The following is a 118276-nucleotide window of genomic DNA, read 5'->3' as shown; positions in this document are numbered from 1 at the left end:
CTACCTGAAGGGGGGCTCCAAAGAGGATGGATCTAGACTGTTCTCAGTGGTAGCAGGTGACAGAACGAGGAGTAATGGTCTCAAGTTGCAGTGGGGGAGGTTTAGGTTGGATATTAGGAAAACCTTTTTCACTAGGAGGGTGGTGAAGCCCTGGAATGGGTTCCCTAGCGAGGTGGTGGAATCTCCATCCTTAGAGGTTTTTAAGGCCCTGCTTGACAAAGCCCTGGCTGGGATGATTTAGTTGGGGATTGGTCCTGCTTTGAGCAGTGGGTTGGACTAGATACCTCCTGAGGTCCCTTCCAACCCTGCTATTCGGTGAAAGAAGGCCTGGTATTACCTGTTTCTAGCTACTGGTATGTACCTTGTCCTCCCTCGGCCAACAGAGGGAGAGACCTCAGGTTTCAGGGCGCGGTTTCTTCCTTCTCGGATTTATCCCAACAGCGGTATCCAGTATTGCCAATGCCCACTGGTGCGGCTACCACCTCTCTGTCCAGCTGGGGGCCCATCAACCATCACCCAGCGTAACAACAGTGACAGATTGTCGTCATTACGCTCCAGCGTTAACCACAGAGGGCAGAGAATGGGAGTATGTGACACTGGGCTCCCTGTACCCTCTGCTGCCCTCAGTAAAGATGGCGCTGGATAGGGGCGAATAGGTTACACTCCCACCCGCCGGGCCTGAGGCTGGGCCCTGCTGCCCTCAGTAAAGATGGCGCCGAGCGTCACACACCCGCCCGCCGGGCCTGAGGCGGAGCCCTGCTGCCCTCAGTAAAGATGGCGCCGAGCGTCACACACCCGCCCGCCGGGCCTGAGGCGGAGCCCTGCTGCCCACAGTAAAGATGGCGCCGTCGGCAGTACTATCCCCCGAGCTGGGCCCGCTGTCGGTAGCTAGGGCATGGGGCGAGGGAGCGTAGCCTGCGGAGACAGTGCCTATGCTCGGCCGGGGCCCGGCCTCGGTCTATCTTCGCTCCGCCTGGAGGGCCCGGTCCAGATCCCGGCTGCCCGGAACCGGCTTCCTCCGCCCGTCGCCGTCTCCATGGTGATAAACTTCTCCAACCAACCATTAACTACTTCCGCCTACGTCTGTCCCGACACGTGGATCCAAGATGGCGGCATCGGGGGCCACGGTAAGTGGAGCAGCCCGGACGGTCCCTGTCAGGGCTCGGTACCAGGCTCCCCGGGGCGTCAGCGGCGCCCGCCGGGCCCGACCACCCCGCCCCTCCCCGGGGCCTGTCCCGGCCTCTCGCTCCGGGGCCTGAGCTGAGCTGGGCGGGGGCCGGGCCCACCGAGGCCCCGGGACGGCTGTGGCGGGGCGAGGGGTGAGTTTCGAGCCCTGGCTGTGGGGGAGGCGGGTCTGTCGCTGTCCGGGTGGGGCCTGAGGCTGCGGGGAGCCGGGGACCGGGCTGGCTGCTGGGCTCGGTGCTGCCGGGGCCGGGGGGCATGTCCTGGGGTGGCTGGGTGGCCCCTTGAGGCCCCGAGCTGAGTGGTGGTCGCGGGGGGAATATGCTGAGTTTCGAGACCGGGGGTTGCTTTCAGGACCCGGGCAGGGTGCTGCTTAAGGAGAGTAGGTGCGGGCGCTGGGGCCCCAGGCTTCGTCGGGGCACTGCTTTAATTCTGCAGTGTAACCCAGCTGCTTGCTGGGAATCACAGCTCCAGCAGCTCCCAGAACACTCTCTCACAAGAGTCTCCTGAAATGAACCAGGCTGTCCGTGGGACTTGTCCCCTGGGTTGATCACACAGAGCAAGAGGCTCTCGCCCGAAATAACTGTTCTCCCTTGAATTCTGCTTCCTTTGAACTGTGAGAAATAAACACTCTTCTCCTGTGACTCTGACTTGAGCCCTGTGCAGATGCAAACTCTGCACAGGCCAAGCTTTAACTCAGGAAAGCCTGAAATGCATTAGGTGTAAGGCCTTTTATGCTAGTTGGTAGCCATACTTTCTCTAGCTCTCTTAGCTTTGTGGTTCCTGTTGCAAGTAATAATCCTGAGTCTAGTAGAATCACAGAAGTTGTAGGTGGGATAAACTCGTTACTTTGTCTTGACTAGGAACAGTGGTCGTGTTCAGGATGAGCTTAGTTAATAAGTGTTAGAGCCCAACCTTGGGTCGGGCATTTGACTGGTCCAAAAATAATGGCCAAATATTGTCAAAAACAATCAACTTAGTGCTTTAAAATATTTATTAGAACAATAAAACAGAAAAAATAAGATGGTATGGTCTCCAGAAGGCTTAGCCTTAATTAAATACTTATGACTAATTACAAAAAACAAGTTAGTTAACTGAGTTGTTTTAATTCAAAAATGCAAAACACAGTGAAATGAAGTCCTAAAAAAAAATGAAGAAATGGCATCATAGTGCAATCAAAGAGGTTGGCAGGCAGGCAGGCGGGCAGGTTGCTGCCTGCATCCAGGCATTCTTTGTGGAATAGTTGACAGTATTTGATTATGGTCAAATAGGTGGTCAGTTGATATATGACCAGTCAATTGATTGGCTTGCTAAGCCTAACCCAACCTAAACTTTTCCTAGTCAGGACAAACCTTAAAGTTTAAGAGTAGCAGCCGTGTTAGCCACAAGTCCTCCTTTTCTTAAAGTTTAAATCATTGTATCTTCCCTACCCCTGCATGAGAGGGAGATGGGTGTGTTATGTTAAACAGGAAAGTTAGCATGGCTGTTGATGTCCTTATCACCTCCATTTGCTAGCAGACTGCTTTGTGGAATGATTTCTCTGCTGCCCTGTTATTTCATATTTTATGCAAAAAGATTAGATTGTTGCTGTAAACATATTTCACAAAAGTGGCTTGTAGTTAAGAATTCTTGACCAAACATCCTTTTGTGTTTGTTTCCCCCCTTCTAAGACAGTGGTTCTCATATTTACTCTGCAGAGCTGCTTCTTTCATAGTGATGAACTGTCACAGTCTTCAAAGAAAGAAAAGGAGTACTTGTGGCACTTTAGAGACTAACAAATTACTCCTTTTCTTTTTGCGAATACAGACTAACAGGGCTGCTACTCTGAAACCAGTCTTCAAAGAGTCTTCCTGCTTTTGTAATCCAGTCTGAGACCTTGTTTATTCTTTATGCATTAGACATGCATCTGATGAAGTGGGCTTTAGCCCATGAAAGATTATGCTCAAATAAATTTGCTAGTCTCGAAGGTGCCTCTAAGTACTCCTTGTTCTTCTTGTTTATTCTGCACTTCAAAAAATACATAAACCTTCCACCATTCCACCACTACCAGTAGAGCTCCACAGTTGACAGGAACAATTACAGAGCTAATGCAGGCAAGGCTCCTGTGTTTCTTACCACTGTGGTGTCTAAACCTACCCAGTGCAGATCTAGATGGCATAGTGGTAAAATGCTGATGCCCTGTCTATGCGGTCATTACTACGTGCAGTAGTGAATTGGAGATTTCCCCCCAAAAGCTAATACAGATACAGGTTTCTAGTTACGGTTTCTAGAGTGGTTTTTGACCAATACATCTTTTTTTGAAGCCCCTCTTTGCCTTTCCTACTTTGTGTCTTAAGTGGTGCAGGCTGATACTAACATTGGAAGGGGTAATAAATACACTGGAGAACAAATCAAAAACACAGAGTAACTTAGAGACAATAGAGCAGTGGGGACAATTCCTAATTTATTAGCTGCATAACTAGCTTCCAGAGCTTCTAATCAGATCAGGGTCCCATTGTATTGGGTGTTGTGCAACTATAAGACAGTCCCTGCCCAAAAGAACTTGCAATCTAAAGCCCTGTACCTATGGACAGGAAATAAACAGATCAGCGATAAAACAGGAGGTGTGAGGATTGAGCCAACCAGCTATACGCATCACAAAGCAAAACTATTTTATGTCTCCTTTAATACTCTTAATACTATTTTGTATGGAACCAAGCATTTTAGCCAACTCAGGTCAGATTGGGAGGGAAGTATTCTTCAGACCAGGTGACCCACTATATGAAAAGGTTGAACTGTTCTATGTAATAGCAAAATTGAGAGAGGGACTCTTTTATGTAATCCACTTAACAGAAACGTGGACTTAGGCCAAACACTTGGTGCCGGGTTTAAAGGGGGATTATATTTGTGTGTCAACTTGAGTGCAAGTTGTAGTAATAAAATTAGATATGTATATCCACCTTCCCTCCTTGGGTCCTGGAGGTCTTCATGAGCATTAGTTTATTATACCTCACAAAACAACCCATGGATGTAGGCAAGTATTACAGATGTGGGAAAAGAAGTCGGTGAGAAATCAGGTGACCTGCCTGAGGTGTCACCGTAAGTCAGTGGCAGTGCTTTTTTCTATCACTTAATGTTCTTTTGTGGAAGGATGCTCATACTGGTTCAGATTATATATCTATATCTATAGTGTGTGTGTGGGGGGAGGGGGCTTATACATGAGTGACATCAACATACTTTGTGGATACAAGTGTTGGGGCACTGATAGCTGGGAAGGGATGTGTGTGTTCTATGTCGTGTTGGGGCCAGAGGATGCCATGGGAGATTGTTTAAAGATTCTTTGCTTGGAAGTACTGGAATTTTCATCTATTTTGCTTCAGAAATCTATATTACCCTGTTTGTTCTTTCTTTGTGGAATTGTTCCTTTGCCCATTTAGAAGGCTGAGGCCTCTGAGCTCTTTCTTCGGTGAAACTTAAGTTGCTCAGAGGTGTGGAAAAGCCACCCCCCGGAGCAATATAAGTTATAACGGCCTAAGCACCAGTGTGCACAGCGCTGTGTTGGCAGGAGGAGCTCTTCTTCTACCGCAGCTCAGGACGGGAGAGCGCATAGAGTGTCTGCACTAGCAGCAGTGCAGCTGTGCCACTGTAGCTATTCTAGTGTAGACTAGCCCTCTGTTTTGTGTAGAGGTGAGAGCACAGGAGGCTGTTAATAGCTCTCCAAGTGTCAAAGGGGCAGTCTGCAACCAGTGTGAATACAGCATTTGTCTCCTTGCCAAAGGCTTTCAGTGGCTCTACTGAGTGCATGTGAAAGCTGGTCAGAAATATAATAAAGATGAGCTTGTGCACACAATTGCCAAGAATATCTAACAAGACTGCTTTAAAAACACTGGGACACATTACATAGGTTTCTCTTCTCTATTTTGCTGGCTTTTCTTCCAAACATGGCTTTATGTGAGTTAAAAGGGGCCTGGCACTGCCCCTAGCATAGAGGCTGGAAAGATGCACACTAACTGAAAGAGCAAATCACACTGATTTTTTTTCCCTTTTATTGTGTATATGGTGTCAGTCACCACTGAGCTCCCCTCCCCCTCCATTTCCACTCTTTGAGTACACCTATAATATTGTCACTGGGTTTGCAAGTGAACTTTGAACCTGTGGTCAGGAGGAAGTCCTAAAGCAAGCCCTGTGTCGTGCTTAGGGCTTGTCTATACTACCGCCCAGGATCGATCTAAGATACGCAACTTTAGCTACATGAATAGCGTAGATGAAGTTGACATACTTAGATATACTTACCGCGGTGTCTTCGCTGTGGTAAGTCGACAGCTGACACTCTCCCGTTGACTCTGCTTGCGCTTCTCGTTCTGGTGGAGTACCAGAGTTGACGGGAGAGTGCTCAGCAGTCTATTTATTGTGTCTATACCAGATACAATAAATCAACCCATGCTGGATCGATTGCTGCCCGCCAATCTGGCGGGTAGTGTAGACAAGCTCTTAGTCAATTATGACTCTCGTGCTTAAAGGTTTTCTATTGGGATCTGGAATTGTGTAACTCCATGGCACCACTTGTTGCCACATGGTGCAACTTCCCAGTACACCAATGGGATTTTCCATCACTAGAGTGATTTTTCTTTCTGAAATATACAGTGGAGGTCTACTTTGATGTATCAGTCAGAATGTCATGCAGATGTTTTAAGGCTCCTTTACATAGCCCATACTGTCCTTGACACCAATTTGGCATATACATGCTTACAGTGCTTTAGTGATTAGAACTGGTCTAAATTCTTGGACTGAAAAAATTTCCTATCAAAATGTGCTCCATGAACTGTTTGCTACTGACCTTTCTGGAGATGGTCAGTAGCCAATATAAATTGTTTTTTGATTCCCCAGCCCTCATGTGCTTTTCTGTTGCCTGTGATGTAACACCGAGCATATGGTTGCTTCTATTTGTTGACTAATAACTAGAAATAGAGTCAAACCTAGCTACATTACTATTAGGCAAGGGGGTTTGGGGATTTCCTCCAATGCTCCCTACTCCCATTGTATTGAAGTTTAAATAAATTACCAAAATAATTGAAACCAGAGTGATCATATTGCATTATTTTGACAAAATATGCAGAATTTTAAAACATCGTATTCAGAATTTTAGGTTTTTTTGGCGCAGGATTCCCCCAGGAGTAAAGTAAGCAGAGTTGTTTTTTTTAAGGAGGCAGGACACAGTCCTACAACCTTTTACTCATTTAGCTTCCGCAGAAATCTAAAGGACTCTCACATGTGGAGGAACTGCTGGGCTAGGCCTTGGAGTTGAGCCAATCAGTTGGCACATGTCCATATTGTTGCAGCTATGTTTCTTTTTTGTCTCAAAACAAGGAAGCAAACCTGCAAATGTGAAAGCAGAGGTCCTGATACCAGCATTAACTCCTTCCATCGCACATGCTGCATGTTGTTCATTGGACAGCTATGCCAGGAATCTAAACTGGAGAATTCCGTAAAACCCCACCTGTCTCCCTCCTCCTCTTTGTCCTCTCGGCTTCACCTTCAAGGCCTTGCACAATCTCATCTCTGCCTGTTCTGTACCTTTGCTCTTGTTCTCTCCTCCCAATCCTCTCTCCTTAAGGTTCTCTGTATCTGCAGTTCTCAGCTTCACATCACCTTTCTGGTTGGCCCTTGCACCTGGAACAGTCTCCTTCTGTCAAATGTCCACTGAAGACGTGCTGCTTCCTCAAATCCTTCCTGTGATGCCTCCAGGCCTGCTCATTTCCTGAGCCACACCCCTGTTTTATCCAATTACATTGTAAGCTCCTCAGGGCAAGATTTGCACCTTACTCTGTTTTGTAAAGTGCAGTGTACGTTTCTGACACTATATAAATGTTCACTTCAATCTCTCTGGTCACTCGATTACAGACCTAAGAGTGGCTATCCTTCAACAAAAAAGCTTCAAAAACAGACTCCAACGAGAGACTGCTGAATTGGAATTAATTTGCAAACTGGATACAATTAACTTAGGCTTGAATAGAGACTGGGAATGGATGAGTCATTACACAAAGTAAAACTATTTCCCCATAAAAAGAAAAGGAGGACTTGTGGCACCTTAGAGACTAACAAATTTATTAGAGCATAAGCTTTCGTGAGCTACAGCTCACTTCATCGGATGAGCTGTAGCTCACGAAAGCTTATGCTCTAATAAATTTGTTAGTCTCTAAGGTGCCCCAAGTACTCCTTTTCTTTTTGCGAATACAGACTAACACGGCTGCTACTATGAAACCTATATAAATGTTAAGTGCAGTGGCTGTGACAGAGCTGGCAGCTGTGTGATGCAGAGCAAGGATTTCTCCTCTTAGCATTTTATCCACCTACGAGACCTTTTTCATCTTAATGGCACCAAACCAGAGTTCATGCAGAGGTTTAGATTATAAAGTGTTTATTTGCTAGATTAGATTATTGGATTTGGGGAATATTAGTAAAGCTGTAATCTTGTGTTGCAGTTGAATGAATATGGGAAATTGGAGAACACCCTTGTATTTATTTGTTGTTGTGACAGGGTGTCTGTCCATTGCTTTGCTGTGCATCTCTGTTCAAGGTCCTTTCTGTTGACTCATGCTGGCAGCCAGAGCAGGTGGGGCCTATTAGCTCCAAGGGTAAAGAAGGCAGAGGGAAAATAGAGCCTGGTACAGAGTGGCTCTGTAGGGGAACATAGGAATAGCTAATTTCAGGAGGAAGCTTAGCCTGAGGTTTGTTACTTAAACAAAAGATGAAGAAAACTCTGGGAAGAGGTAAGTATTTAGAGTGTGCTTACAGATATTGTAGTGCTTTATCATAGACTCACAGTTTGGGACAGATGTCCTCACTTGGCCTCCTTGTTGTGAGGCTGTGCTTTGTCATGGTTGATGGGCAGTTATGAATTTCAAGAGGCCAGCATCTTCTCCTCACTGCTCTGCATGGTGTCCATTGCCTCTGGCCAAAGAGGTCTGGCTTTCATTAGTTTCCCTCGAGCCTGCCAATACAGTTTTTGTTGGACAGAGGCGGTGCATAGCCTCTGCAAGATACTCCATCCTCAGAAGCAGGCGTGAACTGCCTCCACAGTACTCCCAGACCCTGCTCACCCACCCCAGCAGCTAAACTCTGTCCCAGACTGTGATCCACCAGTGCAGCTTGCTCCCCTTTTCCTCTTCTAGCCCCATGTCATTTGGCCAGCCTGTTTCCTCTTTTCTATTTTTTCTGCTCCCTTCCTCTTCTCTCTTGTGCTTCCTTTCACCACTTCCCCCTAGCCCCTGCCTATAGACATAGTGACACCAGCAGAGTGAAATGGACTTTGCTGCTTCTATAGGGAAACTGCACGGGAAAGTGTTGACCATAGATTTGTCTTCACTGCACTGTTAGCTCGAGGTATAACTTGAGTGTTGCCCCAAACCTGACCCTGTCCCTACAGAAATCTCTAGCTTGAGTTAAGTGGTGCTTTAAACTCCAGCTAGCAGACCCATCGAGAGACATGGGTTGATGCTTGAGTTTGCAATGTAGGGGGGGGATGCAGCTACAGGGTATACTCCTGAGGGCATTCTGTGAAGAAAAAAAAATTCTGCACCAAAAAAAAAAAATTCTGCGCACAGTATTTTAAAATTCGGCAAAATTTTATTTACCAAACAGCGTGGCATTGGGGAACACAAGCCATGGACTGCACAGAGGTGGGAGATCACTGTGCAGCTCCTCCCCGGGACACAGACTCAGTGGTGAGGCTGCACCCAACCCAGACATGGTGCAAGGACCGGACCTGCCCCAGAAACACTCCAGGGCCATGCCAGGTGCACCAGGTGTGGGCAGGCAGGCTCAGCAAAGCAGGATCCATGTGTGGAGGGACTTAGTGTGGGGGTGATCCAGGTGTGGGTTGAAAGGGTCCTGTGTGTGGGGCAGTCTGGGTGCTGACAGCTCAATGGGGGATCTGGATACAGGGGGGATCTGGCACAGGGGCTCATTGGGGGGTCCTGGATGCAACAGTAATAGGACTCTGCAGAGGGGTCGAGGTGAAGATGGTTGGGGCTCAGTGGGGGGGGAGGTCTGGGTGTGTGGGGATAGAGCTTGGCAGGGGGGTTGGGGCATGAGGGGTTCAGTGGGGGGGTCCAGGTGCTGAGTTAGTGGGCTCAGTGGGGTGGGAATCCAGGTGCAGCTGGTTGGAGCTCGGTGGGGGTGGGGATCTAAGCACAGGTGGCTCGTTGGGGTAGTCTAGGTGCAGGGGGATTGGTGCTCATCGAGGGGTTCTGAGTGCGGGGGCGGGAACTGAGGTTTGCTGGGAGGGTCTGTGTATGAGGGGGTCTGGAAGCACAGGTGTTGGGCAGATGGGGGAGCAGCTCCCTGTACAGCGATTTTTTTTCCCCTCCCCTGCAGCTGAGGAGCATCGGGTAAAGGAAGCTTGTGGGGAGGGAGTTCGCAGAGCTTCCTGCAGCTGGGGGAGAAATCTGGGGGTAGGTCTGACCCAGCCCTGGATGCTGTGCAGGAGAAGAGGAAGTCCAGTCAGACTAGCAGCTGAGCCCAGCGCTGGGTAGGAGCCACCCCCCGGGTTTTACCCAGTCCTGCCCCATAGTGATTTACCTCTCTGCCAGCTGCCCTGGGTACCTGAAACTGTAGGCGCCGACTTCCCTTCTGCCTGGTGGGTGCTCAACCCCCGCCTCTTCCTGCCCCTGCACTGCCCTCGCCCCACCCCTTCCCCAAAGTCCCTGCCCTGCCTCTTCTCCGCCTCCTCCCCTGAGGGCGCCATGTCCACGCTCCTCCCCCTCCCTCCTGGAAAGTCCTAAGCGCTGCCAAACAGCTGTTAGGCGGGGGGGGGCGGGCGGGAAGTGCTGGGAGGAGCGGGGACGCGGCATGCTTGGGGGGCGGGGTGGTGAAGGAGGTGAGGACGGGGGAGCTTGGCTACCGGTTGGTGCAGAGCACCCACTAATTTTTTTCCTGTGGATGCTCCAGCCCCGGAGCACCCACAGGGTCGGCGCCTATGCCTGAAACATACTGCTGGGGAGGGTCACATGACCGCTGTTGTGGCTTCCCTTTGCTTCCCCATCAGAAAGTCATTTTTCTGCGGGGAAGCAAAGAAATCTGCAGGGGACACACATTCTGTGCATGCCCAGTGGTGCAGAATTTCCCCAGGAGTAAGGTTACAGCTGGAGTTAGCACCACTCCAGAGCTGCTAATCAAATTGCTGTGTGCAACTCATGTGTTGAGTGAGAATGTTGTTTTGCAGTGTGACTGCTCTTATTTGAGCTAATTGTTGCAGGGAAGACAAGTCCTGTGAACAGCAGCCCAGAGGTTGCTGCTGGAGAATTACTGAAGTGCACTCCTGGCAGAAATCTAGTGCTGGGTCTAATATCCTGCTCTATAGCGAAACATGGAGTAACCAGGGTGAAGAATAATGTGTATTGTACTTGGGAATAGGAGAATCAAGTGTCAGCCTGGGGATTGTAACACACCTATCAGATTATGGAGTGTGCAGCAAGAATGTAAAGGTGGGGGGAGGTTTTAGATACAGCATGCCACGGAAAGGCGTCTTTGTAGGGAGTGGAATGAGAAAAATGGTGATGAGATCATCAAGTGTCCATGGTCAACTGCTTCAGAGATCTTGTTACCCCAGATCTGTAGCACTTTGCAGTTCTGGTCTATAGTGTATTCCACCTAAGAATTTTGAAGCACTTTATGAATATTAATTGAGCTTCACAGCATGTGCCTGAGGTAGGTAGGCAGGAAAATATTATCCCTATTTTAAAGATGGAAAAACAGAAGTGGGAAGTGACTTACCAAGAGTCACAAAGTCAGGAATAGAACCCAGTTCTTCTGACTCAGTTGTACTTGAATTGCTAGACCATGCAGCCTTTATAAATGTCATTAGTGGACTGGGGATTTCTTGTCCACTATGTCACCTTTCTTCCATCGGGTTTTGTTCTGATGTGTGTCCCCCAGATGGTGCAGCTGTGATATCTCTTTTCCTTTTCAGGAAAGGCCGATGTGTTTGCTGATGCTGCTTGCACTCTTTCGTGAAACAAGCTCCTTCTATGTACCAGGTGTAGCTCCGATCAACTTCCACCAGAAGGATCCTGTAGAAATCAAGGTAGGATGGATTTCACAGGAACAAAAATGGCAAGAGGGAACACATTTATTTATAGCACAGTAGCCAAGTGGGACTACCAAAGTCAAGCTTTGGAATCTTGCCTCTAAAATTCAGTGCTCATGTAAAATGTCAGTAAAAAGGGGCTTCTGGATCATACCTGTCCTCCTCCTCCTCCCCCCTCAAAGTCCCAACTTATTTTTTTTATTCTCTTCAGTTTCTCTCTTTGTCCACCCATTTCTTCTCTCAAGCATTTCTTTGAACCATGCAAACAGCTGCACCAGAATCCCTATAGACGTCGCTCTGCTTGGCACAAGAAGTTTCCCAGCAGCACTGGTTACAAAGTGAAAGTAACCAATACTTCTCTGTCTCCAGTATTGTGCATGATATATGCATGAGGTAACTGAGTGAAACTGCCATTGGGGCAGTACTTGGGCTACAAGCAAAGCGTGAAGTGGCTGTGTCCTGCAGATGATGGGATAAAGCCAAGGATAGAACGAAACAATTTCAAGTTGTTAGTTCAAGTCAGTTCTCACGAGCTCTCTCCCCACGCCAGGAATAAACTGAAATCCACAATGTGCCCCCACATCCATCCTCCAGACTTCAAACGCCCACAAAGATGGCAAAGATTGCCGACACTCCCACACAATGTTGTTAATACCCAACTCTGGAACTGCGTCTATCCTGCTGGGAGAGAGTTCAGGCTTGCTTTCTAGACAGAAACAGTCCTAAAGCCTTTTATTTATTTATTTATTCTAAAGCTGTGGGCTTAATTACTTACAGGGCATCCAGAAAAGTAGATGTCTGTGGGGAGTTGGGGTTGTCCAGTCATATACCAATCACAATGCAACTCACTTTCTGGCCACCAATCCCCTGACCCAAGCTATTTTTAAGCAAACAAGGCTAGCTCGGGGCTACAGTAAAATCAAAGTAGCCTCAGGAGGAATTGGATTGGAATAACAACTCTCAAAAGGATTTCAAAAGCTACATGTGTCCTCCAGCAATGAGACCAGTTGGCAAATCTTCCTGTACGTTTCCATAAGCGAGGTTGGCTTCAGTTACAAACAGCTCCTGTTTGTCAGAACAGATGTGCCCTTTATACTGGATCTCTGCCCCTCAGTTGTGCCCTGCATTTTTGTGGGTGCCCACCAGCAGTATTCAGTTTTGTCAATATCTGTTGTCTTCAGAAGCAGCTTTTGCTCAACTCTTCATATAGGATTGAGGACATGACTAGGGCCTGGTCTATACTGCAAACTTTAGTCAGCACAACTGTGTTGGTCAGGTGCACAGAAGGTGATCTCTGACCACAACTGTGAGTAAAAGCCTCCGCTGTAGAAACAGTTATTCCCGCAAAAGTGCAACTTTGCTTGGATGAGCTTCCTCCACCCTGGGAGTGCTCTGCCAGGATAGTTATACTGGCAACGCGCACCTTGTGTAGAGCTGGCCTACGATTTTTCCAAAGGCAACGTCAGTGGTCACACCAAACCGTTTTCACAAACTTGTGACCCATTCATGTGCTTCAGAAAATAGGCAAGGGAGAGATTCAAGAGGACTGTAATTATAGGGGAGTGACACCCAAACTATATTGGGCACATCTGCGTCAGGTATTTCTTTGCTACTTAAAGATGGGGCTGCTGCAGCAGGTACGGCACATAGAACTATTAATAGGCTGCAGAGGTGAAGAAGTCCAGACTAACCATAACTTCCATGTCCCCTTTCCTAGAACAGGGCTCCAAATAAGGGCTTGGAACTAATGTATCTGGGTATCTGCGTGTCTTGTGAAGAAGACAGTTGCATGGTAAAATTTGAGAGGGATACCCTTCTATTATACACAGTGGAGTTCACTCCCCCACTGCTGCTCAACCAGCCCCTTACAAACATTTCATACTCAATTCTGGCTCTCTGGTGCCCTAGTTAACTTTGTGATAGTTCCTGTGCTTAAGAGAATTGCTCCACTAAGCCTGATGTAGCTGGTGGAGTTGATAACCTTACAGACTTCAGTTACTGGAGCAGGTATTTCCTACGCTTAGTGGATTAATTGTTTGGTGGCGGTGGGAAGGGCAGCTCAAATAGTCTCAGTGCAGGGGGAAGCCAATCTTACAAAGTGTTTTTCCCTTTGAAATTGGTCTTCTGAATGAGACTTCAACTTCCAACTGATGTAGGGAGCATAGGAAATGGTCTGAGTATTTAGCGGGTCACAGAGGGGAAGATAACAGCTGCTTCTTTCTTCAGGCTGTGAAGCTCACCAGTTCACGAACCCAGCTGCCATATGAGTACTATTCATTGCCTTTCTGCCAACCCAACAAGATAACGTACAAGGCTGAGAATCTGGGTACGTACCTATCATACAGCATGCTCTCTGTATGTAAATATGTTGCTGTCTAGGCCTGTGCAATGTCATAGGCTGAGCAATAGCAGCACCTGTACTTGGAACACAGTAATATTTGCAGCCCTACCTCTTGCTTGGTATGGGTGTGAGTGACTCCAGTGTGTGCATTTTAAGTGGGAGAAATAATTGCAAATGCAGCCTATGATAACCTGTGACTTAAAAGAAGGGAGGCACTCTCCAGTGTACCATGATCTTCTTGCTAGTTGATTAGAGGCAGTAGCAGGAAGCTGGAATTCCCAGTTAGTCAAGAAGTGATGGGAAACGCTTCTTTGGTGGGTTCTTATTTCTGTAGGTCCATCAACGTACTTGGTGCTTCAGACAAACAAGACAAGATCCTTGCTCCAAACTGTCCTTTTGCATCTCTTTCCACACAGTCAACATCTGCTGTAACCCCTCCAGCTTCCGTAAGGCTCTGCTGTCCACACTGTAACTCACTGAAGCTGCCCTCATGATAAACAGGATGCTAGAAACCCAATGGCAGAATCAGTGTTGCTTGACAAGTCCCTCACCCCTCCCATTTTGTCTCCGTTTCCCAGGTGAGGTTCTGCGGGGGGACCGGATAGTAAACACGCCATTCCAGGTCTTCATGAACATAGAGAAGAAATGCGAGGTTCTGTGCAACTTTCCTAACAAGCCAGTCACTCTGACAGTGGAACAGAGCAAGCTGATTGCAGAGCGTATCCGGGAGGATTACTATATCCATCTGTGAGTTGCCACCAAATCTCACTGTGACAGGGTTGGGTTGGAATCTCTGCGCTGTGGGCTGGTTTGATTTGAAAATGTTGTGTATTTTCAGTATTGCTGATAACTTGCCTGTGGCCACACGGCTGGAGTTCTATTCGAATCATGAGGACGAGGAGAAGAAGGAAAAAGACGTGCAGTTTGAGCATGGATACAGGCTTGGTTTTATGGACAGTAATAAGGTAACCTGTGCTTGAAGCTTCCTGTATAAAGCCTCTGTGGGATCCCTGAAAAAGCCTGTTCTGGAGAACCTTGTGGGCCTCCTTCAAAAAGTGTAAAGTGCACCATGATATTAGATGCTGCCACCAGGTGCGAGGGCTGGAACTGCTGCTGAATGGCTGTATGCAGGATGGAAATATGGTATTTTAGATCTTCAGGCCTAGGCGATGTCTTCACTTAAACCACTACAGCAGCATAGCTGCCATGCTGCTGGAGTGCTTCAGGGTAGACACTCACCACAGGGATGGGAGGGTTTCTCCTGTCGCTGGAGTTAATCCACCTCCCAAAGAGGCAGTAGCTAGGTCGACGGAAGAATTGTTCTGTCAACCTAGCGCTGTCTACACTGTCAGCTTCGGTACGTCACTTGGGGATGTGATTTTTTTCACACCCCAGAGCAAAGTAGCTGAGTGAATCTAATTTTCTAGTGTAGACCGGCCCTGAGGGAATGGGAAAAAGAGTTAGAGAAATGGTGTGGCCTATTGATTGGGGACTGGGAGCCAGGGCTCCTCGGATTCATATGTAGCTTTGCCACTCGTTCACCAGATGAGCGTGAGAATGCTTTGTGCCTCAGTGTCCCGCTCTGTAAAGTGGCGGTAGTTCTTTCCCAGAAGTGCTGTGAGGATTATCTAACACTTGTAACTTGCTTTGAGCTCCTTGTATAAATGCCACTGAGTATTTCTCAGTGTTTTTATTAACAAAAGGAACTGGCTGGAATCCAGTCATGGAGAGTGTATTAATTCAGTTTAGAGAGCAAAAAGCAGAATTCACTTGAGTAAAATCCAATTGTTTAAGTGTGATGCAAACAAATATGATTAAGGAGGGGGGTAGAGGGCATATAATAGTAGGGAAAATAAAAAGACAATAGTCAAGTTATAAGAACAGCCACCTGGCTACTTTGTGGAGATTTCAGACTTGTGTGCAGTTGTATGTGTCGTTTGCAAGCACAATTACCATTATTGCATTGCATTTGCAGTGATTGCGTGTGCAAATAGCCAGCCATGTGTCTGACTCATCATTTGTGTGCCTGGTGTAATTGTGTGTGCAGTTGCACGTGCACTTCTGATCACTGGGGACCTTTAAGCTCTTATGGATGAGGGAAGCCTTCTGTACTTTTATGGAGCTGCTATGCTTTGCCCATGTGTAATGGGGGATGCAGTTGCCTTGAAGAAACTGTGACTAGCATGTGACAGCCAGGACCCCCTGCAGTATATGTATTTGGTGTACTACAGAAACATTGTAGAGTAGTAAGTTCAAAGGAGCACCTGTTGCTAGTGGAGTCATACCATGCAAAATGCTGTTGATCAGTTGGCTGGGTTCTGCCCCTTAGTATATTGCTGGTCACCTGATCTGAAATGGAGTGAAACATTGTCATTCCTATTTTGATCAAAAGCCTGAGATAGTTACTGAGAAGAGAGATCCTGTTCCTTCTCTCTGAGAGCTCAGAGAGAAATAGAGTGCAGCCTTGCTGTGTAGCCCAGATTATCTGAGGCTGTTGGAGTCCTTAACCTTCTGGGGAATGTGCAGCTGTTGCCCCAGGTGTTGTCCATTTCTCCCTTGGGCCACTAACACTTTTTTTTTAATGTCAATCTCTTTTAGTTCTACCTGCACAACCACCTCTCCTTCATCCTTTACTACCACAGAGAGGAGGTGGAGGAGAATCAGGAGCCCACCTATAGGGTTGTGCGGTTTGAAGTGATTCCCCAGAGCATTAAACTTGAAGGTAAATTATGTAGTCTATCCTGGCCTGTAAGAATGGCAGCAGAGCTCCTTACAGTCACTGCCACCTGCATTGCAGGTCCAAAAAGGAACCTAAATCCCAGGTGGCAAGTTCCAGTTGAAAAGCAGACTTGGACATTGGACTGAGGGATTTTGAAATATGCCGCAGTAAATAAAAGCACCTTCTCTGATACAAAAGCAGTGGTACACGTGCTTGAAACTGAAATGAACCACATGAGAAAACTGATCAAAGGAAATATAATTTTGCATAATTAACCTGTGCAACTCATTGTCACCAGCTTTCACTGAGGCTAACAAGGTTCAAAAAGACAGCAGACATAGATATTTATATGGATACGGAGAACGTCCACGGCTACACTGGATGGAATTTTAAAAAATTTCTTATATACCATCTAAGTCCACCTGTTTCAGGGCATGAGCAACCTCTTGCTGTTGGGGGTTGGAATGAAACTCCCTCTATGGGTTCTGTTATCCTTAGGAAGGTGCACAGCAGCATCTGATATCAGACCCTGTTGGAGACAGGGGATAGAAATAAATGGACCTTGGTCTGATCTAGTATGGTAATTGTTATGATCCTGCTACCTCCCTGGGTGTGGGGGGTTGATGGGTCTTTAGTATTTCTGGTGGAGCTGAGGATCCACCTGCATATTTCTCTTCCAAACGCCTGTCTTACAGGGCTCTGTCTCTGTAGCCTCCATCCTTCCAGCTAAGGAGGGACCTAGCCAGGGATCCTTTCAGGGTGTGTGAATGCTGGTCCTTTATTGGCTGGAAGGAAAGCTTTTGAACAATGCAGAGCTGCGCTCAGCCACCAAGGAAGGGAACTTGCTGTCCCCTCAGTGCATTCTGCTCTCTTAGGTAAGAGCAAGACTATGCCTTAGATTTCTGGGGGAAACTTGGTTGCCCTTCCCTTTGTGTGCCGAAGGGAAATGCTAATGTGGTACATACAATGTGTGGATGTTTTCTCCTGTAGATCTGAAGGCAGATGAGAAGGGCACTTGTATACTACCTGAAGCTGCAGGTTCAGCCCCTCAGGAGGTAGATCCCACTAAGAAGAACCAGCTGCTCTTCACCTACTCTGTCCACTGGGAGGTGAGGGAGTAAGGACGGACTTGGCTGACATGTATCCTGGGATGAGGGAGGAGCATGTGCTGGGCTTCAGAAAGAAAAGTGCCGTGGGTGTCCATGTTGCAGAGAGGGGAGTAACGAATGGTGTGCGGGTACAGTGATGAGCAAGTAGGGGGAGCTGATGGCTTTTGGGATGTCTTATCAGTTTCCAAACATGCTGTTCTGTTCCTCCAGGAGAGTGACATTAAATGGGCTTCTCGCTGGGACACCTACCTGACCATGAGTGATGTGCAGATCCACTGGTTTTCCATCATTAATTCAGTCGTGGTTGTCTTTTTCCTTTCAGGTGAGTGAGACCTTGGGGTGGGGGTTAATCTCCCCATTGCTAGCCACTGGGGGTCAGGAACTTGTTTTAAATGTCAGGGCATGTCTGAATTCCCAAATAGGTGCAGTAAACAAAAAGTATTGCCAAGGGTCAGTTTGTGTAAAACTCCCACTGCAGGCAGCACCTTTTGGAGTCAGCCCTTGGCTCTTGTTTCTTGTATGGTCCAACTAGACTTTGTGGTGGAGGAGTCCATTCATGCTTTGACTTCTGCCACACACCGTGCTCACGAGTATTGGTGTGCAACTGTCTCTGCCCCTTAGAGTTCCACAGCTTAGTAGGGAGACTGGGAACAAATCTGGAAAGACAACATGGCCTTGTTTATGCATAAATACTATTCTTTGCCCTGAGGGCTAGATCCTATGCTCACTAAAGGCAATGGCTAAGTTCCAATTGACAGTAATGGTGCAGGAGTAGGCTCTGGGAGAGCAACTGAGTTGCCCAAGTCATGTCGCTTGGGACCACGCACAGAAGGAATGAGCCAAGGAACTATGAATCCGAGTTGTGCTTCTGTAGCATCTGGGAGAGTAGCATGGCAGGGTTACTTGGGAGCCTTATAACAATGTCTCATTCAGTCTGGATTTGTGTGTTTTAGGTATTCTCAGCATGATCATTATCCGCACTCTCAGGAAGGACATTGCCAACTACAACAAGGAAGATGACATTGTATGAAATGTATCTATTCTCCTGGGGGGGAGCTGTGTAAAACCAGAACATGTGGGAAGGGGCCCTTCTCTGAAGATGTGATGCATTTCCCCCACCCCCACTTTCTTAGAAGCACTATTGAAGGTGGGAGGGGCAGCTCTGTAATAAACTGATGGGGAGGATAGGGTGGTTAGATGAGCCACTGGTGCATTCAGCAGCTGAGCTGCTCAGCCAAGCTGCTGGGGGATCACTACCACTGACTTGATTAAACTCTTCCAGACTTACTGAGTAAGTAATTAGCTCAGTAAACAAGTGTCCTGGTATGTGACAGTCCAGATCTAAAGCTGTGTTTAGAGACCTTCAGTTTAAAACCCCAAAAGAACACAGGGACTCTTGTCAGAATGATGGAATCCATGAAAGGGAATTGGTGTTGGGAGAGTGTGATGTCCTGAAGGAGCCCGTGTTTCCATTTGGGTGATAAAATCTTAATGCCCCTTTTCTGGTTTTGCTACAGGAAGATACAATGGAGGAATCTGGTTGGAAACTTGTGCATGGAGATGTCTTCAGGCCTCCACAATATCCCATGATTCTTAGCTCACTACTGGGCTCTGGAATTCAACTCTTTTGCATGATCCTGATAGTTATCTGTGAGTATGACCACTGGATTTGAGCAGCCTTAACAGGAGGGGAAAGAGAATTATCTGACTTATATAGGCCTGATCACCAGCAGAGTTTCAGCAGCTGGTGATACTTGCCCTTGTCTTGGTTTGAGCCTCTTCATTTGCTGGCTATGTCCTGTTTCAGGGCAGATTCAGACTACAGAGCCATACTCAGTAGTTCCAGGTTTCTAGGTGCCTTTCCCTAAGGAAAGCACCCATATTTTTCTATGTAGTGTCAGCTGGTTTGGATGCTGGGGTCCACCCATGATCTGAGAGCTCTGTGTTGGGCTGGCTGGTGGGGTTGTAGGCAGACTCTAAAAGGTAAAGCACACACTGTCTTCCTGAGCTGCACCTGTTAACGTAGTTAGAAACACTAAGAGGTTTGATGTGTATTGCTCCTATTTGAGACCAAAGCCTTGGTGCTACTTGGAAGGATCTTAACTCCCTTCTTGTCTCTGGTCACCAGAGGCTGTTGGTCTCAGGAATGACCTGAGAAAACGAGTTCTGCGTGAGAGGTGAAGCGATCCCAGGCTACTGGATTCTCCATGGTGTGAACCGGGGTTCCTCTAGTGAGTGTTCGCTAGAGCATGTCCATCGGTTGCCACCTTTCTCTTGTGTTTTGCTTTGCAGTTGTTGCCATGCTGGGGATGTTGTCGCCTTCTAGCCGGGGCGCCCTGATGACTACAGCCTGCTTTCTCTTCATGTTCATGGGGTAGGTGTGTCTCCTGCCCTTATGCTGGGATGCTATTGCCTGTCAGGTAATGGGAGATAACCTGGCTTCTCTCCTGTTTTCCATCCCAGGGTTTTTGGTGGGTTCTCCGCGGGCCGTCTTTATCGGACGCTGAAAGGCCACAGATGGAAGAAAGGGGCCTTCTGTGTAAGTGACTCTTGGAGTCTCTTTGCCATGCTTTCCTAAGGCAGAATACACTTGTTGCTTTTGGTAGCTGTTAAGCATCCTGCTGTAGGCATTGCTGGGCAGGTGGGCATTGTCCAGCTGTATCATATAGAGAGAAGCTGGGTATGGGGTTGGGGTCCTGGCAGTTCTGTGGGGAGAAAGAGGTCTTCGAGTATGGATCACAATAAAGCAGACGGGCATGGGGGCAGGATCTCAGGCATGCATGAAGCAGAGGGGTGTTTTTTCTGCACCTAATTTACTCCAGTGATGGGTGCATTAAGATCACCTGGGGCAGTGATGACCAAACTTTTCCTCTTGTGCTCGTGCCCCCCCCTCCATTTACTGGTAATGGAATGTGTCCACACACACCCAGGCCAGGAGGGGTAGGAGGATGCCACTGAGGGGCATGCCCCACAGTTTGGGGACCAGTGACCTGGGGGATAATGAGCTCCCACTCTCTTTTAACATGTGCTCTTTCCCACAGACGGCAACCCTGTACCCTGGTGTAGTCTTCGGTATCTGCTTTGTCCTGAACTGTTTCATATGGGGGAAGCACTCCTCTGGAGCGGTATGTACCCACTTCTCCTTGCAAACCTGGCTTTGTGGGGTGCTCAGAGTTCCTGGGAGGGCACTTAATCTCTGGGTTCCTCTAGTTTATGGAGGTGTCTGCAGTCAAGAGTTGGGCCTGTAATGTTGAGTGTTTCAAAGCAGGTTTAGGCTGGTGGGGTCTGGAATGCTGTTTAAGGGAAGTGTTCCAGCTGCAAATGCCCTGGTGAAGGGACTCCCCTTGGCTGTGCCCGTTGGGAGAGTGACAGTCTGACAAGCAAACACACAAAGGCAGGAACTGCTTAAAAAAGCAAATAAGTTCATGTTGAAAAGGACCTGCCTGCACACCCTGAGGTGTTTTGAAGCTGTCCCTGCACACAGGTGGGATGTGAGGAGGGCTCCAGGGAGAGGTAAAAGAATGCCTGAACCTCAGGCAGGGTGGAGCCCAGACCAGCTGCAGCTAAGATGCTGCAGGGGAGGTTCTTACCTATGGGAAGATGAGAGAATGAGAGATTAGATATAACTGGCTGCTATGGGACACAACCTCTTGGGCTTAGGTTCTAATTGCTCTGTCCTGTATGGTCAGTACCGAGTTGCTGTCTAAAAATGGCCAGAGCCTGAGTTCCTCCAGGATTCAGAGGGTGTGGGGGAATCCATGCTCCCAGAAACAGAGCTAATTTAAAGCCAGTGTGAATGGTGGAATCTAAAGCATTCCCAGGATGTGACGAGGAGCCACCTCTGGTCCTTCACTGACATCCCATGGTTGGTTGGTGAGCTGGACTTTGAAAAGCCTCATCTGATTGTTGGCACTGGTGGATTTAGTGGGTAGAATTGCTAGGACCCTAGTGGTGATGCTTGCTGTGGTTCCAGGTTCCTTTCCCCACCATGCTGGCCCTGCTCTGCATGTGGTTCGGTATCTCCTTGCCCTTGGTCTACCTGGGATACTACTTTGGATTTCGCAAACAGCCATATGATAATCCTGTGCGGACCAATCAGATTCCAAGGCAGATCCCGGAGCAGAGGTGGTACATGAACAGATTTGTTGGGTGAGTTGCAAATGTGTAGTAAATCTGGTGGTTTATTAGACTCCAAGTCCCTCTACCACTGTACAAGTCAGCCATCTGGTGGTCTCTGGACATCACAGGTGAATTGTAGGTGTGTGGGCTGCCCCTCCTACTGCACCCCACTTTACTCATTGTAACATTGTGCTGCTTAGAGAAATAGTAAAAATGTACCCTGGTCTGTAGCTTAGTACCTCCTAACCACCTACCTAATGAGATTTATGAAGGCCAAGAAAGCAGGAATTGCTCATTTTAATTAATTGTGAGAGACTTATTCCAGCAGTATCCTTTGACCCTAAGTGTATCTGGGTTTGGGTGGTGGTTTTCTAATCTTTGAGTAAAGACAGTCATGTTTTGGTGGTAACAGAATTTCTCCCTCACTCATAGGATTCTTATGGCTGGCATTCTCCCTTTTGGAGCCATGTTCATTGAACTGTTCTTCATCTTCAGTGTAAGCACCAAATCCACCTCTTTGAAATAAGAATCCTACCACTGCTGCGTTGTGCCTTTAAGGAGAGAGGGGTTATCCACCTGGAGTAGACCTATCTTGGTGTGTGCATGCAGGGAGTGGGTAACTGCTTTGCTGCCCCTGTGGGGCCCTGTGAATGGGAAGCACTGGACCATAGGTCTTCCAGGCTGTTTTCTTGCTGGGACTCTTGGAAGATGTTGTGGGTTAGATTTGATCCTACAGAATCTTCTTGGTTATTCTTGGCTAAGGACAGCCAGGGTGAAGGGATGCCCCACGGTTGCTACAAAAATTAGAAACCACAGGTGTGAAGCTTTTCAGAGGAGACAATTGCAGTTCCTTCCCATTGCTCACCTTCACATGGAAGTGACCAGAAGAAAGTACAGGGGTCTTGTTGTTGTGGAGAACAAAGACCTGCCCCATGAGCGAGAATCCTATCTTGGGAAGGAAGGTGTCACCATGGTAGCTCTTCCCACCTCATACTGTGTCCCTGTGATTGCTTGGCCCCTTTCCCTTGACTTTTCAGAGTCCAGGCAGCTATTTCTTGCCTAGCTTTGTGAATTTGTTCTTCCAGCCTAATGCCTTTCAAGTCGTGTTGTAAAGTATACCAAGCTTCATGTATCTGCTAGACCCACCCTAGCAGTGAGCAAACCACTTACTGTTGCTGGGTCAGCTGCTATGAAAAGTTAGATTGTCTATTGATTTGCACTAGTGTCTTCTGGTGCAGTGTTGTGTGAGGAACTTATGCTGTCTTTGTTTCAGGCGATCTGGGAGAACCAGTTCTATTACCTCTTTGGCTTTCTCTTCCTGGTTTTTATAATCCTGGTGGTATCCTGCTCCCAAATCAGCATTGTCATGGTATATTTTCAGCTCTGTGCTGAGGTGAGACATACCCCTGTTGCAGTTTCAGTATCGATCTGTGAACAGACCTTATTTCTTTCAAGAAGTGCTATTACTTGATTGTTACTTCACCGCCGAAGTCTAGTCTGCTGATGTGAGGCCCAAGCTTATAAGGTGCTGAATGCCCTCAACTCCCACAGACTTCAGAGGGTGTGAGGTTGCTGAGCACCTTGCAGGATGGGGCCCAGACTCTTCCTCAAAGGAAGCTGCAAAGGAGAGGTTCAGGAAGACTTGTTTCAAGTATAATTTGTTCTTGAAGAAATACCTCCAATCTGCAGATATTTGAGGGAGAACTGTCTTGTTTCCCATGGCATATGCCACAACAGGGGCCTAGCAAGGGGCTGGCTTTCTGTTTCATTGTTCATTATTTGTTCTCTGATATACTTAAGACAATTTGGGAATGATTCATAGTAGTTTCTTCTTTGTAAGATGAATGAATCCCCAAACGGTGGTAACCTGCCTGCTTCGGGGGATAATTCCTACCTCATCTGGACCAAGGAGGCACTGTGGGGTCATGTGTACCTAGGAGCCTAAGAGGGAAATGAAGTCCTTGAAATAATGCAGTCTCTCTCTTCCATCCCTGTCAGGATTATCGCTGGTGGTGGAGGACCTTCTTGGTGTCTGGAGGATCTGCCTTCTATGTACTGATTTATGCCATCTTTTACTTCGTGAATAAGGTATTGTCAGTCCCTGCTGTGTAAAAGTTCTATCTTCCCTGAGGGCATAGTAGAATTTGAAGAGAGAATACTTATTTGGTCATCTGGTTCTAGTCCATCCCCCCTGCCAGTGCATGGCTGTTCTCTGCAGTATCGTTTTTTGTTCATTGTCTAGTGCTCTTTTGTGTCTCTAGAGATGATTCTGTTAATTACACTATTCAAGTTCAAGAAGGTTCAGGTACTTGGAAACTCCAGTCTGGCCTCCATCCACCTATGGGGAATAAAGTTTGTTTAATGTTCTCAAACCCTGCCTTGGGGGGGATCGTCCCCAGCTGGGGTGAAAATCCCAACTATGACTTGGAGGGAGCTCCATCTTCTAAGGGGGGAGGAATTTAACTTCTGTGTCCAACTTATCCAGTGCTTTCTTTTCTCACTCTGCTTCCCCCGACCATCCTCTTGTGGAAGAGGAATAGGCCATTGATTGAGCTGGGGAGTTGACTCTTAGCATCACTTTGTATTAAGGCTCACTTCGCTTTCTCTCATCTATTCTAGCTGGATATCGTTGAGTTCATTCCCTCCTTACTCTATTTTGGCTACACTGCTCTCATGGTCCTGTCTTTCTGGCTCCTCACTGGCACCATTGGCTTCTACGCAGCCTACATGTTTGTCCGTAAGATCTATGCTGCGGTGAAAATAGACTGAAGATGCACAGACTCAGCACAAAGCAGACACCTCTGTGTGCATTTCCTCCTGGAAAGGAAGAGGAGATCCTTTCCCAGTTCTTTTAAGGAAACAAAACCCAATGGGGGAGTGACAAGAGAAATAAATAACTCCTACTCATTTTGGAATGTAACTTTTGGCACAGCGTACATGGATTCTGGGGCTACTTCTGGGGGGAGGGGTGTGTAGATACCTTGCATTTTAACTTTATTATTTTATTCCAGTTTTGAGGGATTTTTAGCAGAAAAATACCCCTCTATGTAAGTAAGCCCCTTTTTTTTTTTTGCTCATTCATTCTTTTGTTTGTTGAATAACGAATGGATTTGAGACAGCAATGGAAACGTTTGTGAAACTTTTTTTTTTCAGCCCTTATGGCACTTGGGTTCAGGGAGAGTCTTCAGACCAATAACACACAGGGTTTGTCTCCTGCTTTGGTTCTGCTTGGAAGAGGTGGAGGGTGCTTCAGTCCATGGTGAGCTAGAAGGACCTCAAAGGCTTCCCCTACATGAATGCGTCTGGCATGCTTTGACTACAGTAATTTTAGTTCCAACTGGTTTACAGTTCCATGGAGGTGCCATTCAGAATCCGGCAAGTGCAATTTCACTCTGAGAGGGCTTGAGAACCGTAACCCTCTGCATCATTTCTTCCTCCCCCTACTTTTGGACAGCATACAACATCCCAGATGCATAAACTGGAGGAGCTCAGAGGAGGTCAGGAGTGCTTCTCTTCTGAAAGACCTGAGTCGCCTTTCCTGGCAGCATGAAGAAGAACATGGAGTTGTACCAGAGCAGCGTAAATACTTGTTGATTCTAGAGCACAAGGCCCTGTACCCTGGAGAACATTTGAGATTGCCACGTGGTTTTGTTCCATTAATTTCTTTGGCCATCTGTGGAAATGGGACAGCCCTACTAATTAAGAGAGGCCTCTAAGGTTAGATAAACCCTATGTAGAGAAACTCGTTACTGTGTTGCTTTAGTGCCAAGAAATCTCTGCTTCATTTTGGGGACATGTCTACTACAAAGTGCATAGTGGCCAGGGGGAGATGGAGTGAGTGGTTCCTGAGGATTTCCTCCCACTTCTATTTCTTAAAGGGGAGGTGTGCATCCCATCTACTCTGTCTCTTGGCTGGTCCCGCTCTCCATTCCTGTCTCCTGTTCTCAGACACTGCCTCCAGGGAGCAGGGAAGATTCACACCTTGGTAACCTGTATTCCACTCTTCGCTACCAAATGTGATGAGCCCTCGGGAATAGCCCAGGAGTGCTATCCTATAGGGGGTTCCTCCTTTCCCATATCTGCATGCCTGGCTCTGGCCATGGGAGGCGCTTTTAAAAATACATTTGAATTTTTATTTGACTCATTTAAAACAAAACTATCGGCCGCTGGCAAATCTAGGCCCAAATTGCAGTGAAGCCTTCCTCCATCCCCAGATCTATGGGGTGACATTAGTCAGAGTTATAAGAATTCTTTTTATTTCTTCAACAGGACGGGAAAAAAAATCTCCAAATATTCTGCTCTGTCACAGGTGACAGTGATACGATTTAGACAGAATAGATGCGACTCCAAACAAAAACTCTCTGTTGCTAACAGGGAGTCGCACATATTTGAGGCTTTCTATACCGTGGGTATCACCTTAACAGTCGGCACTGGGGCTGTGTAAATGGTTCTGACTTTTAATGGTGACCTTTTGCTTCCCCAAGCAGGAAGAATGGAGAACTAGAATCCCAAACCATTCAACTTCTTCTCTGCATTGCTTCTCACCTAATAATCTTCAGTTACCCAGCCCGGAATCAAGGATGGAAAGGGGGGCATGGGATACACTAGTTAACTGTTGTGTGGGATCCTTAGTAATCTCTAATTTGAAATATCTCTCTCTCTCAGATTCTGGTTGATTTCCTAGTGGAGAGTTTCAGCCTGCATTAATTTCTCTCCCTCCCTCCATACTGTTTTTTCTGTATTCTACTTTGTATTTTGAATTAATGTATGTATTCTGTGTCCTATTGTAAATAAATATTCCATCGTCCTGTTGTCCTAGTGTCCTGTGTGAGCAGCCTTTCGTGGTCTTCTCTCCCATAACATCTGTTTTGACCCAATCTTTTGTTCTTAAAAGACAACAAAGCTTGTTGTGTAACTGCAATAGGAAGTACAATGTAAATCTACTTGGGGAGAAAACCTCACTTTACACTGAAGTTTGCTGGAGTAATAATGTATAGGCTCTTCCCAGTGCAGCATGTTCTTCATACTGAGGGGAACTGAGGCACAATCCTGTGTCTAAAACATGAGTTGGGGTTCTGTTCTTGGCTATGATACTGACTTCCTGTGTGATATTCGACAAATCACTTAACCTCTCTCTGCCAGTTTTGTCAGCTGTAAAATGGAGAGGATACTCCTATGGTTGGGGTTAAGGAATTACGCATCACATTTATAAAGTGATTGAAGATTTGATGGAAGAGCCATTTGAGTTCAGAAATATTGTTGCAGCATGGTGCAGGCATGTGAAATTATTAAAGCAGCAATTTCACCCTAAATCTCAGTGACTGGCTAGGCAGGGACTGTCTTTTCACTCTTTAGCCAAGTCTCCCAAAAGTATCCGTCCCAAAAAGAGGAGAGCTGGATCTCCATGTTTAGCTCTGATTACTGTGGTGGTGATGTACAAACCCTACAGGGCTCACCACAGACTGACTTGTGGTTAGGAAGTGACAATTTGTTGTTGTCTATACAATGAACCTGGGCTGGGCTGAGTTGTACAACATAATATATGGAACTTTGCAGGGAGAAAGGAACGTCAAGCTAAGAAATTAGATCTGCACCTGCCTTCCTGCATAGATCAATTAATGGTTTGCTTGGATGGTAGAGTGTCAGTAAGTGGCAATCTGACTCTTCTGTTGGGGTTTCTGCAACATTGTTTAGCCTGGAAAACAGCAATTTGAAGTCTAGGCAGTGACTAACCCAGGTTTTAGGTTCATGAAGAGAAATTTCTGAGAGGATGCATGGTTCCTCCCACCATTCCCAGTTATTTTGTCTGGATCTGGGCACGGTTGTTGGGCTAGTGAAGCTTTCAAGAAATGCAGACCGCTTCAGAAGTCCCTGGAGAGGAAAGGTGCTGAATTCTTCACTTCCATGGAAATCATGATTCATTTGTAGAGCTCTTAGCTTCTGCTGAGGGAGGACTGTGTAGAGGTTAAAGCAGAACTAGTTCCAGGCTTGTAGGATCTATTCCTGGCTCTGCCAATGAGTTGCTGTGTGTGGTCGTGCAAGTTACTTAGGTGAGACCAGTGACCCAGGGAAGCTATGTAAAATGAAGAAGATACCAAACATGGGTACTGTGAAACATTAGTGTTTGAAGTGCTCTTAATAGTGCCTTACATGTAAAGTATTATTTATGATACCATAGCTGTTTAATTTCCATCCCTTGGTACTTAAGGGATTGCCTCTGGTAACTTCTGATTCCTGATTTAAAAGCTTCAGCAGAACCTATCAGTTTCTGTCACCGTATCAGTTTATCGCCTTACCAACAAACGGTCAAAACAAGATTGTCGCTAGTACTTTTAATAGGGATTTTTTTTGAGAAGCATTACAGGTTCTGTCTACACTACAAATTCAAGCAGGCTATGGACAGTAATGTGAAAATTCCCTGCTGTGGTTTAGTGTTGCAGTGTGGCTGTATGATCTAAGCATATTTTAATCTCATTCAGTACTTGAGTACAATTCCAGCCTACACTACAAGTTGATACTGCATTGATTACTGTGTTTATAATGAAGTGAGCTGTAGCTCACGAAAGCTTAACACTCAAATAAATTTTAGTCTCTAGGGTGCCACAAGTACTCCTTTTCTTTTTTGCGAATACAGACTAATGTGGCTGCTATAGCAGGATCCTGTTTATAACACCAGGTTTCAGAGTGACTGATTTTGTATAGTATAGATGGGGGAATTGGCTAGCATGCTTCCTTGAAAGTAAACAAAAGTTTTGTTCACGCTGGTCAGGAAAATGGTGCTAGAACTTTAGTAGCAGCAACAGTCATGTTTCAACACTGCTAGTAGCTATAGCTTTAATCAAGTGACCAGGGTGTTTAAATGTAAGCCTCCAAAATACTGTATTCTTGTCCCTTCATGGATAGAAAATAAACAGAACCAGCCCCATAAAGAGACACACAAGAGAATGGCCTTTTTATCCATTTGCTCAGACATACTCCATATATGTGAAGGCAGAAATTAAAAGTACATCCGGATCCATGTTGAGAATTGAAGCTTTGTGATCTACCCTGGGCTTCAGCCTCTGAGGAAAAAGTGCAAGTTCAAGGCAGACAGTTCAAACGTTTTTAATAATCTTCATTATAAAAAAACCCTTTCATCTTGGACTTAATTCTGTAAGACAGTGGAAAAGCTAATTTAACAGAGATGAGCTGTACATTTCCTAATGGCACTTGATATTTTACAATTTAAAACCTTGTTTTATATAAAGCCCAAAAATACTCCTATAAAAAGGTTATTCACTGTTTGTTTAAAAAAAAAAAAGTGCTAGAAAGTTTCTTTAAAAAAAATAATCCAGCTTTAAGGAGGGGAAGCTGCTGGCCTTGACAGCTGTGGCGGTAGGAATGGAAGTTGGAAACTTTGTGCTCTAAAAGTGCAGCATGGAAAAGGCTGAGTTGCATCCCTGGTAAAAGAAGAGATGCTGACTCCCTTCCACCCCAGCTACAGCAGAAGAGAAATTCCAAGTTGCTGCTTTCAGAAAGGGGAGCTCACAGCCTTTGGACCAGATACTGCCCTCGGAGGTCCCACTCCTTGTACTGGAACCTGAAGGCAGAATTTGTTCCACTGGTGACAAAGTTCACCCTGACTTGAAGAGGATCCTCAGCCTGACTTTGCCATAGCTGTGAAGGCCACTGTAGCTTTTCCTCCAGCCGCAGGTTCAGAGCTTGACTACTTCGAGGGGTGAATCCGGGTGGTTTCCAGAAGTTCCCTACACTCTCCCTCTTGTCACCACCCAGTTTTTGAACCTACACTAAGGCAAATTTCTTTTAGTTAAATATCCTTGTTAAAGTAAAATATTGATACAAATGTTACAAAACTTTCTAAAACAGCTCCTAGTTATTAGGGAAAACTACAAAAAAAAAACCCAAGAACTTAATGAGGCACTAAAAAGGGGGTGGGGAGAACTCATAAGCTCAAGACATGAGGCTTCCAGCATAAGCAATCAAATCTGCTACGCAGACTTCAACATTCAGAAAGAACCTGAATTTCAGCTCTTTCTCCAAACTTGCTAAAGGCTACATCTCTGAGCAGGATGTGCTGGTGAATTCCACAAGTGGAAACCTTAATGGTACATTACCTTGAAAAGGAACAACAAAATGCAGAAAGAAATTGGGTTTGCTGGTGCAGATGCCAAATGTGAACTGGTCTTTTCAGCTGGATATTTAATTTTAACTGGGACCCATTCTCTGAGTGACACATGTTGTGGTATTCCTGTACTGCAGAAATTGTTTCACACAGAGCTTTCCTTTTATTATCTCAGCATATCCTATGCAATAGACCTGTTTGTTCTGATTTTATAGCATTTTCAGGGTAAGATGCAGTGCCTGTGCTAATCATTAAGAATACAGCAGTGGAGTGGAAGAATTTGTTAAAATATGCTTGTCTTAAAAAATAAGGAAGTTCAGATGCTTTCACTTTGAGAGTTGTGCAACTGCCCTGTTTAATAAATGAAAATAAAATCCCAAATTCTCTAAGTTTTGTTCTGTCGGGCTTTGTGTCCTGCTCATTTCCACTGGTTTCCCTTGCTGCATGTTGTGAGAACATAATTTGAAATGATTTCCATGTTTTCCAAGTTTTGTGTTCACTTCGTAAATGCGGCTGGTGGGAAGCAAGATTGCATGGGTGGGAGAGGGACATATACAGCATACAAAAGAAGTGAGCACCTGGTGTCATGTATGAGGAGATACTGTTCACATTTTTTTCTAAGACTGTATATATAGTTTCAAGTACCCTATTAGTAACATAGGAAGCAAAATGTACTTTCAGTTGGAAAACTAAAAAAATCCCAAGTAGTAAGTTCTTGTGTTCTCCATTTTGAATGTCTAATATCCTTGGTGATCAACTCAGAGTTTTGCTGAACCTGCCTTTATAGAGAGGTGAGGAAGTGTATAGTAAGAAACAGTCTATGCAAATGTGGGGAAGAGATGGCTCTGGGTATTTAGATGGGATGGCTGTACGTTAACAAACTGCTGTGGTAGGTAAGAGCTCTCGCCTTTGCTGAGACCGTGGGAATGAGAATCATGCCAAAACAGTGTGACTCAGAGTACAGTTGGATTCTAAACAAAGGTTCTGGTTTGCAATCTGCTGGCATCCTCAAAGAATAAAGCAAACCCAGAACAGGATGAGGAAATGAAAGTCAATCTCTATAGATTTAAGGTAGACAAACACAAACTCGTTATTGGGCAGTATAGTGAGAACCTGGAACAGAACTAATAACATTGGAAAATGAGGTCCAGGACTGGAAACAAGAGTGTCCTGTGAAAGGAAAGAACTCTTGGGTATTATTACTGACGTATCTCTTACCTAGTGCTTTTTCATCTATTGATTTCAAAGCACTTTACAAAGGAGGGAAGTATCCTCATTATACCCATTTTACAGATAAGAAAACTGACAAAAAGAGAGAAGTGATTTGCTTGTGGTCACCCAGCAGTAGATCTGCAAACAACTCAGGTCTCCAGAGTTCTAATCCAGTGTTCTCTCCACTAGGCAACACTGCCTCTCAGCACAGACTAAAAATCAAATGAGCCGTATTCAGAATCCCAGGTATCAGCCTTCTCAGGGCGGAGATTGAAATGATACAAGTGGCTGTAGGAGCAGAGATGAAGAAATATTGACCAGCTAGGATGGAAAGACCTTTTTAATGAAACAGTCCTGTGCAAACCATTTCACTATAAGCAGGTTCCACTCTGTTTTGTGGGGGGAGAAGTGCATTTATAGTGTGTTAGGGAGATTAATCAATTTGTACAGTAATCTGTTCCCAGGATAGAACATTCTGGATACTAGGTGCCTGATTGGTGCAGGATTTGTGTATGCAAGCCAATAAGTCTAATAACTGTTGTAATTTAAAGAGACTTCGGCTGTTGCTGTCAGGGGTGACAATGTTGGACTATGGGCATAATTACTGAGATCATTACGGAGAAGAAAACCACCTACAATCTGGGTCAACTGAAAATTATCAAAATGTGGTTAAGGGGAACCTGAAGAGTAATTAACTACCAAGAGTTAGCCCATGAGAGAATCAGTGGGTCTGGAAGGGAGTAAAAGGGATGACCAGAGTGTAGGAAGAATGGGAAAGCATCTTAAATGATTTTTTTTTTTTTTTTTGCCCCAGTCTTCATTACAGAAAACAATGGGAAATGCCTTCTGCAGGATTTTTTTCCCCCCCCCAGGAAGTGAAGTGAAGAAGCAATGTCAGAAAGGAGTGATGGGGAAACTCCAGAATGAATTACAGTAAGTCCCCTAGAGAGCTGCTGTTCACCTGTCAGTGCTGAAGGAATTAAAAGAACAAAGAGCTGTTTCCAAACAAAAGTAATCAAATCTACCATCTACTTAACCTGGAAAAGAGGATGAACAGTGAGGTGATTTTCCAATATTATTCAGGTTAAAGAGCAGGCCCTATTATGAGGCACTCAAGAAGGACCTAGCAAAACCAGGTAAGTCACTAACATAGTGGGAGATGAAATTCAGCATAGACAAATGCAAAGTAAGGGACATTTTCTTCCTATTTACACTACTTGCATACAGAAGGGTTCTTGAACCAGCTGTAACCCCTCAGAAAAAAGATCTAGGTGAATGACGTTCTCCCAGTTCTAGAAATCTGAGCCTGGGGAGGACCAGGAAGCCCACCTCCTTGGCAGTGCAGGGTTATTCCTTACTGTATGTGTACTAAAATTGAGCCGGTTTGGTCTGAAACATCTTAACTTCCATTGGGAGACTGACGTCCTTCCTGCTATTCAACCAAAACTTTCCCTTTTATTTATTTAACCTTATTTTCCCCCGTGTACTATCCTCAGTAATTCCTTTCTCTCTCCTAGGTCTTTTAAATTTGAGGGTTATTACATGGTGTCTATTTCTATTAATTTCTTTTTTAAAATGAGCCCCTTCAGCCACTTACCCATTTTAATTGCTTTCCTCTGAAACTCAATTTGTCTATGCCCTTCTGGTATACAGTGGTACATACAGTAAAACATACAGTATTCTAGGACACAGCATGATCAGGCATGGTGCAGGGCTGAAGTCAAGAAGTTGATTCATGGGGTCTACCAAGGAGCAAGCCAAATGTAGATTCTTAAAAGGCACTTCTGAACTTTTGATATTGACTTTTTAACCTTTGTCTCATTATCCCTATTTCATTGTAAACATACATCTAACTTGCTGTCCTCTATCACCCCTTTAGTCTTTTTCACAATATTGCGTTCCAAATATCTCCTCTCCAATTTTTTATTTCCCCCAAGATGTTTTAACTTGCATTTGTCCTGCATGAATCTCATTTAGTTATTTCCCATCTCTTTAGATCTTCGGCATTATTTCTCTGTCTGCAACGGTATTTGCAGCACTTCGCATTTTAATCTTATCTGCATACTTGGTGTCTGATCCTCTATATCCATTGAACTCAATAGGACCTGTTCTGGGTCAGGATGAATCTTTTGCATCAAGTTCCCAATGTAAACAGTTGGTTTGAGTTCCAAACTTGCTTTCCATTAATATATTCCCTAATGTTGGTTAATCATTTTATATATGAACATGCTTGTAAACTTGCTTGCTAGAATAGCCATGGAAAGCAAACCAAGTGGTGCAAATACTAGTTAAATTAATTCCATTGATTCTTTGAGAGAGTATTTGTAGAAAATGGAGGCATTTGCCTGGCTGTAGACTTGGCTACCGCTGAAGATATTTCAGTGAAAACCTCTTCTCAAAATACAATGAAGGCAAAAAAAACCCCAAAGAGAATCAGATGGTAAAAATATAGAGATGACGAAAAATTATTATGGCACTGCATAAATCCAAATAACGCTTTCCGTTTTGATCACCTCTCTGAAGTTTTTTCCCATTTTTGCTTTTGTTTAAAATTATATATGTATGTATGACAAGAATCAGACTTAAAGTGAAACTGTGAAACTAATTTGGAAAGAGAAAAATAGGAGACATGACTGAGGTATTTAAAAATAATGAATGGTTAAGAGAAGACCAGTTGAGATCTCCCTCTTTACTGTTTCAAATTAAAAGAAGGCACTTGCTGAAATTTGAAAGGCAACATTTGAAAATGGATAAAAGGAAGTACTACTTTTAATCCAGGGAAACTCATTTTCACAGGATATTGCTGAGGTAAAAACTTACAATGATATGAACGAAAGTAGCATTTGCAGTTTCACTGGCTAAACTTTAAATGACAAGGGCTATCACTCCTTATGTTTCAAGGTTTAGCTGGTTCACCAGTTGGGGTTAGGAAGACTTTACTCAAGGATTTCCTATAATTTTTTAGTAAAGTGGAGGAAGAGCCAGGCCTATGAGCAAATGAAACAGAACTAATTGCACACTGTGGGTTTGAGACAAATGGCTGAAGATGAAAGCAAAAAATGTGTCAGCTGAAGTGAAGAGGGAAAGAAGAGAATGCAGGGGGACAGTAACTGACTTCATTTATGGAGTTATGATAACAGGATAGAGGTAGGTCTCTATTTTGGGGGGTTTGTAAAGAGATGTTGGTAAACTCCCTGGGTTATCATAGCCTGTTATGCTCCTACATGCTGAGGTACGAAAAGCTGCATGTGTGTGTTCACAGATGTGCATTAAAACGTAGCTGGATTTAACATACCCAAGATTATGGGCTACTGAGCATGATGTGAACAGGAGACTATGCGGAGTTGATCAGACTAGGAGTCCACTGGCCCTTAAAAGTTTAATCTTTTTGCTATCAGTTGGTGGAGATCCCACAAAGGAGAACTCAAGGGCTGTAGATGATGGGGAGCAAGGGAAGTGGAACCCAGGGTTCAGGGGGTATGGCAGGAGAAAGGAGGAATAAAAAAGGCCCACAACTCCAGGCTGGAGGAGAGGAAGGGGGACTGTAATCCCAGAGACCTCAACTATTGTTAGGACAATTAGTGTTGGGGAAACAGTTCAAATACAGTGACTAAGTGTAAACAAAACTAGGGCCAGTTTTGTTTTCTCCTGACTCCTGCATGCTATCATTCCACTGTGGAGGTCAAAATATGTCTCTTGACGCTGCTTTGTGGATCAGCCAGAAGGGCACTGACCCTGGCAAATGGTGGCAGAAAAGATGTCAGCTCATACACTGTCCTTCATCTCCATGCCTAACCTATGGAGCAGAAGTCCAGAGATCACTCCCAAACCTCGGTCTCCTGTATGACAGCATTGGATGCTGCCAGCTACTAGCTCTAAACCTTGCTTTTTCGTGTGCTTTGGTTTCCAATATAGAGGCAGGATCTGTGTGGTTGTGGTGTTTTTTTAAAAGGGCTCACTTCATACACCACAAAAGTGAGACAGATGTCTAAGTTGCTCCATCCCCCTCTGACGCATATGGGAAGTCAAAGGGAATGTGCAAAGAACTACCATTTAAAATGGCAGAAGCTGAAGTAGTCTAAGTCAGTTCATTTTCCCCATGGGGGAAAAATGTGACAAGTGAAGAAGAGAAATCAGTGCAACCTGACTTCATTGTGTAAACAGTATTCTAGCTACACCAGATACAAAACCAATGTACACTGGTGTCTCCTATTTTTGTAATGATGGAAAGAGACTCATGTTGTGTTTTTTAAAAAAAAATTCACTGGAATGAGTCTAATCTGATGGCTCTGCAAAAAGAAATGAGGTGCTCTGCATCCATCGTGTTGATGTTATCATTATTGCTTAACACTGATGCAAAATGGCATAAGCTGTATAGGTGATGGGATGGGGGTAATGGGGAAGGACAGCTCTTCCCCTGTCTGCTCCAAGTGGGATAGGTCTCTGGACTTGCCCCTCCTCTTGATTCACCTGCAGGTACTGGCTGTAATACCAGGATTGCAATGTGGTAACACAGAATGGAAGCTGGACTCTTCAAAAGGTTAGTCCAAGTCTGCCCAAGCTGAAACAGCCCCAACTCCTCAGATTCAATCCCTTCCCAAAGAGGAACAAGGCTCCAAAACCTCAGGGAAGGTCAGTGCTAAGTGTGGCTCCCGATTCACAGATAAAAATTAGAAAAAAAAAAAAAATACAGCTGAAACCTTTTCACTATAGAGGACTGGGACATGCACAGGGATATCTGCTGTTCCAGTCTACAAGTACTCCCTCCAGACACCAGAATCGTCCTGTCTGAAACAGCTTTCAAAAGCTTTCACATCCCAGCAGAGAAGTACAAGAGTTGTGCATTTTTAGGGCTCTCTGAGCAAGTATTAGCGGAAGACCCACTGACTAGTGCCACAGTCATCTTATTGGAATGCCTGGTGGAAACGTGGCAGGGTGGTTGTGCTCAAGCTGGAGGTGAAGACGGGGGGTAATGAATGAAGGGGACCAAAGTTCAGGGAGCCTCCAGCTCCGGGAGATTCTTGAGGTTGAGGTTGCAAAGTGGTAAGCAATGGCTGGGTTTCCCCCTGTGAGTAGCCCATGACTAGCCCCCCTGATGACACAGGTGGGTTACATGGAGGAAGATTCAGGGGGAGGAAGCCCAGAAGATGAGAAAAATCCATGTTAGCAGCACAGAGAGCCTCTGAAAGGTTAGCAGGGCTCTTGGAAAGCAGAGTCTCGTCCAGAGTTACTGGCTGAGGTGAGGAGGACTGAGGCTCACCAGATGAGAGAGACAGACTGCCAGGAAGCTCTGACAGAAAGCTCTCCACCTCTGCTTTGGGTAGTTTCTCAGGTAAATATGAGGTAGATCCGAGCTGGTACTTCGGAGGAGGTTGTGGTGGGGAGGAGATAGGAGAAGAAGATTCCAGAGGATAACTCATTCCCATTGGAAGAGAGTTGGGAACCAAAGAATGGGGCATCCCTGAACTTGGCATAGCTTGGAGGTGTGTACTGTACATGCCCATAGGCAGCATGCCAGGAAAGCTCTTACCACTCATCATGTCTCTGGATGCCATACATAAAACTGGACTCAACTCTTCTTTCACTGCTACAGCTGAGCTGCAGCTTAGGAGACCCAACATGTCAACTGGCTCTGTCTTGATCTTCAGCAATTCTTGGGAGTGGCTCTTCTTCATGTGCCTGGTCAGGTGGTCCTTCCGCCCAAACCTCTGAGCACAATACTGGCACAGGAAGTCCTTCCGCCCTGTGTGCACCACGAGGTGTCTCCGCACATCTTTACGTGTGTAGAAGCGTCTGTCACAGTGATCACACGGGTGCTTCTTTTCCTTTGCTCCACCAGATGCCCTCCTGGAATGAGCCTTGAGGTGTTCCAGGAGGACCTGAGTGCTCTCAAAGGTCTGCAGGCACACTTTGCAGCTCAGATCACCACTGGCAGCTGCATGCATAGCCAGGTGTCGCCTGAAGCCTAGTTTGGTGTTGTAGTTCTTCCCACACTCAGGGCAGTGGAGGGCTTCCTTGTTCGGGTCATGAGTCTGCAGGTGATTGCGGAGATGGTCCTTCCGGTGGAACATTTTCTCACAGTACATACACTGGTGAGGCTTCTGGGCAGAGTGTGTGGCCATGTGCCTTGTTTGAGGAAAACAGAGAAGGAAAGTTAGGTAGTGTTCAACCTACAGCACAGTAAGTGCTGCTTTTGCAAGCTCTCCCCTGCTCCCTCAAAACTTTTTTGTTTAAAATCTTGTGTGAAATTTTAGTGCTTTTTAAAGGAGTTGCATTAACAGCACTAGAAGTGTACAAGTCCTCCATCCCCAAAACCAGTAAAGGATCATGGGCAGTAGCGTTTCAAACTTCCGTCACAATACCCTTTGTTTCAGACCTGACAGAAGGCATCACATCTACACAAGTATACTTTAGTCTTCCATTCAGTTCTTGCCTTCTCTACTGAGCCTGACAACCAGGGTAACTAGCTAGGGCCAACTTTGGTAGTTTTTGTGTTGGACACTTGTCTACTGGGGCCTGGAGTGAGACCAGCAGTGCATTTCAGCAGCAGCCAGCAGAGGGTGATAACCTTTTGTCACTACCAATTTGGGCTGAATTCTTACTTGAAACTTAGATGGATTTTCTTTACCCTATCTTCACAGTGAACTTATTTAGCAAATTTAATGATCCCATCCCATTCTTCAGCACCAAAGTCTGGCTCTTCATGGCTGACTACTAAGTGGGAGAGAAATGGTCTTTGATTAAAGCACAGGATGAGGATTTGAGACCTGAATGCTATTCTTGGCCTACTGTTTGCTTTGTAAGATTAACTTGTGTGCCTCAATATCTTCATCAATAAAACAGAAAATTCTTATCCTGGGACTTAAATTTTACAGTCATGTGAGGTCTTCAGATGGAAGGGGCTAAAGAAATTTGATAACAGCGGCACTTTACTTGCAACGTAACAAAGATTTTTCCCTCCTCCACCCTGCCACTAGATATGACAAAACCCAAGTGTTTTGGGATTCTCCCTGTTCTATGAGGGGAGAAAACTGTTAATTAGAGGCACTCAGTGTAGTCACCTACCTATAGAGCTTGTACTTGGATGCAAAGGCCTTCCCACAGTGTAGCTGAGGGCAGTTGTAAGGTCTCTGCTCCGTATGAGTGAACGTGTGAGTTCTCAGCTTGTCCACATTGGTAAAGGAGGTCCCAGAAATTTCACACTGGCACTTGCCTTGACTTTCAGCCTCTCGACCCCTTTGCCTGGGGACTAATTTCCAGCCTGTCTCCTCCTCCTCCTCCTGCTTTGCATCTTGAATCCAGGTAGGAACACTGGTAAAAAATGCCGTCATGGCAGGCCTAGTAGAACGGGGCCATGTTAAGCAGAACTCATACCTGTGGATGACTTGCTGTTACACTGACCCAGTATAGCTGGAACCTTTGCAATGATATGACTTTAACAGCAAGAAATCTTCATCTGAAACAGAACATGTGGGACATGAAACAACAGAACATGTTATCTGCGTCGTTCTAGCTGCACACCCAAATGGGTACAAATATACCTTAGCGACAGCCTGCATGAAGCCACTCATATTATTCTGGTCCATTGACATAAGAAATTCTCCTCTGTTTCCCTTGATTACATTTTGTTCTGAATGAACACAATACAACATGGCCTGGTACAAGGGATTGGTTTGAGAGTGCTTCCACTCTGGTAAAAGCTGGATGGGAGATTCACCCTGCTATCCAATCATCCACTCTGTGAGGAGAACTGTTCCTAACAGGCTGGAGCATTCTTAGCACAGAGGGCTACCCAGGAGAGAGAGAGAGTTATTCTCAAGTCTCGGCTCACCTTCTCACCCGTCCTCTTCCTCCCTTAATCTCATGGAGGTCCTAAAGGCACTTGTACTAATTGTTTATGAATAAAATGAGGTGAGGGTTAGAACTTTCCCACGTAACAACCATTATCTGATCACATAACTTAAACTACTGTATTAAAAGTCAGTGCTGCCTGGTGAATTCATTTTCTCTGAACACAGTGGCAGGTCACGCCTCTACTCCTGTAAGCTTGTCATCTGCTTCTTCAAGCTAACATCCTAGTCCCTTTCTTCATATATTTCACTCTTGATTTGCTCTTGGGCTTTGCTGGGCTTCCCTTCTTGTATCATCTGTTGCAGAAATTCCACAATTCCATTTTTTTATTTGGTATTCTACAGCTGCCTTGCAGTTGGGTGAGCTAACAAAAGCAGCTCCTGTGGAGCAAATATGAGTTTCTCTAAGTGGGTCAATAAGACAAGCACATATGATCCTCTGAGGGAGGCTAATGTAGGCTGCCTCTGTTTCAGAGTTTGACTAGTCTTAGAATTTTCTTTCCACCATACATGGAATTGTTCCTGGCTATCTGGATCAACAAGCCTGCTGTAATGACAGACAGTCCCTCTTTTACAGTCTGACCTGATCTTATACATCATCATGGGCAGTCAAAACATCTGCTTTTCAGCAAAACTACACATTTGACTATCCTTATGGATCTATGGATTTTCTGGTTCCTCTTGGAGGGTTTCTGCTAGTAGATAAAAACTCTCATGGATTTCTCACTACAGCTCTAATAGGAGATTTGACTCCAATCTGTCCCCTCTTTTGCCTTCATACTGTTGTTGCCTGTACATCTCCACAACCTCATGTGGTAGGAAAGGGTTAACTTGAATGGCTGTTTTTAACAAAGTCACAGTGGAGTATATCCTCCTCCTTTAAATTTAGCAGCATGAGAAACTCTTCTTAAAATAGCATCAAACTCTCTAACCCCTTCTCAATGATTACATATGAGGGAGGAACTTTGTACCCACACATCAGCAGCTGTGCCAGATGTGGGCCAGATCTACAGCCAGGAAGGGAAAGAACCAGTCCTTCGGTTAAAACAGAGCCCCATGAACATTATAAATAGATGAGACAAGAATTGGTCCTGGATACAGGATGAAACTACAAATAGTTCCCTCAGACAGGATAGAAAATAGTGGGGATGGGAGGATTCCAGGAGAATAAGTATCTATAAGCATGATGTTTTGAAGTCATACTAAGAAAGATATATAAAAACAAATTATCTTGAAAACTTTACCAGACACCTATTAGACAGGCAGAGGATACAAAAGAAGCTAAGGTACCCCTGTTCTAAAATCCAGTAGCAATGTGCTGGTCCCCCCCTCCTCTTTCCCAGTGTGTTCAGGAATCCCAAATTTCATGTCAGCTACTGGTTGGCAGGTGTCCCATTATTTTATCCTCAAAGATATTTATACACTATAATTGTCATCTTTCAAACTTCTTTTTGACAAGCTAAACAGCCTGAGCTCTTTAAATCCCTCACAAAAGCATTTTCTCCAGCTCTTGAATAATTTTGTGCTCTTTTCTGCACCCTCTCATTCTTAAACATCCTTTTTAAAATGTGCACAACAGAACTGTCTGCAGTGTTCTAGTATCTGTCTCACTAATGTTGTATACAGAGGTAAAAGTGTCTCCCCTTACTCCTATTCGTTATACCTTGTTTATACATCAAAGGAATGCATTAGCCCTTTTTACCACAGTATCACAGCAGGACTTATGTTGTTTGCTTGTCCACTCTCATCCCTGAATCCTTTTCAGAGTCACTGCTTTCCAGGACACAGTTCCCCTCCCCTCCCCCACCATTCTGTAGGCATGACCTGCATTCCTTGTTCTTAAATGTACACTTTACTCTGCCTGTATTTTAAAAAAAACACAGTTTATTGAAATAGGGCCAGTTTACCAACCAATCCATACTGCATTGTGTGACAGCCCTGTCTTCCTCCAGATTTACCACTCCACCAATTTGTGTGTCATTAGAAAATTTTACCAGTAATTTAGTAGTCACTTCCACATCATAGATTAAAATGTTGAATAGCATCGGACCTAGAACCGCTTGCGGCAGAACCCCCTTTAAAACACCTCCAGCTGATGATTCCTCACTGACAAATACCATGAAGCTGTCAGTTCTTAATCCATTTAACATGTGATTTACTGAGCTTGTAGAGTGCTTTCTTTTTTAATTGAAATGCCATGCAGTAATAGGTCAAATGCCTCACAAAACTGCATCTATTACATCTTGATTAATAAATACTACCTCACTCACCCTGCATCCGATGAAGTGAGCTGTAGCTCACGAAAGCTTATGCTCTAATAAATTTGTTAGTCTCTAAGGTGCCACAAGTACTCCTTTTCTTTTTGCGAATACAGACTAACACGGCTGCTACTCTGAAACCTGCCTATCTAGTTACCTTCAGCAACTCAACTCCTCCCTCCCTCCTCCCAAAGAATGTAATCAAATTTGACAAGACCCATTTCCCGTTGAATGTTGACTGGCATTTAATTATATCCCTATTCTTTATCATTTCCATCGCCGACCCCAGGATAGTGTTGCGGACTGAGGTCAGGCTAACCAGCCTCTCCCTTATCACTTGCTCCTTCTGAAGAGCGGGCACAACGTTTGGGAGAGGCCAGGGCAGAACCGAAGCGGGGGCTCCGTGGCTGGAGATCCTACAAGCAGCCAGCGCTGGAGCTGAAAAACGGAGCCAGGGGCAGGCCGGCCACGGGTGCGGGGCACGCGGCTGGGGGCGGTGCGGGGCACGGGCAAAGGTCGCGCTCCAGCGAGCCACGAGCTCTCTGCCCCCCCCCCGCGCGCAGCCCGGAGTCCGGGCCCAGGGCAGCGGCGTGGAGGCGGATTCCCCGGCCCGGGCTCGCCGCAGGCCGGCGGGGCTCTCGCGCCGCCCCGGGGCAGGGCAGGAGGCGGCCCCGGCTGCGAGCGCGCGCGCGGGGGGCTCCCCCTCCTCCCGAGCCCCGCGCGGGCTGCCCCCGGCGGCGCCCCTCCCCCGGCCGCCGCGGGGAGATGCCGGCTGGCGGGGGGCGTGGCTTGGCAGGCTCCTCCCCTGCCCGCGGTCCCCGCACTCACCCCGTTCCCCCGGGCCCCGCCAGGCTCGGCTCCGGCTCAGGCCCCGGCGGCCCCATTGTGCGGGGCATTGTGGGAGTGACGCCGCGCTCGCTCGCGCTCCTTCCGCCTCTATGGTGCCCTTCCCCCCCCAGAGCGCCCCTTCCGTCCCGGGGCCCGGGGCATGCCGGGATAGGCCTCCCGCCCCGCTGCTTCCCCGGCGGTGATGGGGGCTCTCGGGCTCCGGCTCTTTCTCCTGCTGGTGCCGGCGAGCGCTTCGGCGCCGCCCGCCTGGGACCCCGCCGGTTACCTGCTCTATTGCCCCTGCATGGGTGAGACCCTCTCTGCGGGGCCCCCCGTGACCCCCTTCCCCGGCCCCGGCCCCCAGAGCCGCGCGCCCCCCCCGCGCCTCCCCCTTCCCCGGCCCCGGCCCCCAGAGCCGCGCGCCCCCCCCGCGCCTCCCCCTTCCCCGGCCCCGGCCCCCAGAGCCGCGCGCCCCCCCCCGCGCCTCCCGCTTCCCCGGCCCCTGCCCCCAGAGCCGCGCGCCCCCCCACGTGCGTCCCCCTTCCCGGCCCCTGCCCCCAGAGCCGCGCCCCCCCCCGCGCCTCCCCCTTCCCCGGCCCCGGCCCCCAGAGCCGCGCGCCCCCCCCCGCGCCTCCCGCTTCCCCGGCCCCTGCCCCCAGAGCCGCGCGCCCCCCCCACGTGCGTCCCCCTTCCCGGCCCCTGCCCCCAGAGCCGCGCCCCCCCCGCGCCTCCCCCTTCCCGGCCCCTGCCCCCAGAGCCGCGCCCCCCCCGCGCCTCCCCCTTCCCGGCCCCTGCCCCCAGAGCCGCGCCTCCCCCTTCCCGGCCCCTGCCCCCAGAGCCGCGCCCCCCCCGCGCCTCCCCCTTCCCCGGCCCCTGCCCCCAGAGCCGCGCCCCCCCCCGCGCCTCCCCCTTCCCCGGCCCCTGCCCCCAGAGCCGCGCCCCCCCCCGCGCCTCCCCCTTCCCGGCCCCTGCCCCCAGAGCCGCGCCCCCCCCGCGCCTCCCCCTTCCCGGCCCCTGCCCCCAGAGCCGCGCCCCCCCCCGCGCCTCCCCCTTCCCGGCCCCTGCCCCCAGAGCCGCGCCCCCCCCCGTGCCTCCCGCTTCCCCGGCCCCTGCCCCCAGAGCCGCGCGCCCCCCCCCGTGCCTCCCCCTTCCCGGGCCGCTGCCCCCAGAGCCGCGCGCCCCCCCCACGTGCGTCCCCCTTCCCGGGCCGCTGCCCCCAGAGCCGCGCGCCCCCCCACGTGCGTCCCCCTTCCCGGGCCGCTGCCCCCAGAGCCGCGCGCCCCCCCTTTGCCTCCCCCTTCCTGGGCCCCTCCCTGGAGCCACCCCAGTGTCCCCTTTCCTGGGCCCCTGTCCCGCCAGACCTCTCTTGTGTCCCCTGTCCTGGATCCTGTCCTCCCTCCCTCGCAATTTCCCCCTTTCCAGGTTCCAGCCCCTTCGGAGCTCCCCCAGTGTCCCTCTCCGACCGGGTCCATTCTTTTCTCTTACAATCAGACTTTCAGCTCCAGGGACTCAGCTCCCCACATCCACTCTTCCTTCCTCCCTTCTCCCACCCCAACAGCCCCGCCTTGGATCACCCTTCACCCCTGCCCGTTTCCCACCTGGGCCTTCCCTCATCCCACCCTCAACCTGCCGTTCTCCCAATCTTCCCCAGATCCCTGTAATTCCTGAAAACCTTCACTTTTTTGATGACCCAGAGATGGGGGCGGGCATGGAGTTGTAGTGAGTCTTTGTGGCAACATGGGCATCCCCGATTTGGCCAATAAATCTAGCTCTTGACACTTTTTTAGGGAGATTTGGGAACCAGGCGGATCATTTCCTGGGCTCCTTGGCATTTGCCAAGACTCTGAATCGTACCCTGGCTGTGCCTCCCTGGATCGAGTACCGACACCACAGGCCTCCCTATACCAATGTAAGTCCTGATCAGCCCATCAATACTTTGATGTTGAAAACATGTCCCCCTCGCTGCTGGTGTGGTGCCATGTACGTTTGTAGTGCTACATACATGTTCCCGATAAATACATTCATCACAACTTAATATAACAATTGGGACCAAACGTGCTAAATGCTGTACAGGCATAAAGGAAAAAATAGCCTCTGCTCCAAACAGTCTATATTCTAGGGAGACAGACTTCTACATAGCCATTTGTATATTTACATAATGGCTCTGGTTGTTGACTTTGAATTGTGTGCTCCATGATGTACAAGACACAAAATAAAGACAGTCTCTGCTGCAGAGAGCTTGTGCTCTAGAAGAGAGAGGATGTGCTGATGCACAATATATAAAGGGACTCCTGAGTTTGGTGATCTCAGACTAGCTCTCACTGCACAGATGTTGCATGACTTCGCTGGCACTAACTGACCCCATTATTGCCAGATTCAGCAGAGGGGCCAAGATTTGAATGGACTGTGGGGACTGAATTTCTATTGTGCTGGTAGAAATGGTCCCTCCAGCTAAGGCACGTTGCCAGAGCAATGTGGGGATTCTTGCCCTGTTTGCATGCACCAAACCTGTTCTGTGGATACCCAGAGGATTTTAGTCTTTGGGGCTATCAAGTTAGCTCCTTTCACCACCAGTACGCTCTCTTGCACCAAAGATACTGAATGTGAATAAAAACATGGCATCTCACGGTTGTTTTTTTAAAAAGTCCCACATGTCCTAGTTAACATAGTCAGTATTCTCGTGGGAAAATGTTATTACTGAGGGGTCTGTACCAGCTGCTGAACTCTGCATCCTTGTAACGGGCCCAGTGATACTTTTTATACAAGTATCACCCTGTTGTAAATGGGGTATAAAAGTCAAGATCATAACTAGTGATCACAGGGGTGCCTCTCACAAGCCAACCTGGATGTTGATGCTGCATTTGATGATTCCATTAGTTGATGTTAAGGATACACACTGGTTATTTTCTCTTTATAGTAGCTTTGCCTTTATATAGTCCATTTCATCTGAACATGTCAAAGCACATTATAAACATTAAGCCACATAAATTACATCTTTCAGAGTAGCAGCCGTGTTAGTCTGTATTCGCAAAAAGAAAAGGAGTACTTGTGGCACCTTAGAGACTAACAAATTTATTAGAGCATAAGCTTTCGTGAGCTACAGCTCACTTCATCGGATGCATTTGGTGGAAAAAAAAAATTACATCATAACTTTACACAGCTTTCCCATCTGTAAAATAGGGATAATACTTATGTGCTATACAAGGTTTAATCAGGTACTGTTTGTAAGGGGCATTGGGGAAAAATATAAGTGCCTATTCTTTATGTCTCCAGGTCTCAGCATGCCAGTGGTGGAGCTGGGAACCCAGGAGTCCTGACTTAAAGTCCCCTCTTCTAATCTCTAGATTAAAACTTTTTAAAACATAGTAAGAAAACTCAAAAAGTGCCTTAAAAAACAGAGAACCAAAAAAGTATCACTGTGGCTAATCAACAAAGTAAAAGAAGCAGTGAGAGACAAAAGGGCATCCTTTAAAAAGTGGAAGTTAAATCCTAGTGAGGAAAATAAAAAGGAGCGTAAACTCTGGCAAATGAAGTGTAAAAAAAAAAAAAACAATTAGGAAGGCCGCCAAAAATTTGAAGAACAGCTAGCCAAAGACTCAAAAAGTAATAGCAACATTTTTTTAAAGTATATCAGAAGCAGAAAGCCTGCTAAACAACCAGGGGGCCATTGGACGATCGAGACGCTAAAGGAGCCCTCAAGGATAATAAGGCCGTTGCGGAGAAACTAAATGAATTCTTTGCATCGGTCTTCACGTCTGAGGATATGAAGGAAATTCCCAAACCTGAGCCATTTTTTTTAGGTGACAAATCTGAGGAACTGTCGCAGATTGAGATATCATTAGAGGAGATTTCAGAACAAATTGATAAACTAAATGGTAATAAGTCACCAGGACCAGATGGTATTTACCCAAAAGTTCTGAAGGAACTCAAATGTGAAATTGCAGAGCTACTAACTGTAGTTTGTAACCTATCATTTAAATCAGCTTCTGTACCAAATGACTGGAGGATAGCTAATGTGATGACAATTTTTAAAAAGGGCTCCAGAGGTGATCCCGGCAATTACAGGCCAGTAAGCCTGACTTCAGTACCAGGCAAACTGGTTGAAACTATAGTGAAGAACAAAATTGTCAGACATATAGATGAACACAATTTGTTGGGGAAGAGTCAACGTGGCTTTTGTAAAGGGAAATCATGCCTCACCAATCTACTAGAATCTACCAGTAAAATCTGCTCCTTTTTTGAGGGGGGTCAACAAGCATGTGGACAAGGGGGATCCAGTGGATATAGTGTACTTAAATTTTCAGAAAGCCTTTGACAAGGTCCCTCACCAAAGGCTCTTAAGCAAAGTAAGCGGTCATGGGATAAGAGGGAAGGTCCTCTCATGGATTGGTAACTGGTTAAAAGATAGGAAACAAAGGGTAGGAATAAATGGTCGGTTTTCAGAATGGAGAGAGGTAAATAGTGGTGTCCCCCAGGAGTCTCCACTGGGACCAGTCATATTCAACATATTCATAAATGATCTGGAAAAAGGGGTAAACAGTGAGGTGGCAAAATTTGCAGATGATACAAAACTACGCAAGATAGTTGAGTCCCAAGCAGACTGTGAAGAGTTACAAAAGGATCTCACAAAACTGGTTGACTGGGCAACAAAATGGCAGATGAAACTCAACGTTGATAAATGCAAAGTAATACACATTGGAAAACATAATCCCAACTATACATATAAAATGATGGGGTCTAAATTAGCTGTTACCACTCAAGAAAGATCTTGCAGTCATTGTGGATAGTTCTCTGAAAAAATCTTCTCAATGTGCAGCGGCAGTCAAAAAAGTGAACAGAATGTTGGGAATCATTAAGAAAGGGATAGATAAGAAGACAGAAAATGATATTGCCTCTATATAAATCCATGGTACGCCTACATCTTGAATACTGTGTGCAGATGTGGTCACACCATCTCAAAAAAGATATATTGGAATTGGACAAGGTTCAGAAAAGGGCAACAAAAACAATTAGGGGTATAGAATGGCTTCCATATGAGGAGAGATTGATGAGACTTGGACTTTTCAGCTTGGAGAAGAGATGACTAAGGGGGATATGATAGAGGTCTATAAATTCATGACTGGTGTGGAGAAAGTAAATAAGGAAGTGTTATTTACTCCTCGTAACACAAGAACTAGGGGCCACCCATTGAAATTAATAAGCATTAAAACAAACAAAAGGAAGTATGTCTTCATACAACGCACGCTCAACCTGGGGAACTTGTTACCAGAGGATTTTGTGAAGGCCAAGACTATAACAGAGTTCAAAAAAGAACTAGATAAGTTCATGAAGGATAGGTCCATCAATGGCTATTACCCAGGATGGACAGGGATGGTGTCCCTAGCCTCTGTTTGTCAGAAGCTCGGAATGGGCAACAAGGGATGGATCACTTGATATTTACCTGTTCTGTTCATTCCCTCTGGGGCATCTGGCTTTGGACGCTGTTGGAAGACAGGATACTGGGCTAGATGGACCTTTGGTCTGATCCAGTATGGCTATTCTTATGTAGATAGCCATGTTTTCCCCCCCATCAAATTCTATAGAGTTGTGAATTCTAAAGCATTTGTTTACTTGGATCATAAGATGTCCTGAGCTGTTCATCCTGCCATTACTGAATGAGTAAAAGGGTACAGACTGCAGTGTTTTCTATTGATTTGAGTAGAGATTTAGCTGGAACTTCCAATTGCACTATGAGTAGATCTAATTTCTCTCATTCACAGATGCATGTTTCCTACAAGGAATACTTCAAGCTGGAACCTCTCTTAGAATATCACCGGGTTATCAGCTTGGATGACTTCATGAAGCGATTAGCACCCATTCACTGGCCCCCTGGCAAGCGAGTGGCCTACTGCTTTGAAGTAGCAGCGCAGAGAAGCAGTGACAAAAGGACTTGTCCCATGAAGGTAATTGTCTCTCTCCTGTTTTGCTAGTTTAGGTCAAAGGAATGATTGAGTCTGAGACTGGTATTTATTTGCTATTCTGGGACCTTCCTAAGGCTTGGTGTCCTAGATCACTGTACAGGGCACTTCTTCCCCTGCCTATCCCTTTGGGCATTGCATTCCAGATTATTCACTCTCCTGAGCATTTCAGACACTCCATCCATGTGCTGCTTTTCCACTAGAACCCATCTGTGAGGTACTTTCATGCAGGTCTGGTGGTGACAGTGAAGGGTTGGGAGTCAATAGGGTTGTATGTTTAAGTGTGTATTTATCATATTCACAGTAACTATAATTTTAGGTAAAAACAAGACCTTAACCAAAAAAAGCAGGTATTCCACTGGCCTTTTACCCAGATATCACATCCATACAGCAATTATCCCCAAATGATTTTAAAAGTCCGGCTCCTTCAGGACAAATGGTCACTGGGCACCAGACCCCTGTTACTTGATATATTTTATTTCTTTTGGGGTAGTCTTTTATTTTAATACAAGGGTCTCCTCAGTTTACCTGCTCCTTCCCAGCAAGTTGTTAGAGGGGAAGCATACCACCACCAAATGCATCCGATGAAGTGAGCTGTAGCTCACGAAAGCTTATGCTCTAATAAATTTGTTAGTCTCTAAGGTGCCACGGGTACTCCTTTTCTTTTTGCGAATACAGACTAACACGGCTGCTACTCTGAAATCTATCAACCCCCTGGTAAGCTTGTCTTTCTGTAGCAGAATTCTGGCTGCAGACCTCTCCAGGTCCTCCACTTTTTAGATTCCAGCTCTAAGGGCAGATATCCTGTTAACTGCACACGGCCAGGGCTCCATGTGCTGTGATGAATGAGCAGCTATCTTTGTTTTGCAGGATGGAAATCCCTTTGGTCCATTTTGGGATCAATTCAACGTGGACTTCAATAGATCTGAGCTCTTCGGGGGCATTTCCTTCAGTCTATCTTACAAGGACCACTGGATCCAAAGGTAGCAAAATCCAGGGGAAGCTGTGCACCATGGTGGAGTATCGATGCCAATAGCTGAACTTGTGTAGGCATTTGAAGTGGCTCTCTCAGGGACATGCTCACTCTAGTCACACCATAGAGCCCTGATGTCATTTGGGATGGCTTGAAGTGATGGTTTAACATTTCAGTTAGGCGTGTGTAACCTTGAGACAAAAACTTTTGAAGCTGTTTCCATGGTCAGTTGGCCCAACACTGTGTTCCTATTCACAGTATTAGGTGTGAAGAATGTAAGGTTGAGCAACTTGCCAGTCAGTAAGTGATAACATTTAATTACCGTGTTTATTGGCTGAGTCTTTAGTTGCTCTTCAGAAGTAAATCAGAAATAATTCAGGTCTCAGCTGATGAACAAAGATCACACTACACTAAACTTCTGTCCAATATCTACCTGTTATCAGAGCCACAAGTGGCCTAATATTTATTACTGCAGTGGGCCTGTGCATCAGAACTACTTTAACTTGGAGTGAGAAACACTTAACTAAAGAGTACTTATAACTGATCCACTGCCATGAATGTCAAGGCTGTCTTATCATTGTTCTGTCCCTCAAATTGCATTAATTAATTGATTTGCTGTTGAGTCTGAGGTAAAAAGCAGTGTCTTGACATGATGAGTTGTGAAAAATTTACATGCTGAAATGGTGAAGATTCATTTTTTCTGACAGCAAGAGTGATAGACACTGTTATATTTCAGTTTGCATAATGGTTTCCATTCTAATCCACCGTTTTCAGTACTTCATATACCAAGCTCATAAAGTGCACAGCTAAGGATGGCTATACCGTGGATGTAGGGCTAACTAGCTATGCACTGAAACTTGTAGTGCAGGAGTGGAGGCTAGGGTTCAGTTCCTACATCTCTCATATGGTTGTTCTAAGGTGCACACAGACTAGACTCCTCCTTGCACCTCTGAAGCCCACAAGATGGGAAGAGTAGGAATTTCTCTAGGGATAGCTGGCCAGAGCTTGCAAGGGCAATGGATGGGGATGAGGTATGGAGAGACCCAAGGACAAATGAGAGAACTGCAAGGATGGTGAGGGTGAGAAGGCATTTTGTTTGTTCTTGAGAATGTCAGTGATCATGTAATTAACAACTGAATCCTAATGCATGTACCCAAAGGGGTGGAATTAAAATCATTCAGGCAGCTCTAATTTTGGCAATTCTTGATTATGAGTGGCTATCCATGTAATCTCTTCATAGTTTTTAGTCTGGAATTACACCTACTGCATGAACTTATTCTTTGGTTGTTGGCTCACTGGACTTCTGTAATGCAGGATTGCTCAGTTCTTTCTATTCCATGGAGTAACTGTCTTTTCTGATTTACCCTGGCACTCTGACAAGGCCAAAAGATTTCCTGCATACCTGTTTCTTTTCCTTCTCTTTCCCAGAGATGCTGAAAACAAATGGAGCTCCTGTCTTGTTTCTCCTTCTAGGTTTCCACCATCAGAGCACCCTGTTCTTGCCCTACCTGGAGCTCCAGCCCAGTTTCCAGTCTTAGAGGAGCATCGGCCTCTGCACAAGTATGTTGTGTGGTCTGATGAGATGGTGCAGAAGGGAGAGGCCTATATTCATTCTCTCCTGGTTAGACCCTATGTAGGAATTCATCTGCGGATCGGCTCTGACTGGGTATGATTCTTATGCTCTTACGTAGATTTCAGTGGGTCTGGTGCAGGGCAGTCAGTGTCATCACCACACAGCTGGACTGGCAGCCACCATCCCTATAGAAAGTATACCAAAAGAGAAACCGAGTAGCACTGATATGGTCAGTCATTCTGAGATGAGAGTCTAAACCTAGTTTGCACTCAATAACTGGCTGTGTTTAGATACTAGAAATGCTGGCTGTGTTGGAGTCAGTTCTTTTTTCTTAACTGTTGTTGTTCACATATGGCATTCTCTCTTTTTGTCCCCTAATAGAAGAATGCATGTAATATGCTGAAGGATGGGACGGCTGGATCACACTTCATGGCTTCGCCCCAGTGCGTGGGCTATGACCGAAACAATGCTGTGCCTCTCACAATGGACATGTGCCTGCCAGACCTGAAGGAGATCAAGCGTGCACTCAAGCTCTGGGTGAAGACTGTGGAAGCTATGTCTGTCTACATTGCCACTGATTCTGAGCCCTACACTACAGAAATACAGCAGCTTTTCAAAGGAAAGGTAAGTCTTTCAGACTCTCAGACTGACCGGACTGCTCTAATAATGTCCTTCCCCAGCTAGTGCAACACCTGCTGCTGCTGCATGCTCTGGACATTTGATGTCCTGTGAAATTAAGCCTGACTGATTAACAGATGACAGGAAATACTCTTTGTGCCCTGGTGCTGCAGTAAAATTGAGGTAGATAGTTTAGTGAGTGTCAAAGGATTGGATGTTTATTGGCTTGATCCTTTGAGGTTCTGAGTATCATAAGAATTTGGATGCTCAGAACCTTGCAGGATTGGGTCCTAGAGAAATAACCTTAACATTTTAACAATCCCAGCTCTCTCCCCTTTCCCATCAGTTGGGGTACAGTACATCAGTTTTCACCCAGGCATTGTCCCTGGGCAGTGGAGCCCTAGCCCACATCTTAGTGTAGTGGAAGAAAATGATCAGAATGGTCCCTTCTGACCTTAGTATCTATGAATCTATAAATTGATGAGATATATTAGAGAAAAGACGTTTGGGAGAAACAGAAAATATGGTAGCACAGATATTTTCCACCCTGGCTAGTAGGTTTACTACATGGGCTAATAAGTGTCAGGTAAAATTTCCAAGTCCTTCTAGTTTAGATCAGTGTGAACTTCAGGGACTGCTAACCTTCATATTAGGAAAGTTAATTACTGGTACATGGAATGAGAAGTGGGCTTGACCCACAGCAACAAGATTAAATTACTAAGGGTCCTTTGAAGAATTCAGCTTCCTCCAGAACTAAAAGATCCAGTCCTGTGTGCTGGCAAGGACTTGAGCTGAATTGAGATGCCTATGTAATAGCAAAAAGAACGAGGAGTACTTGTGGCACCTTAGAGACTAACAAATTTATTTGAGCATAAGCTTTCATGGGCTAAAACCCACTTCATCGGAGGCAGATATATTAGCCCCAGGTTAAGTAGGTCCCTTTTCCTGGGGTAAGATAACAGGGAAGGTTCCAGAACAATCAAGAACCTTCTGGAGACAATTAAGACAGACAGGCTGATTAGAACACCTGCAGCCAATCAAGAAGCTGTTAGAATCAATTAAGGCAGGCTAATCAGGGCACCTGGGTTTAAAAAGGAGCTCGCTTCAGTTTGTGGTGTGCGTGTGAGGGGCTGGGAGCAAGAGGCACTAGGAGCTGAGAGTGAGAACGCGGACTGTTGGAGGACTGAGGAGTAAAAGCATTATCAGACACCAAGAGGAAGGTCCTGTGGTGAGGATAAAGAAAGTATTGGGAGGAGGCCATGGGGAAGTAGCCCAGGGAGTTGTAGCTGTCACACAGCTGTTCCAGGAGGCACTCTAGACAGCTGCATTCCACAGGGCCCTGGGCTGGAACCCGGAGTAGAGGGCAGGTCCGAATTCCTCCCAAACCTCCCAACTCCTGGTCAGACACAGGAGGAGTCGACCTGGACTGTGGGTTCAGAAAAACGGCCAAGCTGAGGGCTGCCATGAAGATTCAAGGAGAGCAAATCCGCCAATAAGTGCAAGACCCACCGAGGTAGAGGAGGAACTTTATCACTATATATATATATATATATATATATATATATATATATATATATACGTGTGTGTGTGTGCACACAGAAAATGAAAAAATGGATGTTGCCATACCCACTGTAACAAGAGTGATCAGTTAAGGTGGGCTATTATCAGCAGCAGAAAAACTTTTGTAGTGATAATCAGGATGGCCCATTTCCAACAGTTGACAAGAAGGTGTGAGTAACAGTAGGGGGAAAAATAAGCATGGGGAAATAATTTTAACTTTCTGTAATGACCCATCCACTCCCAGTCTTTATTCAAGCCTAATTTCATGTTGTCCAGTTTGCAACTTAATACCAATTCAGCAGTTTCTCATTGGAGTCTGTTTTTGAAGTTTTTTTTGTTGTGGTATTGCCACTTTTAGATCTGTAATTGAGTGACCAGGGAGATTGAAGTGTTCTCCGACTGGTTTTTGAATGTTATAATTCTTGACATCTGATTTGTGTCCATTTATTCTTTTATTAGAGACTGTCCGGTTTGGCCAAAGTACATGGCAGAGGGGCATTACTGGCACATGATGGTATATATCATATTGGTAGATGTGCAGGTGAACGAGCCTCTGGTAGTGCGGCTGATGTGATTAGGTCCTATGATGGTGTCCCCAGTTGGCAACGGGCTTTATTGCAAGGATAGGTTCCTGGGTTAGTATTTTTGGTGTGTGGTTGCTGGTGTGTATTTGCTTCAGGTTGGCGGGCTGTCTGTAAGCAAGGACTGGCTTGTCTCCCAAATCTGTGAGTGTGAGGGATCATCATTCAGGATAGGTTGCAGATCCTTGATGATGCGCTGAGAGAGTTTAGTTGGGGGCTGAAGTGGCTAGTGGCGTTCTGTTACTTTCTTTGTTGGGCCTGTCCTGTAGTAGATAACTTCTGGGTACTCTTCTGGCTCTGTCAATCTGTTTCTTCACTTCAGCGGGTGGGTACTGCAGTTGTAAGAATGCTTGATAGAGATCTTGTAGGTGTTTGTCTCTGTCTGAGGGGTTGGAGCAAATGCGATTGTATCTTAGAGCATGGCTGTAGACAATAGATCGTGTGGTGTGGTCTGGATGAAAGCTGGAGGCATGTAAGTAAGTATAGCGGTCAGTAGGTTTCTGGTATAGGGTGGTGGTTATGTCACCATTGCTTATTAGCACTGTAATGTCCAGGAAGTGGATTTCTTGTGTGGACTGGTCCAGGCTGAGGTTGATGGTGGGATGGAAATTGTTGAAATCATGGTGGAATTCCTCAAGGGCTTCTTTTCCATGGGTCCAGATGAAGAAGTCGTCATCAATGTAGCCCAAGTAGAGTAGGGGCATTAGGGGACGAGAGCTGAGGAAGCATTGTTGTAAGTCAGCCATAAAAATGTTGGCATACTGTGGTGCCATACGGGTACCCATCGCAGTGCTGCGGACTTGAAGGTATACATTGTCCCCAAATGTGAAATAGTTGTGGGTGAGGACAAAGTAACCAAGTTGAGTCACCAGGTTTGCTGTGACATTATCGGGGATACTGTTCCTGACGGCTTGTAGTCCATCTTTGTGTGGAATGTTCATGTAGAGGCTTCTACATCCATAGTGGCCAGGATGGTGTTTTCTGAAAGATCACCAATGGATTGTAGTTTCCTCAGGAAGTCAGTGGTGTCTCGAAGATAGCTGGGAGTGCTTGTAGCGTAGGTCCTGAGGAGGGAGTCTACATAGCGAGACAATCCTGCTGTCAGGATGCCAATGCCTGAGATGATGGGGCATCTAGGATTTCCAGGTTTATGGATCTTGGGTAGCAGATAGAATACCCCTGGTCGGAGTTTTAGGGGTGTGTCTGTGCAGATTTGTTCTTGTGCTTTTTCAGGGAGTTTCTTGAGGAATTCCACCATGATTTCAATAATTTCCATCTCACTATTAACCTCAGCCTGGACCAGTCCACACACAGATCACCCAAGAGATCCACTTCCTGGACACTACAATGCTAATAAGTGATGGTCTAAGGTGCCACAAGTCCTTCTCGTTCTTTTTGCCGATACAGACTAACACAGCTCCCACTCTGAAACCTGTCACTATGTAATACCAGTACTTGCTGGAGCCTTTGAAAGGGCAAGTTTAGATTGATTCCAGTTTGTACCCATTTGCTATGTTATGGCCAGGACACTTATGCTCTGGGACTATCTATTCTGTACAGTGATGTCTGGATTAACTTGTTCTTCCCCTTTCACTTTGCAGATCAAAGTGGTGAATTTGCAGCCCGAAGTGGCCCAGTTAGACTTGTATGTCCTTGGCCAATCTGACCATTTTATTGGGAACTGTGTCTCTTCATTTACTGCCTTTGTGAAACGAGAACGTGATGTGCATGGGCGGCCCTCCTCATTTTTTGGCATGGACCACCCCCCAAGACTGCGGGATGAATTCTGATCAGGAGAGGAAGAGGCAGATTTTGATTGTTCTTGTAGCTCTGAACACTAGTGCACTGTCAGCAGACACTCCATGATAAAAATGTCATCTTAGGACATTCAGTTCCACTATGACAGGCCTGTCGCTATTAATTCCATGATGCCAGCATAAGATTAGAAATAGAAAGTGAATTTTAAACCATGGGGTGGCCTCTTGTAGGAAACCTACCATTTTCATTATTTGGGAATTATCAGCCACCACAATCTGATCGCGGCTCAGATTCCCCTCTCTTCATTTCCCATATCTTATTGTTTCTCCTGCAAGTGCTGGAAAGCATCTTGTGATGCACCTTGGATGACAGGTGCTCGAGAAGTGCAAACTAGTATTACAAGGGAGCATGGTTCATGAAAAGGAACATTGCCTAAAGCTGAGAACTGAGCATCAGAAGATCTGAGTTTTATTTCATGGACTCTGCTGTCTGATATGGGCAAGTCACCTCTGTGGCTCAGTTTCCCATCTGTAAAATGGGTTTAATACTTCTACCTGACCGGAGTGTTGAGACTAAATTTAATAATGTCTGTAAATTACTTTGAGATCTCCAAAGGGTGCTGCAGAAGTATGGCGATGTTGTATCATAATGACGCAGTTGTCTGTTTAGTACCTGCGCTGACCAGGGCACACAGAACACTATGGGGGCAATCTCCTTTAGCTTGTCATGGGCTGGTGTTTTATGATTTCATAGCTATTATCTCTTGCTCTGAGAGGGGGATTATGACATTCAGTCACAGGGACCTGTGGAGATCAGTAAATATTAGAAGCTAATATTTTTAAATTAAACTGATATTTTAAAATAACCTCAATAAAGGATTAGGAGGCGGTATGGTGGGCTTTTATGCCATGTAGGTTTGTGCTAAGGGTTTTTCTGCATTTTCTCACAAAGGGCCCTCTCCACTGACAGCAAAATCTGGTCCACAGTGATGGTTTCCATTGAATTGATTAGGGACATTGTCCCTTTGCAGTGAGATGCTAACAGAAACCTGGATTAAGACTTTTGAACAGTACAGTTTAATTTTGCCTGGGTGACTGTGATGATCCACATCATTATCTCTGCATGGAACAGCCTTGATTGGACTAAGGCCTCTTGTTACTCCTGTGGCTGTTTGTAAATGATTGAGTTTTGGCACTCACTCCCTTTTCAATATTGATTAGTTGTATAGCTAGGGCTTGCATCTGGGGAACTCTCTCATATCTGAGCATTTTTCTTTGGTTTAATTCTCTGTCTCCCCTTATTTGTGTTCCTGTGGCTTATAGTGAATGTCAGAGGAGTTGAGGTCCATGTTAAATCGGAAGCTAACTAAGGTGTTATGTCAATATACACTAGCCTCATGCTTTTCAGTGCTAACTGTCAAAAATTTGTCAGACTTGGTCACATCAGTGGTGCTAACTGTGAGCAGGTTTTAGGTTAGCTGGGGATTTATGTAACTTTGGAAGCTCATAAACCTAAGCAGTTTAGATTCATTGGTATTTTCCTCCAATTTATGGTGGTATTGAAAGATGCAATCAAAGGCTGCATTGATTAGGAATGGCGAATGATTGAGATTGATTACTGAGATTTGAAAAATATCATGGTTTAGAAGATATATTTTGACTTAAGGAACATTGAAAAGAAAATATTTTTTGTATTTTTTTCATAATAAAAACACTATGAAATTTATCTTTGTCTTGAGTGTTTCAAAGCTTACTGATTCCCCTTCTCCACAGTTTGGATTAACATTTGGCTGTAGTTCTGCCCAGATCAATTTACTCTAAGGCTGTCAAATCTTTTTTAAAAATATAAATACAAATCCCTTCAAAGGTCAATCAGTATTGTCATCTCCCTTCAGTTAAGAATATCCAAAAATATAAGAACAGCCTTATTGGGTCAGACAATGGTCTATCTTGCCCAGTATCCTGTGCCTGACAGTGGTCCATACCTGAGCTTCAGGGGGAGTGTACAGAACAGGGCAATTCTGGAGTTATCTACCCCTGGCTTCTGGCATTCAGAGATTTAGGGTTGCCCCAAGCTGGGGGTTGTGTCCCTGACCATCTTGCCTAATAGCCAGTGATGGACCTATCCTCCGTGAACTTATCCAGTTATTTCTTTGAACCCAGTTATGCTTTTGGCCATCAGAACATCCTATGGCACTGAGTTCCATGGGAGTTTGTGCTTTGTGTGAAAAAGTACATCCTCTTGTTTGTATTAAACCTGATGCCTATTCATTTCATCGAGTGTTACCTGTTTTTTATATTGGGTGAAAGGGTAAATAACACCTCTCTATTCACTTTTTCCATACCATTCATGATTTTATAGCCCTTAATCAGATTTTCCCTTAGTCGTCTCTTTTCTAAAATGAACAGCCCTAATCTTTTGTTGCAGCTGCACTTTAGGGGGTCAGATGTTAATATAACAGTGCTACCCCCATCACTTGGTATAATGGTTCGGTCCAGTCAGAAGGACGATGCTACCCTGCTTTTGGAGTTTCAGAATAGCAGCCCTGTTAGTCTGTATCCGCAAAAACAAAAGGAGTCCTTGTGGCACCTTAGAGACTAACAAATTTAATTGAGCATAAGCTTTCGTGAGCTACAGCTCACTTCATCGAATGCATGCAGTGGAAAATACAGTGGGGAGATTTATATACCCAGAGAACATGAAACAATGGGTGTTACCATACACACTGTAACAAGAGTAAAAAGAAAAGGAGTACTTGTGGCACCTTAGAGACTAACAAATTTATTAGAGCATAAGCTTTCGTGAGCTACAGCTCACTTCATCGGATGCATTTGGTGGAAAAAAGTTTTTCCACCAAATGCATCCGATGAAGTGAGCTGTAGCTCACGAAAGCTTATGCTCTAATAAATTTGTTAGTCTCTAAGGTGCCACAAGTACTCCTTTTCTTTTTGCGAATACAGACTAACACGGCTGCTACTCTGAAACCTGTAACAAGAGTGATCAGGTAAGGTGAGCTATTACCAGCAGGAGAGCGGGGTGGGGGACCTTTTGTAGTGATAATCAAGGTGGGCCATTTCCAGCAGTTGACAAAAACGTGTGAGGAATGGGGGTGGGGGGAATAAGCATGGGGAAGTCATTTTACTTTGTGTAATGATACATCCACTCCCAGTCTTTATTCAAGCCTAAATTAAATGTATTTTGCAAATTAATTCCAATTCAGCAGTCTCTCGTTGGAGTCTGTTTTTGAAGTTTTTTTGTTGAAGAATTGCCACTTTTAGGTCTGTAATTGAGTGATCAAAGAGATTGAAGTGTTCTCCGACTGTTTTTTTTAATGTTATAATTCTTGACGTCTGATTTGTGTCCATTCTTTTACGTAGAGACTGTCTGGTTTGGCCAATGTACATGGCAGAGGGGCATTGCTGGCACATGATGGCATATATCACATTGGTAGATGTGCAGGTGAACGAGCCTCTGATAGTGTGGCTGATGTGATTAGGCCCTATGATGGTGTCCCCTGAATAGATATGTGGACAGAGTTGGCAACGGGCTTTATTGCAAGAATAGGTTCCTGGGTTAGTGGTTTTGTTGTGTGGTTGCTGGTGAGTATTTGCTTCAGGTTGGGGGGCTGTCTGTAAGCAAGGACTGGCCTGCCTCCCAAGATCTGTGAGAGTGATGGGTCGTCCTTCAGGATAGGTTGTAGATCCTTGATGATTCATTGGCGAGGTTTTAGTTGGGGGCTGAAGGTGATGGCTAGTGGCGTTCTGTTATTTTCTTTGTTGGGCCTGTTCTGTAGTAGGTGACTTCTGGGTACTCTTCTGGCTCTGTCAGTCTGTTTCTTCACTTCAGCAGGTGGGTATTGTAGTTGTAAGAACGCTTGATAGAGATCTTGTAGGTGTTTATCTCTGTCTGAGGGGTTGGAGCAAATGTGGTTGTATAGTAGAGCTTGGCTGTAAACAATGGATTGTGTGGTGTGGTCTGGATGAAAGCTGGAGGCATATAGGTAGGCATAGCGGAGCGATCATTAGTTAAAACACACAATTTGATGGAACCTTATAAACTAACTTCAGTTAAATATCTTATAATTCCAAACCGCAACCTTTACATTATTTTTTTGAGAATAGTACCAGGGGGTAGCCGTGTTAGTCTGTGGACTCCTTGTTGTTTTTTTTAGAATGAATACTTCTGCCTATATTTGTATTTCCATAACTGCCTACAATGCAGAGGGTTTTTTTTAATGATTTTCTACAGTATGTGGTACTGTCCATATTTGGATAGAGCACACTGGACCAAATGGACTTCTGGTCTGATCTAGTATGGTAATTCTGGTGTCTACTCCAATATTTGTTCTGCAGCAGACTGCAACAGAGAGCAGTTTGCTTCTCAAATATAAATTACAAAACAAAAATGAAAAAAATAGTATCTGCCTAGCAAATTTGATTTGTAGGGAAGATTTACAAAATAAAAAATGGCTTGCTGTACTACTAATCTACCCAACTGGGGCTCGATTTGTCTGGATAGTAATAAACTTACTTTTGTTCTAAAACACGGGTTAATTTGCACAAATTCAGAACTCTCCCCTTCCTCACACACATGCTCACTATTTCTCCTATAGACTAGGTTGGAAAATTATAGAAGAGCTGAAGTTAAAAGAATGTATTTCTTTTCTTGGGACCAGGAAAATATCCTTTACCCTGAAACTCTCATCTAGACAAATCTGTATTGTGTACACACACAGATACTGCTGCCCAACATTTATCACACAACCATCTAAGGAATGCAAAAACAGTAACATAAGAAAAGAGAATCTAAACCAAAGTTTCTAGAGCCATTACAAAGCAATAAAAGACATTTGGCTAGTCAACCAGTGAGCCCTTAAACCAGGGGTGGGCAAACTTTTTGGCCCGAGGACCACATCTGGGAATAAAAATTGTGGTGGGCTATGAATGCTCAGAAAATTGGGGTTGGGGTGCAGGAGGGGGTGAGGTCTCCAGGGTGGGGGCCAGAAATTATGAGTTCAGGATGAGGGAGAGAGCTCCAGGCTGGGACGGGGGAGTAGGGTACGGGCTCTGGGCTGGGGATGAGGAGTTTGGGGTATAGGAGGGTGCGCTGGGCTGGGACCGAGGGGTTTGGAGTGTGGGAGGGGGATCAGGGCTTAAGCAGGGAGAGGCTTAGGGGTGCAGACTCTGGGCGGCAGTTACCTCAAGCAGCTCCTGGAAGCAGCGGCCATGTCCCCACTCCGGCTCCTACACGCAGCCACAGCCAGGTGGCTCTGCATGCTGCCTCGTCTGCAGGTGCCACCCCTGCAGCTCCCATTGGCCCCAGTTCCCAGCCAATGGGAGCTGTGGGGGCAGTGCTTGGGGTGGGGGAAGCATGCAGCGCAGCACCCCCTGGCTGCCCCTACACGTAGGAGTTGGAGTGGGGCCATGCTGCTGCTTCCAGAAGCAGCATGAAGCGGCCCCCGACCCTACTTCCCAGCTGGAGCGCAGCTAGCCCCAGACCCTGCTTCCCAGCGGGAGCTCGAGGGCTGGATTAAAATGGCTGGTGGACCAGATCCAGCCCATGGTTTACCTACCCCTGCCTTAAACTAAGGATGTATCTTCATTTTAAAAAGTGTGCCCTGCTGATCAAGAAAAGATTGAAAGGATAAGCTGGAATTTCCTGTCATCATTTCTTAAAAAATCATCAGACATTTGAGAATGGAAACCATTAACATCTTAAAACACATTGGAGTGTAAATTAGAGCTGCCACCTTTTTGAAAATGGAATGCTGGACAGTTACAGAAAACTTGCAAAGGGCTGTGGGCAGCAACCCAAACTCCAGAAACCTGAGGGGTTTAGAGCCTGAGATGCAATTTCCTTTATCTCTTACAAAATCCTTTAAAATGTCAACAACCTCCAAGGCTGACGTATGCCCCAATTTAAGTTTATACAGTCTTTCAGCTCAATCCTGTGTTCTGCTATATGCAGCTTGTGTCAAAATTCAAGAAGCATGGCAAATGGAATATACAGTTCAGAGGGCAAGCTGCCTATGCATGGATTTATTCCTGTGAAATTACAGAGCTCAGGAATGTATATGCTCCTGGGCATGCAGTATGGGAGGCAGGCACACTGGTCCAACCATAAGACTCCTTCTTCCCTGCCTCTAAGCATGTAGTAATTACCTAGCTAAGGACAATGGTTGTCCCCTCATCTCCACCGAAGACCTCTGAGCTTGGCCCCAAATTCTTCAGTGATCTTTGCTACAGGCTGCTACCCCTACACACACCCATGACCAGTGCACCCCATCCCCAGCCATCTTGCATTCCTCCCCCTCCACCACACATCCACTCCCTCCCACCCTCATCCTGCCTTCCATCCTCTGTAACCCCATGTAGATTGATAGCAATGGAGGGCTGGAAGGGACCTCAAAAGGTCATCAAATCCACCCCTCTGTGCTGAGTCAGGATCAAGTAAACCTAGACCATCCCTGACAGATGCTTGCTCAACATGTTCTTAAAAACCTCCAACAATGAGGATTTAACAACCTCCCTTGGAAGCCTAGTCCAGAACTACCCTTAAAGTTAGGATGTTTTTCCTAACATCTAACCTAAATTTCACTTGCTGCAGATTAAGCCAATTACTTCTTGTCCTACCTTCAGTGCACATGGAGAACAATTGATCACTATCCTCTTTATAACAGCTCTTAACATATAGTCAGACTTATCGGATCCCCCCTCAGTTGTCTTTTCTGAACACTAAACATGCCCATTGTTTTTTTTTAACTTTTCCTCATAGGTCAGGTTTTCTAAACTTTTTATCATTTTTGACAGGTTTCAGAGTAGCAGCCGTGTTAGTCTGTATCCACAAAAATAACAGGAGGACTTGTGGCACCTTAGAGACTAATAAATTTATTAGAGCATAAGCTTTCCTAGGCTACAGCCCACTTCATCTGATGCATAGAATGAACATATAGTAAGAAGAAATATATATACATACAGATAAGTTGGAAGTTGCCATACAAACTGTGAGAGGTTAATTAGTTAAGATGAGCTATTATCAGCAGGAGAAAAAACTTTTGTAGTGATAATCAAGATGGCCCATTTAGACAGTTGACAAGAAGGTGTTAGGATACTTAACTTTAGGGAAATAGATTCAATATGTGTAATGACCCAGCCATTCCCAGTCTCTATTCAAACCCAAGTTAATGGTATCTAGTTTACATATTAATTCAAGCTCAATTTTTATTTCCCTAAAGTTAAGTAATTTCATCTTATTTCAGACCAATTCCCTAATTTGTCAAGGTCATTTTGAATTCTAATCCTGTCCTCCAAAGTGCTTGTAAGCCCACCCAGCATAGTGTCATCTGCAAATTTTATAAGCATACTTTCCATTCAATTATCCAAGTCATTAATGAAAATATTGCATAGTACCAGACCCAGGGGGTGGTACCCTACTAGAGAAACCCTCCCAATTTGACAGTGAACCATTGGTACCTACTTTTTGAGTAAGAGTTTCAACCAGCTGTGTACCCACCGTATAGTAATTTGCTCTAAACCACATTTCCCTGTAAGACTGTGTTAAAAGCCTTACTAAAATCAAGGTATAGCACATCTACTATTTCCCCGTATCTGCTAGTATCTTAACAGGAATCAAAGTTAGGCTGATTGGTCTAGAATTCTCCGAGTCATCTTTGTTCCCTTTTTTAATGCTATGTTTTAGTACTATGTTTGCCCTTTTCCAGTCTTCTGGGACCTCACCTGTTGTTCATGAGTTCTTGAAAATGCTTGCTAACGGTTCTGAGATTGCTTCAGCTATTTCCTAAAGTACCCTATGATGAATTTCATCCAGCTCTGCCGACTTGAATTCATCTAACTTAGCTAAATATTCTTTAGCCTGTTCCCCTATTTTGGCTTGTGTTCCTTCCCCCTCGTTGTTAATATTAATTGTGTTGAGTCTCTGGTCACCATTAACCTTTTTAGTAAGATTGAAGCAAAACAGACATTAAACGTCTCAGCCTTCTTGATGTCACCCATTTTTAGCTCTCCTTCCAGAGGACCTACAGTTTCCTTTGTCTTTCTGTAGCTCCTAATGTATTTTAAAACCTCTTATTTCCTTTTATGTCCTTTGCTAGATGCAACTCATTTTGTGCTTTATCTTTTCTGATTTTGTCCCTACATGCTTGTGGTATTCTTTTGTACTCTTCCTTATCAGTTCATCCATGTTTCCACATTGCGTAGAATTCCTTTTTGATTTTCAGGTCATTAAAGATCGCCTGATGGAGCCATATTGACCTCATACTATTCTTTCTATCTTTTCTTCACATTGGGATAGTTTGTTGTTGCACCTTGAAGACTGAAACTTCCAGCTCTCCTGAACTCCTTTTTCCCTTAGATTTTCTTCCCCTGGAACCTTACTTGTGAGGTTTTTTTTAATTGGTTAAAGTCTGTGGGTGGTTGTTGTTGTTGTTGTTGTTTTTTAAAATTCCACTGTTTTTATTCTGATACTCTCACTCCCTCCCTTCATTAGAATCATGAACTCTATCATTTCTTGACCACTTTCACCCAAATTGCCCTCAACCTTCAGATTTGCATCTTCCTGTTGGTCAGAATCAAGTCAAGAATGGCTGCCCCCAGTTACATTCTTGACTTTCTGAAATAAAAAGTTGTCCCCAGTATGTTCCAAGAACTTATCGGAAATATGTTTTTGCCATCTTACTTTTCCAACAGCTGTCTGGCTAGTTAAAGTCCCCCATTACTACCACTCCCTCCCACCCCCATCCTGCATGTCTCCCCTTGGCCCCACCCCCATCCTGCATGTCTCCCCTTGGCCCCACACATCCAATCTCTCCCACCCCCATCCTACATGTCTTCTGCTGGCCCCACCCCCATCCTACATGTCTCCCCTTGTCCCCACACATCCAATCTCTCCCACCCCCATCCTACATGTCTCCCCTTGGCCCCACCCCCATCCTGCATGTCTCCCCTTGGCCCCACACATCCAATCTCTCCCACCCCCATCCTACATGTCTCCCCTTGGCCCCACCCCCATCCTGCATGTCTCCCCTTGGCCCCACACATCCAATCTCTCCCACCCCCATCCTACATGTCTCCCCTTGGCCCCACACATCCAATCCCTCCCACCCCCATCCTGCATGTCTCCCCTTGGCCCCACCCCCATCCTGCATGTCTCCCCTTGGCCCCACACATCCAATCTCTCCCACCCCCATCCTGCATGTCTCCCCTTGGCCCCACACATCCAATCTCTCCCACCCCCATCCTGCATGTCTCCCCTTGGCCCCACCCCCATCCTACATCTCTCCCCTTGGCCCCACACATCCAATCCCTCCCACCCCCATCCTGCATGTCTCCCCTTGGCCCCACCCCCATCCTGCATGTCTCCCCTTGGCCCCACACATCCAATCCTTCCCACCCCCATCCTGCATGTCTCCCCTTGGCCCCACACATCCAATCTCTCCCACCCCCATCCTGCATGTCTCCCCTTGGCCCCACCCCCATCCTGCGTGTCTCCCCCTACATGTGCTCCCAAGGCACTTCCTCTCCTCCCCCCATGGGGCTCCTTCATCTGCCCTCCGGTCCCCCCCTGCCCCGGGGCACCCAGGTCCCCGGATGGAGCTCGCCTTGGTCGGGCGGGCCTCGTTGCTAGGGTAGCGAAGGCGCCTCGTCTCTGTCCGGTCGCCAAGGAAGTGAGAGCAGTTGCCAAGCGGCCCGTGGGGCCGGTTGCTAAGGAAGTGATGGCGTGGGGGCGGGCGTGCGGGTTGCCAAGGAAGTGAGCGGCGGTCGATCCCCCCGTATCCGGTGCGGCGGGGGCGGGGGCGGGGGCTCCATGGTGACAGCGCAGGTGAGTCCCGCACTGACCCGCCGCCTCCCATTCACAGGGTCCGAACCGGGCCTTAAAGGGCCCCAGCTGTGGGATGCGCGGCGGGGGCGGGGGCTTCGTAGCGACCGGCAGGGAGCCCCCTCCCCATCGTAGGGGCGAGCAAAGGAGGGGCGGGAGCTCTGTTGCACACGCATGTGCGCGTCGGGGCGTGAAAAGGAGAGATGGCAGCCCTGTCGTGCACGTGTCTGCGCAGCAGAGGACCGGCAGCCCCTGATGCACATGCGTGTGTGCCCCTGGGTGTGCAAAGGAAGGTTGGCAGCCCCGATTGCACACGCGCGTGCGTGCCTGGGCGTGCAAAGGTGGGGCGGCACCCCCCGTTGCATGCGTGTGTGCACGCATGGGTGTGCAAAAGTGGAAGGGCACCCCCATTGCACGCGCGTATGCACACCTGGACATACAAAGGTGGGGCGGCAGTCCCTGTCACATATGCGTGTGCATATCTGGGCGTGCAAAGCAGGGACGGCAGCCCCTGTCATGCATGGGTGTGTGTATCTGTATGCAAAGGGGGCATGGCAGCCCCTGTCATGCATGTGTGTATACACCTGGGCATGCGAAGGAGGGAGTGTTTCCACCCAGATGAGCATGTGAAGGAGGAATCAATTCCATGAGTATAGAAAGGAAGAAATCTCTCCTGTGGACATGTAAACGGCTACTCTTCCTTCCCCCACCCCTTTCCTATGCATGTATCAACCTCCTAATCCCCCTGCTGTGTATTTTCAGAATGATTTCTGTGGAGTAACAGGCTGTTGATGATCTCATAACCCACTGCGATAGCTTTGAGTTCTCTCCACCACAAAGTTCACTATTGCTCAGCTGCATTTATTGTGTGCTATCATGACACTTAATGTCATATCCGAGATCTAATGTGTCACAGTATCTACAGTATAGGATTGTTAGTCTGTATAGTGTGGTTCTCATGTTGGTTTGAAGCTGAAGGCGGACCCTCAGAAACTTTGTGATCTCATAACCAGAGATGAAGTTACAGCCTCAAATGTACATGTAGCTTGGGGTTTACATAACTGTCTGTAAGTTCTGGTGGGAGGGAGGCATCTGGGAAGTAATAATGCCAAACAGTGTTGGGATTGTAATAGGCAGCAGATTAAACATGAGTTTGTATTGTATTGTATTTTGCAGCAAAAAAGGAGCGGAGGGGTGATGGTCCCTTTCTGTGGTGTGATCACACCTGGGATAATCTATTCAATTCTGAGCACTTCTTTAGCAGAGAGTGAGAGAGAAAAAATTAGAGGGAAAGACCAACAGAGAGGGAGTTGAAGGTATTGGGTTCTGAGAAAATATTAAAGAACTAAATGCAGTTAAGTGAGTACATAAGTCTACAAATATCTGAAGACCGTACACAACAAGAAGGGAATGCAGTTATTTTGGATGATGCTTGGCGGTATAACCAAAGTAAGGAGATGAGATTTTGAAAAGTAAGAATTAGGCTGCATATTAAGAAAGTCTTCGTGACAGGAAGACCAGTTAAGTTTTTCAGATATAGCTGCTCCTTTTCTTGGGAGTATTAAAAATAGAGAGGTTAAAGCACACTAGCATATGTTCAGTATGGTATCAGTCCTGCACTGGCCCCATGGACATGGACTGGTTGGTTCAACTGTTCACTACCATCTCTGATTTCTAAAATTCTTTGATGATTAAATGTGACAAATTGTGACGTCACTTATTTTTTCGGGTATGACTTCATAGTGTATTAAAAGAGAATAGGGCTTAAAATTCTTCCTGCAATCATTCAGGGCAAAATTTAAAATACACTAATCTCAGTCTTGAAGTCTAACGGATTAGAGGCAATTTGGGATTTTATCCAGATCTCTTTGGATTTACTGGTTTCATGACGAACAACTGTTAATCATAGCATACAAATAAATGGTGCTGTGACATAAAGCAAGTGATAGATGGGATAAAACAGCTTGTAAACTATCTCCCGCTGTTTCTTGTAGTGCAAATTTTGCAATATAATTTTTGGTGACTATACAATATACAGCTTAAATTGCCCCTTCATTTTTAGATGAGACAAATTTCTGTTCAGATTCCCTAGAATAATTTATAATGCTTTCACCAGGAAGAAGAGTTCAACTAATTAATACACAAGTAATTGTTAACAACAGCAACCAGCAGCAATGGAAATGAATCATGATGAGTTAGCATGACAATAGTGCAAATCAGGGGTGAAATGAGATGAAGGAACTGACTTGTTTGTAGCAAAAGTAGATCTGAGATGTGCATTTGAGCAAAGGCAGTCCTAGGTGACTGACAAATAGACAACATAATTCTCACTAAATATATATAGGATACCAAACTGAGAGAGTGAGTGGTTGATTCCTCTGCTGTTATGTATATTTTTCTCTTACATTCAAGATGTCCACATGTGAATAGCAATATGCTCTTGTACTGAAAAAAAAAATCTACCAGAAGACTAAATGAACCTAGGATCACATAATCCTAGTCAATATCTCTTGTGGAAGGTGCCAGAGATAGAGGCAAGAGGCTAACATTAAAAATAAAACACACCTCTGGTTCTGGCTGCTGAATGAATTTCATTAGTGAATAAAAAGTTAGTCTGTTGTTGATAAGGTACATCCCCAGCAGTATTAATTATTGTGTTGTTTTTGTTTTATTTTTCATAAACTTTTTGGCCCAAGAAGAATCTGGAGAATATGTCCTGTATATAGTTTTGATTAACAGAGTCTGCTTCAAAGAATCCTGTAGGACGGTTTGGCTGCTACAAATGTTAGTTTAATTTGTTTGATAGAAGAGTGCTACTGAAGCAGTCGGAGATGGTCCTATTCAGAGATTAACCACATTGATTAGAGGTGGCATTTCTGTAATAGATCATAGCCCATGCTTTCAGAATCTCATGAGCATTTCCATGCCTAATTTGAACGTACGTATGGTGGTAAAGATGCAAACAGATGCACATTCATTTTTGTCCATGCGATTCTGAGATATTTTCAGTTGCAGGAACACTGCATGCCAGGGCAGAAGTGGAGGGAGAAGCATATATTGGGGTGACATTCACAAGTTTATCAGCAAAGAAGGAGGGTATGCTTTGTGTGCTATTACAAGTCTTCAATCTGACTTTCATATTTTCTCTAGACTGGCATTTTTAAATATATATTCCTTTTTGTCCAGTTAGTGAGCCTATCCTTATTGGAGTTGTGAATCAGGAGGGAAAAGATCACTGTATTTTAGTCAGTAGCACCTGGAGACTCATTGGCTATACACTGTATTGAATCCTTTGTGCAAGTTTATAAAGCGTTGCAGATGCTTAGCCACTTTGGTCAACTCGATGCACGTTCCGGATCATCTACTTTGAGTTCCAAGTTTCAGAGTAGCAGCCGTGTTAGTCTGTATTCGCAAAAAGAAAAGGAGTACTTGTGGCACCTTAGAGACTAACAAATTTATTAGAGCATAAGCTTTCGTGAGCTACATCCGATGAAGTGAGCTGTAGCTCACGAAAGCTTATGCTCTAATAAATTTGTTAGTCTCTAAGGTGCCACAAGTACTCCTTTTCTTTTTGAGTTCCAAGTGTCTTCAGATGGCCTACCTTCTCCATGCAGGGAGGCAGTTTCCATTAAGGCATTGAGATAATTTTAAAGGTTTTACTGAAATTTCAGTAAATATTATTATATGTGTTTCTTTGGAGCTCTAAGATTACCTCCTGTTCTTATAAATGCCTTGTTCACAGCATGGGCATTGGGATAGAAAATGTTGCTGGTCCTTTAGCTCTATACCTGAACTTTTCAGGAGGTCCCCTCAAGTAAAGCGACAGAGATGAGATGCAATTACAGAATCAAAAATTTAGTCCTCAAATGTGGTATTTTCGTTACAGATCCAGCTAGCATTAGAATAGAGGGAAAGCTCTGAGGGAACCAAACAAATTGACTTTGAAATCTTTCCAACAGCTGGACCTAAGTATAAAGCAAGTTCAGAAAAGCCCATCTAGGATTTAAACAGGCATCCTTCTTAGAAGGTTCATTTTTTAAAAATGGGTTTGTCTGAAACCTTTCAGTTGCGTTTTATGAGCTATGCAGTCACATACTTTTAGTGGCAGCCCATGGATGAATGGCGGTTCTTTTAAAGGGAAGTTCAATGTGCTAATGACTGGGGATGGATGAGCATGTTTCACCATCTCCAGGTGTCTCCTCATTACAGAACCCATAAACTGCAGGGCTTTGTGAATCAAATTGTTATGTAGCATGAGTTTTGTCTAATGCAGAACCTTGTAAAACTAGATGACATTCGATCACTTAGTATTTTAGAACTTGGATGTGGAATATATTCCATCATTTTTGGGTTCTGGAGCAGAGCTGGCCTATACAAAGAATCCAGATACAGGTATTTTGGGACGAGAATAATTATGCCATAGATCTGTTGACCCCTTGACATCTAAAGTACACATGGCTATCTTCAGCTTAAGATGTATGAGTTGAAGCTGGGGGAAACTGGTGTTACTTTGCAAGCTCCAACCCTAAAGTAACAGTTGCACTAGAAGAAGGTGGAGTATGATCAAAGACCCATGTACTTTTTGCTCATGTTATTTATTTTGATATTAAGTTCAATTTATTTTATTCTTTTCTCTATTTTTTAAGGACAGGGTCCTCGGCCTCTCATAACAAGTGGTGCAAATGGGCCTTAAACCAGCCTTAGGAGGGAGGAATGTTGGGCTGATGTAAATCTGGTATCCTGAGTCTCCCATTCTCCATCTCTCAGCTCCATGCAGAATATGTATTGGGGCTGGCTATGAGGGGATAGGGGCATGATGGGAGTTGGGGGATGAAGATACAGGACCAGACTCAGTGCACTTCGCTGATCCCTTGCCAGCTTAGTTATCCTAGGTCGTATAAGTTATAATAGCCTACGGCTACTCTAACTTGCACTAGGGGCTGGTTCAGGACCAGAGAGTTATAAACATAACCTAGAGCCATCTTTATGGCTTCTTCCTACCCGCTCCCCTATGCTAATTGTGAATTAGGAATGCGTCCTCTATTTTTAACATGCTACAGATGTTTGTATTGCAAATGCATAACTGCACCATAGATGTTGGTAGGGAGGAACCTGAAGGTTTTGGCAACAATGGGGAAGGGAAGCTGAGTTTTACAGCTTTTAACGCTGGATGGGAATACTCCTTCCACCCACCTTATGAGCATAGTTGGTGGTGACTTGAAAGTTTGTCATAACCAGCAATAAGAAAACGAGTACTTGTGGCATCTTAGAGACTAACAAATTTATTTGAGTATAAGCTTTCATGAGCTACAGCTCACATCATCGGATGCATTCAGTGGAAAATACAGTGGGGAGATTTATATACACAGAGAACATGAAACAATGGGTGTTACCATACACAATGTTAAGAGAGTGATCACTTAAGGTGAGCTATTACCAGCGGGGGGAGTGAGGGGGGAGCTTTTTGTAGTGGTAATCAAGGTGGGCCATTTCTAGCACTTGACAAGAACGTCTGAGGAACAGTGTGGGGAGGGGGGTGGGGGATAAACATGGGGAAATAGTTTTACTTTGTGTAATGACCCATCCGCTCCCAGTCTCTATTCAAGCCTAAGTTAATTGTATCCAGTTTGCAAATTAATTCCAATTCAGCAGTCTCTTGTTGGAGTCTGTTTTTGAAGTTTTTTTTGTTGAAGTATTACCACTTTTAGGTCTGTAATCAAGTGACCAGAGAGATTGAAGTGTTCTCCAACTGGTTTTTGAATGTTATAATTCTTGACGTCTGATTTGTGTCCATTTTTACTTTTACGTAGAGACTGTCTAGTTTGACCAATGTACATGGCAGAGGGGCATTGCTGGCACATGATGGCATATATCACATTGGTAGATGTGCCGGTGAACGAGCCTCTGATGTTGTGGCTGATGTGATTAGGCCCTATGATAATGTCCCCTGAGTAGATATGTGGACACAGTTGGCAACGGGCTTTGTTGTAAGGATAGGTTCCTGGGTTAGTGGTTCTGTTGTGCGGTGTGTGGTTGCTGGTGAGTATTTGCTTCAGGTTGGGGGGCTGTCTGTAAGCAAGGACTAGCTTGTCTCCCAAGATCTGTGAGAGTGATGGGTCGTCCTTCAGGATAGGTTGTAGATCCTTGATGATGTGTTGGAGAGGTTTTAGTTGGGGGCTGAAGGTGATGGCTAGTGGCGTTCTGTTGTTTTCTTTGTTGGGCCTGTCCTGTCGTAGGTGACTTCTGGGTACTCTTCCAGCTCTGTCAATCTGTTTCTTCACTTCAGCAGGTGGGTATTGTAGTTTGTAAGAATGCTTGATAGAGATGTAGTAGGTGTTTGTCTCTGTCTGAGGGGTTGGAGCAAATGCGGTTGTATCGTAGAGCTTGGCTGTCGACAATGGATCGTGTGGTGTGGTCTGGGTGAAAGCTGGAGGCATGTAGGTAGGAATAGCAGTCAGTAGGTTTCCGGTATAGGATGGTGTTTATGTGACCATCGCTTATTAGCACCATAGTGTCCAGGAAGTGGATCTCTTGTGTGGTGCTGGAAACTACAGTGCTAATAAGCGATGGTCACATAAACACCACCTTATACCAGAAACCTACTGACCGCTATTCCTACCTACATGCCTCCAGCTTTCATCCAGACCACACCACACGATCCATTGTCTACAGCCAAGCTCTACGATACAACCGCATTTGCTCCAACCCCTCAGACAGAGACAAACACCTACTACATCTCTATCAAGCATTCTTACAAACTACAATACCCACCTGCTGAAGTGAAGAAACAGATTGACAGAGCCAGAAGAGTATCCAGTCACTACAAAAAGCTTTCCCCCTCCCCCCCCGCCACTCTCCTGCTGGTAATAGCTCACCTTAAGTGATCACTCTTTTTACAGTGTGTATGGTAACACCCATTGTTTCATGTTCTCTGGGTATATAAATCTCCATACTGTATTTTCCACTGAATGCATCCGATGAAGTGAGCTGTAGCTCACGAAAGCTTATGCTCAAATAAATTTGTTAGTCTCTAAGGTGCCACAAGTACTCCTTTTCTTTTTGAAAATACAGACTAACATGGCTGCTACTCTATAACCAGCAATGCAATCCTTAACAGCAAAAAGCTGTCTGACTGCGCCTGCCTCAGCATCGTCCACTATCTCTAACATCCACAACAAGCACAGTAGTTAAATTAAGTGTTGATATTTAATTGCCAGTTGGTTTCAGAGTTAACACACCATTAAGATGAATGGAGATGGTTTACTCTACTTTCCCAAGTGTGTGGACAACTTTGCCTTGGTTCGTGCCAATTCACATTGAAGGTTTTCTTTGCAATGATAAGGACTACAAATGCATTTTGTGTGCGTGCGTGTGTGTGTGTGTGTGCGTGCGTGTGTGTGTGTGTGCGTGTGTGTGTGTGTGTGTGTGTGTGTGTGTGTGAGTGAGAGAGAGAGAGAGACTGTTTAGCCCAGGTACACACTACAAATTTATGTCAGTATAACTACATCTTTCAGGGGTGTGGAAAAACCACACTCCTGAGTGACTTAGTTATACAAACCGAACTCCTGGTGTAGACAGTGTTATGTCAGTGGGAGGGCTTCTGTTGACATAGCTACAGCCTCTTGCGGAGGTGGAGTTACCTATGCCAATGGGAGAAGATCTCCTATTGTTGTAGGTAGCATCTTCACGAAGCGCTACAGTGGCAGTGCTGCACCAGTACAACTGCGGCACTGCAGTGCTGTAAGTGGGGACAAGCCCTTAGATTCTGCCACATATTTCTATCCCAGACAGTCGATTCTGCATCAAATTCCAGGGCTCTGGAAACACAGACCACACTAGGTATAAGAGTTGAAAGGTGAAAAGAAGCTTTATGGGTTTCTCTTGAATCCTGGCAGCTATGGCAGTTCCATTAAAGATTTATTATGCTGTAATTAGACCTACAAAAGGTGACTTAAAATGTAACAAAGAAAAGGAAAAAGCATCCGTGGTACTTTTCCAGGCAATATCTTTCCTTTAAGAGATCCTAGAGATGAGTTTTAAACTTGTGGCTGGAAACTGAAGTACTGCATCTTTCTGATGACATAATTTGTAAATAACATAGGACTAATTAAATCTGAATCCTGACCCTGAAGTGCCAGAACCCAAATGTGACTCCCTCCAGAATCCAGTGTATTTATATTTGATTTCCAAAGAACCTCACAATCTGTCAGATGCTGCTGCAATAAAAACAATCAAGGACAATTTTTAGGCAACTAAAAATGCAGGCAGGTAAAGCTGGTAGTGCATGAGAGGATGTACAAAGGCTGCTGTTCACCAATTCCTTTTTGTCCTGTGGGGATGCTCTGTGACCTTCCATTTCTCTGCAGTATAAGGGCAGCTGAAGAGGGGGAGGCAGCAGCGTTAGGTTAATGTAACTGTTTGATGCCCTTTCCCTGAAATTAAATGTGCTGTGCCAGGAAGGGTTTTGGCAGGGGAGTAGCTACTCTAAGCTCTTCATTATGAAATGAAAATGTTTAGTAACAGCAGGTAGCTTTAATCAGAGGCATCTTTCTAAATATATGTATAAATTCTTCAGATGTGTCCTGAATTTATAATTTTGCTGGATGAGTTGAGGCACTTGATCTAAACAATGATATGGTTCCTCACAAGAACCTCTAAACAGCATCTTTAATGCAGTAGGCAGCAGCATAAGCACCAGATAAAGTGACTCAACAGTGCATGTGTACATTAGTTTTTATAAGTGCTGTGATTTGAACCTGAAGCTAATGCTTTTAATTGACTATTCTAAACCTGAATGTAGAAGAAGTTTATTGCAATGGGTTTAACTAATAAAAAAAGTGTTAAACAGCATTTCTAATTTTTTTTAAAGGGAAGGGAAAGGGGTAAATTGACCAACTATAGCTATTTTATTTCATGAAGTTTCTTTGCAACATTTCTTTACGTAACAAAATATTAATCAATATGTAAGATTTTGAGATATTGTTTCAAATAGATTAAGACTTTTAAAATGTTTACCTGAACCATTATTTTTGTGCTTCAGAATCCATCACAGTTCAGTTGACCCAAAGCCTGCAGAATTAAATGAGTTGAATCTGTGCTTTTGCACAAAAAATTACTGAAAACTGTAGTCACATGCCCTTTCTTTGTTTATTTCTAGGTTTTCAGCGCTCCTGGCCTTCCTGGATCACCTGTCTGTCAGATCTCCCCTGCCACTGTCCTGTCATCATGTCCAAGTTAAAGAGTTCTGAATCCGTCAGAGTGGTGGTGCGGTGCCGGCCAATGAATGGGAAAGAAAAGGCAGCTTCATATGATAAAGTTGTTGATGTGGATGTCAAGTTAGGGCAGGTATCAGTGAAGAATCCCAGGGGGACATCTCATGAGCTGCCTAAAACTTTCACCTTTGATGCTGTCTATGACTGGAATTCCAAGCAGTTTGAACTTTATGATGAGACCTTTAGACTTCTGGTGGATTCTGTCCTGCAAGGGTTCAATGGGACTATCTTTGCCTATGGGCAGACTGGGACAGGGAAAACATATACAATGGAAGGAGTACGTGGTGACCCTGAAAAAAGAGGGGTCATCCCCAATTCGTTTGACCACATCTTCACCCACATCTCTCGATCTCAGAACCAGCAGTATTTGGTTAGAGCTTCTTATCTGGAAATATACCAAGAAGAAATCAGAGATTTGCTATCAAAGGATCAGTCCAAGAGGCTAGAGCTGAAAGAGAGACCAGACACTGGTGTGTATGTGAAGGACTTGTCATCTTTTGTCACAAAGAGTGTCAAAGAGATTGAGCACGTCATGAATGTGGGGAACCAAAACCGCTCAGTTGGTGCTACCAACATGAATGAGCATAGCTCCCGTTCCCATGCCATTTTTGTGATCACCATTGAGTGCAGCCAGGTGGGACTTGATGGGGAGAATCACATCCGTGTAGGAAAACTCAACCTAGTGGACCTTGCAGGCAGTGAACGCCAGGCCAAGACTGGAGCACAGGGGGAAAGGCTGAAGGAAGCTACCAAGATTAACCTCTCCCTTTCAGCTTTGGGCAATGTTATATCTGCCCTAGTAGATGGTAAAAGCACTCACATTCCATACCGGGACTCAAAACTAACTAGGCTACTTCAGGACTCACTAGGTGGCAATGCTAAGACTGTGATGGTGGCCAATATAGGCCCTGCCTCTTACAATGTAGAAGAAACTCTTACTACCCTTCGATATGCCAACCGTGCCAAAAACATCAAGAACAAACCAAGAGTTAATGAGGATCCTAAGGATGCACTGCTACGAGAATTCCAGGAAGAAATCGCTCGGCTCAAGGCACAATTGGAAAAACGGTCTGTTGGTAAAAGAAAGAAGAGAGAAAGGAGAAGAGATGGTGGGGAAGAGGAAGAGGAGGATGGAGAGGAGTGTGACGAAGGGGATGACAAAGATGACTACTGGAAGGAGCAGCAGGAAAAGCTGGAAATTGAGAAGAAAGCTATTGTAGAGGATCACAGCTTGGTGGCAGAAGAAAAGATGAGGCTGCTAAAGGAGAAGGAGAAGAAGATGGAGGATCTCAAGCGAGAGAAGGAAGCAGCAGAAATGCTGGGTGCCAAAATCAAGGTAGAGTGCTTGCTGGACTCCTTGAAGGGAGTTTTCTCTGCATTTAAGGAAGGATGGAAGTTCATCAAATTGGGACGATAACCTTGTTTCAGAAAGTTTCAGAGTAATGGTGAGAGGGTGTGCCTGGGTCAGAAGTTTTAAAAATCAACTTTATGTAGACAGAGGTGGGAATTCCTTTAAAAATTGAATTTCTAATTAGTGGTTCACATTTGTAAGATTTTATATAATTTATAAACTGGTTGTAGAACCTACTTGTAGGACCCTGGGAAGTCAGTACAAGAGATTAAATGTGATATACACACTTCTTATTGTGCTGTAACTTATAAGTAACAAGCTTCATTCTGTTACTGATTATTATGTGTGAAAGCTTCCATTTCAACCTCTCAGACAAAATGTGGGACAGATTGCCATAATGGAGAACACAAGACAAATTACTAGTGCATTAACCTTACAATTATGTAGGATTTGACAGAGAGAACAATTTCCATAACAACAGGTTTAAATTTGGATGTTCAGTCAGTGACACCCGTTATAAAGGAGAGTTCAGTGGTAACTATGTAAGGAATTGTTACTGTTTTTTAAAAAGGATGGGTTACATGGCTGCTTGGGAGGTTAACCTCTCGGTATATTTTTTCTTTCAGGCAATGGAAAGCAAGCTCCTTGTTGGAGGGAAAAACATTGTGGATCATACAAATGAACAGCAGAAAATCTTGGAGCAGAAACGTCAGGAAATTGCAGAACAGGTAAGAGGTGGGAAACAGTTTATTATTTTGTGGTAAAGAGCTGCTATTCTAGGCCTTTCAGAAAACATGAAGGTGAGAGAAACTATAAACTAGTGTTCCTCAGATTAATGATTGATCCCTAGCCCTATTTTAATGATTACTGCCAAAAGAGAGAGAAAAAGGGCTTGTGTCCTTTTTACTGCTATATGATGTATAGAGAAGGCCTGTAATCTTTTTTTCCTCGTTGTTTTTTACATTAGAGACTCTGGTCCTGTCTTGGATAGACATTTCTGTGGTGGAGGACTAATGAAATGATATCCTCATAAGATCCTAGAGGGTGAAAGCTGCAGCAGTTAAATGAGGGGAGGGATATTTAGTCAGACTATTTACAACTTTTTCTATTTTGTGTTCTTGTTGGTGCATATTTAACTGCAATGACTAATTAAGATTTTGGAAAAAGAAAGTCCTTGCTATGGTTTCAACACTCCCACTCCTTTAACTGAGTTTATTCACAATAAATATCCTATGAGGCGCCCATCAAACCCTTCAAAGTCAAATAAACACAGGGTTGATGTTCCTGATATTTCTAAGGTAAAAAACAACTTGAAATTGGAATCTAAATTAAGAATCCTGGATCCCAGGCAAAAGGGATGCCTTGGATGTGGCTTTCATGTATGCAGGCACCGAAAGCAACAATATGACAGCAACAAGTCCTCCTTTTCTTTTTGCGAATACAGACTAACGTGGCTGCTACTCTGAAACCTGTCAATATGACAGTGTTGATCTAATCTTGTTTGTGGTATTCCTTAGAAACGTCGGGAGCGAGAAATCCAGCAACAGATGGAAAGTCGGGATGAGGAAACACTGGAGTTAAAAGAGACCTATAGTTCCCTACAGCAAGAGGTGGACATTAAAACCAAAAAACTCAAAAAGGTAAAAAGTAAATAATGCTAGATCAAATGGATTAGAAACTGAATGGCACTGCATGTGAAGGTAATAACAACGTTGCATAGTCATTGCTCTGGTTCTTCTCACCTGTTCCAGCTTTTTTCCAAGCTGCAAGCTGTGAAGGCAGAGATCCATGATCTCCAGGAGGAGCACATCAAGGAGCGGCAAGAACTGGAACAGACCCAGAATGAGCTTACCAGGGAGTTAAAGCTAAAGTAGGTCCCATTGCTCCATATGCTGCCCTTGACTCTTGCTGAAGGTATTTTATTCTTGGGAGTGGATTGCAAACCAACTGCTTACAGAACAAGAGACAGAACTAGAAATTCCTTCTCTTTTTCTAGGGCTGTGTTGGAGAGATGGTGGGGAGATTCAAAATAGAGATGTTAATTCTCCTATTTGCATATGTCCCATTTTTGTTCTTGCCTGTTATCTACAGGCACCTGATTATTGAAAACTTTATTCCCCTGGAGGAAAAGAACAAGATCATGAACAGATCTTTCTTTGATGAAGAGGAAGACCAGTGGAAACTGCATCCCATAACTCGGCTGGAGTGAGTTTACCCCCTAACCTTACTTTAAAACTGAGTCACATGAAGGCTTCAAGCTGGCCAAAGCAAGATTCTCCATACAGTTTTAGCCTCATCCAGTAAGAGTTCTTAAAGTCAGAATGAAGTTTTAGCCAAACTGTAACCTGAGTACAATAAAGGTGAAAGCAAAGTTAGGAAAACTCTAACCTGTGAGGAGAGGAAGGAAGTTCTACTGATAAAGTCTTATATATATATATAATAGCATCTTTCTTCCAAAGGATTGCAAATTGCTTTGCAAACTACATATAGTACTGTGTTCGCGATTTAAAAAGTCAACGGATTCAACACATCTACTACCATAGTTTATTTCCTATTTTAAATATAAGATATCTCCGAGGCCAGTGTATAGGAACTGTTGACAAATCCTGACTCTCTCTATATATCTGAGGTTCCAAAGAGCAAATGTAGAATGAAAGGGCCAGAGGAATGTACATCATCCTATGGTTTGTACTATAGGAATGTGTAGGAATCCCACAGTAAGCACAAAACAACAAATTGGAGAGGCCAACTTGTGAAGGACTGTATCTAATACCACTTGCTGGGTTTTTACTGTTCAGTTGGATCACATTCCCAGGTGCCTGTAACAATCTTCTTTTTCCAAATAGATACACTGGATTGCCTCAGTGCATTGCAGATATTTTGATTTATTCAAATAATGAGAAATCTTGTTAGTTTTTCGCATGTGATAGGTTCAGTACTCATCTCCTTTTCAGTAACCAGCAGATGATGAAAAGGCCAGTGTCAGCTGTGGGATACAAGAGGCCTTTGAGTCAGCATGCCAGGATGTCCATGATGATTCGTCCAGAGGCCCGGTACAGGGTAAGCCCAAACATGGATGCAGCCTGCATCTGTTTAACTCTTGTATTCAGAGGAGTATGAATTTCTGAGGATATACAGTTGTCCTACATAAACTGTGTGACAGATGCAGAAGACTGTGGAGAGGAAGCTTCCCTCTTGACATATTAAAAATGTGTCTTAAACCCAGCAGTCTTGTGTTGCTCAAGAAGAGTTTATGATCTTCATGCTGCTGCTAAGTTGCCTTCACCTAGTGTTGATCAGAAGTGATAAAGTAAAAGCTTAAGCAGGGTGATAGGAAAGTCACAAGCCAGAGAGAATGCAGTGGCCCGAGAACAGTCTTTGTGACAAGGGTAATGTGACCACGAGCACAAGGGAAATATATGTTCCCAATAAATCTAGGAGTTCTGGTAACAATCCTTATCAAAGCGTGGAATGTGTCAGTACAGTGAGTGGAAAGTATGAGTATGTGTGGACATTGATGGTTCCGGTTCTGCTTCCACTTTCTTAGGCAGAAAATATTGTGTTACTGGAGCTAGATATGCCTAGCCGAACAACCAGAGACTACGAGGGCCCAGCCATTGCTCCTAAAGTGCAGGCTGCTCTAGAAGCAGCTCTGCAGGATGAAGATGAGATACAGGTGGATGCCTCCACTTTTGAGAGCATGTCAAATAAAAAATCAAAATCCAGGTGAGTCAAGTTGTAGAAAGTAGGTTATATCCACCTCTGTCCATGGGACCCCAGTCAGCAATGTATGCATGCATAGGGTCACTGTCTGTCTACGGGACTGGTCAGTGAGATGAAAACTAAATTATCCCTGAGGTAAGTGGAGAGAGATGGGTAAACAGGGCAGAGGAGCAAGTTGAGATTGATAGAGAATTATATCCAGTCAAACTCATTCAGCTTTTGGGAGATTCGTTTTGATGTGTAACAGGCAACTTTCTTTGTTTTTACTTCTTCAGGCCTAAAACTGGAAGGAAATCGGGGGGATCCTCTTCCTCAGGCACCTCTGGGTCTCAGCTCTACCCACAGTCTCGGGGACTGGTTCCTAAGTAAAAACAGCAATTCCTCTCCAGGGCATGAACAGCGTTTACCTTCTGAGAGCAAAGACAAGTAAAAACCTGCAGAGAGGACTCTCAGCCAGACTCCAAGTCCTTTCCTTTGGGGAATAGCAATGGCCTCTTTGCAGTTTAACTGACTTGTGTCAAAATGTGCCAGTCCCAGGTGTGCTGAACCTTGCAGGAAAAGATTTTCTCACAATCTAGCAATCAGTCCCTATTGGGAACAGTTTTTAGTTAGGAAATCAGAAATGCATGAGGTACGTTAAAGTGTGTTAGAAGCAATGGGAAGCATGAGGATCACCTCACAGCATCGCCCTCTCTCCTTCTGTTCCAGCCCCCTTGCTGTACTGGGCTCTCTTGCTGTTGGGCAACAGGAAAGAGTTGAAAGTCATCTCAACAGAATCAACTCTCCTGAACCTCAGGATGAAAACTTAGTGAGGTTAAAAAGTGGAGGGTATATCCAAGCTTGACTAGGTGCATTGTTTTCCTCTTTCTGTTGAAAGAATGGCATCTTCATTTGGGGTTAGAGTTGGGTTGAACAACCCTGAGAAGGGCAGGATTGGAGATCTGTTTCCATGCACTTCACAGCTAGACCTTTCCGCTTCCCTTTAGAAAAGTAGAACAAGAGAGGATCTTGGAAGTATATTTTGCTCCTGTAGAATGGAAACAGTAGAAACTGAAATTCTCTGTCTGTTTACAGACATCAGTAAGAGCTCTTCTAAACTGACCTGCTAAAGACTCAACCCCTACTGGCAGGGACCACCTTGTCAAAGAATAAGTCTGCATACCAGTGTCAGCTCCATACTAGCTCTCTTCCTCTCTCTTCTCCATCCCACACCTGGCTTTTTAGACCAGTGTCCATACTGAATATCTAAACCCCAGAGCATGTATGGCCATTTTCTCAGATCTCCCACCATTTGTAGGAAATGTAGATCGTGCTAGGTCTCTGCCAGGAGGCGCACGTGGCCGGTTCTGCCATTCCCTATGACATGGATGAAATCTGGAGCACTATGAGGCAAAGCCATATTAGATTTCACTTTTCTGATAAGTATGCAACCTTTCCCTTGATGTTATGAGGAGCTTCAGTGCAGAAGCTTCCTTTTGTGTCTCATCCTGCTCCAAGTTAAGAACATTCCCTTTTCAGTCTTAAGCTTCCCTGAATACAGTGAGGCAAGGTGGGAATGAGGGCCATGTGTAATCACCAGTCTGGGGGTGCAAGGAAATCCGATATAAATCCCAAGGATGGTACACTGAAATTGAAAGGGGAAGAACTCCTGCTTTAGATGGTCTCTTTTCAAAGTTTGCCCTATGACTAATATCACAGGCCTCCATGGTTCAGTGGGGAGAGGGAAACTGCTGTATTGGATGGGCTCAGAAGACAGAGTAAGGTGTTCCTGTCTTGCGTCTCTCTGTTCAGCTTGTAACTTTTAGTTCCTTGTATATTGAGAGTTGGGCTATTTTTTTTTCTTGGCTGTTGTCTTGTGATTGTTTTTTACCCATTACCTCTCCCTCGCAGATGACCTTTCACTAGACCGACGAGTGTATGAGAACTTGCCTGTTTTTAGAAATACTCTAATGTAGGGACTCTACTTTGTGTTCTTGTTAAGTATCCATTGACTGACTCTGTCCAGTCTGGAAAAACTCCATTGTATCTGACCGCCATGAGCAGAAGGAACACGACACTTATAGCATAAAGCTCTCCTCTGCATCTTGCTGGCATGGTGCCTTGGTGAGTCAGCTGCTCAGGCCTTTTGTCCTTTCTGCTTAACTTGGGTTAGGTTCTAACTCAGCTGCTTTGATTCAAGGAGTATATTTCTGGATGAGGACCAGATTAATATTTTTTTAAATTTTGATGGCGGGGGGGGGAGGAGAGTTTTGCCTATGGGTGAGGGAGGAACCATCTGCTCATTTTCTGCTAACCTAATAATGGAAGTCTAGCATAACTTTCTTTTTTGTAAACCACTGTTTCTGTACAAAAAGCCTTGTGATGGTCTCTTGTGGTATAAAACAGAGTGTCAAAATTCCCTCCCCCTCCCCCCCCGGGTATATAATCTTGTTTACTTCATAATTGAAAAAGAGGATTGTATGGTTTAAGTATTCAGAGAATTGAAATGAGACAAAGTGACTGTATAGGTAATATATGTTACTGTGAGGTAATATATACATCTATGCCTCTTCACTCACTACTATTCCATTGGGTTTCTGTATGAAATTTTGTAATATTTCCCATGTGACAGGAATAAGGACATTGGAAATCACAGCCCAAACCCAGACTGTTCTGCTTTTACTATTAATATGCTAGAATGGCTGATACCTCAGAAAGCCCTGTTTATAAATGCGTATAAGTGAGGATGAGAGAAAGGGAATGGGATAAGCAAAGTATAAAATTGACTTTTAGTTAGCTTTACCCACAGCTCCATTTTAAACAGTATGTCCAGTGAATAAGAGATAATAAGCAAATCTCAGGGCAACAGCAGCTTTCAGCTTCTCACTCTGATTGACCTACCCCTTGAGTAGATCTATAGGGTACATCTACACTGCAATTAAAATTTGTGGCTGGTCTGGGACAACCAACCTGGGCTTGTGGGGCTCAGGCTAAGGGGCTATTTAATTGCAGGGTAGGCAATTGGGCTCAGGCTGGAGCCTGGGCTCCAGGACCCTGCAAGGTCCCAGAGCTCAAGCTGGAGTGCAAGCCCGAACATCTACGCCGCAGTTAAACAGCACCTGAGCTCTGTGGGCCCAAGTCAGCTGGCACAGGCCAGCCACGAGTATTAAATTGCAGTGAGGACATACATTTTGTGGGGCAGCAATATTGGGATGAAATGAATGCATGTGTCTTAAATTGTACAACGTTAGTGAAGTTCTGGATTGACGTGTCTAAAAAGTGATCCTGCCAGGCTTGTCTCTCTCTGCTGCATGTGGGTATGATCTGAACCATCTGGGCTTCCTGCAGGTTAACAGCCAAAGAAGACGGGAAATCCACCAAGTTCCTGGAAGAGACCCTGGGAGAGTGTACACAAGCAGTCTCTTCAGAGGACTGTTTAAAATCCTCCTCCTCTTTGCTCTGCTCTGTATAAATGGATACGATTTTATTTTTCAAGTTACATGCAGTAAAGGTAGCTTTTCTGTTCCAGAGTCAATTCCCACATGAAACCAAACACATAGGAATTACAGCACTTAACATTCTTAATATAGGTCTGATAGCCCTTTGTTGAAAGGTTTGCATGCTGCTTGAATCTTATAGAACATATACCTCTGTGATGACCTTTTGAACTGTAATGATGCATTATACAGACTTTTGGTTTAATACAGAACTCTCTAGTTGTAGTCCTTCCTCACTGTGTCTAGATTCATTGCCAAGTTTCAGAGAAGCACTGATTCCTGTAAATCTGGATATTTTATCTGTCCTATCTTTTAATTTCTGATATCTGACCATACAACCAGGCCTTAAAAGGGGAAGAAGTAATTCTTGTGGCTTGCTTTCTACAGTGTTAAACACATAGACAAATGAGAAGAACATACGTGCACAATGCAAAAGCCATAATCAGAGGCTCAGCTGGAACTGAACAAGAACAGTGGTGCCTGGCTGCTCTGCACCGTGCAGTGGTCATTTAGCTCCCTATGTTCTAGGCACTTACTACCTTACCCTCCTCAGCCCAATTTCTCTTGTTTCTGGAATTAAATGCCCAAGGGTGTTTGTGGGCACAACTGTCTTTGTGAGATTTCACTCCTTGGTCTTACACTGATCTTGACCTTTTCTTTGGCGACCTATAGACAAAGAACGTCCCTAGTTCTGTCAATAGGTTTTACAACTTATATTTATTTGTATCATCTCTTTTGGCTAGGAATGTAAAAGTGATCCTAAAGTAAGATGTGTAATAAAATCAGTGAGATTTATTGTATCTACCAAAACGTGTCCTTTCTTCATTCTTAAATGAATTTATAAATCATTGCAATGTTCACAGATGCTTAGGTGGCTGTAAAACACCAGGCCCTCATTCTATTTGAAAGTGTCTGCAGAAGCAAAGCCTGTTATAACTAAACCATGGAATGTAAATGTCATTGTGACAGGTGACAGACAGTAGCTCCAGAGAATAGCATACTCTTGTTATTAACAGAATATGTATAGTTCAAGCCATAGCAGCACAAATGTCCTTGTTCCCCTCCCCGCAAATGTGGCTCACCTCTACCTTGCAGAGACCACTTGTGGGGCTGAAAGGGTAGGTTAGTCCTTTTGTCCTTTCTGCTGAGTGAAAAAAAGGGATCTAGTTAGTGGTAATTATGGTGGAGGTTTTGTGATGTAAACATCTGGAAAATGGAATGAGACCACTAAGCTCATTTCATATAAGTCACTATATGGTCTCTAATGAAAGTTTAATATTTTAGTTGGGGGAAAAAAACCACTGTCTTTCTATTTATTTAATTTATTACATGAAGCCTGGTGTTCTGTTCCTCAGATATTTTATGACATGGCATGGTGAGGGACCTGCGTCCAAAAAAAAAAAAACTCCAATGGAAAAACCCTAAGCATTCATTCTCTTCAAGCCTCTCTCACTACACACACTCAGCAGTAAGACCCAGCTGTACAAAGGTATTTAGGCTCCTAACTTATATTGATATAAATAGAAGTTAGAAGCGTAAATACTTTGGGCCTAAATTCTTTAGTCAAGGAAAGTAAGATTAGAAGTGCATGCAGTCCCTATTTTTTCTCAGGAGAGGGAAGTAAAGAGAACCACAGTGGTCAAGGTTATATAGCAAGATAGCTGCAAACCAGCACTTGCGTTATTTACATTGCTTGGGAGCCTTGACATCTACAGGACAGCAATTCAGCTGATTATAGAAGATAAAAGAAACAAGTGTGATGAGGAAAAGGTGTATTGGAGCACTGAATAAAATCCATCACTAAAATGCTCCAAGCAACTGCAAGCTTGTCTTGAGAGTTTGTTATAGCAGGAAGACTATGTGATACCAACCACTGAGTTAGAGGGCCATGTTTTTACACTTTTTAATATTTATTTTACCTTTTTGAGTTTTGGTTTAATTGCAAAAATTTGAGTTTTGATTATGTATTTATAGCAACCTCCTGGATCACAGAGTATAACTGGCACCCAAATAACTATATGCTGTTAATCTGTTGTATTCTAGTTGAGCGTTTTTTTTAAATACTGTGGTATCCGTCAAATACTCAAACCGTTTCTCCTCCCTCCTGCCCCACCACTCCTGCTTCTCAAATGGCATGAGATGGACAGAGGCTTTTTTATCATCAGATTACAGGGTACTGAATATATGACTCATATATATTCAGTACCATAGTGTCATTTGCCTGTACTTTGTGAATTCCCTATGAAACCACTTTCCTTTGGCTTGGTAGATACAGTGCCTCTCAGTTAAGTGTCTCATTCTGCAAAGCACTTACTCTATTATGTCCTCTTCATATTCATCTTAAGATACTTGGACACAATATTCTATGATTTTCTCTTGGGGGGGGGGGAATTCTTCTTTATCACTAATGCAAGAAAACATAATTGCTAGAATGTCCTTTTTAAACATTGAGTGCCAAAGTCTTTCACCATTACTCTTCTTGTCTTGGACCAGAGTTGGAACACAAGCCTTTAAAAGACAGAGTATGTCTACACTACACATGCTAAGGCAACACAGCTGCAGCTATGCTACCGTAGTGCCATAGACACTTCCTACATCGATGGAAGGAGTTTTTCCTGATGAGGTAGGTAACCCGCTTTCCTTAGCAGCAGTAGCTAGGTCAATGGAAGAATTTTTTGATTGACCTAGCCATTTCTACACCAGGGGCTATATTGTCACAGTTACGGCACTCATGGCTGTGAATTTTTCACATCCCAAGCAAGGTAGTTAGGTTGATCTAAAAAATTGAGATCAGGGGTCAGTAACCATTCTGATGTAACAAAAAGGGTAGTATTTGGGTTGGGATGGACTGTGCCCATTCTACTCAGGATGGAGTGGCTTAATGGCCCCGGGGGGGGGGGGGAGGGGGAGAGAGAGAGGGTGTTCATACAAGGCTGAATGGCCCTGAGTGGAGGTGTTGTTCACATGGGGATGAATGGCCCTGTGTGTGCGGGGGATGGTGTTCACACAGAGGTGAATGGCTGAGTGGGGGGAGGGTGTTCACACGGGGGTGAATGGCCCTGGGCGGGGAGGGGGGGGCTGTTCTCACGGGGGTGACTGGCTCTGAGTGGGGGGTGTGTTCACACGGGGGTGACTGGCTCTGAGTGGGGGGTGTGTTCACACGGGGGTGAACGGCTCTGGGCGGGGGGGGGTGTTCACACGGGGGTGAATGGCCCTGGGCGGGGAGGGGGGGCTGTTCACACGAGGATGAACGGCTGAGTGGGGGGGGCTGTTCACACGGGGGTGAATGGCCCTGGGCGGGGGGGGGCTGTTCACACGGGGGTGAACGGCCCTGGGCGGGGAGGGGGGCTGTTCACACGGGGGTGAACGGCTCTGAGTGGGGGGGGGCTGTTCACACGGGGGTGAATGGCCCTGGGCGGGGGGGGGCTGTTCACACGGGGGTGAACGGCCCTGGGCGGGGGGGGGGCTGTTCACACGGGGGTGAACGGCTCTGGGCGGGGGGGGTGTCGGTACTGAGGCCTGGGATGGCTCCTGCGCGATCCCCGGCTCAGGGGAGGGAGCGGCTGGAGAAGGGGCCTGCGGGGCTCGCGCAGCCTCCCATCGGCGTGTGGGGACAATGGCCGCCCCCGGGCACGGAGGCCGGGCCCAGCGGGGCCCCGTCAGCTAACGTAGGCAGGGCAGCCCCGGCTCAAGCCCAGCGTGCTTCACGGCACCGGCACGCCAGCCCTTGGCGGCCTGGTGCAGGAGGGCTGCCGGGAGGTGTAGTCTCGGGGCTGGAGCGGCCCGTTCGCTGCTCGCGCCGAGCCGCGGTGGGACTACAATTCCCATCAGACCTTGCGGGTTGTTTTCCTTCAAACGGAAAAGCTCCCCGCCTCTTCCCCTCGCCAGAGCCGCGCGCGGGGGTTGGATTGTCCTGCCGAGGCCACCGTTGAGGAGGTCCCTCCCCCTCCACTTCGGAGCCCTTTGACCCCGTTGTTATGTCGGGCCTGAGCCTCCACTGCTGCTGCATTCCATAGCGCCCGGGAGCTACCTCCTCTCCCTTGCCTCGCGCTCTCCCTGCCCGCCCGCCGGCCGCGCGCGCCAGCCCCGCCCCCCGGCTAACGGTCCGCACCCGCCCCGCACGCTCCCGCCTCCGAACCCCCGCCCGCGTGCCCGCGCCCCGGCCCCGGCCCCGGCCCCCAGCACCGCACCCCGGAGCAGGAGGAAGATGAAGGAGATGAAGCAGCGGAGGAAGAAGGAGCGCACGTGGGCTGAGGCCGCCCGCCTGGTGAGGGGGAGATCCCCCCTGGAACGGGGGCGGGGAGGCCCCGCGGTGGCCGGGGCCGGGGAAACCCCCTGCCCCCGGAACTAGAGGGGCCCGTGCTGGGTAGGGAGGGGCCCTGAGGGAAGGCTGGTGAGGAGACAGACCCCTGTGTACAATGGGGAGAGGGCGGAGATCTCCTTCCCCCGGGGCGAGGTGAACCAGCCCCGGAGGGAAGATGGGATGTCTCCCAGGGAGGGGTCCGGGCACGTGGGGGGGCTCCCCCCTGCAGCCAGGGGAGTGGTCGCTCCAAGGGGGTTGGGCGCAGGGAGGGACCCCCCACCCTGTGCGTAGAAGGGACCTGGCTCAAAGGGAGCTGAGAGACGCCTCCTGATGTTGCTTAGCATTATCTGTATTGCTGTAGGGCCTAGGAGTCCCCATCATGGGCCAGGACCCCATTGTGCATGTTAGGTGCTGTGCAAACAAAGTAAAGAGCTGGTCCCTGCGCCAAGGATCCTACGGAGAGGCCAACGTCCCCCTCCCACCCAGTCTGGACATTGCTTCTCCCATACAGGAAAAGAGAGAGGGATAGCAACCTCCTCCTTATCTTCAACATGAGATGGGAAAGAGAGGAGGCTGCTTCTAGAGCACAACACCCCCCCCACGCATCCAGCCCAACATAATCACAGGATGACTTCCTCTGTAGAAAGGTGGAGAGTCACAACTCCCACCATTATAACTCTGCCTGCTCCTTTTTCCACCTCCATTCCTCAAGAAAAAGAGATAAATTACTAGCCTCTTTTCTTTATATATTACTGGGAGGAAGAAAGGGAATGATTCTAGTCCTAACGCATGCACACTCTGTACTGCCAGCAGGGTCTTCATTCCAAACTACAGGAGTGCTTCCAGGAACACTACCTCTATAGTTGCAAAGAGTCCTGTGGTACCTTATAGACTAACAAATGTATTGGAGCATAAGCTTTTGTGGGTGAATATCAACTTCATCGGACGTATGCATGACTACATGCATCTGACGAAGTGGGTGTTCACCCACAAAAGCTTATGCTCCAGTATGTTAGTCTATAAGGTGCCACAGGACTCTTTGCCACATTTACAGATCCGGACTAACATGTCTACCCCTCTGATACTTTACCTCGACAGTATCATCTCGAGAGACTGTCATATTACGTGGGGGAAGGGTCAAATGTCACATATTTCTCCCTTCCAGATTGCCAGGTTTGTGGGGGCTTCTCTCAGAGAGGGTGAGAAACAGGTCCTTTCATATGCTCTCACACATATTACCAAGGGGAGGGAATGGGTCTTCTAGAGAGAGATTCTCCTTTAACCATGGAAAGAGGAGGATTTTCTCTTTTAGAAAGGTGTGACCACACACCCCATTTGTGGTGGTTGGATAAGGCATTTTTCTGGAGAGGCCTTCAGCAGTTTGTAAGCATTGCTTAGATTTCTCAGTATCTGTCTTACAGTATCTTCTCTAAGGGTATGAATAGATAGTTTGATGAGGCATTGACAAGGTCTGAGGTGATTTCTTCACTGTAGAAAATGGTACTGTTTGTTAGACAGCCTTTAATTTTTCTGCTTGGGTCAATTTTACTTACAGGTCAGCAAAGTCCGGGCAGTAGTATGGTAACCATTCTCAGTTTTGTCAGGTCTTACTTCTTACTCTGCTTCCCCTTCTTAGATTTATTTAAACCTCCTGGAAGGGATCATAGCCTTCTGAGAAATGCCAGGCTTGAGGTCCAGAAAACATCACTGTCTAGGAATTTCCTTAGTGGTAACAAGCTTCTCCCTAATACCACTAGGACGGGGAAACTAGGTATTGTAAGGGGTATGATGTTTAAGGATACATGAAAACATAAATATCCCTCCTGTCTACCAAAAGGCTTTACTTGTTTAGTGTCTTCATGGTCAATATTTTCATTTGGTCATAAGCATGTTCTTGGTAACAAATCTGGTATGTGTGTGATTAATCTTGTGGCATGTATTTTCATCAGTTTTTTAAAAATTCCATTCATTCAAGCGGCAGATTTCTAGAATAAATACCTGCTTTGGTTATAAGAACATAATAGCCATACTGGGTTAGATCAAAGGTCCATCTAGCCCAGTATCCTTTCTTCCTACAGTAGCCAATGCCAGGTGCCACAGAGGGAATGAACAGAACAAGTAATCCTCAAGCAATCTATCCCCTGTCACCCATTCCCAGCTTCTGGTAAACAGAGGCTAGGAACACCATTAATTATGTCCATTAATACCATCCTATTGGAGCCCTGCTGTACAGGCAAGTCTCATCTTACGCTGGGGTTACGTTCCGCAGTCAGTGCGTAAAGCGAAAATCGCGTATAGTCAAAATTACATAGAATGTAATGGCGGGCGGAATCACCCACACTACAGGTACAGTATTTAAATTAAAATTAAGGTTTTTTTCCACCAAATGCATCCGATGAAGTGAGCTGTAGCTCACGAAAGCTTATGCTCTAATAAATTTGTTAGTCTCTAAGGTGCCACAAGTACTCCTTTTCTTTTTGCGAATACAGACTAACACGGCTGCTACTCTGAAACCAGTATTTAAATTGTTGTTTTTCTCTTTTTTTTGTTTTTGTTTTTGTTTTTGCCAACTGTGCAAAGCTGAATTTGCGCATGTTAAATGCCTGGAAGATGAGACTCGCCTGTATTCTGTTGCCTATCACTATGTGGGACAAACCTGTCTTTTATAAAAGAACTAAGGCCAGATCTTAATCTGGAATCCAGAGGTCAACTGTGAAATCATCTAAAATGGAAACAAACTTTTAAAAAGTCTGTACCAAATAAGAAAATATAAACCCACCCAGAAACTACAATCAAACTAAAATTTTTAAAAGAGGAGGAAAAGACGGGAATATGGGCCAGTTGATCCAAGTGGAGATTGAACTCTTCAACTGTTGTCTGAACAGTTGGTGCCTTTAATACTCAGCCCCTTAACTCAGTTCATAACACTCTCCATTTCAACTCTGTTGGAGTGGGAGAATAGTCACATTGCAAATGGCACACTCAGCTTTTTGCATGCTTTATTGTGCCGATTGTTGCTGCTATCTGCTTTTAATGCTGATTGGAAAAAAAATTTTTTTTTTTTTCCTCCAGGAACCAAAATTTCTTCACAATAAATTTTTAAAAAATAAAATCCGTGGATGCAAGTGACTAGAGGTGGCACAGTGATCCTGCCATCTCCATATGGAGACTAGTGGATTAGATCATTTTTCTTCTCAGCTCTGTTTGGGACAAAGGCACTTGATCATTGATTTACTGGCACAAGGGCATACTTTGTGTGTAGTATCTTGGCATCTATATAAATAATAAATAAATGCATCTTGGGGTTTTTTGTTATGTATTTTATGTATCAAGGTTATGTACGAGATCATGTAGACATTTAATAAGAGCTGGACAATTGTCAATCCGATTTGGATTAGAGTCCAGTGGATTCATGCATCCGATGAAGTGAGCTGTAGCTCACGAAAGCTGATGCTCTAATAAATTTGTTAGTCTCTAAGGTGCCACGGGTACTCCTTTTCTTTTTGGATTCTAGTAGTTATTCTAGCTTTTTCTGAATAGGACTTGCTTGAACGCAAGAGGAGATTCCCAGGGCTGACCAACAAAGAGAACATGAGAATGTTCTGATGCAGTATGGCCAATGGTACATTTAGCCCTGTATCCTGGCTTCTGATAGTGGCCAATGCCATATGCTTCAGAGGAAAAGAACGGGACAGGGCAGTTATTGCGTGATCTATCCCCTGTTGTCCACTCCCAGCCTCTGGCTGTCAGAGTCTTTGGGACACTCAGAACATGGGGTTGCATCCAGGACCATCTTGGCTAATAGGCATTGATGGATCTTTCCTCCATGAATTTACTTAAATCTTTTTGGAACCCAGTTATAATTTTGGCCTTCATAACGACCCTTTGCATCGAATTCCACAGGTTCACTGTGTGTAGCGTGAAGAAGTACTTCACTATATAACCTATTTGGACTAGAACATCTGCCTTCTGGTAGCTTGCATTGTCCTTTGTGTGAAGATTATTATTTTTGAGCTCACTTGACTTTGACTTTCGCTCTTCTCCTGCTCTTTGAGCTAAAAGATGCAGCTGGAAAAAAACTAGTGCCAGGTTCATCCTCAGAAGTGTTTCAGCTCGCAGCTCCTGTGTGGGTCCTAGTCTTGTGGGTGAAATAGTTGAATATAGGCACTTGGGGTCACCTGCCAGCAAAGCAGCCTGAGTGTGGGGCAAAGACTAAGGTTATATGTGCACTAGAAATGCTACAGCTGTGCCACTGTAGTGTAGACACTTATTATAGCGAAGGAAGGGGTTCTTCCATCGCTGTAGTAAATCCACCTTTCTGAGAGGAGGTATCTAGGTTGAAGGAAAAATTCTTCCATTGACCTAGCACTGTCTACACTGGGGCTTAGGTCAGCTTAATTTACATTTCTTGGGGGTGTGTGAATTTTTCACACCCTCTGAGTAATGTAGGTAGATCAAGTTAACTTTCTAGTGTAGACCAGTGCTAAGTCTGATTGCATAATTTTTCTTGCCACCCAACACACTAAACTCTGTGGTAACGCACTGCTTATTGGCTGTCCAAAAAGTAAGTCTGCAACTCATCTACTTTGGCAACTCATCAGTAGTAATTTAATGGCATAGCACCCATGCTAGTTAATCCTCGCTGGCATCTGGTCTACCAGTGAATCTCTTCATGGATGTCATTTGTTACCTTCCTCATGGGTGGGGCCTCTCCCTATGTGCAGTAAGTGTATGAGGTCTCTAAACCCCAGCTTCATCTTTGTTCTATTTCTGGTTTGTCATTGGTTCAACCTCATACCAGATTATCCTCTTAGGGAGACCAAGCCTTTCCTAGCTGTTCTGGGTTGTGGGGCTCCTTTCAAGCTGATCTTAAATCCATTAAAAATAGATGTTTGTTTAGTACTAGGCTTTACCACACTACTGTCAAAGTGCTTTTAATTTGACTCTGTTACATTTTTTATTCCGTTAGATGCCTCCATGGATGGGAAGGAAAAGAACTTTTTGGAGCTTCCAGTCCTGTGGAGAGAATGCTTTGCACATACTTCTTTTTTTTATTTTTATTTTAAACAGAATTTTGAGATTCAGTGTAGTACATAGAGCCATAGGGAATATTGAACAGGTGTTCTGAGGATTATATTGCTAGTCTAGTAGCAGGGTAATTGGAAGAGTAGCATAAAGGTTCACAGTAAGGGTCTTTGGGAAGGCAGGAAATAGAAATATTACAAACACCACATTCAATTTCTGTGGTAAGTATAGTCTTATCCCAGTGGTACTCAAACTTTTGTGCTGGTGACCCCTTTCACATAGGAAGCCTCTGAGTGAGACCCCCTTTGTAAATTAAAAACACTTAAAAATATATTTAACACCATTATAAATGCTGGAGGCGAAGCAGGTTTGGGATGGAGGCTGACACCTCGCGATCCCCCATGTAATAATCTTGTGACCCCCTGAGGGATGCTGCCCCCCAGTTTAAGAACCCCCAAGATATTCCTTCTGGCCAGTGCTCAAAACTGCATTAACAGGTTCCTAATGGAGTCACGATATCCTACCATAATCAGCCAGAGGAGACATTGCTTCAGTGCATGCAGGGCCTTTCAGGGTAGGTGAAGGAATGAGAGAGAATCTTGTTGGATGCTTTCTCTTCCAGCTCTAACACTTAGAAATAGTCATACATCTGATACAGTTGGGGGCTAGGAACTGTTCTGAGCAGGGCTTTTTATTTTTGATAGTAAGTATTCACTCATTCTTCATTGTGGGCTGTGGTTTATTTGGTTGTCATGGAGTTCAGTGTTTTCCAGATGCATTATGGGCCGTGAAGGTTTTTCTTGATTTGGGAAACATGAATGTTCCATTTCTTGCCTCTCACATTTGACTCTTGAGTGATGTGTTCTCCACATCAGATGCCCATTTCATTTGGGTGACGAAGGGTGACAGTGTCTGATGATGGCACTGAATTATTGTACCCCAAAGAAAACTTGATCAGTGTGGGAGACTGTAGTAGAGCTGTACTGCCTCCGAATAAAAATGGTTTATTCCATTTAAATATAGCTTGTCATACTGCTTGCAGTTCTGGCTGTCCCATCTCAAAAATATATTAGAATTGGAAAAGGTGCAGAGAAGGGCAACAAAACTGTTTAGGGCTATGGAACGGCTTCCATACGAAGAGAGATTAAAAAGGCTAGGACTGTTGCTCTTGGAGAAGAGACAGCTATGGGGGGTTATGACAGAGGTCTACAGAGTGATGAATAGTGTGGAGAAAGTGAATGAGGAAGTGTTATTTGCCCCTTCACATAACACAAAACCTAGGGTCACTCAATGAAATTCATAGGCAACAGGTTTAGAACAAACATAAGGAAGTACTTTTTCACACAGCACACATTCAACCTGTGGAACTCATTGCCAGGGAATTTGGGAAGGCGAAAACTAGAACCGAGTTCAAAAAAGAAGTAGAAAAATTCATGGGGGATAGGTACGTCAATGGCTGTTAGCCAAAAGGCCAAGGATACAACCCCATACCCTGGGTGTCCCTAAACCTGTAACTGCCCCAAGCTGAGACTGGATGACCAGGGGTGGATCACCTGAAAATTGCCTTGTTTTTCCTCTGAAGCTTCTGACACTGGCCACTGTCGGAAGACAGGATTCTGGGCTATAAATGGACCATTGGTCTGACCCAGTATGGCCGTTCTTATGTTCTTGGGCTTTCATTGCATTTAACCATGGCTTTCACAATTCCAAGCTTCCAGTCCCCTGGAAGGCTAATGCTATATTGCTTTGGGTATTATTTTCAGATACTTAAATGTGACATGGTGGATATGATTTGCTTTTCTTGAGAAGTGTAGGTAGACTTTTAATTGCAGTACAGCACTGGAGTTTGACATTCAGTTTGGACTTTTTCTTTCCTTTAGGAGGCTGGGAAGTGGGGGTGATAGAGATGGTGACCTGCACTGTTTTCTTGCAGACAGTCCTGCTACTCTACCTTTCAAATGGAGACTTCAGTCATTGGTCCCTGACATGATGCTGCAGTGACTCAGTTCTAGATATTGCTGACATAAAAAGGGCATTCATTTTCTTCGCTCGCTACTGGTACTAGTTGAATTGAAAGACAAAATTGCATTGCCAACTTGTATAAAGTACTGTCCCTGCTAAAATCAGAATTGCATGTCATTGTGGCCATTAAGTTAGGGGAATTTATTAAATTATTACCAGCAGAATATCCCAGACTGAATATCTGTTGCCTCTTCTCTCAGGTTCTTTAGGCTATATAGTGAAACGTATTTTTACATTGGAGTTGCTATACTGGATCAGACTAGTGGTCCATGTAGGCCAGTATTCTGTCTCTGACAGTGCCCAGTATAAGTTGCTTCAGAGAAAGGTGCAAGAACTCCTGCAGAGCAGGCAGTTATGGAGTAACCTGCCCCTAGGGAAAGTTTCCTCTTAAATCTGAATAATTAAAGGTTGGCTTCAGCTCTGAAATACTACGGTTTACATCTCTTCTGAAGCTTTGTTATTTTTAATATTTACAATTATTATTCTGGTTATTCTTGTTATCCATATAAATGCCCAATTTTTTGAATCCTGCTAAGCTGTTGGCTTCAATGATACTTTGTGGCAGAGAGTTCCACAGGCTTATTCAGCATTGTGTAAAGAAATATTTTATTTTGTCACTTTGAATTTGTCATCTTTCAGATTAATTAAATGTCCCTTTGTTCTTGTACTATGAGACGGATGAAGAGAAGCTCCTCATCTACCTTCTTTAGACCATTCATTATTTTATACCTTTGTCATATCCTCTCTTACTCATCTTCTTTCTGAGACAAACAGTTCCAATTGTTTAAATCTTTCCACGCAAAAAATGTTTCCGTGCCCCTAATCATTCTTATTACCAGTCTCTGAAACACCTCTGTTTCTTCTGTATTCTTTTTGAGATGGGATGATCAGAACTGAATAGTGTTCCAGCTGAGGGTGTACTATTGATTTATGTAATGACATTATTATTTGTAACTCCAACATGATAGATGCTTAACAGATAGATATGAAGAGAGAGTCTCTGCCCCAAAGAGCAAACAGTCTATATCTACTATGTTAATGTCTATTTCAGTGGAAGCCTTTGATTGTTTTAAAGGTTGTGTGCAGTAAGGGCTTTGTCTAATGTTTATGAAAGTCAGTGGGAAAGCATCCATTAACTTTAATGGTGCAGAATCAGTGCCTAATTCCACAGCTCTCCTCTTCTCCCCATACTTGCACAATTGCACACTTAGAGATCTGATGACAAAACAGGGCAAGCCATTTGTAGCCCTAGAAAAAGTGCGGGGATCATACATATATACCGTAGTCTGCTCTTGGGTTAACCGGAATTTTGTAGCAGGTTTTCTTGTGGAGTTACTAAGTTTTAGCAGACATATTCCTGTATTTGAATCTCAACCCAGGAAACAATTCAGCGAATGTGAATAGAAAATGTTGAATGAAACTTTGTTGTTTATATCTCTTCAGGTGTTGGAAAACTACTCCGATGCTCCTATGACCCCGAAACAGATTCTGCAGGTCATAGAGGCTGAGGGACTAAAGGAAATGAGGTCAGTATTGATCTTCTTGTTTATTATAAAGTGTGTGGAGTGTGGGGGAGGGTGGATAAAAAGGGCTGGATTACTTAGTGGAGTTCGCCTTCCTTTCTCTAATCCACCTTTCTTTTCTCTCTCTCTCTTTCTTTCTGTAGCCCAATAATTTGGGGTAAAAATATACTAGCTGTTTTTCTTTAACTATTGCTAACTGGAGGATTTCCAGTTTCTTGTAAACACGGAGTGAACATCTCTGCTTTTCAGTGGAGTTTTAGGACTTTTGTAAAATATTCTAAATGCCAACCACGTGTCTGTCTCCGATTATAAATGCTTCTCCTTTGTGTGTTTCTTCTACAAATAAATAACTACTACTGGTCTCCCAGTGCTGGGCCTGTGTTTATGTAACGAGTCAAACTCCGTCCTCTGTAGAGCTTCACCTCTAGAGCAGAGACTGCTCCTTTTTCTGGGGTCAAGTAAGAAGCTTCCCTTGTATATGCAGTATACTGCTCTTTCTACATATTCTACCATACCACAGTGTTAATGCTGCTGTATTTTTTGTGGCCCTTGATATAGATCTCAGAGCATTATATCACCTGAAGAAGAGCCTGCACAGGAATGTAGGAAACTACAGGGATGGATGGAACCCCAGGTGTCGTCTTAAATTAATTTCCTGGAATTTCCATCTGCTTTTGTTGAATCTAGGAGAAAGGAGATACAAAATACCTTGTAGGTCAAAGGAAGTAGATGTTTGCTAGCCACATGCTGTAAGCTCCTTAACTTGGGTTACAAGATGAAAGTTCCCAAGTTTGACTGCACACAGTAAATCAAGCTATCTTTGGCAGTTCAGCTTTCATTGACTCCAATGTGGGATCTTAACTCTGTGCTGTTCTAACTATGCTCTGTTTTTCTTTTTGGTTTATGAACTGTCTTCCACCATGTTGCCTGCATCACTGTTGAACTGCTGTATAACTATAGAAGGTAAATGAATCCCTTTGGGACTGAAGCAATTCAGACTGTTAACTTGTTTCTCATCTCAGTATCCCTGAAATTAGGAAACAATCATGATGGTTTGAGTAGCAAACAGCTTCATAATTCACAGACAGAGGTATAATGTGTAGGAGTTACCATTGTTCAGAGAGGGACTGTGCCAGCATGCTTTGTTCCCTTGATAGCAGAGCTGTTAGAACACCCACTCAATACTCAGGGTTCCTAACAACTAGGTTTATAGTGGGAATGGACTTGGGTGATGGTTTCATAGCATGGTATGTAGAGAGTGGAATAAGGATGGGCTTATAGTGAAAAGCTCCATATTCCTTCTCTTTTAATCAGATATTCATTCTGCTGTGACCTACTTTCTTTGATCAGTCCTTTTACCTAGAGAGGTAGCTGCACTGTTTGAGGGTCTGTGAGCACTATGCTGTCTTTACTAATGGCAACAACAGGTTGTCTTTTCACTAGTGCAAATTTTCTTGCTGTCTTCCAAGCTTTGGCTGGTAACTTATCAAAATGGGTATCTAAAACCAGGCTTCTCTGCATGTGTGAAGATAAATCCTTCAGAGCTAAATCATTTTTCTAGAGATTGGTGTTTCTCTCCAGGTATATATGCTTCCTTTCATCCAATTGTTAATTTTCTACTTTGGGGAAAGATGGCTTTCTTACTTTATCGTATAACTGAAAGGATCAAGTATTGTTCATAGACCCAGTGTTAAAATACAAACTGTCCACCAAGGCTGTGATCTTGTGTAGCTAAATAGCATTGAACATTTTTCAATATTTACATGGGGTTCTTGCAAAGAAAACCTAAGTTCTGAAAGAAGTAGCATGATGACTCAAGGGACACTCTGAACTAATGCACCCTGATTCTACGAAACACTCAGTAGTTGGAGTGCTGCCTTCCTGAAGAAGTGCAAAATAGTGATCCCCTCTGGTTTTTGCAAGAGCAGAGATGTTGGGTCCAGTCTCGTGGCTAAATTGTAGCTCCAATGAATGTTTTGACGTCTGTTTTGTCTACTGTTTCAATTAGGGAAGTTAATCTTTTCCTTTCCTAAAACTTGTCCTGTGGCTGGTAATTTACTTGCAGCATTCTGGTCAGTGGAGAGGGGGAAAAGATGTGTAAATTACAGGAGAGGGAGTTGGGATTTCTCTGTGGTGTATAAAATGACACATGGTAACTTTGGCTACCTCCAAGGCTTGCAAAGAAATGCAAAAAAGCAAACCAGCAGCAAAACAAACTTAATCAAGATTAACTGAGAAGTTGTTCTAAACCCAGTTTTCGGTTTGAGAAGTTGAGACTCAATAGTTTGAGCTTTTGAGACTGAAACATTTCACTTAGCCAGTTTTCAGTTTCACTTTTAGTAATAGTGAACTCTTACGTTGCTTTAATAACGTCCCTTGCAGGCTCTAGAGGTAATGTTTTATATGTGCATGTGTGATTATGTGGAAAATCTGATGATGTGGTGTGTCACAAAGGTTTCATTAGCATGAGTGTGGGTTGAATGGTTTACTTACAAATGCCAAACAACCACTGACTTATGAGGGCCATCCAAAAAGAGTGCTGTTAAACCCTTTCTGTTACACTATGCTAGCATGTGTTCTCTTTGTGTTATGTATATTGAAAGAAAACTATTTCAGAAATACTTGATTTTATAAACCATTTTATTGATAGGGTTTTTTTGAGGTTCTCCACCTATAAAGTAAGGCTTCCTTAGTACTATGAATCCAGCTACAAAGAATTCAGAGAGAGAGACCGAGAAAAATATCTCCAGTGATAAACCTCTAAAAATGACCTAGTATGGCTTGAACATTAGTGTAATGTGCTGCTTTCCTATTACCTGAGACTTATCTCACTATGATGTGCCTTAGTGGTAATCAGCTCAGATAGGAAAGCTATAATAGACTTCTTCAGATCCTGTACCTTAAATCTCGTCACCATCCCTTCTGCTACCTGCCTTTGATTTAAAAAAAAGAAAAAAATGCTGTAGGGTTTTGTGTATTATTTAAAAATTGGCAATTAGATACTCTAATCCTCATCTCCCTTTTTCTCTCTGGTTTCAGTGGCACTTCGCCCCTGGCCTGCCTCAATGCCATGCTACATTCCAATTCAAGGGGGGGCGATGGACTCTTTTACAAATTGCCTGGACGTATCAGCCTTTTCACACTCAAGGTAAATTGTGAACTCCTGTCTTCCAGGCTGGGGACAGAATGCGAGTTCAACTTGTTACATATTGCTGCTGTTGTTAATCCATCACTGGTGATCACTGAATGAGTTTAGCATACTGCCCTTGGTAACATCATGCGAAACAGAGGCTCTGGGATCCATAATTCTATACACAATGGTTCTTGTGCCTATAAGCTATATGTAATACATTTTGTTTTTTTAAATTTTATAATTCTTAAATTACACAAGCAAGATAAACTCTCTTCTTCCAGTACATGGAATGTCAGAATTTAGTTCATACAGTCATAAAGGATAGAGCATCGTCAAAATAATGAAACCTGTATGTTTCCCTTATACAGTATACTCCCGTTCATCCAAAATCCCATTATCCAAACCTCTGCATTATCCGAATCTCTTTCTTGTTCCTCATGTATCTAATGCTGGGAAACAAGAAAGGGATTTGAATAATGTTGAAGTTTGTATAATAGAGTAGATACTCCTGGTTAGGACTGCAAGGGGAAGGAGGACAAGCCCCTGGCTGTGCGGGAGGCCACTCTGCTGCTTAATGGATCCTGCAGCAGTGCAGGGAGGCCTGTGCAGCCCTGCTGTCACGAAAAGTGAGTGAACAGGGCCATGGCAGTGGAGCTGCAGAGGCCTCCCTGCACTGCCGCAGGCACAAGGAAGACTGCAGTCGTATGGCAGAGCAGAGTCCTGGCTGTGGGATCTGTGCTTTGTCCTTCACCTTACACCTGCAGGAATCAGGTTTCACTGGCAGGGAACCCTCTGCAGCCCCACTGTGAAAAAAGTAAGTGGGGAAGAGCAGATTTCCACTTCCTCCCCCCTGGCCAGGACTGTGAGGAAGATGAGAAGGTTGAGTCCCCGGCTGCAAGGGAGGCCACCTTGCTGCTGAATGGCTTCTGTTCCCTCCATTATCTGAACTCCCAGTTATCTGAATAAAATCCATGTACCCATTGCTTTTCGGGTAATCGGGAGCTTACTGGATACCAATCTCAAAGGGATGCAGTCAGCTTACAGGTAACATTTGTCTGAAAGTTTTGTATGGACAATAGTTACAAGTAACACCTAATATTACTATAATTAAAAAATTAACCAAAAATCATTTTTCAGTTTGTTTACTCTGTGTTTGACAGCAATCTGCATAGTTCATTCTCTCCTCCATATTGTCTGTCTTTGTGCTGAAAAGACCTTTAAAAACATCAACCAAGAAAAAGGAAAAAATGTATAAATTTTTTGTTTAAGGAATTTTTTTTTAAACGTCAAGACATGCTTTACCTAACATAGGTTTTTTTAGTACAAGTTGACAGTCCCTTTAATTTGAAATATAGAAAAATATGCTTCTGCTTCTATATTTTTTTAGTCTCTCAGAGATGTTCCTCCTCTCCCACCCCACCTCCTCAAATGCACCTTTGAACCTCTCTTCCCTCAAAAGATGCCTTATTTTAATGTCATTCTGTGTTTAAAAATAGACTGAATTCCAAAATATTTTAATTTTCCATTTGTATAATCAATTAAAATGAACATCACAAGTTGGCATCTCTGCAGCTGTTTGCTGTTTGACACTGTTGTCTCTCTATCTCTAGGAATAAAAATGGCTAAATATTGTCACAGTTTCTCAGCCCAAGAAAGAATAATGTTTCTGAATATCTTTTTAAAAAAAAAAATACCCTCAGTAGTTATGCATGGACAAATATGAGCAAACTGTTTTATTTTTCTCAAGTGTGTTTGAGTTACACATCTGAAAAGGGTCCACAGAGCATGCCAGTAACTCAGTTCTACTATTTGAAAAGATGGTGCGCGAGTTAACTTAATTAAAACGAACTGTGCTGAATTCTGTTCTATTAGGAGCTTGAATCTATTGAAGTCCCAGGGGATTAAAATATGGAGGTGAAAAAATCAAGTAAAAGCTGCAAAGTCTGCACTGCTGCTGTCTGTGTTGGCAAAATGGTATGAGATCAGAATAAAACCAATGGATACTGCCAGGAAGTGGTGGGACAATGGGCCCACAGTGAGGCAAAGGCAAGGGCAGTAATGACAGCAGAAAGTAAAACTGCCTGCTAACACAGAAACGGAAGAGCAGTTATTCCTCCCACTGCTTACATTTGTGTGCTTACACACACTGCTGCTTTGCAAATTTAACTCTGGAAGAACACTGGATTTTAGACCTTAATGTACATATGAAATGTTATATCGATGCATGAGTTTTTCTCTCTTTGCAGATCAAGCATTATCTCATACAGCTCTCGAGTTCTAGCTCCATAATTCTTGCACACGCACATTGTGCAATGCATCATAGTTGGACTGTTAAAGGATATGGGGGCACTTACATGATTATGAATTCTTTAAGTTAATTCTTGCTTGAAATTTTTGATGGTTTATAATTAGGGCTGTCAAGTGATTAAAAAAATTACGCGATTAATCGCACTGTTAAACAATAATAGAATACCATTTAAATATTTTCGGATGTTTTCTACATTTTCAAATATATTGATTTCAATTACTACACAGAATACAAAGTATACAGTGCTCACTTTATATTTATTTTTGATTACAAATATTTGCACTGTAAAAAACAAAAGAAATAGTATATTTCAATTCACCCAATACAAGTACTGTAGTGCAATCTCTTTATAATGAAAGTTGAACTTACAAATGTAGAATTATGTACAAAAATAACTGCATGCAAAATAAAACAATGTAAAACTTTAGAACCTACAAGTTCACTCAGTCCTACTTCAGCCAAACAAGTTTGGTTACAATTTGCAGGAGATAATGCTGCCCATGTCTTGTTTACAATGTCACCTGAAAACAAGAACAGGTGTTCTCATGGCACTGTTGTAGCTGGCATTGCAAGATATTTACGTGCCAGATGCGCTAAAGATTCATGTCCCTTCGTGCTTCAACCACCATTCCAGAAGACATGCGTCCATGCTGATGATAGGTTCTGTTCGATAACGATCCAAAGCAGAGTGGACCAACGCATGTTCATTTTCATCATCTGAGTCAGATGCCACCAGCAGAAGGTTGATTTTCTTTTTTGGTGATTTGGGTTCTGTAGTTTCCACATCAGAGTGTTGCTCTTTTAAGGCTTCTGAAAGCATGCTCCACACCTCGTCACTCTCAGATTTTGGAAGGCGCTTCAGATTCTTAAACCTTGGGTCAAGTGCTGTATCTATCCTTAGAAATCTCACATTGGTACCTCCTTTGCATTTTGTCAGATCTGTAGGGAAAGTGTTATTAAAACAAAGGTGCTGAGTCATCATTAGAGAATGCTATAACATGAAATATAGCAGAATGTGGGTAAAACAGAACAGGAGACGTACAATTCTCCCCCAAGGAGATCAGTCACAAATTTAATTAATACATTACTTTTTTAACGAGCATTATCAGCATGGAGGCATGTCCTCTGGAATGGTGGCCGAAGCATGAAGGGGCATATGAATCGTTAGCGCATCTGACACGTAAATATCTTGCAATGTCAGCTACAACAGTGCCATGCGAACACCTGTTCTCGGTTTCAGGTGACTTTGTAAACAAGACATGGGCAGCATTGTCTCCTGCAAATTGTCACCAGACTTCTTTTTCTGAGAGATTGGCTGAAGTAGGACTGAGTGGATTTGTAGGTTGTAAAGTTTTACATTGTTTTATTTTTGAATGCAGTTATTTTTGTACATAATTCTACATTTGTAAGTTCAACTTTCATTATAAAGAGATTGCACTACAGTACTTGTATTAGGTGAATTGAAATGAATGTTTAACATTGCACGTAAATACCTTGCAATGCCAGCTATAGAAGTGCCATGCGAATGCCTGTTCTCACTTTCAGGTGACATTGTAAATAAGAAGCAGTCAGCAGTATCTCCTGTAAATGTAAACAAACTGGTTTGTCTTAGCAATTGGCTGAACAAGAAATAGGACTGAGTGGACTTGTAGGCTCTAAAGCAGGGATCAGCAAACTTTTTGGCCTGAGGACCACATCAGTGTTCCGAAACTGTATGGAGGGCCAGGTAGGGAAGGCTATTCCTCCCTAAACAACCTGGCCCCTGCCCCCTATCCGCTCCCTCCCACTTTCCGCCCCCTGACTGCCCCCCTCAAAGCCCCCCCCCCGCTCCTTGTCCCCTGAACATCTCCCTCCTCGGGACCCCACCCCCTATCCAATACCCTTCCATCCCCTGACTGCCCCGACCCCTATCCACACCCCCAACCCCACTCCCTGACAGGCCCCCTGGGACTCCCACGCCTATCCAACTGCTCCCTGCCCCCTTACCATGCCACTCAGAGCACCAGGACTGGCAGCCGCGCCGCCCAGCCAGAGTCAGCCATGCCGCTGCGCAGTCTAGAGCACCAGGGCAGGCCGGCAGCTCTCTCAGCTGCGTTTCCCAGCCCAGAGTGCTGGCGGCATGGCAAGCTGAGGGAGGGGAAGGGCCGGGGGCTCGCCTCCCGGGCTGGGGGCTCAAGCACGGGGCAGGACGGTCCCGCGGGCTGCAGTTTGCCCACCTCTGCTCTAAAGTTTTACTTTGTTTAATTTTTTGAGTGCAGTTATGTAACAAAAAAAAAAAATCTACATTTGTAAGTTAGACTTTCAGGATAAAGAGATTGCACTACAGTACTTGTATGAGGTGAATTGAATTGAAAAATACTATTTCTTTTATTTATCATTTTTACAGTGCAAATATTTGTAATAAAAAATAATATAAAGTAAGCACTACACTGTATTCTGTGTTGTAATAAAAATCAATATATTTGAAAATGTAGATAAACATCCAAAATATTTAATAAATTTCAATTGGTATTCTATTGTTTAACAGTGCGATTAATCACGATTAATTTTTTTAATCACAGTTAATTGTTTTGAGTTAATCGTGTGAGTTAACTGCGATTATCAACAGCCCTATTTATAATTATTGTGAACGTAGTCAGGATTAGTGATTGGATTAATAAAAACAAGTTCCTATGACCCAGTGTCATAATTTGGTTACGTTATATTCAAGACTTTCTTCCTGAGGAAGTGTAACTGTAGCCATGATTGTGTATGTTCCTGTCAGTCTAGCTCATAAAGCTCCAGAGGTAAGGGCTCTAATCACTCATGTTCTGTTTGGCCTTTCTAGAAGGATGCCTTGCAGTGGTCTCGGAACCTCTCTGTGGCAGAGGGAGAGGAGCTGGATGATGCAATAGATGCCGAAAGCTGTGGGTCCAATGAAGCCAGCACTGTGAGTGGTGATAATGATGGTAAGTGTCAGATAATATTAATATTAGACCAGGGTTCTCAAACTTCATTGCACTGCGACCCCCTTCTGACAACAAAAATTACTACATGACCTCAGGAGGGGGGACCAAAGCCTGAGCCCACCCGAGCCCCACTGCCCTGTGGGGGGCAGGGGCAAAGCCAAAGCCCGAGCCCCACCGGCCCAGGCAGGGAGCCAAAGCCCAAAGGCTTCATCCCCAGGCTTTGGGGCTTGGGCTTCACCTTCAGCCCAGGCTTCAACCCCAGGTTCCGGCAAGTCTAATGCCCTGGCAACCCCATTAAAACAGGCTCGCGACCCACTTTGGTGTCCCGACCCACAGTTTGAGAACCGCTCTATTAGACTATAAGCATCTTCTTCAGGGTCTGATCATGTGTTCTTTTCTTCCAGTGTCTCTTGATGAAACCTCTTCTAATGCATCCTGTTCCACTGAATCTCAGAGTAAGAGTCTCTCCACTTCCAGAGAGAGCTGCAGAGGAGCCTCACAGGTAGGGGTGAGTGTGGGGTTAATGTCAAGGGGCAAAGCCAGGAGTGTTTATTCTTGGAGAGATCTCGGCCACATGAAGGCTGGGTGGTAGGGAGAGGGATTAGAGACGCATCACGGTCGTCTCCTCAAGCAGGGGCAGAATTACAGAGCCACCTCATGGAGTTGAAATGAGTGTGAGTGAAAGCTGCAGGAAAGGTAGATCTGTTATATGAGGCCTTGATTCCAGGGTGGGTGGGTACGTGGCAGTGGTGCAGGATTCTCTGCTGTTAAAGATAAGTTTAATCAGTGAGTGACACTTGAATACTTGGCTGGTAGTTCATTTGTGACCAGGTAGAGCTATGTGTCTGAATTCAGCTAGGAAGAGGTACAGTTTAGGTGACCTACATATATTTTAGCACCCTAAATAGTTTGTATCTTGTTTTTCTCTGGAACACAGACAAGCAAACAAAAGAAAAAGACTGGTGTGATGTTGCCCCGAGTTGTCCTGACTCCACTGAAAGTAAATGGGGCACACATGGAGTCAGCCTCAGGTGAGCATTTGTTGCACCTTGACTGTTTTCAGCCAATTGCATGGCATGGCCCTTCAGCACTGGTTCTATACAGCTATCCCCATAAGCTCTTCCTAGGCCAGGACAGGAGAGAGATTTATTTAGTGCTCACTAAACATACAAGCGATTCTAATTAATTTGTGCAATGCTGCCTTATTGGATAAAAATTGTATTATCAGTCACCCACTCAGAACTCTCAGTGATGGAGCAGTGACCTAATTTTGTCTGTCTAAAAATGGGTCTGTTGTAAGCAGATTGTTGTCATGTGCTAAGACCACTCCTCCAGTGGAGCTTCTGCTACTCATTCATGAATCGGTGACAAATGGCTTTGCCTTTAGGTTTCACGGGAAGGCATGCTGATGGAGAGAGCAGCAGCACTTCCAGCAGCAGCAGCTCCTCTTTGGCCCTGTGTAGTGCCACCATGCGCAGTAGGACAGAAATCACCAGGGATACTCCACAGCTGCTGAGAGGTATCCGGAAGCCAGCTGCTGGTACGTGCTTCTGAATAAAGTTGTAAGAACTGGCCATAAAAACTGAAGCAACTATCAGGTGTGTCCAAGTCTTTCCCCTTCTTATGGAAGAATTCCAAGACTTTTATCCTTCTGAGTGTATCTTCCAATGTTAAGGCTCCTCACTATCGAACAACTTCTCACTCTCAGTGAGGAGGCAGGGAACTCCTAGATGCTATTTGCTTAATCTGAAATGGAGCATCCGGGGCCTTGATGGTGTGTTCATGAGAGCATGCGTACGCGATGTGGAGTTCCAGAGACGTATTTTCCAAGACTTTGGGAACAAATGTTTTTTATAAAAACCATTGTGATCGAAGCTTAGTTTTTATCATCCGTTATCTTATGCATGTTCCACTATGCTGCAAGTTTTTATCCATGTAATAATTCATAAGACACATTGGATTCAGTGACGTGATGCATCCAGAAATAGTGCAAATCCATCACCTCTGTAAATGGTCTAGCCAGGTGAACTGGAGAGTGATCCTTTTGGAAACTCCTTAGTCCCATTGTATGACTCTATCACAAAGATACAGCAGTAGAGAAGCATTGCCTCTTTAATGCCATTGGCCCCATGAGCACAGAAGGTGCAGGCTGGGGTCACTAGCCTCCTATATATTAGTCCAAAAGTGCTCTGACTGCAGGAACCCTGGAAAGGATGATTCTGAAACATACAAAAGGATTGTGTTTGTATGCTGTGATTAAGGTATTCAGGGAACTAGTCTCTGAGGCCACAGTGGGGTAGTGCCTTAAAAAGCAGCTCATTTATGGTGTTTGAAATAAAGTTATCTAAGAAGGGCACTCTTGTGTCAAAACAATAGCCATCTCCTTTCTCTATTAAATATGCTACCTAGTAATGTAGTAAAATATGAATTACTTGTTTAAAGGTATGAGAGAGATCCTTCCTTTGTACTGGAGTGCCACAGCCTGTTCTCTTGTAATTTTGCTCATTTGCAGCAGCACATTCCTTTATGAAATGTTGTCATAAATAGTTTTAATTTTATTTTTTATTTGGTTTTCTGAAAACTACAGGGCAAATGAAGCGAAACAGAGGTGAAGATATAGATTTTGAGACACCGGGTTCCATTCTCGTCAACACAAATCTCCGGGCACTGATAAACTCCAGAACCTTCAATGTACTCCCCCAACACTTCCAACAGCAGCTCCTCTTCCTCTTGCCAGAAGTTGACAGACAGGTACAGGCACACAACAATCACTGTGCATCTTGTTGCTTGTTATGTTGTATCACCCCTGTTCCCAAAGAACTGATGCATGAGCTTTTCAACTATTATACTTTTGTCCTCCATAGATGGGGGCAGATGGGCTGATGCGTCTCAGTGGCAGTGCTCTCAATAATGAGTTCTTCACCCATGCTGCTCAGAGCTGGAGAGAGCGACTGGCTGATGGTGGGTAGATTTGCTATTTTGAATGATTGGGAGAAGCCTGCTGTGTACCTTATTTGGTAGAAGAAAAATAAACTGTCGAGTTTGATTCTGTACCAGCGTTGGAGCCTGTTTGGCTACATTGCCTTTTTTTAAGATTTTACCTTACACTTTTTTTTAGGTGCCCAGAGGCCTTAGAAAGAAAGTGCCAACTAGATTTGTGTGGTCTCTCTCATACTGCCTCTATTGGGTGGAATATGACTCTCAGACCTGTTCAAGTGTGTATGGTCATGTTGCCTTTTAGTGGCTGCAGCGTACAGAAGCCATAATCCCTAAAGTAGAGGGAGGACAGATGACAAGGCCTCTAAACTATTCTCAGGTCCTCACTACCATTAACTTATTTTTTAAATATTGTTTTGGGGGTTTTTTGGTTATGGCACTTTCAAGATGTCTTTTTTATTATTATTATTATTATTAAATTACTTACTCAAACTTACTATATTAAGTTGGGCTTCAGTTATTCTAAATTGAAAGAAAAATAAACAATGAAGAAACTTAACTGGGTGCTTTTTTTCTCTGGTAGTTAATGTATAAACTGAACACTGACCTCCTTATTGTGTGGCACATACAAGTTGCTTATTAATCCCATGGGTCCTCAGGCTTTTCCAGATAATGGGCTCATGTTACAACAGAGAAAAATGTTGGGGCCCTTTCCCCTATCTAGTCATAAAGAAAGGGAGGGTGATCAGGACCTCCTTGGGGCTGTTTGTGACTCAGTTGGAAACCCATGCTCTAATCGATGCATCTTTACTATGTTCATCTCTGTGGTATGTGAGCACTTACCCTTTTCCCCCTTCCTCACTCCCCCCAATCTTCCCATCACAAATAGTTACAGTAAATGCCCCCTAGGAAGGGAGAATGCATATCCATTGGTGGTAATATCCCAGTCCAACTCCCTATGTACTCTGTGGCAAACTGGACACCAGTTTTGTAGTAAGATCCCTGGTTTCTGTGATATGGATGTAAATTGTGTGGCAGCTTCTGGTAAATTTCAAAATGGAAACTTATTAAGTATAAACACGAATAATACATGCAATACAGTATCCCTGCTGCTGTTTTTTATATTTAATATAATTAACATTGCTTGTACATTTTCAATGTCAGAATTCATCTCTAATGTAATGAGTGCGAGAATTTCACACCGCTCACAGCTATTGTTTCAGGCTGTCTGAATTCTCTGGGAGAGAGACATCCCTGCATTGGTTACATTCATTTTACATTTTGAAGGATTTCTGTACAACTCTGAGAGCTAGAAACTTTTTTTTTAATGAATGAAAGATTTAGAATTTCTTGCAGAAGTACAAGGGAGGATTCTGTGGCTGAGTCTACACTGCACTTCAGGGGACTACAGGGTCAAGAATAACTGAGCGCCAAAGCGCTGCGCTGTAACTTCCCCATGTGGACAGTGAGGGCATGAACTAAATGGTTCCTAGTTCGCATTAATGTAGTCCTCTCTAACAGAACTGCGTTAATGCAAGCTGGGAAACTTTTAGTTCATGCCCTCACTGTGCACAGAGGGGAGTTACAGAATAGCACTTTGGTGTGCACTGCTATTCACACCTCTGTTGTCTGAATGAGATAATGTACACGCCCTGTGACAACTTCTATGGCCCCTGAATCATCAAGTTTTCTTTTGGTTTTTGATGTTACTTAATACAGTCAGATGAGAATCATTTCTTGCAATATAGTTTATCTCTAGGGGTGAAATCCGGGCTCCACGGGAGACAGTGGGAAACTTTGCCAGAGTTTCACTATGGGGTGGGGACACTTGGTGTCAGTTGCATAAGTGTTTGGTCACAGCTGAGTATTGCTCTGGAGAAGACAGAGGGGCCTGACTTTTTTCCCCTTAAATAGGTGATTTGGTGCTTTGACCCTTAGCAATATTTCAATATGCCAGAATATCCCATCAGGATATCTAGAATTTCAAAGGGTAGAAAATGTCTATCTACCGGAAGGATACTCTCTGGCAAGCACAGAATGTGTACTATGCATGCTCTGAGTGCTATGGGTAGTAATGAAACTTGCATTTGCTTGTTTCTCTGCAGGTGAATTCACTCATGAGATGCAGGTTAGAATACGCCAGGAAATGGAGAAAGAGAAGAGGGTGGAGCAGTGGAAAGAGAAGTTCTTTGAAGACTACTATGGACAAAAGTAAGGAATGCTACCTCGTTGGTCTTGTTTTATTCAAGTCAGGCGGATGGGGAACTTCCCTTTGGTAGCTAGCTGCTCTCTGAGAAGAAGCAACTCCATAATTAGCAACTCTTTTTGGAATGCTAGTTATGGAGTGAATCATTCAGATTATCACTGCAAGGGAATACCTACAATTGAATTATTTTTGTTTCCAAGACTAGTAGAATCATAGGACTGGATGTGAACTCGAGGGATCGTCCAGTCCAGTCCCCTACACTCATGGCAGGACTAAGTATTATCGAGACCATTCCTGACGGATGCTTGTCTAACCTGCTCTTAAAAATCTCCAACGATGGAGATTCCACAACCTCCCTATGCAATTTATTCCAATTCTTAACTTCCTAACTGTCAGAATAGTTTTTCCTAATGTCCAACCTAAACTGCTCTTGTTGCAATTTAAGCCCATTGCTTCTTTTCCTATCCTCAGAGGTTAAGAAGAACAATTTTTCTCCTTTTTCTTCCTTGTAACAACTTGTACTTATGTACTTCAAAACTGTTATCTCCCCTCTCAGTCTTCTCTTTTCCAGGTTAAACAAACCCAATTTTTTCAATCTTCCCTCATAGGTCATGTTTTCTAGACCTTGAATCATTTTTGTTGCTCTCTCTGGACTTTCTCCTGAAATGTGGCACCCAGAATTGGACACAATACTGCAGTTGAGGCCTAATCAGTGTGGAGTAGAGCAGAAGAATTACTTCTCATGTCTTGCCTATAACACTCCTGCTAATACATCCCAGAATTATGGTTTGTTTGTTTTTTTTTTTTTTTTTTTTTTTTGGCAACAGTGTTACACTGTTGACTCATATTTAGCTTGTGGTCCACTATGACCCCCAGATCCCTTTCTGCATTTTGTGTCTGTGCAGCTGGTTGTTCCTTCCTAAGTGGAGTACTTTGCATTTGTCCTTATTGAATTTCATCCTGTTTACTTCAGACCATTTCTCCAGTTTGTCTAGATCATTTTGAAATATAATCCTATTCTCCAAAGCACTTGCAACCCCTTCCAGTTTGGTATTGTCTGCAAACTTTATAAGTGTACTCTCTATGCCAGATTAGTTTTAGATTGTATTCTATTGTAATCTATTACAGATTAGTTTTAGATTGATTAAATGTCGTCAGGATTTACATTCTCCTTATTCCCCATGACAGTTACCAGGAGTAGTGAATACATAATATATTTCTTTGTAGATTGATTGAGTGAGATGAGTGTCTGCTTTGTAATCTGTAATGCACCATGTACTGCTCTGGTAGTACATACTGTAAATAATAAACAATTTACATCCTTCCCAGGAGATGAAATTGGACCTAACAAGCTTGCTCTGGCCTTTAAATAATTCTGTGGTTGCTTTGCAGGTTGGGTTTGACTAGAGAAGAATCACAACAGCAGAATTCAGTACAAGAAGATGCTGAGAACAGGACGGGATTGTCTGTTCAGGGAGAAGCGGCAAAGCCACAGCATGGTCCTTCCACACGTCAGCGAGATGGACACTTCAAGAAACGCTCTCGGCCAGATCTGCGATGCAGAGCAAGGAGGAGCCTGTACAAAATACGTGAGCCTGATCAGTCTGAGACCCCCAAAGAGACTGCATCTGTGGGACCAGATTCCTCCTTCCATAAAGAGACTAAAGCCGAGGTGGATTTGGGAGGAGATGATCTGACAGGCTCTTCGTCTGCATCGTTGAAGCCAGAGAGTTCAGAATTGCTGTTTTCTCCAGAGGCTTCCAGATTGCACAGTAAAATGGAAGATCTGTCATTTGCAGCTGCATCTGTAAACAGAATTCCCAGTTTGCCCCAAGAAAACTTAGATCGGGAGTCAAAGGACCAGAAAAGGAAATGCTTTGAGGAGCCTGCCTCTACCTCCTTCCCCGAAAAGAAGCCCCGGCTTGAAGATCGTCAGTCCTTTCGTAACACAATTGAAAGTGTTCACCCAGAAAAGCCACAGCCTACTAAAGAGGAACCAAAAGTCCCACCCATCCGGGTAGGAGAGACACTTATACCTGATTATTACATTAGGGACTTTGTGCCCAGTAGCACCAAAGTAATATGAAAATGTCATGTCATCTTCTTCAAAGAGGGGAATGGAAGAGTCTCTCATTGATAGCGCTGGCTAAGATCTGATTACTGCAGTTTGTTGTCTTGTTTAGACAGCCGGAGAGTAGAATGGAAAATTATTCCAAGGTCTCCTGTACAAGAATGCAGAGTAGCCTCTTTTATTATACAGCTCATTTGTAGTTTTGTGAGTGTAGAGATGGCTTTTCCTGAAATGGGCTGATTTAATGCAGTCAAGATTTCAAACCTTCTCATTGTAACCTTGTAGACTCCCCATCTACCTGCATGTGGGATGGAATCCTCTTGTCTACAGCTTATACTCCCCTGTAGGTGCAATTGCAGCTGTGTCCTTTTTGGCTGCAGCAGGCCATCCTACTAATTTCAGTGCGAATGGATTATGCTTGACAGAAATCAAAACTCTCTCTTCTCAAGAGTCCAGATTCAGCTAGTGTTTAAGCCATCAGTTTTAATACTTGTCTGGTGGCTAATGACATAGATAAAATCCACTTTATAGTGAGATCAAAAGATACCATGATATGGAGCCTGAGTAGAAACCTCTTGAGGACCTCATCAAGAGGCCAAGAGCAGCAGCACTGCCATGTGCCAAAAATTACTTCCTCTAGAGATCTTAACTAAATATACTGAATTTCAGTGAACCAATTTAAAGGTTTTTGCTCTCTGAGAATACCAAGTGTTAGTTTAACATCTTCTCCTCTGATTCTTTTTCAGATTCAACTTTCACGTATCAAACCACCCTGGGTGGTTAAGGGTCAGCCCGCTTACCAGATATGCCCCAGAATCATCCCCAACACGGAGTCCTCTGGTCGGGGCAGAACTGGTGCCAGAACACTCGCAGACATTAAAGCTCGTGCTCTGCAAGCCCGAGCCCAGCGAGAGGCCGCTACAGCTGCCATTGGAGGTGGGGGTGGGCCAGGAGGAGGAGGGAACAGCACCGATAAAGGAGGTGGTGGAGGAGACTCCAGTAGCCATACAGAGTACAGAAGATCAAAGAGAACTCATGGAAGGTGTGCGTCAGATCTACAACGAACACAATTACTGCCGTCTCTCCATCTAGATGGAGAAAAGACTAACTTTGCTGAGGTAGCTGTACAGGTAGCTAAAATAAATGTATGTGAACCTGCAAAACAGGACTCCTACACTCCTAATGGTGTGGGAGCCTTCATTCTTGAACATGCTGCAGATGTCATCTCAGGTGGAACAGAAGATGTTGCTCAACATGCTGACGGTTTAGCTAACAGCCAGCTTGGTGATGCTTTGACTGGACCATCTTTTGACACTGCAGCTTCTCTGGGGCAGGACGAGAACTTTGAGCAATGCCTCCATGACGTAAGAACTGAAAACACACCTCATATTGTCCCTCAGGAAGGGCAGAGTAATAAGCAAGAATGCCGCGTTCCTCCTGAGAATGATCTGTTTCGTTCTCGGGTACAGGGGTCTGCAGTTTATCTCACAGATGATATCAATGTTGTACCAAGAATTGAAGATGTTGGCACTCCCATAGAGTTGAATAGTAGTTCTCCTATGAAGGAAACTTTCTCCAATAATTCTAGCCTTACCCCAGAATTCTCATCAGATGGTAAAGAGCAATATGAGCCAGAAATTGAAACTAGATTTAATGGAGCAAATCCACCCACGGGAAAATGTGTAACTGATCATCAGGATTCAAAAATGAGTACTATTGGAATGGAGAACATGGGCTCAGAGTTACATGCCTTTACACACCTACAGACAGGAAAACAGCTTGAAAGTGAACTACAGAATGGAGAACAGTATAAAGGATCTTTGGTGAAACCTTTTTCACTTGGTGGTTTAACTGTTCAGAATGGAATAGGTACTTCTGAAAAGCTTCCACACCTGTGGGAGAGGCCATCAGGAGCAAACACAGAAAATGTATGTAAACACATGAGAGAGACAAAAGGATTTAAGACAAATGGAGATGATGAAATCCAGAGTACACATAGTGAAACAACAGATACTGCTTCAGATTTTGAAACTGACCTAACTGATGAGAATGTGGAGGTGGATATATACTTCAGGAATGTCCACCTTAAGGAGGCTACAGGAAAAGGAAATGCCAGCCATAAGCACAACACTGAGAGAGATGAAGGGATTAGATTGGACTCTTCTGTGAAAACTGAAAGTCTCCCATACATGGTGGACTTGCCATCAGTAACAATGGTGAGCAACGTGTCTCAGCCTCAGAGATGGGCACCACATACGCCTGTTCCTCAAAAACCTTCTGAGAATCAGAAAAAGCCACCAGGCTCCACTCGGCCCATATCCTCTATTGAAGCCAACAACCCTCTGGTGATGCAGTTACTTAAGGGGAATCTTTCTTTGGAAAAAGTTCTACCAGTATCACATGCCAGCATCAAGCTAGAAATTACGGAGTCACTTCTGGACAGGCCATCAGAAAACCACTCATTACAAGTGGAGAGAAGTAGCAATTGCTGCTTTGGCCAAGAGTCTTCCCAAGATGTGGGAATAAATACAAGTAACCTAAGCAGAAGTGATGATTTCCACTCTCCAAGTGCTTTAAGAGATTCTCAGAAAAAACAGTGCAACTCTGGGACAGTACTGCCCAAAACAGAAAGCATGGAGAATCAGCCTGATGTTCCAGACAAGCATTCCAAAGTTGGCCCTAACTTGAGCTCTCCAGACCAACTGGCAAGTATGGTGAGTGGCTCTCAAAAACCTAAAGAGTTGGGCCCTAGAGAAAGAACATCATCTTCCTATAGCTTTGAAGATCCAAAAGAGCTGCCCATGGTCCATGGTGTCCCACAGCACAGTCCACTAACAGATACTATTACAAGTGAAAGCCCTGAAAAGTTAAACCCACCTGCAGCACCCAGATTTTTATCTCCAAATGTAACCTCTCTTGGTCCAAATCAGATCGGTGGAACCTCAATTAATAAAAGTTGCGTTGGCATCCAGGGCAAAAAGCTCTTTGGTTCTGGTTTTCCTTGCAACACTGCTGCTAGATTGCATCATCCAAGAGCTTTGGAGCACATTGCAACCATGGGAACCGCATCCCCCAGCAAGCAAATTTCATTAAATAAGAGCTCTGCATCTGGAGAAGAAGCACCAACTGTCAGGGAAGACTGGCCTTCGAAGCAACATGCAAACACTCTAGGAGGAATAAAAAATGAGAACGTACTGGCCTGTGGAGGTCCAGCCAAGAGTAGTAACATGAAGAACAGGAAGGATGTTGCATGCAACCCCGTGGAACTGATGGAGCATTTGCAGAGTGTTCCCTTTGTTATGGACTTGCCATTTTTCAAGTTACCAAGAGAACCAGGAAAAGGACTCAATCAGCCCTTGGAGCCTTCTTCCATCCCCTCTCAGCTCAATATCAAACAAGCATTTTATGGGAAGCTTTCTAAGCTGCAGCTTCATTCCACCAGCTTTAATTATTCATCCAACACAACTCCAGCTTTTCCCAGAAGCCTTGCTGGAAGCGTGATGCAGTTAAGCCACAAAGCGAACTTTGCTGCAAACCATAATACGTCCCTTTCTGTGCAGATGTTTGCTGATAGCAGCAGTGTTGAAGAAATATCACTCAAATGTTCCTGCAGCCTTAAAGCCATGATTATGTGTAAAGGATGTGGGGCATTTTGTCACGATGACTGTATAGGACCCTCGAAGCTTTGTGTATTGTGCCTTGTGGTGAGATAATAAATTATGGCCATTGGGAAAATTGTATATTTAGTGTGTGTATTTTGATAACTGACCCCCCAACCTGTACACAAAATATTATTCTGTTTATAATAGACACAATATTACACTTTAAGTTTTTTGGTGAGAGAGTTGATTTGCCTTCCCACTAAAATTCACAGTGCAAAACCTGTTCTTCTTACTCACAGTTACACTCCCCATCTGTAGGTTATGCCCTACTGGAGCGATCTTCTGCTTAACGCCATCATGGAAATGTTGATTTGTGCTCTGGGCACACACGTTGAGGCTACCACCTGACTGAGAGGCAGTTTGCTCTGAAAATCCATGGACCTTTTCTAAAGGAAACATTTACATCCAAAGGAACTGGAACAGAGTGCTGTCTGTGTTTAAGGGCTGAGCTAGGTTAGTCCCAGCCATGCCTTAGCAGAGCAGAATACAGTCTTCCACTCTCCGTTCCCTGTCTGTGTGGAAAAAGTACTACTGTACAATAAATGTGGACTGTGAAGCTTCTCTATAGGTGGTGGCTGTGCAGTACTTTGAATGCTACAGCAGAATCAAGTAACCAGTAAAACTCGGCAGATGGCTGAAGAGCCATATATGGGTGATTGCATATTGGATGGAGCCAGTTAAAGGAATGAAAGAAGCAAATGGTAGTGGCTGCCAGCTTCAATGCGTTCTGCTGGACTGAACAAGATGTGTAGTCTGTGGAACTGTGTGCACTTGTCTGAACTGTTGGACCAGGCTTCCTCTTCTGGCCAAATGTTGCTACAGACTTGTATGAAAAGCCAAGGAATTCATTAGTGTGGCCAGTAACCTCCCCATATTACAGCCCTACAATGAGAACCTTGCCAAGCCAGCATCGACTACCTGTAAGTGTCTGGCTGTGCATCTGTGTGTGATGGTCATTTTACATTCTAAGCGGTGTTTCCTTTTTTTTATATATATATTTTAACTTTTCATTCTTGGATGTATAAAGTGAATTATTTGATTCCTGTAAGTATCCTCTATGCATCTGTTTGATCATGTATTTATATGTTGTACACAGTACTGGTCAATTCTGTAAATGGATGTAATGTACATAGAACATAAAGGGTTTTTTTGTTTTCTTTATTTTCAGGCTCTACAGCAGTATTACATTAAAGTGGTGTTAGTTATTAATCTACATCTGTAGTCAAAGCCACTGTATTCTGTGCTGCCTAATGTGAGGCTGAACATGCAAAGGGTCACTCTTGGTTCAGATTGCCTCCCTCTCTGCCTGCGTGGCTTTGCTGTGGGCAGGTAGACTGCAACGTGCAATCTCAAGGATGACCTGCCCTGATTTGCTGAGCTGGATGTATTTTGCTCCTCGCTCTTCTAAAAAATATAGCAGTTACTGGTCATTGTCCTAACTGGTGAGTCTCCATGAACAGTGTTTATAGCTGCAGTGCAAAGGTGTGAAAGGTGTGAAAGCCCTTACATATCCAGAATTGATGTGAGCAGAAAAATTGACTGACCCTCCTTTGAGCGGTTGCCTCTCGAGAATGGGTTGCTCTAAGTGGGGAAGAAGCAAATCTACCATTTCATTTACCAGCTTTCTCCCACCCCTTTCCTAGCTCCTACCTACCTCTTTCTTGACTATGCTTTTTTTTTAATTGTAGACCTCCCTGTTTGAGAGCTGTAGAGAGTGTAAAATCTGTGGGCTGCAGAAAGCTTCTTTGTCTTTGAAATGGTTTACCCATAACCCAGGTGGCAGCTTCATATTGTGAAATGGGAGAAAGAGAGATGGGGGTGAATTGAAATGCAGTATTAGTGAAGTCTTGAGGGGATGGTGTGAAAACCTGCTTACCAAAGATAGGGAGCAGAGCTGGGGCAGTCTGGCTCTGTATCCTTTGGGGCCACTGTAGGGTACAGATTGAAGCTGGTCTGGTCTGCAGAGCTCTCCAGCAGGGCCCTGCTCTTGTATGTCCCTTGTGGTATTGGAAAAATAAACATTCTGTAAAACCTGCATCTGTGGTTTCAGTCCTCTTCTTCTGAAATGGGCTTGGTGTTCTGGGCTCAGGAACTTACCAGTTTGATGTCTTGCCATAGCCAGGCTCAGAGGGAAAACACTTGTTTTTTTTCAGGCAAAGTTTTTCATTTTTGCCTTTCAGAGTAGCAGCCGTGTTAGTCTGTATTCGCAAAAAGAAAAGGAGTACTTGTGGCACCTTAGAGACTAACAAATTTATTAGAGCATAAGCTTTCGTGAGCTACAGCTCACTTCATCGGATGCATTTGGTGGAAAAAACAGAGGAGAGATTTATATACACACACACACAGAGAACATGAAACAATGGGTTTATCATACACACTGTAAGGAGAGTGATCACTTAAGATAAGCCATCACCAACAGCAGGGGGGGGAAGGAGGAAAACCTTTCCTGGTGACAAGCAGGTAGGCTTTTTTCCTCACAAGCTTTTAAACTGAGCTGATCAAAAGAGGACTGTCATTCTTGTCTGAACTTCAGTATGTCATTTTTGTATACTAACATAATTGAAGACACTGCATCAACTGCAAGTAATCTGTATGAGCCAAGTGAAGTTAAAAGTGCTTATGGCACAAAATAAGTAGTTTGGGTTGTTGGACTTCTTGCCAGAGCGAAGTTCACTGCTGTACAAGCCCTTCTGCAATGGCATTGCTCCCGGATAGTCACCTTATTGGTGGTAATGCACTACACACAGTAGAACCTACCTAGGGAATTCCTTAAGTATTCCTAAACAAATATTTGGTCTCTGCTATTGTATGGCATTTTCTTCTAATGTCTGGTTAAATTGTTGGATTAATGGGGTTTTAAATGCTGATTTCAAAGCAATGCAATGATTTGGTACCAATTACACCACTTGAAACTAGCTGTAAGCTTAGATTGTCAATAAATTTGTTTCTCTTCTAGGCAGTGATGCTTTGTAGGGGATGGAGTGGAGGGAAGGTTAGTAAGAGTTTTTACACTGTGTTCAGCTGTTGCATCACACACCCCTATTCAGTAGATCCAGCTTTCACTGTAGTGGAATTTCAACAAGGCAAATGATCGGATAACTCATCTAATGCCACATTTGGAATATATAGATATACTACAGTATGGAAGCTAACTATAATGGTTTACATTCTACAGTGCTGCTGTTACAGTAGCACCCAGTGCTGTTGTCTTCTAGTGCTCCTGCACCTAATTCACTTCTAGGTGACTGCGTATGTTAGTTTAGCAGGAGTGGGTTCATTCTTGCCTGTAGCTTCTTTAGTTTGCTTGTTAGAAAAAAATTAATACCAGCCATAGAATCATAGAATATCAGGGTTGGAAGGGACCTCAGGAGGTCATCTAGTCCAACCCCCTGCTCAAAGCAGGACCAACACCAACTAAATCATCCCAGCCAGGGCTTTGTCAAGCCTGACCTTAAAAACTTCTAAGGAAGGAGATTCCACCACCTCCCTAGGTAACGCATTCCAGTGTTTCACCACCCTCCTAGTGAAAACGTTTTTCCTAATAGCCAACCTAAAGCTCCCTCACTGCAACTTGAGACCATTACTCCTTGTTCCGTCATCTGCTCCCACTGAGAACAGTCTAGATCCATCCTCTTTGGAACCCCCTTTCAGGTAGT

At 44.6% G+C, this 118276-nt stretch overlaps 5 protein-coding genes across 12 annotated transcripts; 4 read left to right on the top strand and 1 right to left on the bottom strand.

Moving 5' to 3' along the window:
• Positions 1-823: 823 nt before the first annotated feature.
• TM9SF4 (transmembrane 9 superfamily member 4) lies at positions 824-26348 on the top strand. Of its 2 annotated transcripts, XM_038369122.2 has the most exons (18): positions 824-1127; positions 11132-11245; positions 13475-13574; positions 14168-14336; positions 14428-14554; positions 16188-16311; positions 17299-17417; positions 17628-17739; positions 18371-18441; positions 18935-19067; positions 19710-19791; positions 19881-19956; positions 20459-20542; positions 21391-21566; positions 21969-22032; positions 22810-22929; positions 23535-23624; positions 24156-26348. In XM_038369122.2, exons 1-18 carry the CDS (start codon positions 1107-1109, stop codon positions 24303-24305), a joined length of 1932 nt encoding a protein of 643 aa, XP_038225050.1. In that variant the 5' UTR covers positions 824-1106; the 3' UTR covers positions 24306-26348. The 2 variants fall into 2 exon arrangements, with proteins under 2 accessions (XP_038225050.1, XP_043351976.1); XM_043496041.1 differs by lacking the exons at positions 16188-16311; positions 17299-17417 and having other exon boundaries at positions 895-1127.
• PLAGL2 (PLAG1 like zinc finger 2) lies at positions 15269-41926 on the bottom strand. 2 transcript variants are annotated; one of them, XM_043496042.1, is made up of 4 exons: positions 41807-41926; positions 37936-38326; positions 36401-36996; positions 15269-21007 (listed from the first exon to the last, which is right to left on the bottom strand). In XM_043496042.1, exons 2-4 carry the CDS (start codon positions 38199-38201, stop codon positions 20841-20843), a joined length of 1029 nt encoding a protein of 342 aa, XP_043351977.1. In that variant the 5' UTR covers positions 38202-38326; positions 41807-41926; the 3' UTR covers positions 15269-20840. The 2 variants fall into 2 exon arrangements, with proteins under 2 accessions (XP_043351977.1, XP_038225052.1); XM_038369124.2 differs by lacking the exon at positions 15269-21007 and having other exon boundaries at positions 28625-36996; positions 41807-41925.
• A 52-nt stretch (positions 41927-41978) lies between these two features.
• On the top strand, positions 41979-56551 carry POFUT1 (protein O-fucosyltransferase 1). Of its 2 annotated transcripts, XM_038369126.2 has the most exons (7): positions 41986-42114; positions 43594-43715; positions 47566-47748; positions 48634-48746; positions 50210-50402; positions 50691-50933; positions 54670-56551. In XM_038369126.2, the coding sequence occupies exons 1-7, from the start codon at positions 42009-42011 to the stop codon at positions 54856-54858; spliced, it is 1149 nt and encodes a 382-aa protein (XP_038225054.1). In that variant the 5' UTR covers positions 41986-42008; the 3' UTR covers positions 54859-56551. The 2 variants fall into 2 exon arrangements, with proteins under 2 accessions (XP_043351978.1, XP_038225054.1); XM_043496043.1 differs by lacking the exon at positions 43594-43715 and having other exon boundaries at positions 41979-42114.
• Positions 56552-64561: 8010 nt separating this feature from the next.
• On the top strand, positions 64562-83287 carry KIF3B (kinesin family member 3B). Of its 4 annotated transcripts, XM_043495744.1 has the most exons (10): positions 64589-64663; positions 73818-75268; positions 75910-76011; positions 76801-76923; positions 77035-77153; positions 77375-77488; positions 78238-78343; positions 78831-79009; positions 79282-81109; positions 82334-83287. In XM_043495744.1, exons 2-9 carry the CDS (start codon positions 73886-73888, stop codon positions 79373-79375), a joined length of 2220 nt encoding a protein of 739 aa, XP_043351679.1. In that variant the 5' UTR covers positions 64589-64663; positions 73818-73885; the 3' UTR covers positions 79376-81109; positions 82334-83287. The 4 variants fall into 4 exon arrangements, with proteins under 4 accessions (XP_038225911.1, XP_043351679.1, XP_043351678.1 ...); XM_038369983.2 differs by lacking the exon at positions 82334-83287 and having other exon boundaries at positions 64562-64663; positions 79282-79553; XM_043495743.1 differs by lacking the exons at positions 64589-64663; positions 82334-83287 and adding an exon at positions 64739-65053 and having other exon boundaries at positions 79282-79553.
• A 3062-nt stretch (positions 83288-86349) lies between these two features.
• On the top strand, positions 86350-116655 carry ASXL1 (ASXL transcriptional regulator 1). 2 transcript variants are annotated; one of them, XR_006275357.1, is made up of 14 exons: positions 86350-86749; positions 95276-95358; positions 96316-96318; positions 98395-98503; positions 103624-103744; positions 104149-104246; positions 104682-104775; positions 105132-105284; positions 106332-106495; positions 106609-106705; positions 108787-108892; positions 110280-110904; positions 111705-116081; positions 116112-116655. XR_006275357.1 is itself a non-coding variant. In XM_038370008.2 (13 exons), the coding sequence occupies exons 1-13, from the start codon at positions 86690-86692 to the stop codon at positions 114669-114671; spliced, it is 4680 nt and encodes a 1559-aa protein (XP_038225936.1). In that variant the 5' UTR covers positions 86350-86689; the 3' UTR covers positions 114672-116655. The 2 variants fall into 2 exon arrangements, 1 of the variants encoding a protein (XP_038225936.1); XM_038370008.2 differs by having other exon boundaries at positions 111705-116655.
• Positions 116656-118276: the final 1621 nt, after the last annotated feature.

The sequence above is a fragment of the Dermochelys coriacea genome, chromosome 13 (genome assembly GCF_009764565.3).
Source record: "Dermochelys coriacea isolate rDerCor1 chromosome 13, rDerCor1.pri.v4, whole genome shotgun sequence".
NCBI lineage: Eukaryota > Metazoa > Chordata > Testudines > Dermochelyidae > Dermochelys > Dermochelys coriacea.
The sequence above is the reverse complement of the archived record's forward strand: the minus strand, read 5'-3'. Positions and strand labels throughout refer to the sequence as shown.

Excerpts from the sequence above, each read along its gene's own strand:
- PLAGL2 (XM_038369124.2), bottom strand. The coding sequence starts at position 38,201 with ATGACGGCATTTTTTACCAGTGTTCCTACCTGGATTCAAGATGCAAAG. Across the intron at positions 36,997-37,935 it reads TCCAAGTACAAGCTCTATAG|GCACATGGCCACACACTCTG; the intron begins GTAGGTGACTAC and ends TCCTCAAACAAG.
- KIF3B (XM_038369981.2), top strand. The coding sequence starts at position 64,864 with ATGGCAGCCCTGTCGTGCACGTGTCTGCGCAGCAGAGGACCGGCAGCC. Across the intron at positions 76,012-76,800 it reads GTCAGGAAATTGCAGAACAG|AAACGTCGGGAGCGAGAAAT; the intron begins GTAAGAGGTGGG and ends GGTATTCCTTAG. Across the intron at positions 79,010-79,281 it reads AATAAAAAATCAAAATCCAG|GCCTAAAACTGGAAGGAAAT; the intron begins GTGAGTCAAGTT and ends TTACTTCTTCAG.
- ASXL1 (XM_038370008.2), top strand. The coding sequence starts at position 86,690 with ATGAAGGAGATGAAGCAGCGGAGGAAGAAGGAGCGCACGTGGGCTGAG. Across the intron at positions 103,745-104,148 it reads TGTGAGTGGTGATAATGATG|TGTCTCTTGATGAAACCTCT; the intron begins GTAAGTGTCAGA and ends CTTTTCTTCCAG. Across the intron at positions 106,706-108,786 it reads GAGAGAGCGACTGGCTGATG|GTGAATTCACTCATGAGATG; the intron begins GTGGGTAGATTT and ends GTTTCTCTGCAG.
- TM9SF4 (XM_038369122.2), top strand. The coding sequence starts at position 1,107 with ATGGCGGCATCGGGGGCCACG. Across the intron at positions 17,740-18,370 it reads GGTTGTCTTTTTCCTTTCAG|GTATTCTCAGCATGATCATT; the intron begins GTGAGTGAGACC and ends TGTGTGTTTTAG. Across the intron at positions 22,033-22,809 it reads AACTGTTCTTCATCTTCAGT|GCGATCTGGGAGAACCAGTT; the intron begins GTAAGCACCAAA and ends TCTTTGTTTCAG.
- POFUT1 (XM_038369126.2), top strand. The coding sequence starts at position 42,009 with ATGGGGGCTCTCGGGCTCCGGCTCTTTCTCCTGCTGGTGCCGGCGAGC. Across the intron at positions 47,749-48,633 it reads AAAGGACTTGTCCCATGAAG|GATGGAAATCCCTTTGGTCC; the intron begins GTAATTGTCTCT and ends TTTGTTTTGCAG. Across the intron at positions 50,403-50,690 it reads TGCGGATCGGCTCTGACTGG|AAGAATGCATGTAATATGCT; the intron begins GTATGATTCTTA and ends GTCCCCTAATAG.